The sequence below is a fragment of the Ischnura elegans genome, chromosome 9 (assembly GCF_921293095.1).
Source record: "Ischnura elegans chromosome 9, ioIscEleg1.1, whole genome shotgun sequence".
NCBI classification, from domain to species: Eukaryota; Metazoa; Arthropoda; class Insecta; order Odonata; family Coenagrionidae; genus Ischnura; species Ischnura elegans.
Window position 1 is genome coordinate 28330514 of NC_060254.1, and position 110722 is coordinate 28441235.

The 110722-nt window shown below is 37.0% G+C and overlaps 1 protein-coding gene across 1 annotated transcript; it reads right to left on the bottom strand.

The window, feature by feature from the left end:
- Nucleotides 1–745: 745 nt before the first annotated feature.
- LOC124164909 lies at nt 746–91418 on the bottom strand. Its single transcript, XM_046542139.1, has 6 exons — nt 91037–91418; nt 63404–63643; nt 39445–39515; nt 36310–36601; nt 23640–23896; nt 746–1802 (listed from the first exon to the last, which is right to left on the bottom strand). The coding sequence occupies exons 1-6, from the start codon at nt 91416–91418 to the stop codon at nt 1584–1586; spliced, it is 1461 nt and encodes a 486-aa protein (XP_046398095.1). The 3' UTR covers nt 746–1583.
- Nucleotides 91419–110722: the final 19304 nt, after the last annotated feature.

Genomic DNA, 110722 nt, shown 5'->3' on the forward strand with positions numbered 1-110722 from the left:
TCCGCTGTGATCCGATTTTACCTTCCCAGAGATAAGCATTCTGAAACTTCCAACTCTAAGAAATCCATCTCTGAGCTGTATTTTTCCTGCTTGCCTCACTATTATCTAAGAGCAACTATTGTTCGAAGTCGAGTCGAAGTCACAGCGTCTAATACCTTTAGTTCACTACTATTACCAGATCACATTCATCTTTTAAAGCCTTTATAGCCTTCAGAAACCATTCATAAAAATTCTGGGGGGATTTTTGTTCTTACATTCGTGCTCGGCTTGCCCATTCTCAGGAATGTTTCCGCCAGCTCAACCCCAAAGTAACATGGTGGGGTCTTACAAATATATTGCAACCAAATATTTTGTAGTATGGAAAAATGTGGTAGTGCTGTTATTCAAGTATACCGGGACTAGCCACGGTGATAACTATTACGGATTCACCCGCAATGCACAAATAGTGCGAAAAATCCACAGAGGAAAAATCATTCGCCTTAACCGGGATTCGAACCCGGATCCCTCGATTTCCAGCCGACTACTCTAGCCAGTTAAGCTACCGAGGCGTCATTCTCCCCTGTGGAAACATGAATGACGCCTCGGTAGCTTAACTGGCTAGAGTAGTCGGCTGGAAATCGAGGGATCCGGGTAGCTGAACTGGCTAAAGCACTCGGCCGGAAATCGAGGGATCCGGGTTCGAGTCCCGGTCAAGGCGAATAATTTTTCATCTGTGGATTTTTCGTGGTAGTGATGGTTATACAATATAATGGACATTCGGTGAGGTCAATCGTGAAGGCGGAGGGAGCTGTCTACAGTAGGAAGCAGCTTACTTGGCGGGCGTGTGACAGTGGTTGCTGGTCGTGGTCCTATATTAGTCCTATTTACTCCGATTCGCAGTTCTTAGCTCCAGACTGATTCGCGGCAAAGTAATTCTATTCGATAGAATCTCTACTTAACCTCTGTTTGAGCCACATTTTTGCAACCTTACGAACTGTGAACTGCTCCAATTCGGACTAATGTACTCCAAGCTTTAATGATAAGAAATAATTCTTTACAAAATCCTTCTACTGCGAGCACAAGCACTTAAGCATTGAGTGAGGCACCCTTTCTTGATTTGAACTGCTTACACAAACCTGCTTCGCCTGAAACTACTGCTACCTGAGGAACCCCATATGACTTTCTCTGCTCCGAGCAGATTCACTCGAACCTAATGTTATCAAAACCGCCCGGATTGCAAGTCTTTACTCAAGCATAGGCGTCCGGAGCAGTTCGCCGGTAGCATCAAGGCCTCAAATCTCATTAAATTAACCGGAACAACTACAGTATCCTCTTCTTCATTTTGAACTCTTTTAGGCATCACAATCAGCTCCTATAAAATTATCGAATGGCTCATTTCTCTCTCGATTTCCAGCTCTATTCGATCGCTTTTTCTTTAGGGAATGATTCAACCGGTTCACTCCCCGAAGGATGTCATGGCGGGGTCCTACCAAGATTCCCCCTTAACGTCTCACTCGTGGAAAGAGGTGGTGATGATGATGTTGCAGCGGTTGCTAGGGACGATCGTCGTGGTCGCGGGTAACGACGGGGTGCATGGCCGAGGGCTAGAGTAGGCAGCAGCTGGCTTGGCGTCCGTTGGCTAGTGGTTGCTGGTGATGGTCCAGGGAGGGGTATAGTCCCTCGACCAGGGGCGTGGAGGCGGTGGCCTCGGCCGCGTTCGTCGCCCACTGGTAAGGCGGGGGTGTCGGAGGCGGAGACGGCGGGGGAGAAGCGGCCAGTTCCTCGTCGCTCCCGCAGTCGAAATCGCAGTCAAAATAGTTGCTCTGGGCGGCGGAAGTAAGCAGTGGGAAGAGGAAGGCAAGAGAAGGAGAAGAAAGTGAGAACAAGAATCCACCACCACATGGTTAGCTTAGATCAAAACACTACATGAATTAATCGCACATCACTCAAGAAATTACTCTAGCTACTATTAAATATCTGAAAGTATTATTAAAAAAAGAGTAATGAAACAGTTAGAAGTTCAAACATATTGTAAAAATAGAAGAATAATATAATTTAAGAAATCATGCCACCGCATGAAGTAAATCAAAAATTAATAACGGCTAAAAATTATGAATTCAACGATGAATTCATTGTAAAATACAAAATTCAACAATTCGTAATCCTTAATTTCCTCATTATTTTCTGTTCGAAGAGAAAGAAGAGCGTTACATTTACGCCAAAATCGCCAATGATGAACATACATAGGAATATATAAGATATGGGTAGCTAGTAGTAGTGAACTGATAAAATTTTACATCATAAGTACGATAGACCTAGTTTATTGATGAAAAAACTTCGTATTGATGAAAAAAAATCATTTAGGACTTTGTGGTATTTAATCCCTTCTAATACTTCAAAATAATATTACTTGCTTCTCTCATATTAATAAAAATTACAAAAGTACCATTAACTCATCTGATTATTGATATAAAATCCTCACATTACGTAACGTAACGTAAAGTAAATCATCACTTTGTGTTTTTGCAAGGTAAAACAATTAATTCACCATACATTTAATCGTTGTTAAACTTTTATACTAAATAATAGTTAATTGGTTTTATGACAACATAATTATTTCATACATTGAAGTGACAAAAATTCAATTTCAACTGACAGAAATAAAAAAATTAAACAAGTTGGACAAACACATTGGAGTGTAAGAGCAAATTTAGCTAAGGAAGTTAAGATCAGAACAAAGAATAGTGAATTGTGACGGACTCTTTGTTTTGAGCTATTTTACCCAAAATTTGCAATGCTATACTCGGATTAATATGCTCAGCAATAGAAATGTTAATTTGTGGATATAATTATTGTTAGACTATTTTTAAAACAGAAAAGATACCATGATACCATTATACAAATGAATTAGGTAGGAGTTATTTTTAATGCAGGATCATAATTAGTTGAATTATTATGCATATATTAGTACTGATGATATAAATACTGTTGAAATTCTAAAGAAAGTGGTATTACAAGAATGCACAATGCGTAATTATAATGGCATAGATAATGGAATGTGTGTCATAATAAAAGGAATATTGTCAAGTAAGAATTCCCTACGTCAGCAGAGCTGGGAAAATGAGATATTTTGATTTGATAACTCTTTTTTGACCGATTAAGCATTATTCGTGAGTAGTTAGGGCAATTGCATTTAAAATAAAGAATAACATGCTGAATTACTTTTTAAAGAAAACATACATATTCAATGTATCCATTATTCCAGTGATACTGCTAAGAATGGAGACATTGGAACTAAAGCAGATGATCCAATACGTTTAATTTAATTCAATCCTGCTTAGTTTCACCATATTCAGTCGATAAAACCTGAGGGGTAAAAACCTACGTGTGGATATTAATTATGGCAACATTCAGTTATTTTAATTCAACATTTTATATAATAATGTCATGATTACGACCTGTAACTTTTTTTCACTATACTGATGCAATAAGCAATGAATTCCTACAAAAGTCAATAAGTCAAGATAAAAATAAGTATAGTGTACAATTGGTACAAGTGCTAGAACACCTATGCTAGAATGTTAGTTCTGGTTTTAAGCAATAGTCAATATCACCCCCTTATCTTTATCTCCCATCGATACCCACTTCACCTTATCATTTGTGAGTGCTGTATTCCTATTACCTTTTTTCGGCTTCTGTGGCGTTTGTGAATCGCGAATCGGTTCGGTTATTATGTGAATTCGGTTATTATTTGAATCACGAATAAGGCTTGCATAAAATTTTGAAAATATAAAAAATGAAAAGTACTCATTTCCAGGAGCAAATATTGAAGTATACATCACAGGAGGACCGTTACATTAAAAATATTTTCGGCGAAGTTTTACCCGGAAATATAACATCCTAGAGGTTATGCAGCAAACGAAACTTATCAGCTTAATGTGTCGCATAAGAATAGGATATGTCCAGGCATCCTGATTGGGACTTTTCAGGGTAAAAGGTGGAAAATTAACAAAAATCTCAAAGAAAAACCCATGACATCCTCTTTAAATGCCATCTAATTGCATAAGGTTTTTAAAATAGGAATACAGAGTTCATTGAGCACAGCTTTGATACTTCAAATCAATTCCCTTAAAAAACTTTCTTTTTAACAACTTAATAATATTACTTCATTCACTACCAGCTGAAAAGTCATGAACTGAAACGTATGTCCTCTAATAATACCTACCTTTTATTTACCAATGTTTCAGTCTCAAAAATGGCTAATCTTATTAAAACTCATTATTATTTCGCAATATTTCCATACATTCTCATCACCCTTAGGCTTATTTATTTTGCAGAGTATTTTTTTCGGCGGCAAGATGGTTACTTCGTTACAATATTCGACCAGTCATTGACTACCGGTTTATTTCTTGGCGATTCCATAAATCCAAATCTTAGTTATATTTTTTGTATTAAATGTTAAAACAAACTTTTTACGTTAATATTTTAGCTAAAAATAGTCCTTTATTTTAGTTTATTGGTAATATATTTTTATGCATATACCTTTTTGGATCATATGTGATACCTACATGTTTCCTACTTTAGCTAGGTAGAAGATGAGATCAAAATCTTTAAAGCTAAACGAAAAATAAAATAATCGTTTTATTTAAGTGAACATGATTACAGAAAAAGTAAAACATCGCTGGTAAGGGCTCAATACTTAGTTGCTTATCATCATTTAATTATTTTTAATTTTACCATCGAAAACTGTAAAAAAGGTTTTAATATTAGCTTACCTCAAAAAATAAACTAATGGTGAGATGGAATAAAATAAATAACAAAATATTTAAACGTAAAAACGGGGATTATTGGTTTCATGGCGGTGAATTGTTCACAAGACGAAAGAATAAAATGCAGATAAGGCCACGGTAGGAAAGGTACCAGAGGCCAAAGCACACACTATCTTCCTCAGACCACTATGCTCTCAGGTGCTTACACGGAAATAACAGTCATTTTAGGCTACCTACAAACAGATGACAGTCCACCGAAGGGGCAGCGATGCATATGCTGACGCAATTACAAGGGGTAACCGTTCCAGGGCCCGAGGCCCGAGACGACCGGGTCTAGGGGGTGAGGCATCCCCTACTGGGGTTCTACCACCCCTGGTAGTATGGTTTGAATGTCGTAAGAGGGTGGTGGAGATGGAGAAATATGCATATGTCCTCGTCCGCCCTAAATTCGGGTCGAACCCACAGAAACGTAACGAGGCCTCTTCATGCCGACCTCTATTGCTGAGGTGACTCCGCCAATAACGAGGTGACCCCAGACAAAGACAGAGGCTTGAAGCAAGTTTAAAGGTGCCCGAGTAAACCAGGGAGCATCATAACAAGAGTACACGGTTTGATATCTCAGCTTGTTTACTACAGTGACCGAGGTTTTGGAACAAGTTTTTGCCAGTAAAATATCTATTTTTTACGACTATTAACAGGTACAACCCTAGGTAAATGCCTTAAACAAGCCTTAAGTAGATGATAATTTATGCACTTCTGTCATAAATAAAAATGAAAACCAATATTTGACAAAGAAAGCATGACGAATGTCATTAGTACAGATAAAAACTTGGTTGAACTTTTAAATGATTCTTCAACCTTTCCGAAAACAAAATAACGCCATGTTTTGCGCAGCATAGTAAAAAATTCCTTTTTAATGGCGGTACCATATTAATCCATTGCTTGTTACAAAGGGCCAGCTTTATTGCCTGATTGAAATTTTGTGGAGCGCAGAACCGAAATTTGATATTTTTTTCCCAATTCAGCCCACTAATTAAACCGAATATTGATAAGAGTAATTAGTTTTCCGCAACTTTTAGCCTTTCGATACAAGAGTTATGTGCAATATTTATGCTAACCGGGGATTATAATAACACCCTTCACTTTAAGAACTAGCAAAACATAAATGGGAACTTTCAAAATGGTGCATAGGAGTCACAAAAAAACTAATTTTTAATACTGTACCCAATAAAAAAAATTGATTATTCCACGTGAAAATGTGCCTACACCAATGTTTTTGATAGTTTCGACATGTTTATGATGGCACCGTATTGGTGAGCTGCCGGAGCGAGGTTAAGTTTGCACGGGAATTAATGCAAGGCGTGAGCGTTGAGGTGGGAGAGGCTTCCGAGGCTTATGGTTGGGGATTCTATTTGCATAGAGGTGTCGCTGATAAGACCACTTTGTGCGAACAGGGACGCATGTTTTTGCCGAGACGCACGTGGGACGCACTCCAATGTTCAAAGAAGCTCGGGAGCAGCGAGAAAAGGGAGGCAATTTGGTATAAGGATGAGCTTCACACCATGTCATGTTCGAACAAGTGTATTCATTCAACAATGCCATACTACTGTGAAAAACGTTTAATATGATTACATTCCTTCAAAAAGTCAAGTTCATCGACACGTAGAATTTATATTATATATTGCTATGAGATATCGAGACTCACTTTTTGCTCAGAAACTTATGGAATTAATTTTATAAAAAACTTGAGGATATTTCAGTTATCACGTCGCTGGTATGTGCCCATTCTGCGTTTTAACTCCGGTTAGATTACTCAACCATTGCTCGGTTTGCCTGTATTTTAAATTAAATCGTTACTGAAATAAAAATCTTCTTGAAACGACAATAAAATCCAAATAACCACATAATTTATTTCGCATAATTGTGAATTGCTAACTTTCTGCGAATGGGCGTTCGATGTAATTTAAATCACAGCAAAACAATTCCCCTAAAAAAAAACATTATGCATACGAAATGTTTCCCGTAATTTGATATTTTTCGTATATAATCGGTAAATTTACAAATATTAATATAAAAGATGTTCCCACAAAGTCTTCAAATTTGATTTTCTATGAAACATACTGATTGTGAGATTAATCCAAAATTTGAAACGAGGAAATATTTATCATTATAAAATTACCCGAAAACAAATTAACTTATTTTTAGCTTCAAAACTCAGGGCAAGTCAGCGCATAAAATCACGTTCCTTTTAATTTTTCCTCAAAAATCCTAACTAGGCAACGAAAAAAGTTTTTTTATTTTAGAGCATAATGGCTCAGTGGTACATAAAATACCATCTTATACTAACTTAGCCTATTGCTAGATATGTGTGAAGGGGTCACAGACTAAAATCAATAGTTAGGGGCGTGACCTTGTGAAACTGTATAATGTTTAAATGAAAATCTGGTCTGATTAAGAGGATATTGCATCGCGACAAAACTGGTCGTATATAACCATGCATGTGAAATTAACAAAGTTAATGCCGGCCTCAATGACGGCGGGATACAGTCCTTGCCTGCCAAACTGAAGGTCGAGGGATCGAGTCTCGCCTCGTTACCCCTAACCAGGGTATGATTTTTTTAGGTCACCCATTGTTATTAGTTTAAATTCTTCGACGTAATGGCAAAATAGGTTGTTTTTGGGGTGATGAATGTGAATTAATAAATTTGAACTCCTTGTCATAGAATGTATATCGATGACTTGGGATGTATCGGATGTATCGCATCGATGGGAAGATCTATAGGTCGGCATATTATTACACTAGCACCGCTCCGAAGAAATGTTCTGCGACATACACACCACTTATTCAGCGCGGAATCCGTGAAATTAGCGGGAGAAGGGGTGGCAAGGAGCTGCAGCGTGGATGCATAAAGATATTGATCCTCATATCCAGCGGTCGATTAGCCCAAGGCTTTTGTAGTGCGTGAATTGAAGTGTGGATGGAGATGAATCAACAGTTGAATATCTTATGTAAGGGCAATAAAAGTCAGCCTTATTTTTGTTCTTGCCTTATTTTTTTTATATTTTCATATATTTACAAGCGTGATATCAAAACGGATGGGGGAGAGTGACAAAATCCAAAAAGTAGATGGTTTAGTGATACGGACGTTTCGAGAAGAATGGGAGAAAAGAGAAGTCTCCTGAAAACCTTGAATTATCTAGCTGAGAACTCCATTAAAAATATCATTACACCTGATGAACAGATGGAAACAATCTTTGAAGTTGAGTGGAAAGGAAAAAAGGCCTAGGATGATATATGGATACTATATGACATATGATATGGCTTAATGAACAGGTGGAAAGGTGAATAACAGAAGAATTATATAGCTCGTCAAAGATTCGCGAATTGATTCGAGAGCTACGAAAAAAAATCATAAGATTGCCGACTTGTACTCCTGATGGTAAATAACATAAGCTAAAAAACTCCAGATAAAATTAAGAATAAATTAACGAATGACATAATAAATTGTAAATGTGCGCATATAATATGAAGCATATAAATCTTGACGATTGTATGGATGGAAAACGGATACAATTATTTCGAATTCAATGCGACTTTTTGGAGAATTTGATCTTATGCAATGCAAAATGCAAGAAATCAACGAAGATACTAAAAAATTTCAGCTAAATTCATATAACTCGCAAAATAAAAAAAGAAACATAATACCTTATGTAAAGAATACGAAAATTGGTTCCTAGTGACAAATAAATATCTAATAGACAGAAGAAAACAGGATTACAATCGAGAAAAACCATAAATGAGGTATTTAGATAGAGGAGACAAAGAATTTTTAGCTCAGTTAATATGGCATTCACAAAAGAGCTGAATGCATAACTTTTATCAGATGAATGGTCTTGATTTACCAAATGAACGTTCTTGACTGTTTGCTCTTATTTTGAAATATACAGTTTTGCTCAAGTAGGTCAGAGATGAAGTTTGGTGAACTTCTACTTTGGAAACCTTGGTTAAAATATGTAAATTTCCTAGAATAATGTCATAAAAGATCCTCATTTTCTCTTCAAACATTCATTTACCCATTCAACGGGCATTAGATTTGAGAGATAAGTTGAAAATACTTGGCAGTTAAATATTCATTTCATTTGGTATGACAGGAGTATACACCATAAATAAGTAACAAAAATTTGTATTTATAAAAACATATTTCATATTCATTGGAAAAATATAAGTGTTATCCTAAATGCTATGCAACAAAGCCAACGGTAAATGTAATTCTGTTTCGTATAACATATGATACCTCGAGCATTGCGTTCGTGAACTGATGATTGGAAGTTGAATGGCTGTTAGGCAATGTTAGAAAATAGAACATACAAAAAAATGGATATAGAATCCAAGAGAAACATATTAAAGACTTAGTTTGATTTTTCGGACAAAAATAAAGCCGATTTAATAGAAAAACTAATGTTCCCAACCTCCCATTCTCTGAGAGTTAATATTGGCAATAACGAAATTTTGTCCATGATTTCCAATTTATCAAAAACTCGTGGTGTATCGCAAAATTTTATTCAAATGACTTAAAATGGAGGAGGAAGCACATAAAATAAGATGTAGTTTTAAAGTTATCAATAGGTTTTTCATACCGCAAGATTTGATGCGACTATTTTACGAAGTTTCACAAAACTATGTTGGGAAAATAAGAATAGGGAGTAGGTGGCGTGTATAAGTACCATATTCAGTCTAGTTCTTCATAATAGAAGAAGTGCCATGGTAGATTCCTAAAAATATAATTTTTAATGCATGGAATTGCTACTACTTACATCATAAACATACTGAGGCCAACAACGTTAGCGAATTTTATAGCATTAGTTGAATTTACCAAGATATTTATATACCATGGTGGAAGATACAAGTTCATTCCCGGCAACCCCTTATTTGCATTAAGTGAAATAACATTTATATGAACTCCAAACGGAGCAATTAAAATAGCATGGATGGGTGAATACGAGTCGAATAACATCACCCTGTTTTAATGAACTCACTCGAAAGTGTCGAACCAAAAATGGGAAAAAAGGCAGGAAAAATAGCGAGAACGATAGCAGTATAGGGATAGACTTCAACTATGAATTTGAGATGAATTTTTCACTTCGATATTGTTTCATGAGACCAGGTAGTGTGAGTGACAGTAGAAAGAGGCGCATGTGGACTATAGACAACTTATTATATAAGTGATATAACTAAAGAAGAGGAGTCTAAGCTACAATAAAGGGCTAAAGTAGCTATACCAACAATTTTTTGACAGTTCACTCATTTCAAGACTTAAAAAAATCACTACAAAAATGCTACCTCTTAATAAAGGGACAGGGATTTCACTCCAGTCAAGGCGTATATTGATTTTTTGGTGACATATTTGCACTTCGTTCGCACTTGTGGATAGTTTCATAATTATACGGCGCTAACTAGCCTAATATTGTTTCCTTCAGCACGGTTTTAAACACTTTGCGCTTCTTCAGAATTGATATATAATTCTCTTAAATTGGCAAATAAAATTTTAACATTGTATCAACTTTTAGCTTTTGAATTGTATAACATTTAATGTTCCATGTAGAGTTTTAGGCTGCGAAATATATGAAGTATTTAATTTTTCATTAGCCCGCAACGAACATAATACTTATTTATGATGTGTAAGAATTAAAATTATTATTATGGAAACTTATTTTTAATGCCAATAGTATTTTATCAAATTAATCCTCATGTGAAGATGATTGGGCATATTTTTCATTACTCCTAAGCAGTAGAGATGTAAAATTTGGAAATAGCGAGGTGAGAGAAAAAGAACAAATGCAAAAAGATGAAACGGTGATCAAAAAACGAAGAATATTCTAAAGGAAAAGATAACGAAGGCATCAGGGAGGGAAGGACATGATAAACATCACGGTTGAGGATAAAGTGATTCAATATTTGAAGAGTGGCATGCAGCTTCCACTGGGGTGGAAGGCAGGCTGAAGGGATGAAAGTGTTGGGGAGAGAACAGATAGACGTCAAGAGGGTATAGGGCCTGATAACGCGAGTTTCGATGGTGCCTGGTTGGGTAGTCGAGTGTTGCATGGTAGCGTTGTGTGAGGGGCTCTCTGCGATACACCTCGACTTGAAAAGCGTTGACGCAGCATAAAGGTGAGAATGACATACCGAGGGAAGAGCTGATTGGTCCCGGAGGAGATGAAAGGGAAAGAATGGGAAACCCTTTGTAGTTACATGAAATAATCGAGTCACCAAACAAAGGAATAAGAGCAGAGAAAATCAAGAGACAAATCAGATGTAAGGGATGGAGCCCCATAGGTACAATTTCATGTTTCCTGCTAATGAAGTAGACCAGAATGAAGGAAGAAACGCAATGTTAATTTTCATCCAAACTATTCACGATGAAAAATATTTGTGCTACGAATAAAAATTGAGTCTTTTCATTAAAAGAAACCCATGTAACAATAACTTTCTTTTTGCAACTTTTCTTTTTACTGTAATTCTCCAGTGTGCTGCCTAAAAATGCATTTACAATGATGTTACTTTCTTCATTAATTTATTGACCTATCAAATTTCTGTATTTAGTAATTAACTATTAAAGGTGTAGGAATCTCATAAATATTAAATTTCATTCACACAGAAGATAAAAACGTATGCTACTTCACAATGATTTTGTTTACATCGGTGCATTTCGTCTAATAATTAAGTTATATGTCACGGCAGGTGCATACAATATATGTCGTTATGAATAAAAACTTTTGGGCTGTGTCGCCGCGTAAATTCTTGGGTGGCCCCAACGATTCCCGACCGATGCTGATCGCTTTCTCAAGGGATATATATCATATTTTCAACTGCATTAACTTCCATTCAATAATTCAATATTTTGTTCAACTATTTCACTATCTAACAATCTTAATTAAAATATTTTGTAACAATTCTTTGTTAAAAATTCGCGGGTACTCGTCATTTTTAATGAATAGTTTTGGGCTACGTCGACGCGTCAATGTTTGGGTGGCCGCAACGTTTCCCGACCGATGCTGGTCTCTTTCTGAAGGGAATGTGGATCAATCAAGATTCCCTTGAGATTTATTTAAATATTTTATAAAATTAGTAAAGCTTATGCCGAGGTGAATTTAATATATTGAGCTTCATGCCGCAATGGACAAGACCGTATCGTGTTTTCACAGGCTCGATATTTACCCAAATTTTGTCTACCTTCAAACTGTAAAATCACTTGTTTGTAAAGCCTGTAGGGCATACGTGGCAGAGAATCTTGAAAGTCAGAAGAATGGTAATAAAGGAAGTTAGGCTAATAACGAATGCTGCACAAGCTAAAAATCTATTGCACCAAAAAAAATTTCTTTGTGCAATTGCTATACAATACAGATAAAGAAAGTTCTTTAAACGGAAAATTTTCAAGGAAAAATGGAACCAATTTGGACCTTTGGTATTAAATAGTGTTTAGTTAAATAAAATTCTTCCCATAATGAAGACCCTACCTTAACTTTGAAAAATATGTCCCGTTTAGTTTTTGCGTTGCATGTTGAAGCTATTAACTTCCAAGAATCTTGGAAAATTTCTTGAACATATATTGCTTGAACATCACCAGTTTGGAATATTCATGACCATTTTTTATGGGTAATGTTATAATAAGGTAGAACATTCGCTTAAAAGTTAACATGGTATTGAAATTGTATTGCAGTTAGCCATTTATTAGGAATATTTTACATTAAAATATTGTATGCCTTTTTCTAAACGCAATAGCCAATTGAGTGAGGGAAAGGTTCCCTAAAATGGTGGAGTAATGCTAAAATATGTAACCAAGAAGGAGATGGGAGATATCCAAGATTCTGGGGAACTCCGGTACCATCACTATTGTGAGTGCCACTCCAATACCGTTCTTGAGGGGGAAGAAGGATGGACCATTCAGAGATGGCGGACCAATGATCGACGAAAGACAACAATAGATGGAGTGAAAATACGATAACCCATGAACTCTTGGCTTTCACCCATCGGCCCTATACAACCAAATTTCAAGTGTCCTCTTAACAAGACCATAACGTTCGAATAACGAATGTAAGGTCCGTTTCATTCAATTTAGTTAAGAGATATATTTCCGATCGTTACGTTCTCCCTTATTTCATTGAATAGAAATGACATTCATGAATATTAATAATGACTTTATTTACTCTTTAGTCGTTTGTCACACTTTATAGGCTTAATAAGACATTAAAGCCAATATGAAGTATATTTTATAAAAATACACCTCCCAAGACATGATAAGTGTGACATTGGATGAGAGAGAAGAGGGAATAAGTATTGGTGGAGTAAAAATAAGGTGCATTAGATTTGCTGATGATATGGTGGTTTTAGCCGAGGACACAGAGTCATTGCAGATATTGGTAACAGCGTTGGAGGGAGGAATGGAAACATATGGAATGAAAATAAACGTTAAGAAGACTAAAGTGATAAAAGTGAGAAATGTAGATGGTATGAGGGTGATGACAAAAGAAGGTGAAATACAGAATATGAGGAGCTACAGCTACTTGGGAACTTTGTTAACTGAAGACTGGAAAAGTTAGGAGAAATAAAAGGAAGGATAGGAATGGCGAAAGAAGCTTTCAAGAAGAAGAAAAGAGCCTTGTGTAACAAGGCACTGGAATTAAAATTGAGGAAGAGATTGGTGAAATGCTATGTGTGGAGTGTGCTTATGTATGGATGTGAGACTTGGACGATGGGGAAGAGAGACAGGGACAGGATTGGGGCTTTTGAGAGGTGGGTTTGGAAGAAGATGGAGGGAATACGGTGGACGGATAGAGTTAGGAATGACCGAGTGTTAAATAAGGTAGATGAGAAAAGAACATTGATGGAAAAAATAAATCGAAGGAAGGGAAACTGGCTGGGACATTTGATGAGAGGGGATGGCATTTTGAAAGTAGCTTTGGAGGGATCGGTGGAAGGGGTCATAAGAAGGGGAAGGAGAAGGCTGAAGTTCATTGACAATATAAAAATTGGAAGATATGGAGACTTCAAGGAGATGGCCGGAGACAGGAGAGATTGAAGACAGCATTGGCGGGGGGGACCTGCCGACGGGCAGAACACCACAAGATAAGATTACCTCCCAAGTTAAATTTCACAATCAAAAATATAGTTGCTAATCGATTTTGTTAATTTAAAAAGTGCAAGAAAAATTTCATTGAATAGATAAAAAATATAATTGATTTTTAAAATATATTGTCATAAAGTTGATGAGGTGCATAGTGCTTTAATAAGGTAATTTACTAAGCCTACCTCGAGTCAGAAAATTATTTAAAATAAGATCATTTTTGAAACGAAAAATGTGGGCTCTTACTGCTGATAGCTAACACTCGTTCCACAGAGACGTTACTCGTCATGTCCAACTGGGTGGCTTAGAAACTTGGTAGAGGTGTGTTTAATCGGCAGAATTGACTCGTATTTTGAGAATATTATACTTGAGTATGAGAAGAAATGTGTTCAGAGCATTTTTTATAAAAAAATAAAATAAATTCTTTTAGGGAAACATTGAGGAAATTATTTGTAAAATTTCACCATCTATAATTCCGAATTAATATACAAGATAAATATTAATACATATCGGAGGTTAAGTCGATATTTGGTGAGTGACGGAATAGCATCAAATCTTTTATCTCGTGGGTTCTAGTGGTGGGTAAGAATGGCTGGTTTGGAAAAGAATAGCCTGTTGACAGTTATTAGTTACAATTTACTACAATTACCTAAACAGTTTACGGTTTAAAATAAAAATATACCATTTACATTAATTGTTTCTTTAAATAAATTAAAGGTAGGGAAAATAATGAAGATCTATGACTTCGGAAGAAATAAACTCAGTGCTATGCGGTAGGGAGCAGTAGTAAACTATGTTATTAATGATGTCTTTGTCATTGAAAGGACTGTACTATCTTGGACCAGACTTTTTCACCACATGTTAGCACAAAAATAGTATTAAAGCCTCAACTAGTACCAAAAATAATCACAAAATGATTTTTTACGAGGAATCTATTAATTTGGTTCAAGCGAAGTGACAAACAATTGGGATAAAGTCATTAGGGACAGGAAAACGAAATATCTCTTGTGAAAAATTTTAAATCAAGCGTATTGATACTCTGCATAATACATGGACGAAATAAGAGTATAAAGTATCATACGACGTGATTTCAGTGACGCGAACAGACATTATGAAAGGAAAGAAATAACTACTCCGTTATTCTACATCAACTGTAGTACTATTATTTGAACGATATAGCACTTCACATCGTTTCTTTGTTTTCATGAAAGCGGAATAATTTAATAATTTTATTTCAAGTGATTTGATTGACATGGTACCAAGCCACTACACCTAAAGAAATTGGACCAGTTAACCAATCAGTATCCTCAAATAATTTTCTCGTGGCGAAAAACAATGGTTTTTTTCAGAAAAATATTTTCAAAATAAACTTTAATTTTATTCTATTAACGTGGATGCTTTCGTGCTTAAATACTTTCACGAGAATGTTTGAAAACCAAGGTGAAGCCCGATAAAAAATTATGTATGTATAATCAGAGAATCTATGCTAAGGAAACTGCTGGTATGTATACAATTGCATTTGGCGGAAGGAAATGCAGTAGAAATGGTATTACATTGCTATAGTATCTCTGTACAAGTAAATGAACACCATCAGTAGAAAAAAGTTGTAAGTTTATGCAAAATTAAGCCTTCATAAAATCTATTTACTATATTTATTTACTTGCATGTAATTTCCAAATTCGGATCAAAACAATTCTGAGTGAGCAATTTCACCAAACATTTTCCGCCTAAATTTCGTAAATGACACTATTTTCCTTCTAGGCAATCTTAAATAAATTGGTAGCGGGAAAGTTTGGGAGAGGAAATTAATTTACTTTCCCATTACACATCAAAGAGATCGGGTGGAAGCCCCGAATTTTTCTCTCCTATTAGTTTCTCATCTCGGTGAAAAAAGCCGGATAATTCAAGTTTTAGATACAACGGAAGAACTTCATCCAATCTTTTTCCGATATTTTTCATTTATTTTTTCCTTCCTTTCAAAAAAATTATCTTCTTTTCTTAAAATCATGATTCCAGCGGCCATTACTACAGTATCATATTCTTGAGGAAACTGCGAGGTATTTCCATTTAAAGTGAAATAGACTTGTACCATGCTATGCTGAGGCTTCCATTAATTCATCTCAGTTTGCTCTTGTATATGGCAATTACGTAAAAATAACCTTCATCAAATACCTCGAAACAATTTTCGTTTTACAAATTAGTTATTTCATAGAATTTTCAGAAAAAGTACGATATTTTTAGTTGAATGAGAGGGTATTATTATTTTATTGAAATTCATTAAAAAATTAGCCCTCATATAGATAACCTACTGTGAAATACACGTTTAGTGATCCATTCATCACAATATTGCGTCATAATGCTTAATATTTTCACACACTAATATATTTAGGGTATTTGCATGATATGCGGCACGATGTGATGTATGTTCTTCATATTGCAATGTTTAATTCAAGTAATAATTAGGGAAATTATTAAGAGCAATAAGGCTATTAGTAAAAATCCATTTGTAAATATCCTCTAAACTCCACTAAACACTCCTTTTCATATTGCAATGTTTCATTCATGTAATAATTAGGAAAATTATTAAGAGCAATAAAGCTTCTAGTAAAAATCCATTCGTAAATATTCTCTAAATTCCACTAAAAACTCTTCTTCATATTGCACTGTTTCATTCAAGGAATAATTAAGGAAATTATTAAGAGCAATAAAGCTATTAGTAAAAGTCCATTTGTAAATATCCTCTAAATTCCACAAAACACTACCAATAATATAACTGATAACTTCAGGCTTGACTCTGTGAAACCTTATCAATACAAATGAACCTTATAAAGTTTTATTATTTTATTTCCAATATGAAGTGGTTTTAGAGTCAAGCCTGAAGTTATCAGTTATATTTTAGAAGTACGCACGGCAAAGAAGGCAAAATTGTAATAAGATAAAGGGGAATCCATAGTGATAATGGATAGAAATAATTTTGTCGATAAATGTCATATACGAGTGTACCCTACAAAGCTTTATTCCTTTATTTCCATTACCAATGATACCTCAAAATGTTAAAAGCGGCGTCATAACAAGTATCATCACACCACCACTAATACGACAGGTTTTGAGAAAACTAGCCTGCCAGGGAAAAGATATAACATATAGGAGAAGAAGAAGATATGGAGGAAGGCTTGAGAAAAAGTTTTTTGGGGGAAAAAATATGACCAACTATAAAAGCCTGGAAGGAAAGGTATTCAGGTGAATGCCGCGTAAAAGAGAGGGATGTTAGGGTAGAGAAGATGGGAGTGGGGAGGTTGGATGGAAGCGAAAAGTCTAAAGGTTTTCCGAGAAGTAGTATGGAGAACGCCGGCTCGATGGTACAAAGTAAGTGGGGAAGAAGAAGAGCTTGGTGCGGAAGACGCCCTCTCCACAGGAAATATGAAGGAGGAGTTTTCTGAGGGTTTGTCGGGAAGTCTTTTCGCGGTCCACCCATGAAGAATTGAAAAAGAGCAGACGACGAGGGGTGGTGGAAGGAAAATTTGTTGCCCCTGACGTTTTGTGCGGAAGTAAAGAGGTTTTTGAGCGAAAATAGGATACGGCAAAAGATATGCTCCGTAGATGCAGCTTCATTCATGACTGTTTATTTCATAACATGCACGTGTTTGCTAATTTTCGTATGTGTATTTTTAGAGGGAACACGTGAAATACTTCACATGTCTCTGTGAAATGCTCCAAGTATAAGTGCACGTGTGAAACGTAAGGTGTCGATAAAGGCAAACTCTCATCATAGATATTTCAGCAAAAATTATTTCCGTAAAGAGTTTACCAGAAAGTTTGATCAGAACCTGGTGCTAATATTATTTAACCGTAGAAACAGCATTTTTCATGACTGTTTATTAAAGAACATTCAATCGTTTTCAAATTTTCTTATGTATTTTTTTTAAAAGACACAAATTTCACATGTGAAATACTTCAAACGTAATGTATCGATGACGGAAAACCCACAAAATATATATTTCAGCAAAATATTTTTCCATAAACAGTTTACCTGACACATTGATTAGAATCTGGTGCTGATATTACGAGGGATGTTTTTTCAACCTCCGATGGGTCATAAACAGAGGACAAAGTGTGTGATTAAAAATTATTTCATTTCTACATGTTGAGCACACTTGTGGTACCCTTTCGACACAATTGCCTCGGCAATTGAGGTATTGGTCGTGTCTGTGGACAATTTTTACTATACCTCCTTCATGCAATGAAGCCGCCAGTGACCTCCAATGAAATGTGCCTTAGTTCTGAAGCTCAAAGCCTGTTTGAAAACCTTTCCCTCCTAGCCACTTCTTCACTTCAGTGTTTAGGTGGAAGTCACACGGCACTATGTCGGTATTGCACGGCGGGTGATCGAAAATATCCCATTGATATCGCTCAAGGAGGAGTTGGACTGCATCAGCGCAGAGATGACGGTCGTTTTCATTGATCAGAACACTTCCTAAAGCCAGCATGTCTCCTCTTTTGCTTTTAATGGGAATGGGTGTAATGTTTCATACTCTATCCAAATTGCATTAAAGAAAAATTCTCTTTTATCGGCATAAATGTCAAGACTTGTCAATTCTGAGGCCATTCGGCGAGTTTTCTGGCTGTCGCTTCGCAGTGCACACTTGGCGGGTGAATCCATTGAGACGGTGTAGTTAATGAGGTTGCTGCTAGCCATAAACAAAAAACTTTAAGATCAGAAATGGCTTGAGCGTGTGGTGCGGAGGATGCGCAGTTGCCCTACCATCGCAGTACCCGCCTAACGCTTGTGTGGTGGTTTTGCTGAGCTATCGGAGGTTGAAAGAAAACGTCCCTCGTATATTTATAACGTATTTTTAAAACAGCTGTATTAAAATAATTGCCGAAGTCCGCCGGGTACAGAAGGTGCAACCAATATTTATCACCGTCTTCATTACAAATGAACCTTTTTTTTAATCCCATTTAATTTTTATTCTAAATAAATATCTTACGCGCAGAAAAACATTGCTTCTAGTATTTTAGCCAGTAACTGATTTTCAAATTAAATAATAACATTTTGTAGAAAATTAAATTTTTAATGGCCATTGGTGAAAAAGTAAAGGAAATATTTTAAAAGTATTTTAAATGAGGGTGGACATTTTTTTCGTTTGTGGGAGAATACTTCAAAGGACTAGATCGGGTATGAATAAGAATATATGAGTCACGCTTAATATCCTCAGGGAAAGGTAAGAGGAGATTAGCTATAAAGTGTACGTGCTCTCTACGATGATGAAGGCAGTAAACTCGGGAGTTCCCATCGGTTAAAAGATGGAGAACGGAAAATCAAAGTTTAGGAGTTGCCCATGACCAAAAAGCCGACTACCAATACCGTAGATAATAAGAAAAATAGTTATTTCACGGCGTTCTTTCTCAACTCAAAGCTCACATCAAGTCAGCAGAAAAAAGACAAATGAATTTAAATGATGTATCATTGAAATAGGTCATAACTACAAACGGACTCCCAGTCATGTGAGAGGTATTACGAACGTTTTCATCAAGCAGAAAAAATGGTATCCAATCGTGATATTAATTTCAAAAAATTCTTTAAAAATAAGATAATTTCAATATCAAAATAAGATAATCCGTACTTAAATCTCATAATTTATATCCTCGGAAATAAATTATGAGATTTAAGTACGGATTTCCATGACATAAGGCTCCCTTTGACCGAAAAGTTCCCACAGATCTTTCAGATTGAAAGAATCATTACGGTTTAACATTATTAAAATGGATTTAAGAAGTCCTTTCATGCTCAATGCTTGAAAATTTACGGAGAAGAGTTTTATAAGGAAAAGATGATGAAGAAGGTAGATTACCTACGTAGAAAGAAATGTAATACGATATTTGTGGATCTTCCGTTGGTTATATAATACTAATTGACTATCGTAATTGTTTATTGGCCATACTACGGAACATCAACCACCTATCTTCCAACCTTTTCCGCAAGATACTCCCTTAGCTGCCAAGGGCGGATTCAGCATCAAATTTGGGGGCGGGGGGCCATGACCTGGGTCTGGGGAGTATGGAATACCACCCTGGAGAGAGGGGTGTTTTAATGAGGAGATTATAACCCTTGTGACCCCTCTTAGTCCGCCCCTGCTAGCCGTTTAAATGATGTGCGTGTCAAATAACGAATTTATAGTTTCTCAAAAAGTTGAAGCATAACGGAAATTCTCTATTTCTTATGCCTTATTCAATACTTTGCAAATAAAATTGATTTTATTAAACTTTAGAATATTATGAAATTTATAAGAAAGTGTATGCATAAATACGTTGAAAATGATAAATTTACTGAGTCATACTTATTCCCACGCCTCAATCGATGATAATTAGGGATGTATATAAGGTGCCTAAATGGATGAACTTGGCATTACCCATCCTCCGCAAGATGCTACTTTCCCAAGAATTTCACGTCATTAAAGTGATAGACACGGATTTAATGAGTTTAGACATTCAAAAATCATTCACCAGTCATTAATCTTAGTCCCCATCAATGATTAATCAACTATTAAGCACTTATTTTCAGCATCTACGTATAGAATGTAGAATGTGCATGAAAATTAAAATGTGTTTAATGCTTTCAATGAGATGGAGGCTGTTGCGGTATTTTTACCTTGGCAGGAACTCTATAAATAATAAACCTTAGGATATGAAGCAAATAGATCTCCAGCAACAGCAGTTCATGACCAAAAGGGTCATCCAAAAAGCCTCTAATATAATCATTAACTGAGAAAGTAGTACGTCCTAATTACACTGTAATCATATCTTGTCTACTGAGGAAAGGCACGGATGGATATTATTAAATACAATATGGTAAAATATAACGAGTATATACTTAAGTACGCAATTTTAATGTAATTAATAAGCTCATTTAATAATGAGGCACTCGATCACCGGATGCATTTTAAATGCCATTATTCAAAATTTATAAATTCTCTAAAGTCGTCCGTTGTTACAAATCATGAAAACCGACAGCAACTTTAACAATTGCTAACTTAGCGCAAGCTTATTGCCATATAATGAGTAAATCTTAAGGTGTGTTTAAAGTGCTCGAGTCAAGGGAAAGGAAATTAATGTGCATTCATTCCGTATTCCCATATAAACATAATTTGTTAAAGCTTAACATATGGTAAATATAATGAAATAATATAATAAAAATAATAGGCAATAATAACTAATATAATAAATATAATAAAATGTTTTAGGTCTTCCATACTGATTAGTGAATGAAATTATATGATTCATGCAAAACTTTTGTAAAATATTCGTACATTTTTACTATATTTTTAATTCTGTGCAACAAAATTTCCATCGAAGATGCCATATGCCGTGTAGGTAGGCTTCTCTTTGCGGTGTGAAGTTTTGTCGCTTGCTGACGCACTGCACGATTCTCCATTACCACTCCTCCCCCTAAATTCAAAGTTATCCCCAAACCTCAACCTTCAATCTTTCGATCCACCTCACGCAACTCTCATCCTCACCCCCGAACCCTTTCTCTCTCCTCGATACCTTTCTCAGCGTACCCCTATTCTCCCTGCCCCGTAAACAACTCCCCCATACCCTTAGGGAAAGGCCCCTCACACAAATCCCAAACCCTAGGCACATAAACAAACCCCATCCCCACAGACACACACACCCATATTTTCTCCTACACTCTTCCTCCTTCTTATCTTTACTAATTCCCACCTCCGCCTAACCTCATTCTCAATGCTTCTCAACATTTCTCCTCCTCCTCCTCCTACCTGCCTACCTGGTAAGGGAGGTGGTAGACTCCGAGCGTTCCCACATCTCTGCTCAACTTTGCCTTTTAATCAGCCGTCGGATGAGTGAGAGGGTGTGCCTGCAGGACTCTGAAGTCTTTAAGGAAAACGAAATTTCGGAAAGCAAGAGAGGGAATATGTAAGGAGGGGGGCGGGGTTCCCGAGGCGTTAAAGGTCGGTGCCAGGGGGTGTGGTTGATTGTCGGTAGTTCGCATGAGGAACGGGGGGGAAGGAAAAGGCGTTGAAAGATGGGCAAAGCAAACCTTCCATCCGACCAAAAACTCCCGAAACATCACGAGAACTCCCCGCCACCCGTCTCTTTTGCTCCCTTCCACAGGTAAGAGGAATCTGTTTTCCAGACTTCAATGAGATTAACCAACCTTGGTGGTTGCGGTAGTTGATGTTTACCTAGTTCCTGGAGGCGACAGTAACAGGGAACTCTGCGTCAAGAATGGATTATGTCGGGGCTTGTTCTGAAAGGGATATGATGATGGCTAGAGTTCCCAAAATTTGCTTCGTCACGGCCATGACAGCGAAATATTTGATGCGATAGGTGTATAAAAAGACTCACAAATCTACGTCATCGAAAATGGGCGTTAATTCCAAAGTGATGAGAAAATTTCGTCATTACATCAATGGAATCAAAGCAATATTAAATGTAGAAGATGGTAATTTATTCGCATTTTCGCTACAGTTACAGCTACAAGGTGTTATGAAAAACGAGAAATAATAACTCCAGAATATTTTTCTGTTTTAAAGAGTCCTTTGGAGACATGCTGAATTAATACGGAATAGATGAGGAAGAGTGATATTTTATGAAAAGGATGCATAAATTATTTCCCGATGACAAAATGCTAAAAATACATTAATTCTTATTAATAAAAATTCTATTTTCGTCGGATATAACGACTTTAACAGTGCTGATATTATTCTGCCAAGACTTGACATAAGTTTTCAGCGTGAGACAATTTAAAAATTGGCGGTAGGCAACTGTATTTTCTTTCAATTTAATCTGCATCTCTGCTTAATTTAAATAGCCTTTGAAGTACAATTAGAAAATCATTGATGCATTGCCATTCCTTGCTTGTAGAAATACAGCTGAGGAGTATGATTTCAAGTTTTGTATAACACAACGCGTAACGACGGTTTCTGAAAAATCAAAGATGTCTCAAAATGAAGCACTCATTATAATAGGTTTCATTGATGTGATTCAGAAAAATAAATTAAAAAGGCAATTGAGTCATGATGGTTTAGAATAGTACGATGAAGGTTTCATTCTTACAGTAGCTTAAAAAGTGACCAACTGAAAACCTCATATGAGCAAAATTGTGAAATGACGCTGAGTTTAGCCTTGCCAACCATCATTTTCCAGCTCGATACTATAAAGGTTTTTGCAATGTTTTCCACCTTACTCTCGTGTATAATATCTAACGAATTGGTATTAATAAACGCAGGACTTGAATATAATCATAGATAGAAAACAGAAATACGTAAAGACTGCATTCGATCGAAAATCAATAACCACGAAAGAGATATGAGATATCATGGAAGAGAAAACCCACCATCGCAAGTAAAATGCTCAAAATAGTTTCTTTATAGTTACGATGACGATGATGATAATGAGTTCCATTCAGTGACATAGGTACCTGACTTTGTATACAGAATGGAAGAATATTAAATATCCTTAACCTAATGATAATTTAAATTAACTTTGCAATTCCAGAGCAGTACGATGAAGGATTAATTAACACGCCTACCTGCATATTCAACCGGCTGAAAATAGCAAATAAGTGGACTTATTTATTCCAAGATTTACAACATATTTATAACAAGATTGACAACATGCATAACTGTGACTAATCGACAGCATATGGAAGTTCGGGTACTCTTCAAAAGCCTCGTTTAGCTCAGAATGGTAGAATATAGCCATATGGCTGCGGTGGGCGGAAATGGTTTTTAGAGGGGGCGTGTACCTGGCAGTCCATGCATCGGCAGTTGTCGCTCATCTGGCATCCGAGACCCCACAGTGCGGCCGCCTCCTCGAAGATCTCGTCGCTGGACCGCCGGACCTGCAGCCGGCTGCTGCAGTCCGGAGCCTCGCTTCCTTCCCCGCCGCCCCGGACTCCAGCCGCCAAGACGCAGCGGAACACTCGCGAGGCCACCGAGAGGGCGTCGAGGCCGGATGTCCGCTCACAGCCTGACGCCGCCGGCGACCCGTCCGCGTCGTCAGCTGCCCACGGCACAAAGAACAGAAAAGGTGAGTAAATACAACAAGAAGTTATTGGTTTAAGCCCTTGCGAGTCATTGTATTATGAGGGTAGTATATATAGGCAGTATATGCGGATATTAGTGATGTTTTTTTCTTTTGTGCCCCGCGAACCTACTTGGTTTGTTGCCCGACGTTTCGTGGCCGTTGGTGGTAACTTTTTCTTGGGTAATAAGGATATATTATTATTTTTGTAAGGACTTTTTAAATGATATTTTCCGTGGAAGGTATTTCAACAGGGATGGTGGCTTAAAAATCAGCCATATGCGGCATCCTGTTCTGAAGTTATGCCAAAATAAAATGACAACTCCTTCAACCCTTCATACCTTCCCTCCTGGAACAATTATAAATAGACCCGGAAAAACATCACCAATAACAAGTATTTAGAGTTTTAAAAAGTGGACAACCTATTGAAAGACGAAATTTAATTTTTATTACGAAAGGGTATGAATAAGGGAACGGGGTCACTCCCACCAAGCTGAAGGCTATTTAAACTGCACAAATGAGCTGAGAGAATTAAGGCAGTGTTAAATAGACATCACTCATGCATAGCTCTTTTTAAGGAACTTGAGAAACTAACTTTCACCAGCTATGAATTGCTATAAATTTCTCGGTAAGGTACATGAAGAAGAAACATACCGCTCTAGAACTAAAGTAAACATGGATGTACACAATCATGATACAGGACGGAAAAATTATAGTAGTATAGTACCTCACAACCTAAAGCTCTACTCCAAAAGCCCTCAATATGCTGGAGTATTATTTTATAACTACTTAACTCCTGCAATCAAATGTATAAATTCTATTCCAGATTCGGAAACCCAGTTAAAAAATTACCTGACTGATATTGCTTTCCATTTTGTGGAAGAATTATTTGTATTTTCATAATTTTATCTACAGATGTACAACCATATACATTTGTTTGTAAATGGCTGTATACTCATTTATTTGGTTCAGAAATTTATATTTATGTGATATATACTCTGCACTTATTCAAAAAGAACAGCATTTTGATTCATATGATGTTTGTGAACTAATATGCATGCGTATATATGTGTATTTTATTTTATTTCCTGACTTATCCTATGCAAATAAAAACATCTCGAGATTAAAAAATAATAATAAAAATAACAAGGGGAGGTACCCAATGGTCGACAGCAGATGGCGTTTTAACTTCGGAGTGTGTTAGAAGATGATAATAAATAAGTATTTTGCGCAAGCATTAACTTTCGTGAGATCATCAATAAAAAGTACTTAGTAAAAGTCTTACATTTGTGCAACCCGCGATACAACAATATCGCAATATAATGGCAAAACATCTCATTTTGTGCTCTTCCTCGAGAATAGAAACAAAGTCTTAGTATATATAAATGGAGCTATATTCCCATTTGTATGCGATATTTTTGAGACGCGAGTTTCATAAATCACGTCTTTTTACTAGTTCTGTCGATCGATGATATCTGGAAAACTAAGGCCCATAAGACGCAAAATCATAAACCTCTTGAAATGCATTTTCTATCATACTGCGAATTTTGAACGCCTTATGGTGATGACTCTTGCGCAGCTTCCGTTTCTCGTCTGTTTTTACCTGTGATCAATTTATTGAAAAATATATTTGAGAAAAATGGGAGGTAAAATGGAGGATGCGAGTTCGATATACACGCAAATTATCAACAAAGGTTCACTATATATGTCCTGAGGAAAAGCGAGGAGATAAAAAATCCATGGCTGAGTAAGTCTCATTAGAACCCGAACGAGTCATAGACTTTGACTAACCAGAAAGCCAGGCCAAATAAGGAAGATAATTACCCATGCTAATTCGGAAAGCAGTGGAAAGAATCATAAGGCGAGATACTCCGCATTGTGACCATGAGTTTACAATTTACAGCTCATAGAAGCAAGCCTTCCAAGGTGAACGTCGCTTCCCGTCATTAAACAATCGGGGCCCAAGAATTCATCAATCTGAGAAAAGCATTCATGCGGTTCCATGAGATTTTTGGTGCCGTAGCAACTTCCGCCTGGTCTGAGGAAGCCTAGAACTCAGCAGGAGAAATAGAGAGGATAACGCGGAGAAAACCCGTAAACATACCCCACACATACCAAATTCATGAAAATTCAACAAAAACACGCTTTTTGCAGTAAAGGAGAATTATCCGTTATTTTATTTCATGAAAAATATATCTTACATCCTTGTAAGTAATCGATACCTCCACTGCAAAAACGCTCAACAATCGCCCACCGAATCAAATCCGCTCATGTAGTAGCCCAACAGTACGAATCCGCTCAGCTAGCAGTGTCCGAAGCATACACGCTCATCTCCTATTCTCCAAGCTTGGAGGTGAGCGTTTATGCTCCGGACACTACCAGATGAGCGGATTCGTATTGTTGGGCTACTTGATGAGTGGATTTGATTCGGTGGGCGATTGTTGAGCGTTTTTGCAGTAGAAGTATCATAATCACAGTAATACGAATAGAAACGCTTCTAGTCCGATTTTCAGTTACCATAATTTTCTATCAACATAAAGGTTATGTATAACCAGTTAGTGCATGATGCCCAATCATTTAAAACATTCTGATAATACTTAATATTCCAATCCATTTTAAGAATTCGTGGAAATGTCTGGACCATCTAGAGCGTTGATTAAGCACTAAATTTCTCAGCCTAAACTTTTGGCCAGATTTACTTTTCCAACCCTAACAACTACTTTAAGCCAATATCCAGAACTTTAAGACAAAGCAAAGTTTGAACACTACGAATTATATTTTCCATCTTTATATTCTGATGTTTTTAATTTTTTTGTTCACACATATATTTAAATCAAGCAACCATACCTTTCCTAATGATTATCATCTCAGATAAGTGCTAAATCACTAGATTTGTGGACAATTCCGTATCGAATTAGGACTTAAATGATGTATAATATAGAGGAATCAATTGTAGACCTGGAAACCAGAAAGAATTATAGTATCCAAGGCCCTCAGATTGAGTGTAATTACAACAACCCTTCAATACGCTCATAAATTCATCAAGTGTGCTGCAGGAAGGTTTTCGGATGATAAGGCGGAAAAAGGGGTGCTAATTTGCACTCGTCAGGCCACGCCTAGAATGCACAGCGAGCATATGGATCCAGCAGAACTTGGCCTATGAACTGCATCCATCCATAGGAAACCTGCAAAATGCATGAAAAACTGCTACGAGTTACCATGAAAATCCTACACTACTTGTACACGGTTTAGGATGGGGTCGCTAGAGACTCGGATGCTACGTCCCAGGCTTATAATTCTTGAGCAGCGGAAAACACTATCTTCGATCTCCGCTTTATTCTTGGTTTGACAGAAAAAAATAATTAAGCGAGAAATTTTGCTAAACGGATAGGTATAGAAAATCTAGAAATAAAAATATAAAAAGGGCTCCGATTAATCGGTGGCGACGGCGAAAAGTCCTACCAAACTGACGGTCATGGATTCAAGTCCTGCCTGGGTACGTTGCCCATATCTAGGGTACGGATGTTCGTGTACATATAATCGTAAAATGTTACGAAAACCCCAATGTAAAAGGCCAAATTGTGCTATTTTCGGTGGTGTGACATTAAATAAGAACAAACTAAAAAAATATTACGTTGAACTCATTACACTTGTCTCCATGTATTTTCTCTGCTAACGCATTGTGTTTTTGAAACCTTCCGCCAGATGCTCATTGAGTCGGTTTACGGGGCAATGTATATGTAATACAAATGACAAAATTCGCACAGGACTCCGTGCAAACGCAAGCTCGGGCACGCCTTGAAATCCCACTCACATGAGAAGGGCAATCTCGCTGGGTCACGGCACATGCGCTTTGGATTTCAACTATCCCTTTTACCCCACCCCCAAACGCGACGAAATTCGAAGGGCGACCATTCCGTGATTTCTTACTTATCTCAAAATAACTCTCCCAAATCCCCCTTCAAATCAATCCTTTGCCACGAATCAGGGGGTTCGAATCCTAGTCAAGTCAATCTGATTTTTTTACTTTTTGAACAATTAGCCGCAGGTAATACATATTCTCTAGTGATATCAAAACGTGTTCTTTTCAAAATTCCCCAGCAATACAACCTTCAATCTATTACCAGCTTTGAAATTGCCTTCTCACTTACAGGACGTGACAATGATACATGCTTAATTTCACAATGTGACAGCTTAATCGCCCACAATATGAGACATTAGGGTGGCCCCTATTTTTCAATTTTCTTTCGAGACACCGCTCAATGTTTTGCTAATTGTTGTAAAACATATCTTATAAAATATTATTGCAATTTGACTACGGGAAGACGTGGCACAATGCACTCAAAGTTGTGAACTTTTAACATTCTTGGTTGTTTTTGGGCATGAATGGCGATGGCGCTGTATTTTTCAACCGATTTTATCCGGCATCCAGCGCCCTAATGATGCATGATGATGGAAGTAAAGCAAAGAGTCCATGTTTCACAGCCTTATAATGCCACACTCCATACGTAAGCTTAAATAACTCTTTTCCTGATTTCAAGGCTGTTATTTCTGGATGTTGAAATTTGACTCTTTTTATTTAATGTCGCTTATTTTCTAAGCGATCCTGCTTATACACATCTTTATCATCCATTTTAATGATCATTATATCAGCCGTAAATAGTTTGTGAATATTGAGTACCTTTATTATTAATCTTTGGGTTTTCAAAGCCTCTGGACAAATTCTCCTCCGACGCTAGGGATAACAGAGAGGTATTGACAAAGAAGGAACAAAGAAATAAAAAAATAAAGGGACGGACGCCGAAGGCAAGCCTCTCAACGCAGGGACCACTCACATTGGACGAAACGCTCTCCAATACGAAGTGAACCCTCACGTTCACGGGTACACAGAAACAACGGACCCAACACATGTGGACGGCGACAAGGGTCACATGAGCCGTGACTCTCCACTCTCCTGGAGTCTATCTTGTCCTCACTTCAACATTCAGACCCATCCAAAGGAAAAAAAGACGGCAAACGAGAGGAACTTATGGTGGCATCACGGCGAGGCAAAGGCGGAATAAAAAAATCACACGGTTGGTCTTCACACACAAAGATAAATCTGTACCCCCATATGAATACATTTACATAGAAATCATTTAAAACAGAAATTACGGCACAAAAAATCATCGTTGGACAATGAATTCCATGATTTATTGATAGTCCAGTTGGCTTTGCAGGTTTTCTTGTAAAAAAGTTAATTTTTTCAGGGCTTTTACTAATGTCAGATATTTTGGTCATAATATTAACTCGTTAATTGGTTTACCATTGCTTTGATAAAATCTACTTCAATTACTTTAAGTACCTATCGTTGAAAATGCTTATATTAAAGGCAACTCTCAAAATTACAATTTAATCCTTTAAAAAATCAGTAAGGCGGTATAATTTTAGGGTTTAGGAGTGGTTTGCATAGCACATAGTACACATTTAGGATGTCTGGCTGTATAATAATGGTATTTTAGAACCGTACTAGCCTATATTTACAATTTAATGAAATTTTCGCGAGCTTAGTAGGTTTCTCGTAACAGTAGATGTATTTTAAACAGATTATGGATCGTAAACCGTTGATTGCTGTCAAAAAACAAAACACTAAACTTCGAAACTGAAATTAGTTAGTGTTCTTAATGAGTCTCTTGAAGGCCCATGAGTTTCATGTATGAAAGAATAACAGGAGGAAAGCTGCATAGAGTAATGTTTGCGTCTAATCTATCTAAAATGTATACCGATGAAATCAGTAAAACAATCTCAAAAATACATATAAAATCAGATGAGTGTAGATATAGTACATATTTTGATTCCAATCAGCTGAGGTGTAGAAAGATGAAGCGACATACCTAACAAATCAATTTTTGGATTAAATATAGAATTTTGAACTAAAAATTAAAGATTGAATTTATAACATTGATGTATTGATCGAATAAGATATCTCATAACCTATTTACTTACAATTCTGGTTGAAAAATGCTTGAGCTACAAAGAAATATTTGAGTTTGAATTTTTATTTTAGATAATTAACTTCAACAGTTTTACCATTTTTATGCAGTAACTTGGAGCAGAACTTAGAATTTTTCATTTTTTAGATCAATATTTCCCTAGCTCTTTAGTTTTATAGCAATTACCCGCCATTTGCATGGATAAAGGGATTGAAGATTTGTTAATTGAGTTTTTTCAAGGATAGTATTATTGAATTATATGGTACTTAAACGGTTATACTAATTTCCAGATTAAAAAGGGAAAAAGCTAGAGAATGGAAATGAACCAGCGTGAAAAAGAGGTATTTTTTCTTCTCAACTATGTTTTTGGCAAAAAATATTCCTCCATGGAAACAAAACGAAGCTGAAATCTATTAAACTTTAGTTCAAACGTTGTTCAAATAAGAAGCCAAATTTTTTGAGGGAGAATTGATCACTTGAAACCTTGTATACCAACAAGTTTAAGGATTTGCAATTCAATGTAGAATATTATATCATTTGAAATGTCTAAATTTATCGGAATCCATTCTTCAAACCCCGAAGATAATCCTCACATGGACACACACGGATTGACAGTGAACTAACGCTCATGAGATACCATAAAACTTCAGTTGAAACATTGGTTAAATGTTAGCCTTCTCAATTGAGAATATTTTTCCATTTGAGATGTCAAAATGTATCAGAATCCATGCTATTATTCCCGGAGATAATCCGCACATGGACACAGACGTGAGGACAGCGGACGAACACACAAGAGATACAAAAACCACGCATCGTAGGGACACGGCGACCGGCTCGGAATCCTAAGGGCAAACATATTCCACTTGAGGGATTGCTTTCATCGCGACTCTTTCGCCCGAGTCGGCATTGCCTCTTGCTTTCTCTTCTGTACCCTTAACCCTTTACCCTATCTCTCTCAATGGAAGGGGGACTCACAAAAGGTACACACAAAACAACGCCTTTCCACTCGTCAATCCGTAACCCTCGAGCTGGTCAACCTTCGCCTACCCCTCTCCCCTAACTTTCCTCACCGCGCCAAAAAAATCATCGAGTCAACCCAGGATTGCGTTGTCAAGCAGGAATTCTCTGACGCAAGAGTAGGTAAAATAATGATCGTTCGCATTCAGTCCCAAAATCCGGTATTCATTGAAGGAAACGGGTATATGAAAGGGAAAGATAAGTTACTATGAAGAAAAAAAATTCTCACTAAGCAGGTCACTCGTAAAATTGAGCAAAAAAACGCGAAAGTTGTCACACCTTTTTTCATGAGTTGGTGACGTCATAAAAGTTCTGATCCATTGACACGCAAGACATTTGGAGGAGAGGTTATGCAGCTGAGGTCATTTACGCCATGCGCAAGGGACGTCGATGAGAAAACCGGCGTCGGTATCAACTTTATTTCATTGGAAGGCGCCAAGGGGACCATGGCTTAACGTCCCATCCGACGGACGGAGTGTTGCGCTTGGAGTGCCTTTCACACTACACTCAAGCAAGGATCGGTTAACCCCTGAAAATTCACTGCCACCACCGGGACTTGAACCCGCCCAAAGGGGTGTGAATCCAGGAATAGCCACCACACTGACACGGTGCCCTTTCAGTAGCTTGCTCAGAGTGGGCATTTCACTCAGGGCGCAAAGAACAACAAACCATGGGAGACCTATGCACATGGCAGGGGAGGAACGAAGAAGCGGCAGCTTGATCGGCACGAGTTGCTGACGTCATCAACTTATCTGTGAAAGGCTAAAGGCCGTCAATATTTTGCCACAAATAGTTAGGGAAGTAGGCGATTGATCGAAAACTGATATAAATAAGTCAATTTACTCATCATGCATAGTAAAATTGGTAAAAAGACCTATTGTATCCCCCTAACTGACTTCATGTTTTTTTTCCTCTCAATACATGATGAAAGTAACATGAATGGCTGAGGAATATGCTTTCTTTTAATATCGAATTTGGGACTCCCACATCTTAGCTAATCTATAATAAATGAATGTTGCACATATTCCCCCGTGAGAGGGGAGCTGAGTAGACTGCTACGCAAAGCTAATCTTTTGATATGTAATCCAGTAAACCCTTTATTAAATTTAGCCTAAGCATTTGGTATTTGACATTCATTTGAAACTAATTATGCGATCATAGCTGGAATGGCAGCATAGAACAATTTACACTGTGGTAATTTTCAGCTTATGTTATAAAGAAACGCATACCAAACTATAGAAATAAATGGTAAATGAAATCATGAGTTACGGAAAAATTATATGCTAGTTTATGCATCTTGCATATTTTTACGCAAAACTTAATAGAAGAAAAACGTTGGTAAGTTATGGGCATTGTTCCACACAGCAATGCATAAAACAAGAAAGTGTAAAGTCAATTTATATTTAAGGGAGTTCTTCATTAATGCTATAGACATTAAAACTACGATTACTACATCTTTCACGTCATCGTCAACAGACTATTTGAGTGAAATAATTTGAAGAAATGTATACTTCTATCGTCGATGTTAAAGAATACTTTCAACTGCATTAACCACTAAGCTGTTCATATAACTGTGAGGGATTTTAGGAGCTTTCACGAAAAATCTTTGTTTTATCATTTAAGTATTTAAAGATAAAATAGCGTAAAATTTATAAAGCTGCATTGATAGCTTATTTTATGAATTTGATGTGACCAAAACTTCATCGGGTATAGTTAAAATATTAGCCTTTAGATGTTATTACGATATTTTCCACCATATAATGGACAATCAGTGGAGAATATTGAATGAATAACAATAAACACGAAATATGCATTAATAAATACTTCATCTATATTTTTAAATTATAGTTTCATTATATCACTAGTATAATTATTTTTTATGAATTTATAACCGACAAAAAGCTTCAACCTCGGACTTCCGATGGTGGCAGATTGAGGATATCTAAATTTAAAAAAATTAAAATAGGTTATGGAATATGATTCAATCCCATATATTTCAAAATTGACACGTTACGGCTACTATGAATACACTTCATCAGTTATGGAGACAAGATCATCTATCTTAACCCTATAATACACCCAATACCCTTTTCAGGGCTTGCTCTGCAATGAAACCTGGATTCCTTATTCACGGCACCTCGTCCGCTTCTCTGACTCAAATTTCAAAAGACTACCACACTACTCTTCCTCCAAGCCTTTTACTCTTGCAACGCAATACATTAGCCTCTGTCAGGCGTAAAAAGACAGATATTTCATGCACCAAAACCTCCGTAAATTTTTTTCTTCAATTTCACCTCAGCATCACTTCGCCTTGAACTCTTTCAAGGTGGCTTAACTTGACGTCTTCATTAAAATTTCAGCCAGCTATTGTTATTCACTTTGACCATAGGTTTCGATATTTATCTTATGATGATAATATCTCAACCTATAAGAATGAAGGTATGTTTATTTTGCCTTTGAGCCCATTCAAAGTATACTCCACTTTATGACTTCGGGGGAATGACACTACGGTTGAATCCATGGTGCATTAAAAAAAACATCAAAATCTCACACAAAATAATACAGGATCGTGAAAAGCTCGCATTTAGTACGACTGCAAGATGTATCCGATAAATAAATCAAAAGAATGTACAAAGAGGAGGCTAACTGAGTTACCTATTCATTAACTCACAGCCAATTCTGCTCGGATATCTAATAACAAGGAATGTTAAACATAACATTTTGGGTTTTAATTGACAGATAGAATATTGGTATTAATACACATAAGAAAGATGTTCTATAACATGAAAAGAATACTTTTAGAATAGAAATGGATAATATAAGAATAATGAAAAAAGCATAAATCACAGAAATATCAACTAAAATGAGAATAAAAAAGTAATATATTGTCATCAGTAGAAACATTACGCTTTCTTTTATAATTAAGGTGCCTGGGAACCTATTGAAAGAACCACGCTTTGAAATAAATCAACTGTGGAGGAATATTATATGATGGCCCATAAACCCTCGATTTATCAAGTAAGCAAAGAAATTAGAGGCATCATAGGTTTATCCTTGCTTCACAGCATATATCATCCTTCGGTAGCATAATACAACCCTAATAATAACTTTATGCGACCTTTTTTTATCCAAAAGAATAAATAAGTCTCACTCTTATGCCCATAATTCTGTTTCCTGCATCCATATGTCACAGCATCTTGACCTTCCATCTCCACACAGTATATTTCCACTTTTCCCGGCGCTCAAGTTCATATCAGTATCCAAACACGATGCTAACAAGTATCGGTCACACAGAATGTTAGCCATCTTTCAGATTATCCAAGGCCCAAAATTCAGCCATTCTCCTTAAGTGGAAAGTTTAAAGGTGTTTATGCATCACAAGAAAAGAAATTGAGGGGTCATAGTTTATTTATAGCTCCACAGCATGTTTAAGCCTTACTTAGCATAATAAAACCCTCTACCATCATTTTATACGATCCTTTTTCACACCAGAACGATGAATAAGTGCAGCATTTTTATCGAGTCTCTCTCTTAAGACCCATCATGCTGTTTCCTGCTTCCATAAGTTATCATTTCTTGGCCTTCGATCTCCACGCAATATATCTCTGCCTTTCTTTCAACCCTTTTCATCCATTTGCCCTATCCGCACTCCGCTTCCTTTCAAAAGCCTCCGCCTAACCATTCCTCGCCCTTAAATCCCTTACTTTAGCGCGCTTTTTCGTTCGCCAAAACGACAGCGCCCTGCTGCTATTTTTATTTATCAAGGACTCTCTTTTTTATTTCCTTGCTCGTCCATTCCCATCGCTACCCTATGGGGACCGTCCTTTTCACATACGAGGCGAGAGAGACCAAGCGATTTGCATAACATTCCATTCCCGTTCTTCGGAGCGTACGGACTGGGTTCAGGTGAGCTCTCTTCTTCCGTCCTGGGCTCTTCTTTTTTATCGTCATTGGAGCGAAAATTTTATCATGCGGATCTAGGAAAAACATCATTACTTTGCTTAGCACTGAGATATTTTTAAAGACGCATCCAAATTATTACAATGTTATTTAAAGTACACATCTATTTAAAATTTTCCTGCGTCTCTGAAGGTCGCTTTACATGGGGCACACACTTGAACAATCTGACGTATGTACAAAGGCGCAGTCAAACTTGCATCGTGTAAAGCGGTGGATTGCTAGAACAGATGCGAGATTGCATGGACGTGAGGTGGCATTAAAGCTACTGTTGCACTTCTAACTTGCGCAATTCCGTGCTCTAAGTAAAACGGCTTAAATTTAAGGGTGAAATTTTTACCCGAAAGTGAAGGAAAAGTGAAAGAATATTATCGGTGCAAAACGAGGACATAAATACTATAGTTTATGATAATAAATTTTGGAAAAAATCTTTAGAATACCTTAAGCTAAGCAGAAGCTCAGTTGCATTTGCATATATTTACAGTACAGTACAGTAGGGTGCAGTATGTCAGTATGTGACATTTACAAGGAAAATTATTTATGTTCATAGAAATTAGGATCTCATTTTATGAGCAGAAGGTTACTCGGAAGTAGTTCTTCTATTTATTTGCCCTTGTATGTAAAGTCATTAATTTATACTACATTCTATGCGAGCTTATTTCTTGAGTGACGTTTTAGGCATTGAAGTAAATATGGCCAAGCGGCTCATGTAGGAGCCCAACTATACGAATGTACCCAGATGGCAGTATCCAGAGCATAAACCTCCGAAGCTTGGAGAATTGGAGGTAAGCGTTTATGCTTCGGCTACTGCTAGCAGAGCGCATTCGTATTGTTGGGCTACTGGATGAGAGGATTTGATTCGGTGGGCGATTGTTGAGCGTTGTGCTGTGGAAGTATCGAATTGATATCATCGAGAAAGCATCTCCATCCGTTGATCTTTCTTAAAAGTTTAAGTGATGGCAACTGGTTCCATTGGCGAAGTGAGGGGGGAGATACAGGGGGTTTGAACCCCCCCGAAATATAATAACATAATCACTTTGCTTCCTAAAATAAAACGAAACATTGAAGAATCGTGAGTTTACAAAACATTTCTTTGGAAATGAATTTTTTCGTTTAAATAAACTGTTAAAATTAGTTAAAAACCCTCTCCTTAGTACCCTGTATTTCAAAAATATTCCGCCCCCGCCTCCCAATGAAATTCCTGGCTCCCTAGATGGTTGGTTCCAAGCGGTGATCTCCAAACTTTTATTAGCGCGTATTTGTAAATTTTTACCGCTAATAATACAAGCATGTACTACTGTAGAGCTACTTAAACATATATACAATTAATTATTTAGGGGTTAATTATTAAATAAACCCTAAATATAGACCATTAGTATGCTGAGAAACAGAAGAAACAGAAAAGCTACCCTCCCCCTAGCGTTTAAACACTATAGTCAGCCTTACCGCCCTCTCCAGTCTTCTCCGCGTCTTCGTCCGCGTGGTGGCAGCAGGCCCCGCTCCCAGTCGCCGAGCACCGCCGTGCCCGGGTCGCGGGCGACGAGGACGAAGACGCCGGGGCACTGCTGCTGCTGCCGTTCGCCACTGCCGACGCGAACTTCTCCTCCACCTTCTTCCGCCGCCTCCGCCAACCGCCACTGCCGCACCCAGACGTCGAGGAAGAGGCCGAGGACGCCGACGCTGCGCCCGTCAGCTCCCTGCCCGCCGGAGACCCAAACAGGCCGGCGCCCACGGAATCCTGGCAGTACAGGGGGAAACTTAAAGTCAAGAGGCATTCATGGAATCAGGGGCGCAGCGAGAGGGTGGTTTTAGGGGATAAACTCCCTCCCCCAGAGCTCAGAGAAATTTTTAAGGTTAAAACATTATAGTTAATTGGATTAATATTGCTTATAGAATAGTGTAAGGTTTGAAAAAATATCCCTCAGAAAGCAGTAAAACTCACCATTTTGAGCTATTTATCTGAAATTTTTTCTAGGGTAGAGCCACCGACCTTCCCCTTACCCTGGCGGGTATTCCAAACCCTCAGACCCACCAATATTAGTTGCGCCTAAAACCTCCCCTAGCCATAATGCTTAGGCCCCTGCATCTAAAATGACAATTTGTCACCGAAAGACCGAATTATTATATCATAACAATTAATACAAATTAAAATAACGATAAATATAAATCAGGAAAAAATTAAATTCATAGCTTCGGGACGACCATATATAAAATTAGCAAGGACCGGACGCCATCCCTCTCTCCTCCGCTGGACAATAAGAGCAAACTGCCACACATAAGGTGTTGAAACAGAGATGTACCTTAGCCGCACCGATATCTTTTCCAGAGTTTATTTTTCTAATCCCTATTATATTTAAATACAGGGAAATTGAGCTCTATGACGTCTAAGCAAAACAGAACAAAAGGAGAGTCAATGGTATTTTTCATTCTAAGGAATTTATATCCATCCACGATTCAATAATGCTAGAGCTGACAGGGTTGCAACATGCAGGAAAAAATGAACATTCCAAAGTTTCACGTTAATTGAAATTCGACCAAACATTACGCAGATTTTCGCTCAGTATTGTAGTTTAACGGTTTTTTTACTAGGGAATTTAAGTATTTACTTATAGCCTACGTGAATTGTAAAATGGCTATGAAAATTTTTCAAGCATTGAGACTTCGGCGATACATTGATCACGAAATAATTAAAACAATATAGAATCCCCTTCTCAAGTACCGCGCCAACAGCAAGTTTCAAAAATATTACATTAATATCGTGCAGTGCGCATGGCTTCATCTTTGCCTCCGCTTTTGTCAGATAATCATCAAAGATTTGGCAACCCTGAAACTCTTTCAAAGTAGTATTATGTTACCTCAGAAACTCTTAAAGATGTACGACTGAAAATATTCATAAAGACCTTTTCGGAAAAGCCTAAAGATATTACGGTTTCGTTTCATTCCTAACTAATATGCGGGAAGACCTGAATTATTGCAAACCTATAGCTGGAGTGCTCATTTACGGAATTACTACGGTTCTGGTACGACATAAGTTTCAATGGGGCTTGGCAGTAAATGTCCAACAAAGTTTTTTGTAAGGTTTAAATCAAGGCCACTTTTTCAAAAAAGAAGTTTAAAAAAGCTAAGTATAGCATAACAACAATGTGTTCTCCGAATAAGTATTAAAAGCACAAATTTTAAAACGTGATCCCTCAAAAATATAAACCACAGATACGTTTTACGGGCAAAATAAAAATACGAAGCAAACACAAAGTCTGGGACCATTAGCTTTGCGCAGTATGGGATAACATGGCAAAATAACCACGCATAGGGAATGAATACTACTGTGCCTGCCATATGCTGGTTGTTTCGTGGGTATTAAAATGCTTAACCCGCCGTGAATACACCACCCCCTTGAGTTGTGTGGGTAGCAACTTCTCTGACGCCTCTGTTCGCTGTGGCAAGAAATTACACAAGGAGTTGAGAAAGACAAACATGAGAACCAGTTTCTATGGGTGGTAAGTCAGAGAAGGGGGTTCTTTAAGACTTAAGAGGAGACATAATCCCATAAGAGAACTATCCTACAAGGGATATGGCATTATAAATATAAATACCTTATTACAAGCACAGTGAGAAAAACAAGTGATTAATACCATACTTCAGTACAGAGATTATTCATAATAAACTATTTGAAAGCAGCTAAAATATTCCTTTTCATTCCAATAATGGTCATTCATATCGATCACAGATCACATGTCAAAATGGAGTTATGAATTTTATAACCGCACACATGCACAGAATGAATTCAATGTTGAATCATGTATAATGATGAGAAATCGAAACAAATTGAGGATATAATGACCATTGTTATCCAAGATTTCGTTTATATACCGAATATAGGGATAATTCACCAATCAATTAAAAAAATCTGAATGGTATGTTCTATGAATAATGACAAAATGTGCTATCATATGTAAGGAAGTGAAATATCACAGAAAATTTATAGCCTTTGTGACTAATGGTAAAAATATCGTTCAAAAAGATAGTAGTATCCATACATTAATGAAGAAATTCCTTGGATAGATTGTGATATAGTTACCTAAAAGTACATTTCATAATGTAATCAACTTTTTGGTATTTGTGTGTTTTCAATTCACGTCCATTTTACGGGGTAAATGCTACTAAATTTAGAGCGACCGTTATAAATATGAATTGGAGAAAGAATACAGGAGATTAATTTATCATTTTCAAGGGACTCACGCAACGCAAACAGTTATACATTACTCAAAGTTTTCATCAAGGATACAGCAATGCTTGTCACTTGGACTATCAAAAAGTGCTGTTAATTACCAAACTGGATACTACAGGGAATTTTAGAACAGGGGAACCCCATAAACCGAAATAATTATTCTCCATGAATTTTCTAAGCGTAACGAACATCACATACTATACAAAAATCCAAATACAGAGAACAGCGAGTCTCTAAAAATGAAAAAAGTGATTTATAAAAGGCAGAAAGGAATGAAAGAGTGAAGTGAGAATCCCAGTATAAATATCGGTTTCCTTTCGAAAGGATTGACCCAATTGTACAAATGCACTCACATTGTACTCGCTGCTAGCGTTGAGCACGTAGATTCCATCACCTTTGCAACGAAAATAGAATTCTTCCACATCTGAAATACAAAGATAACTTTATTAGGAACTTTTACAATGACAAAGTACTTAAAATGAGAGGAACTTAACAAAGAGATCATTTACATATTTGGTGGATTTTTCTCTAATATTAAACTTAAAATGCAATAATAACATAAAATAGAAATCTTGAATTGTTCAAGATGTGACCCTTGAGCTTTGAATCGTGAAATTTTTCAACATTAATATATGATTACATAACTATTGGGAGTAGAAATAAGGAGAAAATGGTAAAATAGGTATTATTTTTACTCAAACTTTCCCAAAGTCTTACATCATTTTAAATTCTATTATTATTGCAATCATTTAGTTAAATTAAATTAACATCATTTGAAATAATCACTCCTAATACGCCGATATCTCTTTGAAATGTATCAATTCTTTCCTTAAGATAGGTGCATAATTAGAATAATTGATAAAATCCAGTACTTAAAAAAAAACTCGACTGCCAATCGTTAGTCTATATCAAAATTCTGGTCAAGAAAAATGCTTAAAATATTAAAAGAATGTGAAATAAAAACCACAAGTCAGACTAATAAGCCTAGAGCCCACCTCATCTGATCAGAACCGCATGGCGCCTCCTTAAATATTTAGCTTTTTACTCTCGCAGAAATTCGACATGGGCAACAATGATTTGATAATTATGCTCGAGGAAATTTTACTCGTTACGCTTTCACATACAAAGACATTAGAAACTTTTAGGATGGCAAAGTATCTGAAATGAGTTGAATTAAATAAAATGCTTTACTAGGCAAGCCTGACATTTTTCATCTTTTAGAGCGATATTATTAATGGAATCAAGTTAAATTTTTGTAACGTCAGAGTGTCTTACAAAAATGAGTATTACTTTGTACTCGTAACAAACTCGTAACAAACAAGATACACATTAAAATAAAATAGGACTGGTCATCCTTTTTAAGAGGCAGTCTTCTGAAAGCTCACAAATGAACTGAAAATCGTTTTCCTTTTTTCACACCTGGGCCATTTAACTGGAGGCTTGGATTGCCGCGCCATTGGAGAGCGAAATCCATTACCATAGGAATAATTACATTGACGACGATTGGAGAGCACAATGCAGGAAGCCTTTCAAAGCCTTTGCAGATTGCTCGTGCAAATCAATTCAATTGGAGCGACCATGGGGACAGTCAAAGCGTAACATTTTCATTGAAACCTTTAGCTGTTATTCTCCCCAGAAAAGAAAATTTTATCAATTCATCACAAGATTTTAAGTGAGCGTCATCCGCAACATACAGGCTGCGCTGGAAGAATACACTTTTGATTCACAAGCTGAAATCTTAAGGAGATAAGCACTAAAAGGCATTAAATAAGAATAAAATAACGCTTGTCATGCATAGATACAATTATATGACGAATACATGCGATTGATTTACCTGACAAAGAACGAAAATATTTTCATCACCAATCCACTTCGCTTAAAAGTAAGGTTATTTATAATTCAAGTGTATTGGATCAGCGATATTTGCAGATAAGCATTAAATGGAAGAATAGTATCACTTTTTCGAGAATAGATGTAATCATACGACAAATTTATGAGATGAAAAATCTGGAAAATGATGATAGTATATCGATCACCATTCCTCCTCGCCTCATAGTAATGTTATTTAAAATTAAGTTAAGTGTATTGGATTAAGAAGAAATGCTACGCTAAATTAATGTCCACAATGTATTCATTGTTAATTTCATTTTAATTTAGAATGGGAAGAGTACATAATTGTGAAAAAAAACCTAGTCTAAAGTAAGGGCGCCTTGGGGACTTCATTTTGAAGTTATTTCACTGACCACCAGTCCATTACCACTGGCATTCAAGCTTTGACCATTGTAGCCAGCAACCTTGACTCCAGTCACGAAAAATTAAATATACCTATCTCGATCAAAAACCATATAGACTTGAAGAGACTGAGAATCAAAAGCTACTACTTTCATTTGTAGGAGCCATCATATAATGGCCAATTATGTAAATCCACCGAATTATAAATCCACATTAAGGATATCATCATACCTTATGATTTATTTTCCATCAAACATGCAATTAAAATGCAATTTAATTACTTAATGCTTACTAATAATTGGAAGATTATGGAAGCTACATAGCTTTGTTGATTTAAGTAACTAGTCTCGATAGGATAATGGAATAAGTGTGCGCGATAAATTTATTATTCACTCATTCAATCCGTTAATATAGAGCTATTTTTATCTTCAGAGGATTATCAATTTTACATTACATTCAAAGTACACTGAATGCAGCTTGTACATCGATATGTTCTCGGGGGTATTCCGTCTGATTGCATAGGATAGCTTGGTGATGCTTGAACGATGAGTTCGATTATGCTCAGATAGCAAGTGTGGTACTAACATGTTAGTCCAGCTAGATGATAATTCTACTAATGCGCTGGAGCTAATATTAATGAGGCGATTGTAAATATTTACCATTAATTCATAAACGGTAAACTATGTATAATTATGAATTATTTACCAATTATCTATTGAGCCCGAGAGATAATGAGGTCAAATACGAATGACGAGTAAGTAAATTATCGAATTATACCCGTATATCTTCACGTGGTTATTTCCTGGCAGAATTATTCATGACTTTCCCTTAAAATTAGTAATCTTTGGAAACTGGTATAATTTAGATACGGTACTAGTGATGTAAAATATAACGTATATGTTATAAAGATGAAAACTTCTTCATAATTAATTTAAACTATTAGCTAATAGACTTTTTTTAGACATAACATTCGAAGAGTATCGATAGTCAAATTGAAATTACTTAAAAAAAATGCTTGCCAAGAAAAAATGAACTAGTGAATCGATTAAGGATAAAATGGAAGTCAAAATAAGTTTTAAGAGCCATATCTCTTAGTATACTACAACTAAACCAGAACTAGGTAATCGATTATCAGTATCATAAAATTTCTAATTCTATACCAACTTAATTTTCTATTACGCACATACAATTATTACGCACTGATTTGACTAATGACAATTTTGAGCATTCTTATGTTCGATAAAATAATCATATTGAACTTGGCGTTACCTTCAAATCCATTCGCCCCTATAATCTATTCTCAGCAGTATCAAGCCATTCAAACTGGCCGTTAAAAGAAAAACTACAATTTCATTTGATTTTCTATTGTTTTAAAATGCTTCATTTTATGTGATTATCATGAGGGATGTTCTGAATTGAGTCGCTACAAAATGATATCGAAAGAATTTGGCACACTACTTCGTCACACCACATCACACGGAAATTCTCTTTGCAAAATCGAGCATACACACATAAAATCATTGCACTGTTATTAGGCCAACGAAATTTTGGAGCATACTTAAGTTCGATAATCAAATTTAGCTTGGTGTTGCCTTAAAAATGTTTTCGCACCAAGAATCAATTATTAGCAGATAAACCATTAAACTGGCTGTCAAAATAAAAATGCAATTTCTTATGATATTCTTGCTTCACTCTATGAGATTTATCAAGAAGGAACCTATGTCTTGAATTGAGTTGCTAAAAAATGATAGCGAAAGAATTTGGCACACCACTTAATCCAGGGAATTTCTAATTGAAGTATCGACCACGAACCAGGAAGAAATGGGATAGGTATTAAGACCGTTTTACACTGGGCACGGTATTACGCAGGTTAGAACTACGTTAATTTCTTAAACGGCGTCGAATTGCGCGAATGCATGAACGTTATTAGAACAGCGGTAGACTTTTCCATCCCACATCCACGCATTCCCGATTGTGTTCTAGCAATTCACCGATTTACACGACGCAATTTTGACTGCGCCTTCGTACACCCGTCAGATTGTGCAAGTACGTGCCCCGTGTAAAACGGCCTTACCGAAAGACAGGGCAGGAGGCGGGGAATGAGTTAAAAACGAAACGGTGCCATGTGCTCAGACGGATGGAAAGATTCGATTTTGCCGGGACGGAATGGAACCGGTGTAAGCGTGTGTAGATTCGAAAGGGAGATAACTTGGATACGAGACAAGGAAAATGACGTAGGGAAGGAAAAAATGCGGTTGGTGAAGAGGGGAAGGAAGAGGAAAAAGGAGAAACAAGTGACGGCACCATATGATTTGACGCTTTCCCGGCGAATAATGTGGGTAAACTGTTCACGGGATTCCCACCGGTTAATTCTTTCATCAGGGCCAACGTTTCAAGCTCCTTCTCGGCGCTCATTATCAGGGCTGAATGTTGATTTAAATTTTAAAAATAAATCAACATTCAGCCCCAATGATGAGCGCCGAGATGGAGCTTGAAACGTTATGCCGTTATGAAAGAATTAACGCAGTGTTAATCCCGAGAACAGTGTACCTAGTGAAGGTACGTTATTAACCCAGGAGAGGGCGCACGGTGAAATGTAACATCAGAAGGCGCGTAGGGTGTCATCGATACCCCAAAGAAAATTTTTTTTTTCTCTTTCTTTGGAACGATTAGTTATGCTGTGTGATTTTTTGAATAGGTCCACCGAATTAAATTGAGAATAATAATTATTCTTATTAAATAAAGAAGAACCATGGGGTAAGGATAATTATTACAAAGGTTTTGGGAAACGTGAGGGTCTTAAGTTTACCCTTTGGGAAAAGCTAAAGAGCTCAAAATATCCACAAAGAAAAAAAACATTCGCCTTGGCCGGGTTACGAACGTAGATCGCCCGAATTCCGGTCGAGTGCTTGACCAGTGCAACGGAAATTGTTTAAGAAATTTGCATTGCGGGAGACTCTCGTAAAGTTATTACCTTGGCTAGTCCCGGTATACTTAAACAAGCCAAAGAGGACGACTTGATGAAGACGAGAGGAGGGAAAGATGGTGGGAAGAGAAGAGGGAATTCTGGGAAGAAGCCGTGATTCCGGCCTCCGAGGCGAGTCACTCAATTTAGACGTTGTTTGAGGAGGAAGCGGCAAGCGGTGCCGAGGCCTGTGTGATCAAGTGCTGCCATCTATGCTACCTCACGCACGCTCTGGACGTTCGCTCGCGACGATATGAGTTAATACTGGGGACGCCTCCTTCCACCCAAGACTCAGGAGATAGCCGGAAGGGGGTAACGGGAGAGGACTTCAAGGTGCAAGCATAAGATTAGATCCATATTGAGGAGATATTCTCCGAAATTCTGGCTCTCCGCTACTTTAAACCTTTCAATCTCAACTTATTTCAGATTATCGTGCTCATACCCTCGATTTATTTATTCTGTGGTTATTGTTAAATGGAATGGTGGGTAATGAAATGATTTTAGTATACCGGGACTGGCCACGGTGATGATTTAACGGAGTACCCGTAATGAACAAATAGTGCGAAAAATTCACAGAGAGAAAAATTATCACTTTTACCGGAATTCGATTCCAGCCAATTGAGCTACCAAGGAGGCATATGCTACCTTGTATGCCATATTCCTCAACTTTCCGCAGGGGAGAATGACGCGATCCGGGAACGGGAGATCTGGATTCTATCCCCGGTCAAGGCCAATAATTTTTTCTCCATGGATTTTTCGCAAATAGTGAAATGAAATTTTACAATTTTTAATCAACGTAGAAAAGTGAAATAAAAAGTGATTATATGTATTATACACGGAGAACACAGCTATCGCTACTCGTGTGAAATCATTTATTCCTTCCAATGCATCATATTTCATTAAATATGAGTTATTTATGTGCATTGTAGATGTTTTAACATGGTTTAACTTTAAAAACATTATTTTTCCCTTAAAAAGTGCTAAAATTATGGAAATCTGATGGCGAACGTTACTCCTCATTGCGCGATTTGGCATCGGAAGTTTATGACGAGATAGACTCGTCATTTCAGCGCAAGGAGTTGCGTGGTTAATTAGTAAAACACTTTGTTAGAAAGAAATTATGCTTCAAGATGCTGTACAAATTTTATCATAGAATAAATTTAATGAATAAAATGTGAAAAATGCACAAATTTCTTTTTGCTAGTTACTACTGTGGAAAATAATTCAGTTTAAGACCGTATTACACGTTAAATGATCCTGCCCAAGGTCGTTCAATTGATAGCGAGAATTAAATTCACAAGCCCATAAAACGAGACATTTGGCGAAAGGTATAGACAGTAAAAGCCCAGCCGTGCGGATGAAACGGATACCTTTATTGCCATTATATTATTTCAGCCAATAAGAATCTTGGTTCTGTTCCCATCGAGTTACCTGTAAAGCAACCGATCACTGAAAACTGTTTCCGGAACTAGTATCTGAATTATTGTGTCGATCATCACAATGGCATTAACGGCAGAATTATGGCATGTAAGTCGGTTTGGTTTTATTCATTGTCTTCCATATTGAAACATTGGAATACCTCTCTCGACTATTCAATTGAAATCACGTCCATGACAGCGAAATTGTTGAGACCAGTATCGTACTCCACCAAACAAGTTTAATGGCCATAGCCTCACTGACGGGATAAAAAACCGAAGATAATAATCATCTAAGAAAATAACAGGGACGGCACAAGATATTCTAAAATAATGACTTAACATTTAAAGATCAAGACATTTTCTTGTGTTCTTTCACATTTTCTCATAATCTGACCATATTTATTACTGATTCATCTAGGCATAGATTGAAACTATACAGTATTTCTGCAAGGAAGCTATGTACCGAAAAAGGACTCAGTATTATTCGGGCATGAACCCCACCTTCTGGACGAAGAGCACAACTTTAGTTAAACCCATCCGCCACAGGAATCTCAACCGTCGGTGGCGCTCCGGTCGCACTGAGTCAACTGCCACGTAGCCCATCACAGCCGCGATAAATGTGATTGCGTGCACTTGACGTAATGAAATCGAGTGCAAGGGCGTGCCGAAAGGAATTCCGTCGGATTCCCACTCGACGCTGGGGACGGAATGTTGTGCAAGAGGAAATGGGATTGGTCAGAGGATATAGTTTACTGGGAAGGTGAGGTCTGGAGGAGCTGAGGGCATGGGAGGGGAATGATGTTTCTCCAGCATTGCTGACGTAGGACGTGACGAAAGATAGACGGAATTTCTACACGTGAATCTACCCATGCTACCCATTAATTAGCCGACTAAATTACTTTGCGTCACAAACCGTACTTAAATTAATCGTACTTAATAAAATGATATGGCAGTGCATCGATTTCGTGAATAACGAGGAACTGAAGTGTTGATTTATATACAAGAATGTTTCATATTTTAATGATTTAAAGCTTAGTTTTCTTTTACTAGAATGGTACTTATTTTCCTTAACCACCTCAATTGAAGTCAATGGGGTTAAACCGATAAATAATCTTTGCACATGGTAGCAATAAGAATATTTACATTAAAAGGGTATAAGCTCCCGCGGTTCCATGACAACGTTATGATTTTTAGTGAAATTTCCCATGTTTTGAAACTTATCCTTCGACTCATGACAGCCCATAGTTTGTTTTGGGGTGAGTTAAGTAGGTAGTATGGAAGGTATGATAATATAGTTGCTCAATTATTCATCCTTGATCCACATATAGAATATATTTTATGTATTTAAGAATAAAAAAAAACCTAAAAATAAAAGCTAGAGGCATGATACACTTCGATATAGTAAGAACCAATTTGTTGCTTAAATAATAAAAGGATTTGCAGAATTTTAATGCTAGTTAATTTAAAAGACGCTTACACTGACAAATTAATCCCCACCCATTTCGTATTTCATGACGAATTTAATTCCTTCGAATTATAAAATTTTAGCTGAAGACTTTATTATTACTTTTCTCATTAGTTTTTAATGGATTAACTTCACTAGATCAAACAATCGGAGGAAGAAATCTCACTTAATTTAATAAATTTATGAATCGGAAAACTTCTTAGCAAAAGCTTGCTCTATCCCTATGATCCAAATGGGCAGCATTTTACGTGCCAAAGCCTTACTATTTCAGATAAAATCTGTATAGAGATATCCACCGCATTAAAATCATAACAGTTGACATCGATAAGTACAGAAGACGTCCTTATAATCGGTATCAACAATAATTTCCAATTAATACGAACCGTATTAGGCGAGTAAATGTAATGAGAACGGGATTCACGGATCAATATACTAAGTGAAAGAAGTTTTAGCATAGACAGTAAAAATAATTGCCTTTCATTGACACGTTGGTATAAAAGGGTGGGATAAAAAAAGGTTAAAGAGAAAAAGCTTTAAGAAAATATAAAACAGACTATAATTATGAGCGAACAAAGCTTTTGTGCCCTGGAATTCATTGCTGAAGGAATCAAAATGTGTGAGCTCGAAGGAGTCTCACAAATCCTATAGGAAAATCATGGGTTCATAAATTGGTAATGATGTGAAGAATATTCACTTGAATAATTTTTCTCATCAGATGATTTTTTCCAATTACTACTTTTCATACACCAGGAACTATCACCACTGGAGTTTTATCATTCTTTTTAGTGAATGCAACTAAATGAAATACAGATTGGGATACGGAATTTCTTGCGGAGAGGAGTAGTTCAAAGTTGCCTAAAAGGCTATTTCATCATCAAATTCAACACATGGAATGAAAGCGACGAAACATGGTATTTGAAAAATAATACACTTTAATATTCACTTTGACTTGCACAAATTCACACGCATGTTTATTGGATTATCATTTATTATGAAATGTATTGAATGCAATGTAGAACAATTATATCTACAACTCTTTCTGAAAATTTAGTTTTGCAAGAAGAATTGGCATTGCCAACGTTTACGCCTTTAAGAAAACTCCCGAGTGTATATTTTAATGAAAGAAGCATAATATCTCAGACAAAGATATCAGAGTTTATGTGTGGGAATCAGGCGTTACAATCTGCCTCACGCAGTGAAGTTAGAGACGGTGTATTACGTAGGTTTACTATGATTATCATACGGCAAAGATTCAATAGTAAAAACCATAAGTCGTTTTGAATGATTTAGGCTTTGATTGAGTTCACCTCGGACAACGGGAAAGTCGCATGAAATTCGCACAGCCACGGTTGAGGGCTCAGTCTTCTTCCCTCGTGTATCACCCACTACGAAGACTTTAGGTTGGAGGAGTCCCAAGGTTTCACCGGGATTTGAAGCCAGGATCCTTTGGTGTATATGCAAGCATAAATACACAAGGTATGTTATGGTATTTGGAGGAGGTAACCGACAGCAGAAGTCATTTACGTCATGAGGAAAGGATTTGAAGGCAAGGATGGCGTTGGCTTGAACCTGCTCTTGAGGCGCCCTTCGCCAAGGGTACTAAAACTTAACGTCTCATCCGACGGACGGAGTACAGAGCTTGAAGAGATCTCAGCAAAGTACTCAAACAAGGATCGGGCATTCTGAAATCAATCTATCAGATCCTTTGCGCCCGACGGAAGGTTAAAGCTTATTGTTAGCAGTATGGTTATAAACAATAATTACGATTAATCTAAGTGTGATGGCATTGTTTATGTTTATGTTTATTCTTAATCAATAATATTAGAAACTGATCAACAATCGTTGCTCTCAACAATCAAATCTAATATCCTCCTGGAATACATAGATGCAAATGGCAGAAAGCAGTTATTCGTGTTTTTTACCCTGTCCCACCAATTTTAAAAATCTGAAAGAATATGGTTATACTTTAAGATAGGGGTAACAACATATACTTTTTCGGCATGTATATTGTGTCCTAAAATTTTTAATTTAATTTATAAAATTTAAAGCTTATGTAAAAGTTTAGTTTTCGGTTCAAAAATTTTGAAAAAATCAGGATGGTAACCATAATAGTACACATAATTTATAATCAAGAAAACGATTTTACAAAAATCCCTTCTGGGAGTAGAACCCACTCCACTGGGTAGTAGACCACCACACTGGCAAATTGACTGGGTATTAAGGATCAAAGAATTTATGTTATTAAAGCAAGCTACTGGTGAATATAAGTTGGAGTATCATATGGAGTATTTTGGATTTTTCCTCCATCAGAGTGTAGTTAAGTCCTCAATTTACAACGAGGGGCATTTTGTATAATAAATGTTTGCCTTAAGCTTAAATTCTCTTCCTTTCGCTCCCTCGCTCACCAATCATTATGACATGTAAAATTGCTTTTGACATATCCTCCCCGCTTAGCAATCGCTCCATCCAAGCATTTTTTCCTATACTGAAGGAATTAAACGGTAATACATGGAAATTAACTAAAGAGAAAATCCGGAACGCCTTGAAGATGATATAAATATGGCGTCGTACAAAAGAACTTTTGAGAACGAGTCATATTTTATTCACTGTTCGGTTTTGAATCCAGACCGACTTGGTGAGGGGCAAACACTTTAGCAACCGCACCAACCCGTGCTATGAGGAAAAGAAGTCAAATAAAAACTTTTTTTTCTCATTTAACCCATTACAATCCAATGTTGCTTCTTATTAACACCAAAAATGTATTAATTTTCAGCTATATTCAGAAAAGATTTAAACCACGTGTTCTTTTGTGCTGTAACATTTCATGGCGAAATAGGCAGCTGCCACAATAATTAGGATTGAGTAGAAAAATTTAACATATTCAAAATGAGAGGTCTTGAAATTTAATTTCTCCGAGAAGCAGCTCTGGGTTATAAATGGTTTATACACATCCACGTAGTGAAACATTCTTTCTGCATCCGTCGCTACGGTCTGTATCCCAGCGATGCCCTGCAAGGGGTAGGTACGACAGATGGAAAAGGCAAATTCATGTTCCTCCCTCTCTTCCTCGCTTACCATTTATTATTCTCTGTAAAACTGTTTTTAACATGTCCTCTCCGCTCAGTACTTGTTACATCCAAATATTTTACATTCTACCTGAGGATCATCAGTACATATCAGTATATTATAAAGAAATGGAGTATTAATGCGAAAAATCTTAAATATAATGCAGTTATGGAAGGAAATTTTGAGACTGAGCCTTACTTTATTCAACATAGGGATTTGAATCTGGACCGACTGGGAAGGAAGCTGCCAAGCCACCACTCCAACCCGGTACATAGATGCATCTCATACTCCCTAACCCCTTAGTGCTACTTCCTGTTGCGTTTGACGCGTCCTTCGCCTCTATTTCTCCTTGCCATTGGATACGTCACGTTATTCAAATTCTGTGGTTGGAGATCCTGCTGGGAGGGTACAGTAACTTATCCAAGATAAACATAACTCAAGGGATACTACACTTACCTATTAATCCTACTTAGACTTAGAACCTGACACATTGCTGGTACCTGCCGAAGATCTCAAGGTAGCATGGAAAAACGTCGTTATAAACCAGTGGAAAGAACACTGGAGTTCCCAAGCAAGGAACAAACTGTGTAGCGTGAAACCTGACGTTTCAAGGTGGGCCTCATCTGTCAGGGGTACGCGGAGAGAGGAGGTTGTCATGACAAGACTCAGGATAGGACACTGCGCCATGACTCACTCTTATCTATTCACAGAAGATATATACAGGTAATTAATTGTTTTAAAGTAACTGGCCTCCTACACAAAGTTTAGCATAACTTCACGCACTTTTTAGCATACGATATCGTGTGGTGCAAAATGACCTCAGATGTCGACGCACCCTTTAAACAAGGTTTCTACTATTGATCCTATCGGTGCAAACCTATTTGCTGGTGTATGAGTTCACGCGACGTATTTAGTATACACACTTTTAGACAAACATAGCGATCAATGTAGTGGAGCGGGCCGATCTCCTTCATGATTTATGGAAATGGCTTTTACCATAATTTGCTGATACACATGTATACCTGATCTGTTCCTCTACCTAATAATGCTGCCATGTGGTCATGAATTCCATGTTCCAATTTTCCCTCTACTCTGGATACTATTTTTCTCGAGAAACGGCGGGTGGCCTGCTATTAAACTATTTTTTCGTCATTTATTACATATCCACGTACGTGAACATTCCCTCTGAATCCTATCGTGTCGCAACGGCGTACATCCGCTTGGATCAGCGAAGCGTTGCAAACGGTAGGTACGACAGATGGAAAAGGCAGAGTTAATTCAAGTCCGGGTGGAAGGGATGTACTCTAGGGGTTGGAAATGCGAGCATACGGTCTGGATGGCACGTCATCTCTGCGGACGAGCCCTCTTATTCGCGGCGGTCGCCTCGTGCTCACGGGTCCGGCGAGCACCCAACGTGTTTGCACGGCGGAGGGAGACGCCTCGTCGTCTCGGATTGATGGCGATGCAGGGCGGCCAGTGTAAAGGTGCCCCGGACCGCCCTATGATCAACGCTTCCCTGCGGAGCGGCGGTCTGCAGCCGATGTGCAAGTTGGGTTTAGGGTGCGGTTTGCTCTTTGTGGAGTGGACCGAATCACGAGAATGAATAATCCGTTGAGATGCATGCCGGATGGCTGTTTGCGTTTGAGCGGATGCGTGGAGAGCAACGGATTTTTTTAAATTCAAACTAGTGCTATGCTACTAGTGCATCCAGCATAAATACCACCGCGACGCGTCGTTGGTAAGCTCTATCAGTCGCATTCAGTGGAACTGATAAAGGGTAAGAGAAAGGATTCATTAAGTCGACCTCGCCCCCGCAATTTAAGTCGTATAAATGTGAAACTAACACGTTTCATCGATAGAAATTTCATTGAAATTATTAAGAAGCGAAAAAAAACTTTGGGTAGTTATTGAAGTCTATTAAGAAGAAGAAGATTATGTATTTAAGGTATCCTTTTGGCTTGTTAACATTTCATAAAAAATATCACATAATCATCCTTTCATAAGCTACAAACTATTCAAAAACGCATTTATCACTCCATGCACCATCAAAAATGAGGATTTAAAAAGACATCTTTGCCGTCATAAAATGAATCCCAAACGTTTAATGATTTATTCATGCTTGGACTTTGTACTTTTGATTATAAGTTATCAGTTAGTAGTAGGTTTCCATGGAGCATATGAGAATAACTCCGGTGTGTTCTTCTTTGAATTCCCTCTTCAAGTTAAAATACCGCCTACTCCCTTTCATTCTCTCTATAAATGCTATCCTAATTTTTACCCCCTTCTCACTCACGCCTGAAGTGCGGTATTTAAAATTTCCTCCCCACTTAGAACTCACTAAATCCGAACCCTCTGTCATTTCCATGTCTCATCTGAAATAATCTCTCCTCGCACTCCATGTCTAGTCGTCATACCTCTTCCTGTCCGTCCACTCCACCTCCTCCATTCTTCAATACACCCAAATTTTGAACTCTTCATGTATCATCTCGTCCTCTATCAATGTCCACGATTACGAATTGGGAAGTGCTACACTCCAAATTACACTTTTTACTGATGCTTTCTTCAAATTATTACATAATGATACTTTCATTATCTATAACCTATTCATTAACGCATTTATAACTCTAAAAACCATCACAAATGAGGTTCCAAAGACGTCTAACATAAACCCCAAACTGATTCACGCGTAATAATTTATTCGTACTGGGAATTCGTTTTCATAATTATTTTACAGTGCTCAAAATCTGCGACCAAATGAATCAAGGTTTTTCACGCGAGGACTTTCGCCGGTGTCCTATACACCTGCGAGACGTCGGAACTTAAGTTTCAAATTATTCGACCTTAAAACCAAAAATTGATTCCTACGCATGTAAAACTCGCTTTATACTAGAGACCCTGTAATTGTTGTAAGAATTGGGGAACGTTGGATGGCATCGAGAACAGGTAAGAAGCTACGATTTATAAAATATCAACTGGCGATCTCAGTTCACCGAAGCAGCTGAATCGGGGTTAACTGCGCAGTAGCTTTCACGAGGCTGTTTTCCGGATGTCTGTTCGCGTGTAAGCCAATTTTAAAATTTTTTTTCAAACAAGATATTTCTATGGAATGCGTGATTTAGTTGAGCTTTTACTCTTCGTGGAAGCTCATGTTGTTGCGTAGTATGCGTTTTTGAGATTGAAAAAGTCTTTGTCCTGAAAAACATTTTCGTTCCGAGGGTGGCATTGAGTGGGCCAATGTTCACATTTTTTTTAGCCAACTTTGAAAATTGCTACTTGCCGTAAGTGACACGCCCGAGTAACACGACGCAGTTGATTGTGGAGAGGGCATTGTCCCTCACATCCTAAGAGCCGCTGCATGTATGCTTCATGCTATGCAAGAGTCACGGCATCCAATATGGCACGAATTCAATTTATACAGTGAGAGGAGAAGTTAGCCGTTCTACCACCACATGGCCACATTTCCCTCCGTTCTTTTCCTATATTCCATTCAAAAATTTTACGATTTTTGTTCTGAGTATCCAAAGGCCGTACGATTTAGCAAGGACCATATGCCGAGCTAAATTTGAGAGGATAAAAGGCCCGCATCTAGTTATTTCGAATGTCAACTGTTTCAATCAAATATTCCGTGATACGAAGAGTATGCTTGTTGGCCACACTCTTCAGTAGTCCTTCATTTAAGTTTTGAATACTTTATTATTTTATTTAAACGCACTGAGAGAATTGATTACAATTGTTTTAGTTAAAAGGAATGTAAATATACTTCTCTTTCCATAATGTATTGTAGGCCTGTTAAATTGATCTATAAAAGGTTTGAGATAGACGGAATTCATTATTATCTACTCAAGATATTTTTTTAGTAACTTCATCACTTTCTAATGGAAAATTATGATTCCTATACAGTTCTGCAATCTGAAAATACCGAGAAATCGCAATGAAATAAGATCATATTTCTTTACCTCTTGTCAATACATTTAAGAGATTTCAATTATCACATGCATGCGGTTCCATGAAAATATAGCCTCACATTTATTTTCGTCACCTTGATCATTTACCTTGAGCTTAAAACGCCATGGTGTTTGACATCACCAAAGATGCCTATTGTAAGCAAAATTTCTCGGCCAAAAGCACCCCGTCGGTACTGGTCCATGAATGCTTTCGCTGCGAGCGTCGGAGGTTGATGAGCATATAGGTCTCCATTCTAGAGGATTTCCGTGAATTTTGTGAGGCGAGACGAGGAAACATGATGTCGTTAATGGTTTAGATATTCAAACGGTGAAGTGCAGTACACTACGCCCGACCAAAACGTCGGATTCCTTCAGGAGCAAGGTATACTGACGTCAGACTAGATCAAGCCTCCTAATCGGATTTCTAGCTCCTATTCACGGGCATAAATACCTTGTGAATATTCGTCGGAAGAAGGTGTTGGTTTATAGCCTATTGCTTATTGAAGGCGTGTCCAATGTGCTCATTACTGCTTCGCACGCTTCATGCTATTTTTGTGACATACGAAAATTATGAAGGACAAAAACTTAATTATTTCAAGTGGCGTCACACGCTAATCGATTCTTAATGTTATATTACCAACCGAAGTATATAATGTGCATGCAAATGCAATACCTTGATTGAAATTCCAGACACACAAAAAGAATGAAGACCGCAGACAAAAGTTAGAGTAAAAAAACCTTAACTAAACAATCTCTTAAGAAACGAAAAAGAGACAAAATAGTAGTTAATTTGACGAGTTGTGACATAAGGGTCTTTCATAAGAACAAATATTGCATGCATGCTTATTCACGCAAACAAAATGGTAGGGAACTTCAAAATCAACCCCATTATTTCTGACTTTGATTACAAAAGATATGGTAGTCGATCAATAAAATAAGCATAGCAATTATGTTAATTATTGGCAATTATATCATACAGCTCAGTATGAGCTATGTAATGGATAAAAAAATGGTGAAGAAAACTAACCCTTAATTTTTAGTAAATGTTTGTAAGTGTAAACTTCTAATGAAAACGAATAAAATTGATCTAAATCCATTTCTATGGTTGCAGCTATTTTAATAGAAGTTTTCTTGGGCATGATGCTTAGCTTAAAATAAAAGTAGGAGGTGCATAAGATGCAAACAGATTACTATCACAATATAAAGTGAGGCAACAGTGTAAAAGAGCGAGTGAAATAATTGATTGTTAAAACTAAATTAGAGATGAATTAATTCTTTCATAACCATAGGATACTAGGCTGAATCCTTGGCCGCAATTGATTTTCGAAGCACTTACTCTTGTAGTAACGCTACAGCAGTGACCCATTCCAAATTCATTCAAAATAATATAAATGAAAGGAAATGCTGCATGAGTCTAATTGCCTTCCTGCTAAATTACCTGAAATCAAACTTAATAGAATGCCATATTATGAACACCCCGCAATAAGAATAGCAATAGCACTTACGCTTTGTCACCTTAAATAACAACTGACATGCATATATTTTTGAATATTACTCTTTGGCTCCCGTACATAAAAATTTACCCCTATCAATTGTAGTAGATTGCTGAGGTAAATATTCTAGTTCCAGGTTTTTGTAATTTTCAAGTTAAATTTTAGGGAGATTTGGGAGCTTAAAATATCAAATATTTTTAAATTAAACCTAGGATAGTGAATTTCATTAGGTAAAAAAAACTAACCCAATAATGGTATTTAGTCTACGGATAGCATTCACACAGTTGCCGCAATGCAGGATCACCTATCTATCATCCTCTCTATATGTGCTGCATAGTTCTTTCTAACTGATCTCCAACACCGTATCCATCTCTAAAGCTCAATAAATTGGTTTCATTTCACTTGCTTCACGTCAAACACGAAATATTGCAGGGATGTTAAAAAAATGAGAGATTCGTACGTACATTTGGTATCCTGCACGGTGTGCATGACTCCAAACGACAAAAAATCCGAAAAAGAGGTCTAGTGACGAAAAAAATCTTTATTTCCGGGAAGTTTTAAATCCAGAGTCTGTGGGCGGATAAAGGGATAAAACGGATTTTTTTTCCATGCATATGCCTCGTGTAGTTGTTGCCTGAATTGCATGGAAGTAGGGAGGAAGTCGATCGCTAAAAAATAAAGATATATCGAAATGTCCCGCAGGGTATCGGGTTGGTGTGGTGGCTGCAGCGTTGACTTCCCACCTCGTCGGCTTGGATTCAAATCCCGGCGGTGGCATAGAATTTTCCCGGTCTCTGGTTGGTGTTGTGTGGAGGACATTTCAAGAGCAACACTCCGTCCGTCGGAAGGTAAGGTAATCCGTAGTCCCCTTGGTACCTTTCGTTTTGAGCTGGCTAATTCCGGTGCCGGGTATCTCTTCACCCTTCCTTGAAATTGATATTATTTTTTTTGTTTTATATTTTATCATGGATCTATTTCTAGGTCTTTGACCTTGGCCTTGTCTCCCTTGAGGCCATTAAGTTATGAAAGAAGAGGTACCATTTGAGGTAGAAAGATAATTTGAAACGGCGGATACGATTTGCGCACGTGTGGATCGGGTTAGTATGGTGGCTAGAGTGTTGGTTTTCCATCCGGATGATCCGGGTTTAAATGGGGAGGAAGCGATTTTTTAGAGGCTGGAATTCTCCTTTTGGTATCACACTCTATAGGTTTTGTTGTATATGTGGTGTAAATATCTAGAGGTAACTCGGTGATCCTTTTTTTTTTAATCTTACACGAACATAAAATTTCGTCGAAAAACAGGGTCCGCCATTTTGTATCGTATTGGCCACAAATAATACAATTGAGTCGTGAAAGTTCCCAAGAATTAACAATAATTAAGTTCAGAATAATGTTGTGAATTTTTGTTTCTATTCAATTACTACAGAAGGTGTGGCATTAGTTTTAACATGCTGAATTTCGAAAAAAAATTCAATGAGGGCAATTTTTGCGAAATTTGTTCACCTTTGAGGCCAAGTAATTTGTCTAGAAAATTTACCTAAGGAAAACGATTTTCGTCAAAAAATGCGTTATTGTATTGTCAAAAACTGTGCAAAGTTTCAAATTCCGCACTCAAAAAATCGATTTTGAGGTTTTGTCTAGCTTTTTTTTTCGATTTTAGCCCACTGTGCGCCGGGTCTCTCTCCACCCTCCTTACCTACCCTTACCTACTGACGCAAATAACCTCATCTGTTGGTTGTCTCCTCCAAATACCATATTACCTAAATGACAGGCGATGAATCAAACTGAGGAAAGTTGCATCGTAAAATGATGTGCACCCCTTGCTTGACCCGGGATATACCCTGCTTCATTTTTCTTCATTGAAATTGAGCAAGCGTAAACCAATTCCGCCCAGAAAACTTTCTACATTTTATTCTGAAGATATTTAGGTAAGCTGCTCCTATGGCAGTATTTAGTAATCCATTGAAATATTTTAGTGAATAATCAATGAAATCAAAATGTAATGCTGATCTAATTATACGAATAACCTTGATAGATAGGTTGCAAATGCAAATCTCATAAGTAAAACTATAAGAATCGATGACATTGTCTACGCCATTAGATCGGTCGCAAAACAAAACTTCAGCCAAAATAGAACATATCTTTCAAATACAATAAGTAAAATTTATTTTATCTTTGGCTACAATTTCGTCGCCGTGTTAACACTTGCACGTTACCATGACGATTGAATAAGAGCTGCAGTTGTGGAATTTTCAATTACTTCCGGTAAGGGTACCCAATTGAAATGGGTGGAAATCTAGGAACCCGAGACGAATCCTGGATCACATGATGGAGTTACATAAAAAAGTGTTGAAATTGACGCGAGAAACAACGATACCAGCCCGACCTTAACTCTAACACTTATCTCTTAACTGAATCAAGGAATGAAGTGGGAGTAAAGATAAGCGGTCATTAACAAAACTACTCCATAAAAACCAGCCTTGTCTGATTAAATATTTAAAGGCAAAATTTAGAAAGAAATTTCTCTTAGATTTCCTGTCATAATTTATAAATGATTAGGCATGAATATTATATTCTTATATACTGTTTATACACGTCACTCTTGTTTTGAATACTTAAACAGCAACACGCCGTGGTACTTACGTAACGAATGATACTATTAATCTATCACTGCTAATTATCATGAGAAATTTCACGCTAAGGTCACTCATTCTACATGATTTTCTAGGGAGACAAGCACTTCAGAATATTCGCCCGCGAGTGATGAAATGTAACACCGCTGCAAACCTGCTATGAAAACATAAAAAGAGTGTAAAACTTCGAAAACGTTATTCCCAAATGATTTCGTCTTGATCGAAAAATTTGTTCCGCACCTCCCTGAAATGCACTTGGATAAATGTTTAAGGATGTACAGCAATATGAAAACCGATTCATACACGACAACGGATCAAATAATTTAATTTCAACACGACGGGCCTGATCATGCATAAGAAAAACAAATTTTGCATACAAATAGTAGTGTTTAAGCGAAACGTTATGCAGCTAAAGAAAGGGAGAGAATATTTGTTACATTAAAACGAAAAAATGCAACTGTTGGCAATTCTCTACATCTTAGGCACCTTCGCAACGTAAACAGAGATAATTGTGAGCAAATATCCCGTTGAATTCGCCAAAAGAGTGCTCAATTAATCCAGAACAACAGAATTACGAACGGAAAACTAAATACCGCAACTGATACACTTCTCACTTTCCAATTTGAATAAACCAATGGGAATGGCGGAGGGCTTCGGATATGACAAATGAAGATATAAAATATCCCTTGATTGGAATAGGGGAACCGATGTCAAATTTTTCCATCTGGAATATTTTGGATGCATTTTAGTCCAATTAAAAATAAAGATTCAATAGCGCATTTGTCCTAAATTCTCAAATAAATAAATGTGCAGAATTCCATTGGAACTATCATACCTATTATTTTTTATTACTCAGGGTGGAGAAAATAGGCGTATTTTTCGATGATAACAGTATACATCGTGCATGGGAAGAATTGCTACTAGCTTGAAGACATCATCTGATAAGGACCCCAACTCTCATTAGTTTTTTCAAAAATGCTTAAGCAATTTTTCTACCATTGCTGTAAAATGTCAGCCATAATAGATATTGAAATTGCCGTAAAGCATGACACTTTCACTGAAGTAAATTTTTATGGACTACTTGCAAACTTTCCTGTTCTTTCCGCAAATTTAGATACCTTACGTCACGCTTGTTGGTGTGAAATAGACAAGCCTTGTCAATCAGGGAATTCTGTTTTTATATATTTTTGAGACAAAGAAGGACTCAGATTCAAATTCTAGAAAAATAAAATTAATGTATCAAATGCTACTTCATAAATATGCACAACATATATGATTTCATCTTGGTAAACTAAAAGGTTAAAATTTTGCAAATGCTTTGATAATACAAAAAGAGATACTCTTAAGATAATACAAAAAGAGATACTCACAATAATTTCTATTCATTCATCTGGATTCTGAAGTGATACATTTTATGCATTTTCTTTTAACCAACAGTATTTACTTTGAGAGGCTAGGAAAAAGGAGGGAACACCCTAATTAGCTAAAAAAGTCTTAAGGGGTCCAAAACTCAAGTATCATGCTAATTACTCAATAAGTCAAATCGGAATCAAACCTCTTATAGTTTTTACTAGCCACTTAATGCTAGTATGAAGCACTTCGTAGTCCAATGAGGCTCCTGGGCTCCATTAATATTTCGAACAGGAGACGCAAAATGAGGAGCGACATTGAATCCATAAAAATAAATAAATGTAACGCTACCAAATTTTTTTAAGCCATCAGATAGAAGGATAAAGTTGAAGCGGCGAGAATAAAAGCGAACGATGAAATGGCTCATATCACGACACATTTCGTCGAAATATTCGTTTTAAGCGGTAGTTCAAGCGGAACCAGACGCAATAAAAACGATCCCAACGTTTTACTTTTGAACCGTGAGTTTATTGAAATATGAATGTAAACTTCCACGCCCAGAAATTGGAGTGGAATACACTTCAAAACGTTCACTAAATATTCGCTTTTCCTCTAAAAGCTGAGTCAAATATTCTGGAGAAGGTTATTCGGCTGTTATTAAAACGGAACGAAGGGAAATAAAACTACCTCTTTTTTGCTTGATTGAAAAATTTTCCGATGGTTTTATGAAGTATATATTCAAATCCTAACCGATACCTTACCAACGCACAATCTTCTCGGCATTGAATAAATAGCAGTCGATTCGTTGAAAATTATTTATGGATAAAGTGAATCTAGCTAAGGCTTTACAATTTTTCCCTAACTTAGATGCGGAATTTAAATGCCAGAACTAATATAAAAGCGGATAAATCGAAAAATTATGCATTGTAATTATCAAGGAAGAAATTTTTTCAGCAGCTACACCGACAATGTCTCATTTCATCGTAAAAATACAGCTTACATCGGTTCTGAAATAAGCATGTGAATGCAAGTGGATTATTTGTGCGAGTAAATGAACAGAAGAAGCGATAAGCATATTAATAATTATAATTAAATACATCTCAGCAACTTCCAGACTAGAGGATAACAGAGAAATAGCTTTTGAGTGCTGAGACTAATAGAATTAATTATCTTTAGTTATTTCAGACGTGACTAATTAATGTACGATCTAGGTTTCGACGTGGCACGTCATCACCTGGTACAGATGCGCAGAAATCTAAAAAATCTCACTTTCTTTGAGATAAAAAAAAATAACTTTAGGACAGGTTATTCTGCCTTCTGTGCATGTGTACGAGTTGATGACGTGCCATGCCGAACCTTAGGGTGTACTTAAATATTTATATGGAATTACAATTTTTGTTAACTTTTCACTATACTAATTATCAGCCTGTACTCGGAAAGGATAAAGAATTAAGTAAATATCATTTGCTAACACCAAAATGGACCACTTTGAGCATAAATGGACTTATAATTGACAATATGGTACCGTTGGAACGCCAAATATATTTGGATTTGAAGTAAAAAAAAACATTCCGAGTCAAGTGGGCTAATTTGGGAACTAACTCAAGGCAAAACTGTCATATTTAGAAGAGTGAAATCCCCTAGTTAACCAAAAGATTCAATAATTCTATTGAATTTCGCGTAGATTTATATCAAGAAAGACTTAACGGCGCGGAAAATTGGTAGCATACCAAAGAATAGGGTGAACACTCTCAAGATACGGATACAGACGAAATACAGTGAGATGAAGGGAGAGAAAAAGCAATGACGGGGGCATTATATCGTGGACTTAGTAAGAAAACTCCATTTGATATAAGGAAAAGATCAGGAGATAACACAGGATGACCAAGAATGTGGCACTAAAGAGAATAAGAATAGCGAAGACTACAATAGAAGGAAGCACACAGAGGGAACGAGGTGGAGGAAGAGAAATAACAGGATTCATTGGTACTATGAAAAGAAGTTGGTTTTATGATAGTGTACAGATGTAAATTCAATATAATTGACCCTGTTTGAATAGATAAGAGGGAATAAATGTTCAACGGGGCTAATAATTAAGCAGTATTACCGGATAACAATAATAGATGATTTGCCCAACCAATTTCAAAGTAAACAATCCTTATTACGTATTACCAACAGATTAATGTTTAAAAAATTTAATTTAACTCTTTTCCTGGCGATAATTAAGCCTATATTGTGTATTTTATTAAACATTTACATACAAGTTTTCATGAAATTTGTGCATAAATTAGCCTCTAATCAAGCAGGGGAGAAGAAAGGAGTCATGCATGGTAAAATTCTCCACATGTTGATACTCATAAACACGGGGTGGAATCCAAAAATAACCAGATGAAATTCAAAATTTAATTTTTTATGTTACAAACGTTAGTGAATTTCGAATCACTCACCATTTACAGTGGTACATTAATAAATTGGTGAATAGTTTTCTTCCTTCCTTCCTTTTCACTCTCGAAATTGGCCAAAAACTTTCCCTTTCACCCCCATTTTCATCCGGGTAAGAAAGACAAATCACAAGGTGCGATATATGGTGAGTAGATTGGGTTAGGAAGCAGTGTCATATAGTTTTTATTTGCCAAAACCTCAAGTAGTGGCAAGCAGCAACACTTGCCGCTTTTTGATCAGGAATCAACAAGCGGGAGATGAATTTAGCCGCGATTGGTCTCATCTGCTAATCTTCAGCTGAAATTTGCTGCAATGAAGTCCACGGAAGACCATATTGTTGAGTGAGTTCGTCTAAAATACGCCTCTAATCCTCGTGCACAAGGGCAAGACTTTTTTCCACGTTTTCATCAGTTCTGGACCTGAAAGGCCGGCCCGAGCGTTGTATGACTTCGATCGACATGCTGCCGTGTTTGAATTGCGAATACTACTCTTAAGTTTGAGTTCTTTTGAATATGTGCTGTTTATAAGCTGTAGACAACAAATAAAGCGTGTGTAACTCACTTTTACCGATCAGCGAACTAAATTTCAACGCTGCAGGCTGTCCTCGAATATTGGTTATTAAAAAATTCAAAAATTCGAACCAAATACTCTTCGAATGTAAACTGTCACAGAGGCTCGCTACAACCGACTAAAGTCACGCCGTTTCACACGCTCACTCAGAAATGTTTAAATTTTAGCCATTTAGTGAGAGAAGCCCGAACTATGAGAGCGACGTGCGAAGCGATTTCCATCCGTTTATTTTTGGGACCCCCCTCTATGCCATGCTGGGAGAAATTGATGCAGTCTGCATTTGTAATTTACATGCATGCACTGACTAAAAAAAAACAAAATGGCTTCAAAGCTAACGTATCATAGCCATAGATAATCGAGTTTTTTTTACTACTGGTAAGAATTTGATGAGCCATTTTTTACGATACATAAAGACGTAAGTATGAAAGGTAAAACATGAAGTTTCATGTAAAAATTGTTATTGTTTGGTAGAATTGGAACAGATTATTATTTAAATAAAGACTTCAGTGGAAAATTACTAGTGTCTCATTGTATTCCCTCACTTATGCCACAAGTTCCATTGAATTTAGCCAAAAATATTTAAATTAACACTACTTCACCCCCTCATAATAAACACACACACATTAATTAGCGAGGCATGCATCAAACGCCCAGGAAAAAGCTAGTTTATTGTCGAGTAAGTTGGGTGAAGGCGGGTTTAGCAGATTGCTAAGGTCAAGCGTGTTCGTATTTACCGCGGACATCGGTCCCCTTGAGGCCGCAGCCCATGCCGGCGAGGGCGGAGCTCACTTCCCGCAACAGCAGCGCCTCCCGCGTTGGCTTCCGGAGTCGACTGGTGACGTCGTCCCCTCCGCCAATCCTCGTCGCTTCCTCCTCCCACGCGCACGAGCAGACACGTGACGTGTCCTTCACGCATGCGCAGTCGCCGACGCGGGAACCCGCCGGCCTCTTACGTAGGCACATGAAGTAGAACGCTGCAACAAGGAAAAAAAATGGAAAATCATTAGAAATGCTCATTCACATTCACATTCGTGCGCGATTTCACAGATAGGTGTCAAAATGAAGTGATGGAAATATCAATTTAGTCAAGGAAATTAAGCATTTTGGCTTGCAATTTTTTCAAACTGGATAGATTTACATGAAATTTTGACAGTAGCTAGGGAATAGGCCAAGGATTAAAATCTGTTTCATGTCGACAGGCGCTTTTACCTTGAGAGTGGTTTCCACCCCATCTCGGGGGATGAAATTTTTTATTAAATTTTGACCATAGGAATCAATGGGAAAACTAATTATGAGCAGAATATGTTCCTCGCCTTTTTTCGTAGCATTAATATTTTTCGAGTTAGTCGCGATTGAAAGTTACTTATTGGTTTTTCGCAAATAACTTGAAAAATGTGCATTTATCAAAAAATTATAAATTATAAAATTTTGGCTTATGAAACAACAATAATAATAATTATTATTAATACCCTTTACCGCGATCATACCCGGATTCCCATGAATTAAATGGTTAACATTTTTCAAGGAGCCAAGAGAGAACATAAGAGGACAAATATAAACAGAACTTTCAACATGACTATCTATCTCTTTACTCGAGAAACAGAAATGACCGATTTCATTTTAACCTTAACCAACGCTACGTCGGCAACCCCTATCAAATAATAACACAGTTAACACTGTCGATTGGTTTATTGTTGCAACTGTGTATTCCTAGGCGATGTGATATATATATTAGTGGTCAAGGGAGGATTTGAAGCGAAATAACAACTCAACAACTTAGAACAAATAAGAGAAAGAAAGTGAATATTCCGACTGTCCGTTCAATACAGATACGCTGAGTTCCATGCACTAATGCGTCCGGAGAAGCCCTGTTCAGTTTCATGCGTAACTCTCAAGTACCTACTATACGAAAATACTAATAATAATATGATTTAAAAAAATGGAACTTTGTCTCGGTAGTTTAAATTCACTGAAAAAACTAGAGTAAATATTAGCATTTCAACAGTTATTTTCACACAGCATTCTTAATTTTTTTAAATTGGCCAAAATGTCATTGAAAATCTTTGATGCTCTTAGCCTTTGATGATCACGAAATGAAGATGAAAAAAAGGGAACAATCTATTACAGAAGAGAGCAAGAAGAATAACCTTTGGAAATTTATGCATTCTTTGAATTTCTACTGGTGGTCTCGATTAGCAATCTGAAAATATGTGAATAGAATTTATGTCATATCTACCTTAATGTCAGATTTGAAAGATTATTTTTGATCAATCGTATTAACAGATTGCTTTCGAATAAAAATCTCCTGCAACAAAAATAAAAACTGAAAATAAAGGCACCAATATCGCAATGACAATCCTTCATACACCTAATTAAAGCTGCAAAGTTTTAGAAAGCACGTTTATTGTGAAAAAAAATGAAAAATTAAAGATGCAGAGTTATGTTTCAATTTTTTTAGCGAACAGGCAGTCCCCATTTTGCCATTTCGGAAAAGCTCCAGGAAAGATCTCCTAATATGCTATAGCGCTGATGGTATAGCGTCGTTAGTAGCATTGCGAAGAGAGAGAGAGAAAAAACTGCCGCAAAAAGCATCAGAATAAATGTATCTTAATGGATACTGAAAAGGAACCCTCAGTTCCATTAGCAGATTGATTGGTGTCCGTCAGCGGAGGAATTTTTGCCGTCGGCTCGAGTGAGAAATGATAAGTAACGCAGGCGCAATGAAAAGGGAGGAGTACGCTGTAGCACTAACTTAGTTATACATCTCGGACATGCGAGACAAATTGGCCTTCCTTCATGTCATTTAGTACTAGAGAGAAAAAAGTGCGCCACTAAGTGGGGTTAGATGAAGTACGCCGTACCGAGACGGAGACGAAGGCCAAACATGCTAAAAGGAATGGAGTACGGAATTAAATTTCAGTAAATCTGGGGTTGAGGTAATTAAAAAGTACAAAGGGGACAGAAAAAAAATCCGAGGGGATGGGTACTTAATAACGCAGAGAGAAAAAAAGATATAAGATATGAGAGATTTTTCTCAATGAATAAGCTTTTGTAATAATAACATTACCAGAATGAAAAGAGTGTTCAAAGAAATTTGAGCATGGAAATATTTCTAATATATTTACGAATATGTTTTTTATAGTAAGTATTTGAAAAAAGAACACCCACATTTGGTGAAGAAAACCTTCCAAAACCTTGATCGAGCTAAAGTTTCCGTAAAAAAAATGTTGTGCATAATTTATTTTCTGACAGTGCGAACTGACATCTACACCTTATTAGATTCCCTTTGAAAATAATCAATGAATCACTCTATCCTAACCTATGCAAACCAGCCTTTGAGTTTAAAGAATATATTGCTGGCTGTTGTGCATTTTGGTATATTCTAACCCCTGTTTTGATCTAATTATTATCTATACTTATTAGTGATTTTTTACACAAAATTTATTCCATAGTGCACGCATTTTGGAGTCCAGAAAAACCGTAATTCATCAAGAGCTCCTTTTACATTACTTTATTTTGGCCTTCGTACCAGCACCTAACATGAATTTGCAATAAGCTAAGGTGCTCAATTGGAAAATGTGAGGAGAGTAAATTTTATTTCAACTTCTTAAAATCCTTACCACGAGCGGGAGACTGGGAGTGAAGGGGAAGCATGAATGATACAGCATCAGTGAGCGAGAGAGCTTGAAAAGGAATGACCGGCTCACAATAAGTTTAAGTGGGCGTCTGGCCATGCAAAGTGGCTGATGGAAAGCGAAGGCAGCCAGGGAGGGTGAGCACTTCCAGTGAGACGAGACGATTTGAAGGAGTTGTGAACGCCTAGTTGGAATATTTCTGGGACAGAATGTAAAGAAGAGGGACTTTCGGACATCGGTCCCGAGTTTGAAGAGGAAACGGTTGAAATATTTGGAGATGGGAACTCTCTTTATAAGCATTTGGTTGTCGTATCGAGAACTTTTCCTTTCCATCTCGAGTCCAAAAGGACGCATCCTCAACAAATTGTACACCGTACCCTAAGAAACCAACCCCTTTTCCTCGGTCCTATGGCTACGCCTTGGTTCTCTCGCTCGGTGTAGAGTGGGACGAAGGAAGAGGAGGATGCAAAGAAAAAAATCTGCGCCCATATCTTTAGCCTTTCAAGAATCTCTGCCGCTCGTATTTTCCTCTTCCTCCCTCTTCTGGCTAAATTCCATTTCATATCTACTGCTTTTCCGCCTTTTCTCTCTCTATTGACTCTGCTTCCTCTATTTTCCAAGTCGTTATATTTATTCATGGCCATTCAAAGAATACACATGTGTGTTCGCGAGCATGTATTTTCAAGCGTGTATAATGTCATGAATGGAAACGGGGAGTGCAGTACTGTAGTGTGCACGCATATACAGAAAATGCGTACGTTATAATTTCAACAGATATGGCAAGGAGGGAAATAATTTTAGCAATGGAATCATACAGTGCTAAGAATAGATATTCTGCAATCCATTCAATTCAACCAAGAAGCTGATTAAAATTCCCGATTTTTGGCGTAAATGGAAGCTTGAAAATAAAGATTTTTATACATTTTAGCTGATAAATTAATCGTATCAAACTGTTCGGATTTATAGTCAACAATAGTATTTCATTGTTGAAATTTAGAATCATTTATAGTTAATGGTTGACTTTATACTAAATTTTTGTTTTTCCTGCCTATTTTTTATAAGTTTAAAAGGTCGGTATGTTTACCGATGGAGAGCAAACGCCTATAGAAAGATTTTACAAATTAATTTGCTGGAGAGTAAATGTAACTTCAATTCAACGTAATTTATCCATTACTTAATGAATAATCTAAATTATAAGCTTGAGTAAACTTTTTTCTCCACCATTAAGAGAATATTAAAAACACATGCAACCATCGAATATTTTATTTTATTCCTAGAATTATCGTTTCACTTTTACCATCGGATATGAAAAGGGAAGCAAGTTGGTGAGTATGCATTGCCGAATGGACTGGCGTGGACTGTTTACAGCGAGGCAGAGTGTTAGATTTCCTGGAATGAGGGAGCAGAACGTAAAGAGGAAAATGATGAGATTGGACCGTGTGTGGATGTGAATGAACCAAAGCCTGAAAGAGCTAAATGTAGTGTGAAAGAGTGGGCATATACAGCTCTCAAACAGGTTACATTCGTGAAAATTTCGAAGTGCTTCATTGTCGGCTATGGCCATTCACGTTCGGTTCGACGAAACACACTTTCCCTTTCGATCACTCCATCTCTTTTTCTGTGTCCCTCCCATCCTTCCTTTCCCCTTCCATCGGCAAATAGCACTTCATTTTGAAACGCATGTTCACCAAAAAACCCTCTCCCCTTTTCCCAAACAGGGTATTCCTCGCGCCCTTGTCGTGAGAGACCGTTCAAAGGCGATGGGCCGTATTGAATTTCTCAATATTTCGAGGGCGGAATCGTCCTCTCTTTCACACACACACGTACGATCTGAGGGAAATATTGATTTCGTTTATGGAGGTGGCAAGAGGCTTGTCCGAGTTGTACTCACAAGAGTGTGTTCAAAGGTATCGAGAACGTAAAAGTGGCAGTACTTTACGACACCGAGTGGGTACGAACTTTTATTACCATCAGCCATGTGTGGAGAGAGCAAGTTTGCCTTATGTTTGCTTTCTTGGGGTTCTTGTGTTAGTTTCTTTACGTAAATTTTTTTATTCCCGCTGGCAGCCGCTGGTGATAGCGTAAATTAATATTAATACTTCAACCCAGATCGATTGACACTTCATTTAAAGAGCATCACATTCGAATGTAGGTATTGTTTTGTGAGAGTAGATAAATATGTTTGGTTGCCAACCAACGTGGAAAGAATATCAGCGATAAAGAAGTAAGCATAGAATAAGACAGAAGATACATATAACAACATCTTGTTGAGCAATTCCCTAAACCATATTTTAAGATGTCCTATAAATAATATTTATTAATAACTCTGTCCACGTTTGTAATGAAAGGAGCTTTCATAGAATTTAAGTTCTTCTGAACATAATATTGATGAAGAACAACTTTTATAGAAAATGTGATTGATGAGCTTTTAATTATATAATATCATATAAAGTGAGCGTTTCACGTGATCGCTTTCCGCGATTGCTCCATGGATGGGAATCACATCCTTTTTTCCATCATGAGGCATGTATTTTTATCCGTCACCGAAACAATAGGGTGGTTTCCTATTATTTTTTTATCGCCTAATTCGAAAGATTATTACTCCTGGAGTACGTATTTCACGCTTTTAGATTTATTAATGACGATATCTATTTTCGCGATTAAATGAAAAGTGAAAATTTTCAGGCGCGCGAAAACGCGACGGGTAAGTATGAATGCCGGGAAATTTCGCCGTGTGACGTATTTCTCGTTCACGCTGCCACCCTGTGAGGTGACCTTGAGGGAGGCTTGAGCGCTGATACGACGCAGGCTGCTATGGGGTAGACGAGTACACTGCTAGCTGGTAGCGCTTGACTTAAATAAGGATTATTAATACCTTATCAAACGAAGAAAACTTTCCGACCTTAGCCAGTTTTAATAAGTGATTATTAAGACATGTTTCCCTGAGCTCTGCGCCTCATGCATGCATTGGTAATCTCAAACGATGTATAGCTCCTATCTACTCGTATAGAAACTAGGTCCCTGTGACGTCACGTGGAGTGGCATCGCGTGGGCGCCAATCTGGCAGTTTTCAATTGAGGATAAAAATGGACCATTGCCATTCGTCTAAACCGGTATTTCTAAAACAAAATAATTTGTATATTATAGATACACTAATGGTGGGTAACGAATCGCAATCAATGTCTTTCGTTTTCTTTGATGAAGGAAACTACCCTATTGCTTCGGGAATTTTCGCTCGGGGTAGTCCGACGGCTATAATAGGGAAAAGAACTCGAGACTCTATAATTAGCAGTCCTAGGGTGCACCTATTTTTTTACCACGCTCCCCTGAAAAAAAATGTATTTTAGTAATGAAATGAATCTATCTAAATGAATGAATCTAGATAATGTTCCCGATGGATGACCCGGGAGTTACGACAATGGGTGCATTCCTTTCATCAACACACGTCGACACAAGTCAACTTACGTCACGGTTTTCGTGTTTCATTCTGTGTGTGTCGCCGACTGATGTGACACAAGTCAACAAACGATTACGCGCAGGAAATTGGGAGTTATAACCAGTTTCCGTGAGTCGACACCAGAGTAGCATGGATGGAAAGCACCCAATGAAAATAGCGAAATAATGTGACGGTGGGAAGCTTACTTTCTCCGAGTAGACGTAACTGTTTCCCTGCGAGGCGACGGCTACTATTTAGGGCTACGACCGTATTTTTCTCCCATCTACAAGCTTCCATTCAGGTACCCTGCATTTTTTAACAGACATCAGGATGGAAAAGGAAAGAAGTGAAATGAATCAAAAGGTAAGGTTGGGGGAATATTTCTTTCTTCGGTGCGGGAGTGTGGCAAAGCGCAGTGGACCATTACGAGCTCGGAAAGCAAGTCGGGACGAAGCGGGAAGTTACGTCTCAGTGAGCTAGCTGCTTCGCGGAGCAAAAAAATTCCTTCCGCCCGCTGAACCTGGCGCAGTCGCGACCTCGTATAAACTCTGCTGACGTACTGACCACGTCCGTCCGGCACAAGAATGGAAACATCTTTTTGCCACCATATAATGCACCTCGATCCTGATTGTATTTTTTTTTCTTCCTCGTCAGCGACCATCTTTTTCACTCTCCTGCATACCTTGGTTCATTCTCGACTGAGATAAAACACACGCGGCCACAGCCCAGATTCCTTCCGGACGTTTCACTCAAAAATTGCACCCATGGGTGCACATTTAATGATGCGATCTTCCGAGAGGAGGAACCCTCGGACGGATGTCATGACGGGTTGAGAAGAAAGCATTTTGAGAAGGATTTGATTATTTCCTGGATAATGATGCTATGAATATCTCTCAGACTTGCCACCGGGTTGGGCATTCCATTTCTACCGACGTTTCGATGAAATATTTTTTTCAGGGTAGGTTGATGACGATGTAAAAAAACCAGCCCTGAGCACAATGAAAGGGTGTGCTATCTAAACGTTAGCATAAATGGGGTGCCTAGCTCAATAGAAATCCTGAGAAACATCCATAGCCAATAAAGCATTTTGATTGCTAAATCTTTACACTCGAAGATATGATTGTTTCATATCTTCGAGTATATTCATATGTTGATTTTCTTCTAAATTAATGCTTGAAAATGTTCACTGATAAATTGCCTTTTGAGACTGTTAAAAAATATACATTTAAACAGGTACTGATGTTAACATGAGCAGAGAAAAATATTACTCTCGATTGGGTTGAAATATTTATCTTTTCAGCTGATTTAAAATACTTGAATATATTTGGCCAGAGTTTTCCCGTGGCCACACAGTATAGCTTATTATTTGACGTGTATCATTGTCATTAGATTCTAATAAATATGGGTAGGATTATGGGCACGAGTCACTTTAAAATAAGCATAATGAAAAAAAAGGAAAATAAGATATTCTTATGCAGCAGAATGAAAGAATTCCAATATGAAATAAAGTGATTTAGTTTTGTTGTTTGGGAGAAAGTAAAACTAACGAGGGAAGAAACAAGGATATAATATCGAGTAGAACAAACGAATCGAAGAGGAAAAATTGAACATAGGGCCAAGGAAACACTTTATCATGATTTACATTTTTTCACATTTCTATATGAATATGAGACACGATAACAAAGACAGCAGTGGAGAAATGCACCATGAAAACTTTCGAAATATGGTGCAATGGAACGAGCAGGATCAAATGGATCGACCGAGTAATGAATAAGTCTTGAGAGGAGTAAGGAAGAAGGAATGCCTCATAGAAATCTGAAAAAGAAGACGGAACAACTTAATCCGTCATATTCTTAGGTTTTTGAACTAATGAAGACAATTGTTGAGTGACAAGTGGATTATTAGAACAGGAAAGGAAGGCATGGAACAAAATATATGGAGAAATCAAAGAAGGATGTGAAAGAGAAAAATAAATAGGTGTGAAAGGATTAGGTCATAAGAGGACTGAGCTAAGATCTGCTTTAAAGTAATCTCAGGATTGTTGAACATGAACGATGCGATTATCATGTAAATAAAAAGGATACCAATTTTATTATACACTTTACTTGAACCTCGTATCGAAAAACTGCCGTTTTTGGATGTTACTGCGGCCTTAAGAATGAATTTTTTGGAGACTTCTGTTTTAGATAATGTCAATAAGTTGGTTAAACCAGTCAGTACGAGTAGAAAACTTGACAAGTAGAAAACTACGAAATGATTTTCAAAAGTGAGTAAAAAGCTCAAATTCTGCTTAGTAATAATAATTACGGTTTTCTGGAAGGAGAAGGTGTTACTTATTAACACCGCAAAAGCATATAAGTTATTCATTAAAGTTCTGGAACCCCTGAAATCATTCCACAAATCATATATGAGATATCTTAATAGAAGAATGAATGCATTAGTTAAAAAGATAAGTAGAGATTCTTAATCGTGTAGATTTGACCAGGAATTACTTTCTTTTGAAAATATCGATAGAGTTCGTTATAATCGTTTGGAATTCAATCAGCCAAATAAATTACACTGTTTTGCCTCCCCTACGATTGAGAAGTAAGAAATACTTTCGCATTGAATAAAAAATTATGAAAAACTAAAAAATATGTTATACCCTCGTCTCAATTCCTTGTTTATCAAATTCCCAAAAGTCTGAAATATCGATTGCCAAAAACAATTTTCAGGGCAGATTGATCTCCAAAATACCCGGAAAATACCCTTTATTTTAAGATCTTGATCCACCTTTGGAAGGAATAATTCTAAATGCCTCGCTATCAAGGAATAAAAATGAATCGTGAATAATTAATTTCTGTGCAAATAGAATATTGCATTTGAGAAACCTTGATTTCTTAGTCTTGATTTATAGTTCATATCCATATAAACATTCCAAGTCAATTATTGTCATATATTCTACAGTAGTCCATATAATCCAAGACCGAATTATGTTGTTCATAAGCATGGGTTGTGAAATGATTAGCTGATAGGAGAATTGAGTGGAGAACTGCGTCAAACCAATCCTAGGATTGTAGACTGATGAGTGATGATGATGATGATAAGCATGGGTACAATAAATACCATAATTTTCGACCATTATCCCTCATTCACGGCGAACTATTCATAGGTTGTGCCAAATGCTCTGCAGAGGAAAACGCTACTCCCAACTAAAAATGGTATTTCATTTGTAACCTTGTGAAATTCCAACACATTGTTAAGTTTAAAAAACGGCTTCAATGCTTTTCGTATCCCCTTCACGTGAAGATTAAAAAAATGGCCGAGAAATTAAAATATTTGTGGTAAATTTCTTGGGTATTTTAATTTATAAATAACAATATCCCATACTTCCAACAACAGATTCGGTTATACTAATCTTGACACATGCGCAAGGAAAAAGATGCAGGCGTATGCAAGGTGATAACTTTTTTTACCTTGGAATCGCGAATGAAATGGCAGCAGGATGCGGATGAGATTTTTCAATTTCGCGCGAGTCGCAGACAGGCGTTGCCACGATGAATTGGATTCGAAACTCCGATCTCATTCCTGCACTTCATATTTCATTGCATATCGATATCACGTATTTTTTTTACTCCATGCACGTGTCCTCATATTTCCACCTGCCAGCCGCATTCATCCAATTTCAGAACTTCTTGCACTCCAGTTTACACGTGTACTTTGCAAATTTTTCTCCACCCTAGCAAACTTAACAAATTTCTAAGGACACAAGGAGATGAGATGAAACAAATGCTGACAATAGTGGAACAAAATCCGTTGAAAAAAAGCTATTTAATGTTATAGTATTGTAATTTATTACATTTGTTACACATACTGATCCAAAAATACGTGGGCAGGTCCTTTGAAGTGACTCCAGATATTAAATGAACGAAAAAATATATATCTATATATTAATAATTCATGAAACTGCAATATGCATAAAATACAATTATACTCTAATACAGAAAAATATAGTATGCCATTATTGCAAAGATTATTGATCTCATTAATCAATGTCTAATGCATCAATATCTAAAATCAAGATGTGAATTAGCGTTGTGCCATAAACACAAAATATACGTCTAAGGTATTTGCAAAAGCCCAAATATTTTTACGAGAAAAATGAATTTTGCATGAACCAAAATATAATAAAATTTCAGATGCGTTCGCTATAAGAAGCGGTATATTTCGGTCAAATATATTTTCAATTGTATCCTTAAAGATAACTATCAAGCAGGGATGCCGACCTACAAAAAATATTGGGGGGGGGTTTAAGTTTTTTAAGCATTTTAAAAGAGTCATATGATCAACATTAGAACCCTGATAGCTCGAATTTCGATATCTGGACACTCCGGGGAAAATCGACAAGCCTGACTCATTTATTCGTCACACCTGTAACGAATATTTGAGGGGGCTCGGGCCCCCTCAGGCCCCATGGAGTCGGCGCCACTGCTATCAAGCAAAAACTAGCTGGAATAATATCCGAATAAAATATTTCACAAAGCGTTGGTAGACGTCATATTGCTCTCGTCAACATTGAAAGTTAATTTCAACCAGCGCATTTCGACAGATATTTCTTCGAGGCCCGAAAAAATTTAGACGTCGCGAGACGATGAGTTCACAGGAGTGATCACTTTCTCAGCTCCGAAACTAGAATCTAGCACAAGGTGTGCGACCTTTCCACGCAAAATTTCGCTTGAGATTTATGTTAAAGTGGAAAGACACGGGATATTTATAAACAGAATTTAAATATTTTGATCACTCCATGTCGGCAAAGGTTAAATGATGAAGACGAATTCATCGTGAACTTTTCTTTGCATGAAGTAGGTGAACCACTCAAGTCTTCCGTAGAGATATTCTTCTCTCCTCTACCGTTTTTTGAAACCCGAATGTAATTCTCTTAAAAAGATCATGAAGTATGACTTCACATGCTAAATGCTTGACTCCATTTCCTTCTACGATATATGTATATAATACAATTTCTATCTTATTTTATTCGTTATTTTTTTTTTTTTCAATTTCATTTCCTATAAATTGACCTTCATCACTACAGTGTTCAGAACTGAATGCCTGATGAATTACAGACTTGGACAGATATTTCAATGATCAGTAATATCTGAGTATCCGCAATATTCATCAGGTGCACTTCAGTTAGTGCGTACAATACAACATAGTGCAAACTATTTTCTTCAATTTCTTGCTGGAAAAATATTTTTTTCGTAATTTCGGCCGATAGAATTTCTTCTAGACTTCAGCGTATTATTCAGAGCAGAAAATCTTTTCCAAGGGGCGTGTGTCATGGCTAGAACTTTACATAGAGAGGAGATGATGTAGATGTAGCCAACAGAATTATAGCTGACCCTGCCTCTTGCTTTCTTTATAGGTATCTTTGCCAAAAATATTTAGCGTGGTTCGCATTCCGAAAGATACCTAAAAAGGTGAATGGATAAAATAATTTTGCTCTGACCTAAAATAATCACTAAAAAATAAGAAGATCGTTTAATCAACAGTGTGCTGTCTTTCATTATTTCAGATGTGTTCCGTCGACAAAATGGTGGAACACAATTCTTTCCATGGTAACAGCCTTAAAATATTGTCACTGCTTTCTTTCATATTTCATTGAGCTCTTTTGTATTCTCATGATGAATTTAATTCAATAGAGATACGGATTTTGAAATTATTAACGAAATAATAAGATTTACTGCATTTTAGCTTAGTAAGTCTAACATATGCTACATAGTAGTCCGAATACCATGCCAACATGAAAATTTGACCTAGGTATTTTTTAAAAGATAAATACATCTGTTTTAGGAAGGATTTATCTTCGTCACACATCTAAATTTTACCCCATCTTATTAATCATAAGTTAATAATCCCAAGATTGCTTTAACACATGTCTCTACTTCGCTCTCCAATCAGATACTATATTCCTATTTGCGTATTTATTCTTTCACGTTATTGAAGTCCTGCTCTGTGTAACTCATTCTGGGTTTTCCTTCGCCAACCGTCCGGTTTACTCTATGTGTTTGGTTTCATATCGGTAATATGATGAGAATTATACAAAAAAACTAATTTGAATAATTAAAAGATCGTAGCACTTTTCCACAAATTTTTTTACTGCGTACAACGCGTTTCGGCTGACTGAGCCATCATCTGGTACAAGACACTTTAAAACATTTGAAAATCAAGGGGTTGGAAGAACTGTTCCCACCCACTTCTTCAAAGATGTCAAATCCTCCTTAACCCCTTTCTGAAGGGTATAAAGGTTATTTTAAAATGCTTTACAGTGTCTTGTCCCAGATGATGGCTCAGTGAGCCGAAACGTCTTGTACGCAGTGAACATTTTGTGGAAGAGTGCTACGATATTTTCTTTATTTAGATATGTGTAACTTCCACCACCTGAATCTGTTGAAATTGTTAAAAATAAATTATAGCTGGAGGAATATATTCTATTAGCAATAACATACCTAATATGACGAGAAAAATACAAGAAACTAAAATTAAAGCGGGAGGAATCCTAGCAACTGAAGGAAAAAAAAGATGAGAAACGCAAAGGCTCAAAAGCTTAGAGCATAGCTAGGGTGGATTTAACATTTGATCAGAGGATGAGAACACCGTCCTGATGAATGGCGGGAGATGCAGAGGAAGGAATAGCTTGGGATGAATTGAGTGCGGGTGGAGATGAGGGGCTGGTTTGACTCAGAAATGGGGTGTGATCAGGCTCGGGGGAAATGGTAAGGGGACGAACCCTAGGGTTTCCTCCTGGCAGTATGAGGTCGGCGCCGGAATTGAGTTTTAGGCAAGCAAATGCGGAGTCGATGAAAGAGGAAAGGGTGGAGGAGGGGGAAGACCAATTGGTTGGGGTGGGGAGGAGGGTGAGGAGCCGAAAGGGCTGATGGGAAATGTGGGTTTTGGTTCTTCGTTCCCTGCCCCCTGATAGTCCTTTGAGCATTGCCCTAATACCGATTCCGCCGTAGCCCAAAACCCTGATTGCCCCTACCCGCGGTCCCTCTTCCGAATTCTATGGCTTGGAATCGAGGCTTTTGGGAGAAACATTACCCTAATACGGCCATGGGTTTACGTAAGTTCTATCGTATGCGGAGAAATCAGGTGCTGCAGACCAGGAGTCAATTAGGTACGAGGTGAAACTAAAAATACATTTTATTTTTATACATTTACATGTCGTGTCTAGATTTTCTGGCGACTAATTTATTTAATTAAAAATATTTTCATCTTGAAATATCAGGGCATGCCATGCGATATCTTTTAACCCATTTTCGCCAGGAAAACTTTGTGCTCGCGATTGTGAAGACATTGATATAAGTTTTTCCTTTGGTCGTCTTAAGTAATTCTGTGAAAAATATTGGTGTCATCTACTCGTCTCTTCGGAATGACCCGTTCACAAATTGTTACATTGAGCGATAACGAGGTTAGAATCTGATGTAGTTCAATTTGACAATTGACCTTGATAGAGTGAATGAATTTTCAGGGCAAGCATTCATTTTGGATGAGGGGAAGTTAAAATGAATTATATAATGCCATTTCCAGTTTAAATTTATGATACTCGCATGCATTTTACAGACAGCCGGAGTTCATATTGAATTTCCTTTCTTACTCGTCTCTTTCCGTGAGTGGGCTTATTTCGCCCAGCTTCACAAATAAACTAATAAAAGGATTAAACCAATCAGTTATTATAAGCTTCAACAATATATTTATGACAACCTAACAGCCAAAAGGAGTGCCGATTTTTTTCAAGAGCCTCATCTGATCAGATTGGTAGGGTATAGCCATATGGCTACGGTCGGTGAAAATGGGTTAAGGAATCATACTCAGAACAAATATAATAATTCAAATGTTGAATCAGCAAAGGTACTGGTATAACTGGTCATTTAGAAAAGACACGCGACAATGGATAAGAATCTTTACCATGAAATCTACACTAAATCTATCTAAACGAATCTACACTTAAATATGATCGTCACGGCGAGTTACCTTACGGTATCTAGAATGAAAATATCCAAACAACACCATCGTTGAAAATGGCTACTGGATCGTCCAAATCAAGAAGCATGATTTTTGGGGGGTACTAAATGCAATCCAAGTCGAAGCGAATATTTTTTCAATGCAATATGTATAGTTGACGTAGTTCTAATTATCATGGAAAAACTTGAGCGCATGATCAAAATGTTACTCTGTGTCAATAATACCTCGCGCCGCTTGATTTGACTATCGCCGAATTTTTTGTTCAGAAAAGGCAATCGGCCTTGATACCACCATGATAATTTTTATTACTGCCCAACTATTTTTACATAAAGTTCACAATTTAAATCTAAAGTAGACTACGAAAAAATTTATTTGAATAACTCACCAAGCTGTTCCGCCATATCTCAACTTAAATATTTGTACTAATCGTAAAAACCTTTAACAGGACGGTTAGAAACAGGTTTTTGTGTGCATAAAATACTAACAATATAGTTTTGTCTAAAAAGATATAGCAATTAAGACGTTGACGCTTTAGTGACCAAATATGGACTTCCCAATGAGGACCCTTCACTTCAGCCACTAGTCTTCTAACGTGGTCTATTACTTCTTGAAACCAAATGTACCAACTTTTGCCTTATAAATATAGGTTACGATGAGCTGACCCTACTCAGCATTGCGCTCACCTTAGTTTAGTACAGAAAAAATATGAAAATGTTGAATCAGCACAGACATTGGTAAAAATCATCAAATATGAAAGAAAGCCAATTCTGGATAGAAATCTAGTACTTTGAGAATAGTGCGATGATACCGTAACTTTCAAACAAATAATATGTATTGAAGTAAGAATAAAAGATGACTGGTACAGCGGGAGAGATGGCTTACGGTATGTGGAATGAAAATGTCCAAATAGCACCGACAATGAAAATGGCAACCTAATCCTCCAAATTTCGAGGCATGAATTTCGACGCATATCCATATGTTCTAATGATATAAAAACCCTCAATTACATTGAGTATCAAAGTTGACAGGGAAAAACAAGAATGAGTTTTTGTAGATTTTGACGGGAGAATATGGAGCACGGACGTTTACAATGTTAGTACGTCAAATATTATGAGTAAAAATACAGAGAGAAAGATAATTATTTCGCATTACGATTAATTGGGAGATCATAATCTCAGCTCAGGTGGAAGCGAATATTTTTTTCAGTTAAATATTTATGGTTGAAGTAGTTTTAATTATTATGACTTAACTGAGGTGTGTATAGCAAAACTTTTATAGTGATTTTCAGTATTTACTCGTGCCGCTAGTTTCTGCTATTGTCTACTTTTCTATTCAGGGAAGGAAATCAGCCTTGATGCCACTGAAAAAACGTTTCTAACTGTTCACGTTCTTATTAAAAAGTACAAAATGGAAATAAAAAAGTGGGCACTGAGAAAAGATTTATTGACTTATTCATTATGGTGTTCTTGTACATCTCGCTTTTAATAGTTTACTAATCGTAGAAACGTTTGACAGGACAGTCAGAGACATATTTAGCAAACACATAGTATCAGCAAGATAATATTGTCCAAAAAGGCATATTATTGAGACATTGTGAACATTTTAGTGACCAAATCTTGACATCTCAATGAGGACGTTTCACTTCCTCCACTAATATTCTAACGTGGTCAATTACTTCTTTAAACCGAGGGTACCAATTGCAATACAACTATAGGAGTACGATGAGCTGATCCAAATCAGCATTGCGCATACCTCAGTTTAGAAATTCTTTCCTTAGAATTTCTTCATCAGCTAAAGTTTTCTAGTTGAGATACATTAAAAAGGTAAAAGGAGTTCAAAGTTCCAAAATGATAGCGGAAGTTTTAAATAAGTAATAAGTCACAAAAAAACGGAATGATATCGGTTGGCTGGAAGTGATGCGTCCTTTTAAGGATGGGGTACAAAAAATAGTGAAAACGAGCTGTGATCGTTCGTTTCATCTGTTCCGGGGAGTCGTAAGCGTTGGCTGACTGGGAACTAGGCCACTGTTTCCGAGAGAATGAGGTTGGGTTAAAAAAATCAGTCGGAGGAGTAGGCAAGAGATAGCTTTGGCTCAGTGTGGGGAGGATGATGGCTTGGTACGGCACGGCGGCGTAATGGAAGCCGCACAGACTGCACGCGGTTTTACGATTACTTTGGGGGAAAGGCATAAAAATAAGAGCATGGAAGGATACTCCGGCCGGAATACCAGTCGGCAACTCTGCGATCTAAAGAAAACGATACGCAACGTATCGAGTACGTTACATCGATATGTTGACGAATCTAGATTTTAGGCATTCATATTTTCCATATTTTGAGGTAAATATGCTATAAAATGGTCTGAAATTCCATAGATGACATTTAAAAAAATAACAAATTTGACAAGCTGAAATTAAATTCGATAAATGTCGGCTGAGTTATTGTAGCACTTTAATAAGAAGCAAACATGCACTGAATTTTTGACGCCTTCACCTTGCCGAATTCCATTTAAGTCAGGGAAAATTTCGATTAAAGGGTAAGCTGTTGAAGGCAAAATTTGCCATTTTTCTATCTCTAGAGGAATTCAGCTTACTCGGAGAGAATTATGGACAGGTTTCAGAAAAAATTCAGTGACTTAAAACATGTTTTATATTTATGAAGTTGAAATCCATATAAATAGAGAAATGAATCGATAAAAATGGCATTAAACATGATCGCAATGCAATAGCCTCAATTCCTGGACTTGATTCTAATAAGGCAAATTAAAGATCTTGAAAAAGGCGTGGGAAAAGATATATTCAAACCACATGGGAAGTGGAAAAAGCATAAAAATGTAGGAGGGAAAGATAATTCGAGGCCAAAAATATGAGATGATCGAACGATGCTCGGTAGAAATAGCCCTGTGCAGAGGCACAATGTATATATGCTAAGGGTAACGATTTGCGATGCATCGATGGAACAGTATCGCATTGTCAAATACTTGGGAATCGGGGAATTCTGCATTTTAGAATCTGACGCTGCAAACGGATGGGTAAAAGAGTGATGAGAAAATCTTGGCAAGAAAATAGGGCTGAGTTGGAACGCAAGGGAAGAAACAATGGGGGAGAAATAAGCCAAAAGAAGTCTGAAAGGATGAGGAGGAATATGTGGACATGGGAAATAGAGCCAAAAGGGAAGCCAAAAATGAAATACACGGACGGGGGTAATTGAAATTAAAATATGATACTACTGACTCATTCCATTTTTGTATAAAAAACATACCCATTTTTATTGCTCACTGTCAGAGAAACGGAAAATGTCAGTTTAATTTAATGAAACAATTCAAGCAGAAAATCAAGTTGACTGTAAGTGATTAAGTGCATACAAAGAGTTTTACTGCCGTAAACCAGGCATATTTTTGAGTAGTGGAGCAGGAATGATTGAGAAGGCTAAGGGGCGGATGTGAGCTTTTCAAGCTTTCAAAAAATGTTTACGATTTTGGTGATCCGCAGTAAAGTTGGAATCACATATGCATTTCGTTCTCCGCTAGGAAAAATAATTTAGATTAGAAATCCGTTCTTCAGTCCTGATGTAGGGGTATTATCCTACCCGTAATCCACATTGCTTACATTTACAACAATATTTGGTACAATACCACGTCCTTCCAAAGCCGAAAGGGCTGTGTAATTTCCCAACACTTTTTTTCTGGAAATGTATAAAAATTATTCCGGGAAATGAGTTTATTAATACTAACCAATCCTTGATATAACTTTAAACAAAATAGAGTTTAAAATATCAGTTTAAGAAATTTAACGTTATTTTCAAAATTTCAACAACTAATATGCATTGAAGTAACAAAGCGTTGCCTAAAGTTAACAGCTGTTTCGTTGGGTATTTTTTTAAATTTTAGCCTTAAGATTAATGCGCCAATAACAAACAGGATGCGATTTAAAATACACTTCCAACCAAGTCACGTAGTGTTTTATTATTCCGGATCCAACGATCCAAATCTCAAATCTGAATGCAATTAAACGGAAAGGGTATGGAAGATACTTGGTCAAAAACGATCGCGGAATTCAGCGGGGACGTGGGAAGGGTTGACAAAGGAGAGGGATAGAGAAAAGATATGGGAAGGGAACATAGGAGGAGAGGGTATTTGAAAGTGAGATAAAATGGAAATGAGCTGGGAGAAACATCGGATGGGATTGATAACGATATGTGTGTGTCGCTGAAATAACTCGAACCAGGAATTTTCTTTCTCGGCAAAATAGCTTGGTGTTTGAAAGTTACTATTATATTTATACAAACCTTGAATATTCAGTGATAAAATAGAAATATTTGAAAATTTGATCAAAAATAGGACCACATATTTTAATGTGAAGCTGATTAATTTAAATGAATAGCCATGAAAATAAAATGATTCTGAGCACAAAATCACCATTTTGCTATAAAGTGATACATTTATTTTCCCTTACCACCACATTATGGTGACAAATTATTGCTGAGATATTTATTAATTACCTTATTAATTAAGTTCTTGAAATTGAGAGATTTTTAGTACAGTGCTAGAAATCGTGAGATTTTGAAACAATAAACTAACTTTTTTACGCATTGCGCCAGTATAATTTATAAGTTATTATGTTTACAGATTGTATATCTCTGTACAAAATCCTATATGCTTGCTTCGTATTTGAGTTTTGGCCTGACGAGCGCGAAGTTGTACAACTCTCACACTTTCTCGTCTGTGTGCCTGCCCTAAAAATTATGAAACTTTGTGCAATAGATTTTTATAATAGTTACACCACAGTTTCATCACAGTTTGAGCATTTATAAGGCAGTTTCAATACTGACTCAGGGAGCAATATTAATATAATGAGGAGGATATAGGTTCTTATCTTATTGACTGTGATAAACGTTTCTTAAATATTTACTTGGAACAATCATGTGTCTCACACTCTATTGAAAATCTTACCAACATTATAAAAAAATTATCGCTTAGATATTTATTAATGACCTAAAGTTCTTGAAAATGAGAGATTTTTAGGACAGTTTGGAAGCGATTGAGGAATCCATTGTATCGCTTTTTTACTCAGTAACTTAACCCTAATGTCAGTTTGGTTGTGAATTTTAGATAGGTGAGGAAACAGTTCACCCCAAAATTAAATACAGGCGTGTGAATATCACAGATACAGAGTAGAGGAGAGGGTTCCTTTTGGGGGTTCTATTTGGGGGTGTACTAAAGCTTCACCGTGGATTCGAGCTAGGGACACTCCGATTTGCAGTTAAGCTCGCATTTGGCTACCACGCTCCTCTATCAATTATTCCATACTTTAGGAAATGAATTGTCACTGTATATTTGGCGGGTGAATTTATGCCGAAAGCTTTTTAAATATTGACTTTACAGTATGATATGCTTTAAACTCAGCTGAAAGCGCATCAAAACTGTCGAGAAACATGCGGAAGCACGTGAGAAATCCATTTTGTCATTCTCTTACTCAGTAATTCAACCCTTAGGTTAGTTTTTTGTTGCGTTTATAATGTTAAAAAGTGGTTTGGAAGACAAGGGGTACAAGTAATTTCTTTTTTCTGTGCACTGTGAGGTACAGAAATTAGGTATAGAAAACCAACGAGATGAAATAGATATTTGATATAGTGTATTTGATTTTCCACTCGATGGCAGCACAGAACTGAGACTCAATCCGCAGATATCACGCAGAAGACACTTTCGTCGTATACAAGGCACCATACGATCATATACTAATATGTTTCTAATCTAAACTCGTATTTTTCAATGCTACCATTTTGAACATAAATGGTATTATGCACCTTGCTAAACAGTTCATGCTTTTTTAGAGTAATCCGTATTTAATTACCCCAGCACTAAAAGTACGGTAGCATAGCAAACAATATGATAAGTTCCACTCACCGAAATTTAGATTTTGACGACCAATTTTTGTGTATTTCTCCTAAACACTAACTTTAACTCACTCTATTGAAAAAAAATCACTTGTACTCCTTGGCTTCTCACCCCCTCATATCTAATCAAGCAATGAAAACGACGTCTTTGGAAGGAATAGAAAGAGTGAGATGGGGACGGTGTGTGGTACACAAACACATATGAGAATACCAAATAGGAGAAGGTGCCGTGGGAGAAGGTCGGAGGAGAGAGAGATTTTGAGAGCACATATATTGAGTATCCGAGAGGGAGTGAAACGAGTTGTTTGGTGGAATTGCATTTGCTCACTCACCCCGTAAGGAAGAAAGAGAAATACGAAAACGGACAGGGGTAGAGGGGGAAAGAGGGGTTCTGGGGCAAAAATGGTATCGTTTATTGAAAAAGAACGAACGAGAGTAACAAGAATGAAAATAAGAGGGTAAAAACGCGAAGGGAGGGAGGTTATTGGTGGGCGAGGCAAACGATAGCTGCGTCTGAAATTTCACGAGGTCGAATACGGGCTGGCAGAAAAAATAGGAGTGAGAAATAAAAAAAGAGATACGAGAGGTTTTCTAAGCAATACGCGAGAGAGGAGGCTGAAAGAGTTGGAATACGATTGTGTGGGTAAGGAGGGGAAATCGAGGAGGGAAATAAATATTTGGCAGGCGTAAAAAGAAAAACGAAGGAATGGAAAGAGGGGGAACGAGAGAAATAATGGTGCATACTAAAATGGACGCCAGTCTTGGACTTTCGACAGAAAAGAAGCTCCTACGCATTGTTGTCCAGCGTTTTAGCAATAACGACGAAACGGCTTCTAGATACATATTGCCACTTTACAACGGCGTAAGTGATTCTTAGGCATGAAGATAATTATCAATGAGTAAATGTCAGCAATAATATTACATGGAAAAACAAAGCAATGAGAAATCCGATTTATAAAACACACATAGCTAAAGAATGAATGTAAAATATTGATGTAACACTTTGAAGCTATAAAAAAATTAATTAAAGAATATCACATATCCGCCATAAATTAGAAAGAATGACTAGTTATCTCATTCTCTATAGATTTTAGCACAATAATACTATTGATAATTCCTTAACATATGCTGAAATATTGGGAACCACCAGAAATGAACCTTTCAATGAACCTGTAAAGCCAGTTATTTGAATAAACACTCCGCAGATATTACGCAAAAGGCACTATTGTCGTGCACAACGCACCATACGATCAAATACTAATATATTTATAATGTAAACTCGTATTTTTAAATGACACAATTTTGAAAATAAACTACATAATACGCCCTGCAATACAGTCCATACTTTTTTAGAATAGTCCGCCTCCAATTTTCCCAACGCTTATTACAGTAGCATAGCAAACAAGATGATAAGATCCACTCACCGAAATTGAGATTTTAAAATAAAGAAAGAAATAACCCTGGGAAATAATGTGAATGAACCCAAACTTTCGTCTCCAATAGTTTTTGTACACGAATTAAGATTTTGTGTAAAAACGTATTTGTTTCTAGTGATAAATTTTAATGGCCTTCTATAAGATTTTTTATTGGGACTAGAAATTGAGATATCTTAATATTTTTTACTACTGAGCAAACTGGTGTGGAAAGGTCGAGAAATGCATACGCGGAAGAAACGGAGGAAAATCGAGAATAAAAATATTGACTAGTCTGCCTTTAACTTTCCCAACACGTCATAAAGTAGCATAGCAAACAGGATAATTAGTTCCGCTCAATGAAATTAACTTTTTTAAATTAGAAAATAATTAACCCTAGGACCCAAACGGAATCCGAACTTTCGACATGAATCGTTCGTTTAAAAGATTGAAGTTATTAATGACAAATAATTATTTTCAGTGATGAATTTGAACAGGGTATAATATGAATTCTTATTGAGACTAGAAATTAAGCTATCTTACGATTTTTAATGTGGAGCAAATTGTGAAAAGGTCGAGAAGGTCGGTGTACACTCGAAAGAAAGGAAAATCGAGAATTAAAATATTGACTAATCCGCCTTTAATTATCTCAGCACTTCACACGGTAGCGTAGAAAACAAGGTAATAAGTTCCACTGAATGAAAACCAGATTTTTAAATAAGATAAGAATCAACTCTGAGACCCAAACTTTCTACGCAAATAGTTTTGTTACTCGATTTAAGCTATTAATGAAAAATAAATTTTCCCAATGATGAATTTAGCAGCGTAAAATTAGAATTCTTATTAAGGTTAGAAATTGAGCTACCTTGCGATATTCACTGTTAAGCAAAATAGTGTCAGGAGGTTAAAAAATGTATATGCTGAAGAAATAAAGGAAAATTGAGGATATAAATATTGACTACTCCGCCTTATTATCCCAACACTTCATATATAGCAAACAAGGTTGTAGGTTCCGCTGGATGAAATTGGGATTTTAAAATAAGATATGAATGAACCCTGTGACCCAAATTGATTCCAAACTTTCGACGCACTTCTTTTTTTTATCCGACTGAATTTTTGACGAAAAACATTTACTGCCCGTGATGATATTTTATAGCATATAATAATTATTCTTATTGAGACAGGAAGTTGAGCTATCTAGCGATTTTTTACTTTGCAGCAAAGTGCTGTCGAAAGGTCGAGCAATGTGTACGATGAAGGAAGGAAAGAAAATGGAGAATATAAATGAATCGCTCACTGCAGAAAGGCATCACGTCCAAGTTAGACAATTTTTCTTATTTCGGTGTAAATAGCATGGCATGTTTCCCTTTAGTAGGAAACGTTGAATCTTGCATCTAGCAACAACTTAAATAAAGAAAAAGATGAATCGTCCAACTTTGACATGATGCCTTGCTGAAGTTAGCGATTCAAACATCAGGATCGATATAAAGTTAGTACACGGAAGGTTACATAAAAAGACAAGTAATAGATCAATGAATATTTTATCCTCGAGCAAACTGTTCTTTTTTGCCACGTTAAAGCTGTTAATGAAAAACAATTATTCCGAGTGATGAATCAGCACAATAGGGATATATCATATGAATTCTTATTGAGGTTAAAAATTGAGCGACATTACGATTTTACTATAAAGCAAAGTGGTGTCCAAAGGTCGATAAATGTATACGATGAAGGAAGGAAAGAAAATGGAGGATATAATAACGGATCAGGTAAAAAGTTAGGGTACGGAAGGTTACGTAACAAGAGAAGTAAAAGTGGGCATAAAACAGGATGGAGGGAGACGGGGTTCTGGGTCAGAATAGGTTTTTCCACGAGACTCGTGGTGGAAAAAGATGGAGGCAAGATTGCTTCGGCACGGTTGTTGTCTTCTATTTCTCTTCCGCTTCTACTTACACACGAGGTTTGATAAAAAATGGATGAGGAAGAGAGAAAAAAAATCGGTGGAAAATAAACGTCGGGGTGAGTAAAAGAGGAACTACGGAAGCGATCGCGTTACACACCGCGCGGCGAGACGCTATACAGGAAGGGTATCTGCCTTTCTATTTACATCGCATATTAAAATTCAAGGGCGCCCTACTGCGGTGCCTGGGCTTCCCGTCATCTTATTTTCCCGGCGTGGGGCTGCTGAAATTAGTGCAGCGCTCAGTTTCGCGCATGGCGGCCTTTTTCGCTTTTGAGAAATTAGGGCAATGCGCGTGAAAAAATAAACATTTTTCACTCCGAGGGAAACCAATGTAGTTTGGATGAGAATAAGGGAAGAAGGTTCAGAACATCTATTCTAGTAATTCTATTCCCCGCAAAAATTTTCGTACGCTATCAAAAATTTCATAGAATACGAACTTTTACAAAAAAATAGATAAGAAAAGATATTGCTAACGAAAAAGAAGCAACTTTGGTTAGCAACTGGCTGATAAGGTCTTTTTTGCATTTATAATTGGGTTTGAGAGACACCTGACTTGGATGCAAGACTTATATGAAAGAAAAGAGCAAATACAAATAAGTTTTAACCCTCCATCTGGCAGACAAAGAGTGTAAAACAGTAGCTAGTAAGCAGCATTCAAATTTGGCTTTATTTTCTGAAAAGTATACCACCAACAAGTTTCGTTATATGCCCGGTTTCATATACGGCAAAAAAGTTTGTTTTCCTCAGTATAGTTGACATGAATCTGTGTTTGGCGGGCTGGATTTTTCATTACGCTATGAGAAGTTTTTAGACAAAATGTGATTGCTTGGAAGTAGCCAAATAAAGTGCAACTAAAAATGTATAAATAGTCCTCTCTCAATACGATAATAATTCTTCAAGTAATCGAAATTATAAACATGAAATTGAAAATAAACTAGCAAAACAGGTAACTAAAATATTTTATCTGAAAATTATATATATAAATTGAGAGTAAATATCTGAAAAATAATTATCGCTCTCTGTTTAGTCAAAATCACATACCAAAAGTTGGCCAATGAAATACAGTGTGAAGAGTTCACAATCATTTCTATCAAGCATTTTTCGCTGATAATGTTCGACACGTGGCCTCATTGGTCTATTTTAACCAATGTAACACATACTTTTATTTTATCCAGAAAGTATTTTAGAATTAAATTTTACCTTAACTTTCACACTTGCAATTATGCCTGGGATTACATATCCTTAATTGAAATGATAAAAATTACGGCATGAATTTTTATGAACACTTTCATGTCCGATGCCAGAAAGCCTATTAAATTTGTTCAATCGAAATGCCAAAAGGAGGAAATTGGGGTCACGGTAATGGTTTCACAAATCTGGAAACGAACAGGCAATTTTCATAGCTGACCATAACGAGAAATTCTCTCTACCTCTCCTCAAAGGGAATAAGGACATTTTGCTGCTAACCGCGGCCAGTCCGCATTAGCCCAGTCAGGTGAAGCGAAAGACTAACCCGCGAAGAGAGCAAGCAATTGACGTAGGTGAGATTACCACCAAGCCGTCATTATATTAGGCATCTGTTCGGCCAAAGTGCCCAGTACTTCGCAATTTAGTCATTTGAATTTTCACTCTAATCTTCCAACCGAAAAAATATACAATTTTTATGAAAATAAGTTTCATATTCAGTGGCATTTTTAATTTAGCAGCCATCATTTCGAGGATTAGAGTGAAAAATGTGGAGCGTAATTTCGTAAGTTGCTTCTGATACGTTGCAAAATTCTAGTTACTTATAGCAATGTCGACAAGGTGCCATTCAAGAAATATACAAGTAAGAAAAAAAGAAAACATTTATTTCTTATGAGTAATCAAGTCCTATCAATTTTTTACAGCTCGAAAAAATTGGTGAACATAAATTATAATTGCGGTTGCGATAGCAATATTAATTGCATAGCAGTATGTATTGTCACTTTATGCGCCATAAAATTATAATGTTAAATACAACGGTATTTGAATTCCCCATTGGTTTTGAATGAAATTTACACTATTTATTTACAATTAGTTACTGAAAAAACTAGTAAAATTGATTGTAATGATTATTCTAATGCCTACGATGATACTTGAACACTTTTAATTTTCCGAAAAATTGAGCTACTGCTATATTGGACTTGACATTCAGAGTACTGGATAATTCCGAAACTATATCTGTAGTATACATATGAGGTAAGGAGTGAGATAATTATGATTCTAGCAAGTAACTTCCACACAAAAGGCTTTAGAGATAATCAATATGTTTTGACAACTTTGTTCATGGCTGTAAATGCATCTGAAAATTTTCTCTGTTGTAATACTGGGCATTATATCATTTAATATCTCCCTATTTGAATGCTAAATACCCATTTACGTTAGAGTAAGTATACTAAGGTATATTATACATTGATCATAATTATCCGTAAATTCAGACTAATAAAATGCAGTGATTGAATTTACACGCCAACTTTAGATATACTTCTCGCTTTTTCTATCATTTCGAATGTTCCAAAGATGATATTAAAAAAATGTTCAATATTAATTACATAATCGCATAATCGAAAATAGTTGCATTTTATAACTATTTTTCTCGATATCCAACATTTTTACTAAAAGGACCATGTGGGCCTAATAAATCATTATATTCATAAAAGTCACACCAATGCTTGGTTTCATGGCTTCAAGGACTTAATTCTAATGAAAGATAAAATGAAACGCTACAAATTTAAACATGTAAATTGATGGTCACAGAAGGGTAATATGCGCTATAAATAGAACTTTTCGCTATAAGCAAGTAGGAATAAATAAAAGAAAGAAGTATCTATGGCCTATTTATCAGAATCGGCTAAATGTGACCAATGTATCAAGCCCATGATGCTAAGTAGCGATGCGAGTGTGCTTTTAAGTGAATGTGGAGTAACCAATGTCTCCAGCCCATGTAATCTAAGGTAATTCGGCCAAAATCTCAAGTGCAAATATATCGGCCACTGTAAAGAGCCAAGAGGAAGTGATATTTAATGGAATGCGATTGGAAAAATCCCAAACAATAAAATTAGTGCTGCAATCTAAGAGAGGATGAATTTTGGATGCAATTCTAATTTGGATGTAATAATAATCACCCCCCACAGACCTATGAAAAACTTTGAAAGGATTACAAAAAGCATACATGGCAACAAATTTGGAGAAAAAATATTAACTGCGACCTGTGTTATAAAAAAAACAGTTACCCCCACGAACCTTAGCGTTGGTTTCGCAATCTCAGTATATTCATGAGAATACTATTTGAAAGAGCACTAATTATTCATGCACAGGTTCAGCACTCAATGCAATACGGATGGAAATGGTATTGCATTACAAAGTTACTCCACATTCACTAAAAAGAGATTCTATCACTACTTATCATCATTTTATTGTGTTACCAACTATTTAATGATAGTTTATTGCTGAGACAGCGTCTTTTTTGTAGCTAGAATCATATTTTATTGAGTTGAGTTTGGTCAAACGAAAAAACGGAAAACGGTTGGCCGGCTTGAGTTTTCTTTACGAATGCAGTTCCCTATTGTCAAATCAATTACAAGGATGGAAACGGATTGATTAAGATCTTGGAAGTTAGTCAGATGGTAATATCTATATTTGGTAGGCTCCATAGAATAATATTTGCAATTATGCTATTAAGTACTCCATCGAAACCTACATTAACCGGTAGAATATTTTACCTCATAGAAGATAGTTAAAAAATTATGTAAAACTGTAGCAGAAGATATTTTTGATAATTTTGAAAAGAATACAGAAAATTTCATACCTTTTGATGAAATTAGTACCCGGATATTTTGCCGTCGAAATATAGGTTAAAAGAACTAATTTGTGTTGGGCTAACTAAAATTGCAGAAAGAGAATAAAATCATAGATAGCATCGTCTATGCCACTCCTTTCTCACCCCAACTCCCCCTCAAACGGTTCACCGTAAAAAGTCCCTTCTCCGTCCCTACCCCCGGAAAAAAAACCATTCGCCACACGAATACACATAACACAGTCCGACCCGGCAGGCACAGACCAATTCAGCCCGCCCACCCAGCGTCCCGAGCAAAAGGGAAAGGTCTCAGCCGGTTGATTGGGCGCAACATCAAAGCGATGACGCCACAAACGAGAGGGGGGCAAACGCGAGAGCAGCGCTTCTGCCCGCCGGCGGCCGTTCCGGAAAGCTCTCTCCCGCACACCCCGCCGGGCCGCACCTTGCTGACCTTCTGCTGACGCGCTCCTCAATCCATTTCTGGTCTCGTCCTTCCTGTCCCATTCCTTCCGCCTTGAACTACGCTTCCAGTGCACTGGATAAATCGAATCAATCCGGTTCAAATGGCAGTCATCTATCTGCACATCACGAGTCATGGTTCCCCCGCGAAATAAGCTACGAGATATTAGCACATGACTGGACTGTATTATTAAACAGCTTTCTAAGTAATGACAATGTTATCTGGAGAGTGGGAAAAAAGTGAAGACTTATAATCCCTAAAAAGAAGAAGAAAACAGCTTACTTGCCTGCATCATAATTAGCCTGATTATGACAATTGTCGAAGAACAGGATGGAAACTTCGGCAATAGACGGACTTGATTAACTTGTATTATAAGACATGTTGCTAAGGACGCGAAAGACAAGGATTACCCAAGTAGGAAAACGCTAGCTGGTAGGGGAGCGGAGTGTGGTTATGAAATAAACTTATCTTCGAATATAAGTTTTCATCTTTTCTCGGCGAATTATATCAATAAATAATTGTCGGGTTTATAGTCAAGTAAGAAGAAATTCTCATAATTCATAATCCTCCATTCTTACTCGGCTAGGGACCCGATTATTATTTATTAATTTTCGAATTGTCGACAAATGATGAAGATGGTGCAAAATTTAATTCAGGAGATGACATTATTCTGGTAGGCACTATACAGGAGAATACTACGATCCAAAAACTTAACGTAGAAGCAACAGAGATCCAATAGGAAAAAACCCGGAATGATTCGGAGATTACTCACTCACAACCCAAAGGTTGCTATCGTAAGGTTAGACCTCATCCCGAGCGGTGGCACAGGTGAGAGAAATTCACATATTTAGGGGACCAATCCCTTTCCCGGACTACCTCTCAATTCAATTATTTTTGATCTATCGGGTCCGATGGCTTCATCTGAGACTTGAACCCAGACCCTTAGATTAAGGCTTCGCCTTAATCAGAGATAAGGGACCCAAAATAGATCTTACGAAGCATCATTTCCACAACTTACTGTAGTCTCACTCCGTTGTTGGACTTACAAATGTAATTAAATATTTTTCAGGCTATAATCCTTTGATAAAGTGACAAGCATTGTTCGAGAAATTTTCGATAAACAATGACGCATTGACAAATAAGAGAAATGGTCATTTCTCACAATTACATTATGTTAATTAATAATTTCATATTTATACCCTCCATTTTTTTTCTTCCCGAAGGGTAATCACAAATGTTTTTATTCAGAATGTGAATATATACCTCCTTAGTTCACATCTAAATTACTTTTTCATGGTCATTTATATATTTTAGTCTGGTAGTCAAAACTTTAGTTCATTTGTGTGTTAAGTTTTCATTTTAATCCGTACCATGCATATATGTGTTTCAATAAGAATATTTCGGTTCAAGTCAAATTCACACATTCCACTATTTTTTATGAGATGAACAGAAGCATAGGCTTTCCTCAGCTATGAACCATGATTTTATATTAGGTCTAAGAAACTTAAAATGCAATTAAATTCCAGTGCATTATGGATCACGAAGGTTTAATGCCGCTTATATATTTACGGATAATTAATATATACCGGAAATAGTGGCCTGATGGATTTAAACTAAAAACTATTTACAATGGCAAGGTGGATTTATCACCCGTGTTAATGAAACATACTTGGTATATGCCAAAAAAATATTAAATTAAGGGATGTCCGTGGACATTCCTGAATTAGCAGTGAAAATGTCACTTTGGCACCTCCCCATATGGAGAATGCGATCTTCTGCAAGCTGCAAACGGCCAACGTTGGAAATTATGCAATCATAGTAGCTATTCCATTGTTAGCAACTTTCTATCGCATTTCGCAACCCCTTCGACAGTACTACATACATTTACCGATTATTTTCTATTCTTTGAATATATAGTTTCCACCAAGTTATTTAGTTTACTGATAACGATGATGTATCAGACGTCGAGTGTAACTGTGTAAAAGAGATTTATTCTCCAAAGTTCATATAGTCTTCTTCAAAATTATTCTGAAATAACGCCCTTTCAACTTTAAAACTAGTATTATGTCAGCGTGAAACCAATTATAGCACAATCAGAAGACCTTGCAGAATAGTAACGCCAAAAATGATTCCTTCGGCTTCACTCTGTGAGGGTGGCTATACTCATACCTATGAGAAATCAATGCCAACTTGTATGAAACCTGAGAAAAATAATGAACGCCTATCGATGGAAATTATCATTATATATGACACTTGGGAATACTGAAAGCATATTAAAATGGAAAATCAGTTGCAAATGAGTTTTTCACCTCGTGCCTTTTATGTGCGTTCACATTTGAAGGCTTTTCCGTTCTCATTACGACGGCAGACGCGCCGATATTCTCCCACATTCCGGCGATGGGGAAATAGTGGTTGGAATGCTCTCGTCACGTCAATCGCATCCAACCAGTTGAAACGGATCGCCTTTGTTTCGAAGAGTAAGCCTATCGAAAGCGATGGGTGTATTATGATATACGTGAGACTGAGCTTTGAGGAGAGCCATGGAAGTCCACGTGACAGACCGAGTTTGTCGCAAGTTCACGCCAAACAGTTTGTACTGCTTTCAATATGCAAATTTATTTCTTATCTGACGTCCCGTAGTTATCATGGCATCCCTCACATTTTCAAAAGGCACAGTGGAACTTCAAGTTCCTTCATCAGCGTTGCGTAGTAATTTTGCTCCTTTTGAAGGGATGAGCTCTGACATCCAACCGAAATTTGGAGAGAATCTTCCGGGAAGAGTTATGAGAAATGAAGCATAAAATACGAGCATCGTTTTCTGACCCAGTTTTTCGTATAAGAAACAATTTATGTGTTCCATAATCGCTCAAACTGTGACAAATCAGATCTACGAGTTCCTCTGTAAAAATAATGATCAACGATGTAGCTAAAATGATAATAACGATTGAGTTAAAACGCTCATATTTAAAAAATGATAAATCTACTAATTGGATTCTGTCCATAAACAGATTTTGGTTAGAGAGGGAGAGTGGATGCTGGTAATTAAAATCGGGTCAACGTCTACCATTTTCAGCACTGTAATATTATCTTAAAAAGCAGACCTCTAAATTCCGATAATTCAGGTTAAAATCTGACCATCTCTGACAATAGTAATTAGAAAACGCATTTTTACTACAATTCCTCAAACGTTCATACGATTTCTTACTATACCATTGCTTAAGGCCTATTTACATCTAGAAATTCCAATTGTTGACGTAACTCTATCACGGTCTAATCCATGTCATTGTCCTTTGGCGCTCTACTTCTTTTCTGGGCATTATGTACTGTACGCCACAAGGGTTAAATGAACAAATACTTCAACAAGTCTTTCGTGAAACATTCAAATACATGAAATATATATAAAGTTTATTCAGGTTCAAATACTACTGTTCCAAAATTTTCTGATAATTACAATAAATTTGCTAATAAAAATTCAGTTCATCAGTTTGATATGTAATTAGAGTCTGGAGTTTTTACGATATCCGTTCATTTAATTTTACTTTTAACTAATGTCATTTCTAGTGTTAAAACTGTTGAAAACCATAGACTTACGTAAATAATCGGACTCTTAACTTCATCCGCCGACTCCCATTGGTTTGTCGGACTTTTTATGCATAGGTTCGCTTAAAGAGAGCGATTTGTCCCATTCATTTCAGTTCATGCGGCAAATATTACTTCTAACTTAAAATTTTATGAATAGCGCATAATATTCAGAGTCTGTATTAGTGTTTGTCACTTTTCTTTCCATGACCTCTTTTTATTAATTGTCCTCTAATATTCTAGTTAATCCTCTTGGTGCAAACCATTTTGCTGGGGTACGTGTTCACACGATGTTTTTGGTCTACGCCCTTACGGAGACACATAATGATCAATGTTGGGGGGCGGGATATTTGCTGATCCTGTACGTAGTAAACGGAAATCGTTTTTTTTTCTTTCATTGCAGTTATACATGCATATCCTCATCATACCTGCTTTGTTCCGTTACCAAGCCATGTGACTAAGAATTCCAAGTTTCCCATTCCCGGGGTACCATCCTTCTCGAGCAACGCCGGGCGGTCTATTAGTAAAAATATTTCACATAATTTATTGCTTAGTAATAGAGCAAAACTTCAAATTTTATAGCTGCAGTAAAAACATAATACTATGCCTTGAAAGTTCGATATGTGGGTTGGAAGAATGGAGAAGGTGAAGAGGACGGAGAGATGGAGGAATGATGAAGTGCTGGATATTGTGGCTGAAGAGAAGCAGCCTTAAAAATTACATCCGGAGGAGATAGGAGGTATGGATGGAGCGAGTACTAAAGGAGAAGGGGGTATTGAAAACAGTGTTAGAGGGTAGAATGTTAGATAAACGAGAGAGAGGAAGAAAGACAATAGGTACTTTTAGATAGAATGAAAGGGAAATGATGTAGCTATTATATTGAATTGAAGAGGTAAGTGATTTAAGGTAAGGGAGACCCCCAGAATGCTAATTAAACTCCATGGGAACATACTTAAAGGCATTTAGTGCGGCATTAGCTGAAGCCAAGTGATTTACTCGGTTTATTATTTATTTACTCAAAGGAGTTGCCAAAACATTAAACAAAATAAAACATAATAAGAAGTGAAATTTGAGTGCAATTTTGCACCTCAGCACAATGCAAACCTAAAAAATAATTTTTAAAAAGGTATTTACAATAGTAAACTGGAGTACTTTCAACACTATTTCGTACCTTTGCACACTGACTTGTTGACCACACATAAAGACTAAATATTTACATATATATATTATAAACAAAAGGTATGTAAGACCTATGCCAATGCCGGTAAACTAAATATATTTGCGTAATTTAGGCGATGTTGGTGTAGTGATTTTGGTTTTTTCGTAGGCCGAAGAAACTGCAGTTCTCCATAATAGCCCATATTAAATAATACTAATTGCACCGTCAAATACGACAAAAACGGTGCACTGGAATCCTTGTATCTTTGGGTCATTGAAAGCGCGTCTTTTAAATAATATGTGTCCGAAGTTTCATCAAAGTCTTTTTAGTTTTGCCGAGGTGCTCTAACTACTTCAATCGGTACAAAAATTTAATAATAATATGCCATAAAATTATAGTGCATATCCCTATCCTGCGAAAACTCGTATTTATTTTCCTTCCCTTTCACTTCCCTTTCACTTTCCTTCCCATTCTTAGGGACACCATCGGTTAAACTCCTTATTTTGATTCGTTCATTCCCACCAAAATCCACTCAAGCATGTAGGGGAGGAGTTCCTTTTCATAGAGGGCGCCCAACCCTTCTCCCCCTCACGTCTGCCAAGACTTCCGCTCCCACCCTTATCTTCCGTCTTCTCCATTCAGGCCCGGCCCCGTCTATCGCATCGTAAAAGCTCACTAAAGGAATGAGGTAGATGGAAATCCTCGGTCGTTGAGGTTGACCCGAATACCGACAGCCTTCATTGTCCCCTTAATACACCCTAGTACGCACACCAGCACCAAGGGAACACACGGACGCCGCTCATTCCTTTCAGGGTTTTCTCCCGAAACCCCTTCCACCCCCCGTCTTATTTTCTCTTTTCAGCCTCAACAATTCTCTCATCGAAGAGGCACCTGCTTCGCCCATTTCCCTCCTTAACGTTTCAGCATCGCTCGACCTGCTCTATTTTTGTTTTTTCGTCTATGAAAGCTTAGGCTATCGCCTTGAAATGTTCATTCTACATAGGGTAGACCCACTTCTACAATATCCGGTAATTCAATTATTAAAAAAAACTGTGACTGATCTACAACTGTAACTGCACTGCAGCATCACAATGATTTTGGAGTTATATGGAATTATTGAAAAATTCACGAAAATTTCAAGATGAAAGCATAAATTGAAATGAAAGAACTACGTGAAAATTTTATGATTACTGAAATAATTTTTTATCCGTTGAGGTACATGAGATAATCTAGAATGTTAAACCCTATATTCTATGAAAGTTTTAAGATAATAATTTAGTATTAATAAATTAATTCTGAGGAAATCAGACCAGTTGAAACGGAGTGATGCCCTAAGCCTATAAAGACAACGAGGCCTTCAAAAAGTTTTTTCTTCTATAAAAAAGAAACTAATACACAAGCTACTCACTATTAATTGCAAAAGCGAACTATGGAAAATTAATTTAATTTAAAGGCCATTCCTGTATAGCCTACATAAATCCTCTAAGGAGAAGGAAATTTCATTTGTATTCGAAGTATTTTTAAGGTGTTAATGCTATCGTCTACACTGCTGAATGTTTCAAATGACTGCAATATTAAGATAAAGAAGTCGATGGGGTTTCGTCATCTTGGTATTTCTGTTTAAGTAACATATCTGAGAGGAAAAAAATAGAAAATCGGGAGAAACATAAATTAGCAGAAAATTAGTGAAGAGAATAGAACTAATATTTTGCTGCACAGGTAGAAAATTAAAGTTTTGTAGCATCTTTATTTAAAACTTTCACGTAAGTAATAATGAACCACTTTCTTGTGAAAATTTGCAGCACATTTTACCTATTATATTAAGTTATTTTCCGTAGTATTCTAAAATTGATTACACGCAGGGTTGAAACCGATCTCGATTTTACTGGATGTAGTTGTGAGGAATTTATACAGTTTTCAATATATTTATTAAGCCGGTGGGCAAGTTCCTCTAAATTAACTCGCAAACAATAGAAAATATTTCAAAGATTGGTTTAACATTAAAATAGTGCCAACGATCTTCTTAAACTCCCCATTTGCCCGTGGCTTCTGTAACTCAGTTCGCGCCTTATTTCATTCCACCCCTTACACTCCGAATGGACGTGAATTCTTCCTCTGACTCCAGCAATTCACCCCCAATTCTGTCTTCTCTCTGTCATTCTCTCCACCCCATTTGTCCTCTCAGCTCGAGCCCAACCTTCCGTGCGTCTCCGCCATTCGCCTTGATAAACTCTTCTTGGGATGAAAAAGGGTTCAGATTGGACCCCTTTTCCATTCGTTAATATTTCAGGTCTTCTCTTTTCTTCCCTTACTTATTACCAACCGGGCCATTTTAGTGATTTCTTGTTCCCTTTCCTCTTCCTCATCCCTCGTTTCTCATTGAATACAAATTTTTATAAATAACCTCAGTGTTTCTTCGCTGAACTGTATCCTGTCATTAAATTCATCAGCGTTTTCATCATAGTTCAAACCCTCATGGGTAGAAATTGCTGCAGAGGACATATTATATGACCTCTGTCCACTAAAATTTCTAATGGTATCTCTAATTTCAGAATAATATTCCAAGAATATTACACTGTCAGCTCCAAAATCATTATTTCCCCTTCCCTTCCAGCATAACGAAGTCTGAAATTAGGGAAAACTTCCAGAAACCTGTCCTCAGTTCGAAGTGAGTACAATACCAAGAGAAGCTAAAACTAAGGAATTCGACATTGCTAATGACTAGGGACATGCAAAAGTCGCAAATGCGATAACGCGAATTTTAACGCGAATTCCGGGGTTTTCCCGCGAAATACGCGATTTCCGGGGTTTTCCCGCGAATACGCGAATTTCGCGTTAATTGCGATTTTCTCCAATTCATGGGCGGCTTTCACTAACTCAGACGCGATTTTCACCACTTTTTTCTCCTGCTAATGCTCCTACCACGAAATTGTTTTTCGAAGCGTACATTTAAGCCGTAATTTTTTTACTGCATTCGCCGCTTTCCGACGCGACGAATTTCCATGGACCGCCGTTCACGGCACAGCGCCGTGAGATGTCTCGTTTGAAAGTGGCATGAATTTCACGGAACCGCGCCGTGAACTGCGGCCGGCGAAAAGTCGTCGCGAAAGTAGCCTCAAGGTAGCACGGTGTGTATTTCACTCTATAAACGGCGCACCGCCGGGCCGGATTGAACCTTGCCTTGCTGACTGCCAACAACGCCGTGCAGTCAACTGCGCTATTCGACTCCCTTGAAGACATGCATTGACACCAATGGTTATTTGAAAGCACAGTGCCATGCCGTTGACGACGGCCGGAGCAAAGCAAAAGTCTGAAAGCGGCAAAAAGTGGCTGTGCGCCGTCTATTCCGTGAAATACACACGGAGCTACATTGTGGCAGCTTTAAGTGGAAACGACTTATCGCCGGCTGCCGTTCCCGGCACAGCGCCGTAAAATTCAGGCCATTTTCCGACAAGACGACTCTCTGGATTTCACGGCGCTATGGCGAGAACGGCGGCCGGCGGAAATTAGTCGCGTAGGTGAGCGGCCAATGCCGTGAAAAAATTACGGCTTAAATATACGCCTCGAAAAACAATTTCATTCAGAGCATAAGGAAGAAAATGGTGAAAATCGCGTCTGAGTTGGTGAAAATCGCCCATGAATTTATTCAATTTTCCATCCACAAAGAAACACACTCGAGGAAAAAAGGCGACTTGTTGGTCCTGAGGATGTCTAAACCGCATTCACGATGTCTACAAAGTAGACAAAACGCCATGGGAATCTGATGGTTGACTTTAAAAAATTACTGGAGGGTTCAAACTATCCAAATGCTCACATTCTATAAAGATTTAACCCTTTCGTTGCTAATGACGAAAATATCCAGCAGGACTTTTCTTGACCCAGGAGACGAAAGGCGAAAATTTTTGTCTGAGATTTTCCTACACAGGCCTAATGCCGAAAATACAATTCCTTGCTCTCCTCCTTGTATGACATTCGCAGGTTCGCAAAGTCTTAGTTTCGGGACCCAACACCGGCCAACACCATGGACTGGCAAAATCTGTAACTGCCAAAATCCGAAAGCATGAACCCAGACCCTCGTCTCTAATTACCCCTCTTTGTGGCAAGGGACCGCAGTCATACAATTGTTCATTCAGTTAATTTGCGAAATAAATATATATGGTTCCTTCTCAAAAAATATAAACTAAGAATTGAATTCTTCGTCTTTTGGCAGCGTTTACAACTTTTAAACGAAATTCTACCATAAATATTAACTTATATCTCGATTTCAGTATAAAGTCAACATGGAAATTGTTAATGCATTAAATTCATTAATGCTGACGGAAAAGCTTCATTCAAAATTTCAAAATTCTCAGAATAAATCGAGGAATTCAATGGAAGTCTGCAATTTCCGTTAAAGCAACAATCATCCATATAGCTATTTCACATAAACAAAGCATGAGTTGACAGCAAACCAATGCCGCTGGTAGGGTTATAAACAGCGAAAGGAGGGAGACCAACTACCCTCAGCGTCCAAGATAATGCGAAATGCCCACTAGGAAGGATCAGAAAAGGTTGGTGTTGAGAGTGTTAGATTTTCTGCAAAACATTTCTTAACAGATGTCCAACATAAATGCTCCATACAGAGGGGACCAAAGAGTCTCATGGAGCACAGTCCTGCATTCATGTTAAGGAGAGAGCTCCAACATTTTGAAAGAGTTAAGGAAGTTAAAAATGAGCCTCGAGAATATTCATAAGAGTACTTTTTTTTTAGATAAAACCACTAATTACATCTGCAGAACATGAAAACCTCTAAATAGCTGCTGTAAAGTCAATACCTATGCAGATGGCTGAAAAGGCATCAACCAAACTTAGTTCTCTTATGGAGGAAGACCTAAGCAGAAAAATAGGTATTTGAAAAGATCTGTTTTTGATCCCCAAGAAGTTCCATCTACAGACATGAACCCTGACTTAAAAAGAAAAAAATCATGGCCTGGAATCAATGGAGTCAGACAAGTTGATGTTGGGGTTGGGAGAACTACAGAAATTACTACAAAACCAAAATTCCCGGGGTTCAGTGGATGTAATTAAAGCAATCCAGGAGCTCAAATGTCTGAGATATCGTTTACATCTAAGTGCCTGTAAGCAATTTGGATCCCTTCTGCAAACATGGACTGAGAAAGATTTCTTTTCTGCTATAGCACTATGTTAACAGATAAGAGAACTAATGTAAAAGATGACAACTTGATCACAATAGCAATATTTCATTTGAAATTACAAAAATTCAAAAGTAATTTCTCTATCTGTAAGCTATATATATGTATACGCGAAGGAAAAATATGTAAAATAGGTGAATTCAGTCAATATTCCATGTATGTTATTGCTTAAATTATTCCCGGTCAATAATATCCTAAATTTAGGGCAATGGATGGGCCACTGGAAGGATGGCTCTTAATCGACATCAATTATTTTTCCGTTAAAATAACACCGATTTCAGGGCAAAATAACATCGCTTTTGTAGAAAAATAACACCACTTTTGGCTATAAAATAACCCCACCTTTTGCATGTCCCTACTAATGACTATGACGAAAGAACGAGCGATGCTTCATTGGCTGAAAAATGCTAGCATGGGTTAAGATGATAAAAATAAAGTGATTTGTTGATACAAATGCTAAAAACATTAGAAGAATGACGACATAAACTGGTCTGTTTTCTTTGAAATGGAATACGAGGAGTACCCCACGAGTTCTTTCAAGACGCTTACTTATATCAATCATCTTCTGTTATCGGGTCATATATTGGGAAGCCATGGAGAGAATGAGATCACATTTAAGTCTTAATATATTCCAACGGCTACATAATCTAACGTCGTATGGCTAAATTTTTAAAATATTTAACCAGATATAGGTATCTACCGCATTGCTTTGGAGATTTTACTGCAAACAAATAAAAATAAAACAAACTCTCTACCGACAAGCAGTGTCAAACTAATATCGGAAATGGTAAAAGATATCATATCAGCGGAATGCGATATTTATTTCAAATTCTCCCTCCATATTCACCACAATATTTACGACTGCAAACCGTCAGGATATTTGAAAATCTTCATCCGCAAAACCGTCTGCCAACCTCTATTCTTTGAGCGTTTTCTCTCCAATAGTTATCAAATTTTTAATCAAATCTTCCTTTCAATGCGTCAACAACTGTAAAAATTGAAACGAACGAGTATTTTCAGTAAGAAAACTAGGAAATCTACACTTCATTATCAAAGCAATAAATGATAAACAAAATAAAAACCAAAATAAATAACAATACTTCCTGAGGAAAAATATTTCTAAAAAATCAAATTCTTGACAGTAGACAAAAAGAAGAGAACAATTGCTAAAGTGATATTATACCTATGTGTAGGTGGACAAGTGTGCGTGAGCAAGCAGTTTACTGAGCGATATCGGAGACTCGCTTAAAGCCTTTTTTACACTCCATTGAAGAGAGGGAAAACGCTCAAAGGAGAGGGGCTTGCTGACGGGTTTGCTCATGAAACTTTTTCAAATATCCAGACGGTTTGCAGCTGTAAAGGTTGTGGTGGGTGTGCGGGGTGAATTCGGTGAGTCTGAGAAGGTTTTACGGGAATTCAGGGCGGTGAAAGGAATTGGGGATTCAGTTGCGCGTGAGGGAAGCAGGAAATGTGTTTAATCTGTTTTGGGTGCGTGGGCGAACGATTGCATGGAATCCAACCCTCGCAAGGTGATATCCGAGGTGGCTGCTCTATATGGTGGCCCTAAGTAACTTGGGGTTTTTGGGTTCATTCTATGGGTAACCTTGAGAGAACATATCGACGAATACATTTCGACCGATCTTTTTCGTTGACGGGTTACCGGCATCTAACTTAGGCTATCATCTGGAAATTTTAAGGTAAAGTCGAACATAAGCTTTTAAAACTTTTCCTGCATCCCAAGTAGTTAAAAAATTACAGGTAAGTTTACATGGTGTTAGAACGTAGGTTTCCGTGGCGATGGTTTGATCTCTGCATTTCTTCAGGGTTTCCTTCCGCGTAAGCTTGTTTGTGGACAGTAGTTTCGCTGGCTGTCCTGCCAGCGTCTTCAGGTCGAAGGTGTCGGCTGTTGATTTCTGCCTCGCTTATATACTGTAGGCTAGATGGGAGCTGCACTGTGATTGGCTGTCTGACTGAGCGCTTCTCTCTGATTGGCTCTCTCTTTGGGCCAGGCGCTGTGAAGGAAGTATCCATCATCTCTATTAAAAATTCAATGGTGTTTTTTGAATTTCTATTGCTTCCCTGATTTGTCTTGGGTTTTTACATGGGTTCATTCAATGCGTATTGCGTAGCCTTGAAAGGTCGTATGGACGTAAACCTCTCTACCGGTCTTTTTTGTTGACGATTTGCTCGCACTTTTTGGTTACTACTTCAGTTACTTTTTGACGGCTAAGATCCTGAAATTTTAAGGTCAAAAAGATAAAAGTTTTTTAAACTCTTCCTTTACCTCAAAAATATTTTTAAATTGACGGTAAAATGTTGACAATGGCGTACTTTATTATTAATATTATTAAAGTAATCTACTGATTAAAGTTTAATGATGATGATTCAATGGAGTACTTAGGAAGCATGAAATGAGCCTTTCCTTCCTTCAAGCTCTTCCCAATTCAATTCACTCTTCAGTCTTCACAATTATTATTTTTAGCATCACTATATAAACCTTGAAAATAACACAAATGTGAAGATTAACATATATATCAGGGAATTATAACGCTAGAAAATGGGCCCATATAGGATCTCTTACCCTTCAATTTAAATTTGCTATGCATATAAAAATAAAAAAAATTAAGACATGTAAATGTTATTTTACGTTCATAATAAAAATTATTTTATATTTTCCCTCAAAGGGCAATTACGAAAAATAAATTTTAGATGCGGAGGACAACAAAGGGGATCAAAGTTTGAAATTTAAAGTTTAAAATAAGAAAACAACAATGAATGTTAATGAGTGAAAAACATTTTTTAACTTGAATAGCCATTAACGTGCCTACTTCAGCTGATTTAAGTTTAAAAACGGTGCAATAAAAACCGATGTATCGCCATCTCTCGTTAACATAATTAATGATCATCAGTGATTAATTTTAAAATCAATGCTGCGCAATTAGGTAAAAACAATGACGAAAATTGCCATTAATTAGTTGGTATGATGTAACATACAATACAAATTAGTGGCTATGGTAAGGTAATATCTTTTTTTATAAAGGAAAATTTTCAAATAAAATGATACCAAAAAAGGAAACATCTGAATATGCAAAACTTTGCTAAAGAGTGAAAAGAATACATAGATACTATACTTAATGCTTGAGAGTTAACTATTTCATATTCAACACTATTCAACTCAATCCTCAACAGCTATTGCACTATGAGATCATAATATAAATACATGCCTCGTTAGAACAAAATTCGGATATTTCCTACACTATAATGCTGCTAAATATCCAAGTTTGAGATTCTCATGCCATATGGAAACTAATACACAGAATTAAGTTTTTATTGCTATTATTACTTTCAGGTTAAATATTGAGTATCGTCAATACTGTAGTTTTTTATTTCTTATTTTTAATATTTCTAGAGTGGAGGCAAAATATTATAATTTGGGTAATACACACAGTATAGTTTTTCTTGTGCTCTGTTTTATGATTCAAGCATACTATTTATTTTACACACTCAGACTAATGAGTGTCTGGTACTGTCAGTACGTTGAAGATAATTCCGGGGAGATCACTCCTAGCTGTACGTTGAGAATAACGCGTCGATTTCTACGTTACAAGCAAGTGACTTCAAAATCTATAATAAGACACACTGTTTACTACTAAACGAATCCACTTCCTTCACAAAACCCAAGAGCTCTTGGATAAAAAATATTCTGATAAGCAATTATAAAAACGTTAAATTTGTTTAACTTTAGGGTACTCCTAAGTGCATACAGGTATTTTAATGAGCAGTAAGAACTTAACTTTAGTTGAGTTCTTCAGGCCAAGAGAAAGACATTAAGAACGGGCGAATCAGAAAAACAATTCATCACCACGGGGTAGTCAAACAACTCCATATATTAAAAACTGAATATTTCAAGACTATGAGCAAATATCTCCTCCAAAGCCATCGTTTGAACACGAGTATGAGTGTTAATAGCAATAATCAAGGCCCACGCTTCAGTTATTTATGTACTCGTGCTCAATCGTAATCAAACAGAAAAACCTGGAATAGATACAATCCACTCTAGGTTTACTTAGGGTTAAAGGCGACAGCAACTGAGAAAGCCGTGGTTTTACTGGAATGGATAAGGTATTAACGGAGAGGAAGTGGGTTAACGTCCACAGCCAGGTGAGGAAGAAACAGTTATGTTCCGGAGGAGGAACAGAGAGGCTAGATGGATTGAAAGACACAAGAGAGAAAATGAGGCTTGGTCGGATGTATATATATATAAGAATGAACCGCGTGGTAGGGATTCGGTGGAGGTCAGCGTGACAAATGCCCGTAGCCGGCGTGTTGTTTTGCACCCCGTAAACGTTTCCCATTCCACCCAGCCCAAAGGATGGAGATGCATTAGGGGAGCAGAGATTAATCACCCGTGCAAAAACAAAACATCCCAGTCCTGAGGAGACCACGGCCTCTATCCCTCATTCTTCTTCCCAACATCACTCTTTTTTAATCCACCGCCTCCCCACGAAGCACACCATTCCTCTCTCACCGTATTTCTCCAACTCACGCACATCCGAAAAATATCAGCATTCCATGGTGCATTTTCACCCTTTGATTCCTCCTTTGGGAAGTAGTTTTCAGGAAGAGTATTCGTACATAAATGTCTACCTCATATTTTTACGGGTTTAAAACATTTATATTTTTAATCCTAGTTAGTGGGTATTATCCACCACATGACCCTAGTCATTGACGTTACTGGAGGCATTATAACTATTTTCTTCATTTTTTAAAATTTCGTGCTAAGTTTTCGCTTTTATGCCATCATGTTTTCTTCAAAAAGCAGATAATTTAACCTTCATGAATGCTATGCAAAATCAGAAACATCTACCTTGTTTTACAGCAAGCACAAAAGTAACTCTTTTATCATTATTTTGGGGGCATAAGAGTTTTTTTAAGACCTGAAAACATCTATCACTATTTTTTTTCGTTCATTCCCTATTTTTGTCGCTAAAAATTCTGATTGCATTTTGAATTTTGTAGTGGCCAATATGATTGTGTCGGCTCGTATCTTTGCGCATATCCTCGGGAAAACTATCCAGTGCGTATCGAATTGGACGAAAGTCTCTTGATAACCATTCAAAACTTTAAATAAGAATGAAGTTGGCGGATGTGGCTGATATGTGGAAAATAATTTTTCGAGGTTGCGATTCAAAACTTTAAATTTCGCTGTGCTTTTCAATGGTAATTATACATGAAAAGTTTCGTTACACTTTAGTATTATTACAGGCTAAATAATCTAACAAGCCCAGGAAAAATTAACCAAGAGATGATGTTATGATTACCGAAATCAGTCGTGACAAAATGTCATTAATAACCACAGTGGAATGAAAAGCTCTTAATTATCACGCCTTAAAGTTATGCTGCACATTTCAGCCACCACCATCAATTACATTCTTATAAAAAGTTTTAGATGGTGAACAAGAAATTTTCGTCTATTTAGGTCCGTGGCAGAAAATTGTCACGCAGCTATATGCATTGATGCAAACGAAAACAATCATGTTTCCACTGCAGAATTAAAAAATCAATTATGAAAAATCAATAATCGTAATTCATCTCACAAGGGTGATATAAAAAAAATAACTTCCCTTAATGAATATCTCTAAGGAATAAACTATGTTATAATACAAGACGAGGAGAAAGGTTTTCGAAGTTCACCAGATATCAGTCCCTGACAAACTTTACAGAGCATTATTTGAAAACTCATATAACGACAAAATTCCCTCGTATAAAGTTCCATCAACTGTCACGTGTAAAGCATACCTGCGCATCCTTATTTTACGAATGCCATAAAGCAAAACACTCGATATTTCTGAATTTTTTATTCATTTTAAGGTTTCCGTTACAGTAGTCGGAGAAAGGATGTTTTATGTTGGCCTCTTCCATATTTTCATATTTTTTATCATTGCACCATAACATTACCGCAATTATTTCCAAGCGCTGGGTAAAAAAACGGAAAGGCAAGATTTTCTTATTTTCCCTAAAAAGAGGATTGAGGGCAAATTATTCTCTTCACTCATTTGCCATTCCCATTCCTAATCCCCTACCGTAGTATGGAAAAGTAATAAAAATTCAAAGTTAATATTCTAACCAAATCATCTTTCTCATGTGAAGAATCAATTGAATTAATATTTCTTATAAACAAACCCTTCATATTATTTTCCATGATTATGACAATTTTTGCTAAGCAAAACCTCCTTTTTACGTTGATAAGTTGCGTTAAGTCTTGTTTAATGTATTCTAAGCCTCGTGTGCCCTTAGGTAAAGTATTACCTAAATTAACTAAACATGTATTCCCACTGTTTATCATCAATGACCACATAAATTTTAAGACTAATCTCGAATTAGCAGATAAACGTTTCCTAATATATCGTAGATTTATTTAATTCGAAATAATTTCAATTAAGTAATTCATTAAAGCCCTGGCGAAGAATATTGCATTATCGAAACGCTGGCGAACTGAAGTATTTTTTAATAGGCCTCAATAAATAGTTTTCCTAAATAATTAAAAGAGGTCAAGTAAATTTAAGTACCTAGTCTCAAACATAAAATTTCTTGCCTACAGTTTTTTGTATAAGATAACACCGGTACTCAAAATAACAATTTCTCTGACAGGTAAAGAGAAGAGACATCTAATTTTGTTCGCCAGTACTCAATAACAAATGGACCTAACCCCTTCAAATATCCAATTCCGTGATTACATGTTAAATAAGAAATAGTTGAAAATAGAGACAAAGTGACATTTTATCATTTTAATCGTTTCAATCAAGGAAAATATTATCGTTTACGATAATAAAATTAAAAAAAATTAACATAAGACACGGTCTCAGGCGTTATTTTGTGGAATTGCTTCATTATTGAATGCAATAAAATAACTTTGTTTTATTCCACACCTTATTTTGAATAGCACGACCCGGGTTTCAACATCTAGTGTTATCATCAGGTACAATTGGATGGGTGGCACGCTCTTAAATAGGTAAACGTGGGTGAATGGGGGTTGGGGGGGGGGGGTGGGAAGGAACATTGATGACGGGTAAAGCTGTTTTTCGAAGAAAGGAGTGGGGGAGGCCTTGGGCTGGCTTGCATGGGATAAACGACAAGGTAAGAAGGATAAAGGGGGGAGGGGTTCTCAAAAGGTATAAAGACATGAGGGAATCAAGGTTGAGGGATGGTAGTGTGACGTTAAGTAAAGGTGACTGGGAGGGGAACATATGGTCATTACAAAGTTTAGTGGGGCAATTCACAATTTCAAACTGTTCCAAAAAGTCCATTTTTCTCCCCTTGTCAATACAATGTAAAATCGTCATTGACGAATCCTCTGGAATAGCAAAACATTTATGTGACGAAAACCATTGGTGTAATTTTGAACCCAGGATTGGTGTAATTTTGAACCCTTTTCCGGTCCCCCCCCCCTTCCACCCACGATTACCTATTTAAGAGCATGCCAACCATCCAATTGTACCTGATGATAACACCAGATGTTGAAACCCGAGTCGTGCTATTCAAAATAAAGTGTGGAATAAAACAAAGTTACTCCGGCAAAATGAAGTCGGCGCCACTGTGCATAGCCTAATTATATAAATACCCTCGCTACGTTAATTCATTCGTTCAACATCACTGTATAAAGTACGTTTCCGTCGGTCGAAATTCGTTATCTACGTTCCAACCCCTTTGGGTTAGAGGACAAAATGGAATGGTGACGGGTTTTTGAAAGGACGAATCGACAGAGAAGGAAGAGAGGTTGAAGGGAAATGCTCCGCAGAATATCAACGACTCTCATTCGACGCTCCGGGCCATTAATCGAACCTGGCCCATTGGCACGTGACCTCTCACGCGCAAACGCGGCAGAACACAAACACCGACATGAAATGAAATTCGGTAGAGTAGGGCTGCAAAAAATGACGTTGCCCAAATACAAGGGTGGAGTATCAAATAGTATGGAACTCCGATGGACGAAAAAGTGATATCGGAATAATAATATCGATATTAATAGAATTGCGTATTTGTAAAACCCGTACCACCCAAGGCCCGAGTACGTACATATCCATGAAAAGGTTTAGGTATTTATAAGTTTAAGCGCGGATCAGGACTTTTAGAAAGGTTTATGCATGCTCATCGACCGCAAAATACCTCAAATAGTATAAGGTGCTATAAAAATTTATTTCCACGTATTTTCAAGGAGGAATTTTCAAAAAGAACATCTTATGCTCTGATAATCACCAATCATTTCTCTGTGAATTTTATATCTCGCTGCGATATCCAGGGGATAGCTGTTGCCAGTTATGATTTTAATCTCAAGACTTTATTTACAATGTTTTTGGTATGCGATGCAATTTGAAATTGTCCTTGTGATTCAAGAGCTCAGATATTTTTACTGCCCTAACGGCATCAGCAGCTATGGTGTGAAATATTTCTATGATAGCGTAGAATGAAAATGGTGCAGTGACATAAATTTCATTTTCAAGGCATTAAATAAGGAAGTCCACCAGAAACAAAGCAGAAAAATATAATATGAATACTAAATGTATGAAGAAATAGTTAAAGAAAAGTAAAACTACTTAGATGTGTGTGAAGAGATACAGGTTAAAATCTCTTTAAGAATGAGTTTCGTCCATGGCCCTAGAGAGTTCCAAAAATAAAAGTAGGTATTTATTTTTTCTAACATTTAGTAAAATCAACTGCATTGGACAGTATAGGCTACTTATATTACAAAGTACCTAGGACCAAAAAATATACAAAAAGGAAAAAAAACCACGGAGAAAAATAAATCATTCGCCTTGACCGGGATTCGAACCCGGATCCCTCGATTTCCCACCGATTGCTCCGTTAAGTTATCACCATGGGTAATCCTGGTATATTTAACTTACAGAAAGGAATTCACCTTCCTTAAAAAAAACATGGACTTCTTGAAAGACGAAGAAAGAACTTCTTGGAGGAAAAAAATCCATATTTTTGCAAACCACGTTACTTCACGTCTTAGTAGCGTAATGTAACGGTTGGCCCCTCCTTATCTAAATACATCTAAAAGCTAACAGTAAGATTTCTCAGCCTTCTTTCATGTGACAGACTATAACCATCCTATTCTTCAACCAATATGCACGAAAAAAATGAAGGCTTAACGGTATGACTTCACTATTGCTCATGCATTCGATGAAAATTACAAGGTACAATTCCTTTCCAAAAGATAACTTAGATTTTTGTAAAAAATATAGGACGATTTTAGGTTTCAGGCTTCCCCAGCAGGTTATATTAATGAATTCTTCCAAAGTTTAACCTTGTGTTAAACTTTACACAGTCGCAAATGTGTTGTTTGATTGTTCATCTAACGTCCTCCGCGATAAAAAAGTCTTTCCCAGCCCTGCACGTTAGATAGGTTATATTACGAAACATTTGAAACCATGAAGATAACCTTGTTTTATAAGATAACCATGATTTTAACCTTGTTAAAAATACCCATGAAGAAATTATAAATGA

What these genes read in the sequence shown, in the direction of transcription:
- LOC124164909 (XM_046542139.1), bottom strand. Translation starts at nt 91,418, where the DNA reads ATGACTCGTGATGTGCAGATAGATGACTGCCATTTGAACCGGATTGAT. An exon ending in CAAGGGGACCGATGTCCGCG is followed by an intron (nt 39,516 to 63,403) that starts GTAAATACGAAC and finishes TTTGTATTTCAG; the next exon opens with ATGTGGAAGAATTCTATTTT. An exon ending in GGAGAAGACTGGAGAGGGCG is followed by an intron (nt 23,897 to 36,309) that starts GTAAGGCTGACT and finishes TGCCGTGGGCAG; the next exon opens with CTGACGACGCGGACGGGTCG.